This window comes from Phyllostomus discolor, chromosome 4 (assembly GCF_004126475.2).
Source record: "Phyllostomus discolor isolate MPI-MPIP mPhyDis1 chromosome 4, mPhyDis1.pri.v3, whole genome shotgun sequence".
In the NCBI taxonomy this organism is placed as follows: Eukaryota; Metazoa; Chordata; class Mammalia; order Chiroptera; family Phyllostomidae; genus Phyllostomus; species Phyllostomus discolor.
The window spans coordinates 185,741,971-185,863,866 of NC_040906.2; the positions used below are offsets into that span (position 1 = coordinate 185,741,971).

At 42.4% G+C, this 121,896-nt stretch overlaps 2 protein-coding genes across 2 annotated transcripts; one reads left to right on the forward strand and one right to left on the reverse strand.

Moving 5' to 3' along the window:
- The first annotated feature begins 12,630 nt into the window (after window positions 1–12,630).
- TBPL1 (TATA-box binding protein like 1) lies at window positions 12,631–43,372 on the forward strand. The gene is made up of 7 exons (XM_028509475.2): window positions 12,631–12,911; window positions 34,718–34,896; window positions 36,843–36,925; window positions 37,080–37,143; window positions 38,905–39,008; window positions 39,098–39,192; window positions 41,176–43,372. Exons 2-7 carry the CDS (start codon window positions 34,762–34,764, stop codon window positions 41,253–41,255), a joined length of 561 nt encoding a protein of 186 aa, XP_028365276.1. The 5' UTR covers window positions 12,631–12,911; window positions 34,718–34,761; the 3' UTR covers window positions 41,256–43,372.
- A 709-nt stretch (window positions 43,373–44,081) lies between these two features.
- Window positions 44,082–97,856, reverse strand: SLC2A12 (solute carrier family 2 member 12). The gene is given in 6 exon segments (XM_028509473.2): window positions 44,082–45,573; window positions 45,575–45,644; window positions 52,434–52,566; window positions 59,417–59,539; window positions 76,561–77,901; window positions 97,538–97,856. Coding segments are annotated over 6 exon segments (1,896 nt in total). The 5' UTR covers window positions 97,725–97,856; the 3' UTR covers window positions 44,082–45,531.
- Between the last annotated feature and the right edge of the window lie 24,040 nt (window positions 97,857–121,896).

A 121,896-nucleotide genomic window follows, 5' to 3' on the forward strand; every position in this document is an offset into this window, starting at 1 on the left:
ACTTAATTCTGTTTTATAAAATAAAATTGTGTGTACCTAGACCTATTTTTCAGAATATATATATTCCGAAGGGCCTTTGATAGATGGCTCAATCCTGGACGTCTGCCGATTTTATCTTCCTGGGAGGTGAGGCTGCCCCAGGGCTGGGTCTAAAGACTGTGCGGGGAGCTCCTGACGTCGTCTAAAGAGGACACCACATTACTGTAACTCTCACCAGGTGAGTCATATTGACAATGACACGGGTCGGTGAGCGCTGTTCTAATTCATGGAAATTCACCTTGAACGCTTTCTCCAATTCTCACACTCCCTTGTGTAATCCGCTCCTTCCCATTCTATTATCACGCCACAGGGTGGCAGCCTTGCTTCTCGTTTCCTCTTCTGTCTGTTCAAGGCAGAAAACCTCCTTACTGAGAGGTGTTGGGTTTCATAAGAAACCTAGGGAGGCAGAATCACTTCTGGAGAAAACTAGCAGGAAAAGTAGTGTGGGCCTTTGTTTCCTTATTTAGAAAACTGATTTGATCTCCAAAGTCCCTTCCAGCTCTAACTGATGATTCCAAAACTGACTTGACCCTGAACCTGAATGTACTACACTGTGGGAAGAGGGTGGTAGGACAAAGCCTGCAGGAGCGAGCTGAACAAGCCCATGCAGAGAAGAGAGAAGTGGTGAGGGAGGGCTGGAAGTCAGGGCTTCTCAGAATTTCCCAAGCGAAAGGCGGGACAGCAAGCCCGGCACCTCGGGAAGGGCCGAGAGTCTCCAGGACCGTTAATTAAGGAAGATTGTGACAGAAGTTATAAATGGGCAAGAAAAGACTTGTGATAAGTGTTTAATTTCCACAACCTAGAAAATATGCTAAAATCAACCCTTATACATATAAAATTACCATCTCAAAGGAAAACTAGAAAAAAGCAATTTGTAGCAAACGTAACTCTAACAGTTTCTTGGAGGAGAAATGCAAAACCACACAATCCAGTCAAGGCATGGTTTCAGCAAGGGGGAGATGCCAATGCCTGATCGATGGTATTGTAACTCCTCTGAAGAAAAAATAATTTAACACAGAGGCAGCAGCCTGCCTCCTGCTTTTATCTTCGGTGTCTGAAAAAGGAGACACAAAGAATCTGAAATGTCTTCTCCAGCACTGCTTAGGAGAGAGTCTTGATCCTATTGCATATATAGTTGGTCTATTTCAGGTGAATGCACTTTTAAGTAAGAAATCTTAGTTTGATAACACTTGTTACTTCAAGTATATAAGGATTTTTAAACAAATTTTCTGATCACCTGCTATCTCTGTTATAGAGGAAATATCTTATGTTTAATATTTATTTGGAAACCATGTAACAAAGGGCTTCAGAGTACAAGCTTTGAAATCAGACAAAGCAAACTCAAACCATCCCCCCATTGTAGCCAGCTACGCAGCCTGAGCATTTTTCTCATCATGGCAGACATATACCAGCACACCTCTGGGTTGCCTCTGAGGGCTGACTGAGGTAATGAATGTAACAAGTTGAGCAGTTTCTGACACATGCTGGATGCCCAACAAATGGCAAATAATTCTCAACCCTCTCCCTCATCACTAGGGATCCAGTGAGCTGGTTTCTATCCCTGTACATCGGTTGTATTGTCTGGAATTTCATACAAATAAAATCATACTCAGTTTTACTCAGTATGTACTCAGTTTTGCCTTTTTCCATTTAGGGTAACTATTCGATGACTCATCAGGGTTGTTATTGCCTGTGTCAATAGTCCGTTCCTTTTCATTTCTGAGTGCTCCACTTTATGGAGGTGCCACCATCTGCTTGCCCTTCCTCCTGTTGGTGGGTATGCACCTTGCTTCTTGTTTGGGGCTGTTAGAAGCAGAGCTGCCATGAACATATGTGTTCAAGTCTTTGTATAAACACACGCTTTCATGTCTAGCAGTAGAAGGGCTGAATCATATGGTAGACAGAGATTAAACTGTTAACATACTGCCAACCGTTTTTTTTAAGTGGGTTTACCGGTTTCATTCTGCCGCATTTTCTCTCTCCTGTACTTTCTGGACGCTGATTAAATATACATTCATCCTTTCTCCTCTGTCATTTATGTCTCTTACCCTTTCTTCTGTATTTTCTTTTTGTGTCTGTTTCATTTTTAAAATCATTTTCAGACTTATGGTTAACCGATTCTCTTTTCAGCTGTGTCTACTCGGCTGTTAAAGCCATCAATGAAAATAATTTATCATATTTTTCATTTCTAGACATTCCATCTTGTCCTTTTTAATATCTGCTATGTAGTTTTTTTTTCCTACAGACATTTCAAATGTATCTTTTATTTCATTAAATAGTAAGCATAATTGTTTTGTTACCTGTATGGTAACTTTCTGAATTCAAATATTAAGTATCTGTGGATCTGTTTCTGTTTTCTGTTGGTTCTTGCTCATGCTGTCATCTTCCCTTGTGGGCCTGTTTAAATCTCTACATGTGCTGGTAATAGTATTTGAAACTTATTTGTAGAAATAATTTGAAAACTTATACAAATCTATTTCTTTACTGACTTCTGTGTTTCTTCCAGGCAACCTAGAGACATTGTTATCGGAGATCATTTTGATATAAATTCAAAGCCTGAAGTTCCCTAGACTACTGAGGTGATGGAAACGACCACAGGAGAACTTGTGTAGTTCAGGTACATTCTCAGCCTCAGGAGAGAGTCCTCTGTGCACCCCCTTAGTGCCAGGAGAATCTTCTCTTCACCTTCCACTCTGTGCAGCCCCTGGGCTATTGCTGCACCTTTCACTTAGTGAGGACATTGAAATGCGAAGTTCCAGTTCTCAAGATTGGCCAGTGCCCCCAGAGCAAAAACACCTCCTAACACTCATTTACCTTTCTCCGTTCTTCTTTGTTCTTAAATTTGATCCCACCGTTTCTTATTCTCTGTTCAGTATTTGCTTTATAGAAAGGCTTCTAGTTTTTTTCTCCCAGCATTTTTAGTTTTCAGCAAGAGAACTGGTCAGTTACCAGATTCCAGTGTCTACTTCTTTCTTCCTGAGTCATTCTTCCTGTTATTTTTTAATAAGCTCTGCATTTGTTCAAAATGTTCAAACTCAGTGACATAAAGTTGTCCATAGTGTTCTCTTTTTATCTCTTTGGTCTTTGCCATATCTAAAATTAAGAGTCCCTTTTTAATTCCTGAGTATTTATATTGGGGCTTTATCTCTTGTTTTTCTGGTCAGCATCATGCGAGGGTTATCTACTCTTTTGAAAAATCGATAGAATCCTCTTATTTTCTCTGTGCTTTCCATTTCAGTAATTCTTGTCTTTATGTTCATCATCTATTTTTCTGCTTTCTTGGAATTTCTTCTGATATGCTTTCTCTAGCTTCACAAATTGGATGAGCTTATGGATTTTCAGGGTTTTTCCTTTAAAGTAAATAGAAAGCTTATTAATTGTGTTAGTTAAATCTTCTATATCTCCTCTAATTTTTATTTGCCTTATCTATCAATAATTCAGAAGATTTATTGGCATGTCTACTCTGATATAATATGGCCAATTTCTTGTATATTAATTTTTGCTTTTATTTTCCTGATGCCAATATAGCTACTAGTGTTTATGTTAACATTCTCTGGAAACTTTTGCACTTTCTTTACTTTCATGCTTTTTGCTTTTTAAATATAAAAAATCTTTTGAAGACAATTTATGTTCTGTTTGTTTGTTCTTCTAATGTACCAGAATAATCTTTTTTTTTTAAACTGGTGAACTCAATATATTTATACACAAAGTTAAACTATTTTTAATCCATTATTATAGGTCCTGGGGGATTTTTTGCACATGAACTTAATTTATTTACATGTATTATGTTTACTTGAAATTTAGAAGTTGTTTCCACTATCTTATGTTATGCTTTTTTGTTGTTGTTGTTGTTGTTCTACTTTTTCTGTTTATTTTCCCTTTCCTGGCTTTCTTTACATTTGTTCGTTTATTTGTTTTATTATGTAATTTATGCCTTCTGCCATTGGGGAATTTATATGCTCTTTATATTCTCTTTATAATAGTAGTAATCTTTTAGTAATCTTATTTAACAACTCAGCAAGATCTAAAATTAATCACCTTAACTCTTTCAAACAATGCAAGTCTAAGAACACTCTTCTTGCATCAACAGCCACCCCCTCCTGCAACTTAACTGAGTTGCTAGATATACATGATAAAATTGAAATAAAGCAAATAAGTTCCCTGCCTCTAAAGAATGAGATACACTTTCAAAATAATTTGTATTGCATAAATTCCCCCCAAATATTATAAATCTTAGCTGTGAATTGCATTATTTATCAAATGAGTGGTTAAACTTTTGTTTCAAGAAGGTAACCTAAAAAACACATATTTCTTTAACTTTTCAAAATTCAATTAACAGAAGACATGCAAACATAAAAATTAATTCACTGCAGCACTAAAGACAAATTAGGGTGCTACCAGAATGCCAGAACAGTGGAGAGTTTCTGAGTCACATAAACTAGATGTCCGACAGTGTTAATTCTGAGGAGGGGAGTGGGATGCACAAGCAGGAGGGTTAAAGGAAACTGCATTTTGTGCATAGTCATGTTGCCCGAGGCCCTACAGAAAAATGTGCTCCTGTATTATTTGCGTAGGAAAAACTTACACTGTCTGGATAGAGAGGATATAACCTAACAGATCCGAGGACCTTTGAAACCCATACATTTGACAAATCATGGGATCTCTTCCAAATGGAGCTGGAAGAAGGGACAGTAGAGACCTATAACCGTGTGGAATTTATTTTTGTTCTGAAATGAAGATCTGACTATGCATGCATATATGGCTATTTCTCAAGTGGATAGCAAACCATCTCAATACCATGTATTGATTGATTACCCTCTTCCAACAGAGTTGAAATGCCACCTTTATCATTTACTGGATTCCTTTAACTACAAGATCTATATTTTCTACTCTTTTCCACTCGTATTTTTGTCCATTTCTGCCTAATTCTATACTGTATTAATTATTACTGATTTTAATGTGTTTATATCTGGCAGTTTAATATTCTTCTTTTGCAAAATTGGCTCTGTTATTTGTGCTTGCATTTTCTTTTTCAAGTGAAATTTAGAATCTAATTAATTTCATTAAAATTTCCGTTAGCTACTGACTGGTTAACATTTTCTGAGGAGAACTGACTTACATATACACTGATCCTTTCGTCCAAGCAGTTCTACACTTGCTTCTCTTTCCTCTCCGTCTTCTGTTTCTGCGTCTGTCTCCAGGTCAGCACTGTTATCTCCTGGTGAGCATTGTCCTCTCCCTTACAGATGAGGATGTGTCAGTCTGTTGCCCTCAAGTCACACCTTCCCAACTTCACTAACAGAGAGGGAAATTGTTTTTTCCCAGATGCAATTCACTGAATCCTGGGGTGGGACACTCTTTGAGCTGGCTCGGTCATACCCACTCTTCCCAACCAACCTCAGGAGCCAAGAAAGTGGAGGCAGTGAGTCCAATCAGAAGAGATACACCACACAGTAATTTGAGCAGAGAGAGTACAACATAAATTTTTAAAACTATAACAGGGGATTGGAGTGTTGAGGGATTGGCTGGAAGGAAATAAAGAAAACTCTTAAAAATCTAGAAATAACACATATAAGGAGTGGCCAGGGAGACCCCACCCCTCTAACATGGCTGAGCTCCAGACCTTGTTGGAGAGGTCATGGCCTTGGTTCCGAGTTAACAAAGAATGTGCCGTGACACTTGACAGACAGAATTCACTGGAAACTTGTCCTCTGGGCGTGGGGAAAGCAGTTCAAAGGGTGGTGTCTCACTGGAGGCACACTCCTGCAAACTACATAATGGGTGGGTTTGGGGGATGGGCTGTGGGAGTGGGGCACTGGGCGCTGCACGTGTTGCCAGAGGCAGACATTTGAGTAGCTGCTCGCACTGCTCATTGCTCGCATGGTAGGAGCTCCATGTGTTACAGGAAGCTGCCTGACTACCGAGTCTCCCTGTGTCCCTTTCTGCAACAAAACAATGCTGTATTTTACCCTGTAAGATGCGTTTATCATCTTACAAGTGAAGCTCTCACCTTTTCCCCAAAACAAAGAGACGCAGAGTCTCAGGAGTCACTGTATCCATTGCTGGCTATATTAATTAATTCTTAAATTCAGTCACAGTTCTAAATATTCTGTTGCCTAAAGAGTAATTTTAAAGTTAACTTCTGTAGTGCATTGATTGCATTGTGACCTCAGAGTACATGTCTAAGTCCTAGCCCCCAGTACCTGTGAACGTGACCTCCTTGGGAAATAGGATCTTTGTAGATGTTATTAAATTAAGGATCTTGAGATAAGATGACCCTGAATTTAAAGTAAGCCCTTAATCGACATCTGGTGTCCTTATACGAGAAAGAAGATAGGAGCTTGCAACACAGGAACACACAGAGAAGACGACGTGAAGATGGAGGAAGAGATTGGAATGACGTGTTGTAAGCCAAGGTGTGCCAAGGATCACCAGGTAGCCACCAGAAACCACGTCAAAGACACGGAACACATTCTCCCCCAGAGATTCCCAAAGCAGCCAATGCTGGCAACACCTTGATTTCTGAGTGCTGGCCTCCAGAACTGTGAGAGAACACATTTCTGTTGTTTAATTTAAGCCACCCAGTTTGTGATACTTTGTTACAGCAGCTCTAACAAGCTATTTAATAGAGTTTTTCAAGAGCTTGAATATAAAATAAAAATGGGAGGAGAGAAAGGAAGAACATTATAGGAACCAAGAGAAAATATGCAAAGATGCTAAAGTTACCATTTCTGTGATTAATATTAATAATCAAAACTGTAATTAATATCTATGGATTTCCTGTTCCTTTACCCAATCTGCATTTCCCCCACCCTTAGCCAGAACCTCAGCTTGCTGCTTTCATTAGTGCAGTGACCCAAACCTTCATTTCCAAAGGTTCTGAGTCCTCAAGGCCCCTACATTTTATTTCTGGCTACTATAATTTTTCATCAACCTTACTACTAGACATGGAGGAAACAAGAGGATCCCCAGGGAATCTCCTGGGTGCCAGTCTGTTCTCCTCTCCTCTGTGTGTACAAGCAAGCCGATTTCCCTGTCAGTTATACCATCAAAGCCCATCAGTCCACTAAAAGTTTACACCTTTGGGTGGGGGTTTTACTTGTTGTTATTAATGCAATAAGCGTGAGAGAGTCCAGAATTACTATACTTTGCCTGTGTGTGACTTTTCTGTATATTTTCATATGGATAAATAAATATATCAATGGTTCCTTTATTAATTTGTATGAGTTATTTATGCAGTAAATACTTGTAGAAGAAAAAATGGCTCCAGCCAGTAGATTACCCCTGGTTTTTACTTTTTGTTTCATGGGTATAAGGAACCCAAAATGGCCAAGTGGTAGTCTCACCTTCCTATTTACCGAAACCATTGTTGTGTCTCCTGAGAAAGCAGCATTCTCTCCATGGGGACTACAGTTGCCGTGCCGGCAGCGGTCCAGGTTTCCAGGTAAGGAACTGGATTATTCTGAAAGTGGATTGTTAGATGAAATTGTGAGAAGGGCCGCTCCCACGGCCAGACCTTGATCCAAATGTATTCTGGCTATGGAAGGAGAGTCCCACGTAATAGTCTCTGATCAAAACATATCCTGTAAGAAAGAATCCTACTTTTCCAGGTCATGGCCTCCAAACTGGGCCACAGTTGAATCTTCAGTAAGTCATTTCACTGTTCGGTTAAGCCAGCTGCTTCCAAGTGATGGTGTATGTGGTAAGATCAGCTAATTCCATAGACAGGAATTCACCGCTGCTCTCCTGCTGCTGTGAAATGAGTTCCGTGATCAGGTGCAGTGTGTGTGGAATGCACCGGTGGTGGATAAACCCTTCTGTGAGTTCACAGATAGTGAGTGGGTGCTGGCAGAAACATGAGCAGTAAAGGCTGATCCATTTCCAGAATATGTGAACATTTTAATGAGGATGAATCACCCTTCAGTGATGAAAGAGGTGCATCACCTTGGGGAAAGGGCCATATCGGGGATTCAGTGTTGTTCTTTGCTCTAGACAAGTTAGGCCTTTGGAAGTAGTGTCAGCAAAGTGAGCCTTGGTAAGGAGAAATCCAGGTTGCTGTGTGAATTCCTAGTGGGCATCTCTACAACCATGGTCACTTTCTTCATGGGACCACTGAACAAGAACTGGGGTGGCTGGGGAAAGAGGCTGGCTGACATCCACAGAGTGTGCCATTTTGTCCACCTGAGTATTAACATCCTCCTCTGCACTGGATGCCTTTAGTGTGCATCCAAATAGGTCAGAATCACCTTCACAGCTGGTGCTCATTCAGAGAAATCCATCTGTCCATATATCTCTTCCTCACACTTACTTGTCACCAACCTTCCAATCCTATTCCTTCCAAGTCCCTGTCCATCTAGAAAAACCATTAGCAACTGTCCACTCTGGTCACCCCCCACTAGACATGGTAGGCAAAGAAATATACTGTTTGAATCACGCCCCCTTGGAAGATTTTTCTTCACCCTGAATGGGGCTGGGGAGGCCACCTGTGCTGCAGGCGATGGATTCTAAAAAAGTCTTCCATGCTTCAGGAGCCTGAAACCAAGAGGCAAAACCCTGTCCTGCATCACTGTCTCTCCAGTACTTTTAACTGATAAAGTTTAACATTGAGGGACTAGCAAAAGAGGCATATTTAAAGGATCAAGATTCATCTTCACAGAGCAGGCATAGAGAGAGAATTGGGGCCTCGCAGCAATAATTCAGTTCCGGTACAAGTGCTGTATCGTTGTCCCAGCTTAGCGCAGAAACACACCTCTCTATCCATCACTTCCCATTTGGACCCACGTGAGACGGGAGGTAGGCAACGAGTCCAAGTATTTCCCCTAAAAAAGAGGGAAGAATACTCTTCCCAAAAGAAAAGTTCTAGGGTAACAATACAATAAATGTTCCTTACACATCACTCTCCTGCTGTTCAGGGTATGCGTGTTCACCATTATCTACAGTTTCTCTTAACACAAAGCAACTCTCACGTATGTAATTGAAAATGTACTCAATTCGTACCCAGTAGGAGAAAAAACTCAATGTCACATCCAGCCCAAATTCAGAACTTTGAGCGCAGTCACTCTCGACCAGGTCCAGATATAGCTAAATGATGAGTAATGAGAATTTCCCCAATGTACAAATATGTAATGGGGGAGGGGGACAATAAAAACTAATGAGGAAGGGCAAAAAGGCGTTTCGGTGTGCAATGGTTGTGAGCATACACCATACCCTGTTGGACAAGAGTAATACAGTAAGGACATCACTTCTCCAGCAGAAAAATGAGGTCTCTGGTCAAAGTGCCAAGACTTCCTTTGTTTTTTACCCTCAAAGATGCTGCCATAGAGGAGTAGTGAGGACTCTCCTGAGACTGCCCTGACAACTGCATTCAATTTTCTACAGATACAGAGACTGGGACATCGTCTTTGAGACAGCAAATCAGCAGATTGCCTTTTGCCAGGCTGAGGACTTCTGGCAATGCCTTAAAACTTATACTTGGCTGCCAGTCAATGTCATTTGGGGAAAATCAATTAGCTTGTTATCAGAAATCTCACTGTGACATAAGCTTTGAATTTGGACTCTGCCCTTCTGATTCCTATCTCTTAAAACTGGCCCGGCAACTCTGTCGATCTCCCTAGATCTTAGTGCACTATCTTTGCCATAGACTTTATCTGAGAGCAAAGGGAGGGAACAGAATGGGGTCATTAGGCCGGTTATAGCATCAGACTCTGTGCCCTAAGCTGTACACCAATCAACTGGCATACTGGTAAGGGGCCCCATAGAAGCTATTTCAGGAATCCTGAGGAATGAGGCATTCCTTCCTGCCTCTGCTTTCTCTGCTGGATCTTCACATTCCTAGTGCATTAACTTTATGTGGGGTAGAAATTTTGGTTGTTTCAAATGACAGAGTAGATCGGATACCCATCTGATCCCTATCAGTATTGGATAACTGGCAGGAAAGACTCCTGGCAATGCTGTGTAAATATCACCACACCATTGCCTATCTCTCTGATAAAGGCCACGCTGAACAAGTGTGTCCTTCTCATGGCACTAAGAGAGGCAAACAATAGCTAACATATTCCAACAGACTGATTTTTTGAAAAACCAAGTTCATTAAAGCCAGAGCCTTAGTGGGCATAACTATCTGCGGTGAAGGATCAACTTTTTGTTTTTAGTTCCCAACCAAACACAGACATATGCTTTCATAAATATGAAACTTTCACGCTTAGTTGTCACAGTAATATCCAATTATTAAAAGCTTCAAAATGTTCTTCCCAACTTCTATACCTATTTTCTTGCTGATTGGTACACGTTGCAGACTGGCATTGGTCTCAACACATTTTTGTAGCACTGACCTAACTGATGACACTATTTGCCCAGACCATATGTCAATTTCTGCATTGAGAGTCTTGGTTTAAAACACCCACCGCTGTATAGTTTAACCTTACCTGGCACCTGAATAATGGGGCACATTATACCTGCAGTGGAGCCCATGGCCATTATCTGTCTTACTTCATTCATTGTGAATTCCTTGGTCAGAGGAAGGGTGTATGGGCTAATATGATAGTGTACAGGCATTCAATAAGTTTATGGAGAATGGTGCTTGCAGCAAAACCAAATCCAATGCTAAAACAGTTTCAGTGAAACAAACTGTTGACTGATCTATGAGTTTGAAGTAATTGACTTGCTTGACACCAGGTAACTTGCTGGTCCCCTGGAGGGAGAGTGCCTCATAAGGACCTTAAACTGGGTCACAGCTGCTGTAGAACTGATTTTTCAGCAGCAGCAGTAATCACCAGAACAGAGCCTTTACCCTGCCATTCCTCGGTAAATCAGACAATGTTACTGTACAGCGCACAGCCCTTCAGTCCTCTAGCACTTAGAAGAAAATCCCAACTCCCTGTTATGGTCTACAAAGCACTGAAGGTTCAAGACCATAGCTTCTCCCGGACTTCACCCCATGTTGTTCTCCTTGCTCTGATCACGATGTCCGGTCTACAATAATACTACAACACAGCAAATTCCTAGCGTACCCTGCTCCCTCTGGCTGGAATGCTGTGCACGGGACTCCCTCTCCCACCCCTTCCGGGAGAAATGTTGCCTCCTAAAAGGTGTCTCCCCACTACCACACAGACATTACTTTCTTACCCAGCCTCTTGTACATTTTCTTCACTCTACCTACTGTAATTATTTTATTTGAAAAATAATTTAGTACAGAAATGGAAACAAAATATAAGTTTCGTATAGAGCTCTAAGCAGTGTAAAACTCTATAGAGCTTTTCACTGCTCAGATATTTTTTCTGAACAGAGTGTAAAGCAAAACATCAAGAGGCATTCTCCGAGACTCCCCGAGTAATGAAACGTCCAAATAGTTTTTGTGCACCCAAGTGTCCCAGAATTCAGCCTCTGTCTTCTCTTTTTCAAAGGGAGAGTTGGCATTATCATTTTTCATTTATGATTCACATCAATCCCAGGCCAGGAACCCGTGAGACCGCCTTCTGGCCTTTTATTAAATCAGAGCTGCCCATTGACTTCATCCAGGGACAGAGGCTTTTGACCGCCAAGCTCCGCAGCAGAGGCCTGCGCCGGCTGCGGGGAAGCTCTGGGTTCCCGGTGCTCCTGGGCCGGTACTCGGGTCTCGCTCCTGCAAGCAGCTCTGAGGGGTCCCCGGGGCGCACTCGGACCGCTGTGCGGCCGTTCGAACTGGCTTGGGTGCGCTCCTCGGGTTCCCGGAGTCGTTTCTGGGCTCCTTGGGCGCAGAGCCGTGGGAGAGGTCTCAGCCCCCAGGCACCCAGCTTCCACGTGAGCGCCCTTCCGCCAGTAAGCCAAACCTGCCGCTTCTCCCGCTCAGCACCCCAGTCCCAGCCTGCGGCCGCCGCTCCCCACCGCCCTCCTTCCTGCATCTGGTCAGGCGGAGTAAACGCCTCTGGAAGTGCCTCCCGACTCCCAAGGCAGAGTCCTGACCGCAAAACCAAATTAAGTAAGGAAATCTCGAAGAGACAGGCTACAGAAGTGTGACCTAAGCTCCCTGCTTATCTATCTATCCATCCATCCATCCATCCCACGGATTTACCTAATCTATCCATCCATCCCTCATCCATCAACGCCTAGGCTCTAATTTAGGACTAGGATTACAATTCGTTACCGAGAGCTTTACCGCGACGTCGTAATTTAACGCGTTTAACTGAAAAAGCAAAGTAGGACAGAAAATGCCTTAGAAAATTAATTTAGTTGTTAAGGTCTAACTTTGCTAATTATGTTAAACGGTGGAGCGTCTCTATAAATTGAGGTAACAGTAAATTCCAAGGTTTCGAAAAAAATAAACTATGTCCATTTATATAATACTTTACGCTAAACATCACGTACTTATATTTAGGTATAGGCTAAAAACGTACACAGGATACAGAGGGTTTTTTTCAAAATCTTTTTAACCGGCTCAAGCAAAAGTCTATAGCCCCAGCACCGCTGTCGCCGCCCTGCCCCCCGTTACCCGTCCCGTCAGTCTCTAGGGCTCGAGGGGCCTTAATTCGTGACTAGGAAGGAGGAAGCGGAAGTAGGGAAAGTTACGGGACCAGTGAGAGCCGGAAGTGAGAGGCTAGCGAGGCACTCAGTGCACTGATGCTCTATCCTCTGCGCGCTGTCTCTATGCTCCCCCGCGTCTAGTCTATTTATTGTCGCGGGGAAGCAGCAGTTGCCTGTACCCGGAACAACAAAGCGCGAAAGACGGAGCCCGTGCCTCGGGGGCTCCTAGCAACGGGCCGGGGCGGGAGTTCCATGGAGACTGGGGAGCGCGCCCGCCTCATCATCATCCTTGTCCTCCAGCTTCTCTTTCGCGTCCGACACAACCGGCATCAACGCTACAGCCGTGTCCTCTGCCGCCGCCCCCTCTTCCCACGGTAACCCCTTAGGCGACCCTGGGCGGGGAGCGCGGGCGAGTAGGCGGCCTGAGTGCCGGGTGCGGGGCGTCTGGGCGCTGGGCGGGCGTGTGCAGAGCAGCGGCCGTGCTGGGGTGTGCGGGGCAGACGAGTGGAGGAGAGGCGCTCAGGTGGGGGAAACTGGTCCGCGAGCCTAGGGAGGGTCCAGTTCTTAGAATAGGGTGGCATTTGGGGATCTAGTTAGGGATAACGAGGTGGGGGTGGGGCGTCACTGCCTAAGAGCGTTATCCAACGGGGGTATAGGATAAAAAAAGAGGGGGTTGTTTTTCGTGTTAGCAGCTACTGGGAAAGACGAGAGAAGGGAGCTTCCTCTTCTGTCTCTGTGGAGCTCTTACCCAGGGGAAGAGGGATCGCGCAAAGATGCTAGGGGTCTGTTGTTTCCCCTAAAACTTGAGCAGCCTCTGCCGGAGCGGGAGGGCTTCCAAATATCACCTTCGCCGGGAGCCCCCGCCTTATTATTATTTTTATTAACCAAAAATATGAGGAAGGATCTAGAAACTAAGAAAGATAAAATGAATTGTGGGTAGGACTGAGCCATGGCAAGAGTCCGGAGAAAAGCTAAATGATATTAGCCAGTAAGCACCCTAAAAGTAAATTTAATTGGGAATGACGGTTTTTAAAACTCTCTTCTGCCAAGATGTGCATCTGCGAGCTGTGTCAGTGTGCTCTTTGCAGTAAGGCTCAGACTGCAGCCGCATCTGTGAGCTCTCTGGCTGCATCTGTCACCTGCAGTTCCAAAGCGACACTGGCAGTTAACCAGCATGGGCTTGTGTATTTAGGATTGAGAACAGTGCCTTAAAATCGGTTGAAGAAAAGGAAACGAGCTTGGTGTGATTTTTGTGTGGAGAAACAATGGCAGATTCCCTAGGGAAACTGAAAAAGAATGAAATGTAAGGAGAAGGTTCAGCTTTAACTGCAGTCTCTTTGAAAGTTTGAGAAGATGCCAGTTCATTCAAATGGAGAAGCTTTTATCACTATCTTGTTCAAAGAATTACTCAGTTTTATATGTCCAATTAAATACTTATGATATCTCTTTAAGCCTTACATCACTAACTGCTTAAAGCTTTTATACTTTTCAAAACTATTTTAGGTCAGTAAATGAGGTTTTCCTGTGGCACACATGATGAAAAGGCCACATACACATACTACAATAATGCCATTTTTGTGTTCAGTGGGGACAAAGCTTTTTATATAAACTTGATGATTGCAGATGAAAATAAGAATGGTAAATCAGAGAGGCAGTTATGTCAGGCGTGGCTTCTGTGTGTCCCCTACCTTTTCTGCTAAGCCTGGCTTCTCTTAAACAGAAAGGTGTCATCCTTATTCCCAGCCGTCTCCTTTTGTACTCTGTCCTCAAAAATCAGGCCGAGAAACTGGAAAGATCTACTGTGTGTTCTTGAATTTTACTGATGCTAGAGTACAGTTTTTAACTCAGGCTTTTTCATGGGAGATTCAGTGTCTCTTGTTAAAGGAATTTCATGTGCAAAGAGGTGGGTAGTTTGTTTTTAAAAAGACGGGAAGTATAAAACACTGGGAAACTTAAAATTGCATTTTAATTCTCTAAGAAGAAAAACCCAGTGTTGCTATCGTTAGGTTAATGAAGGAAGGATGTAGCTGTTCTGTGAAGGACATGCTAGCAGATGACCACACTTGAGGCTGCTGGATGTTGAACCCCAGGATTTTCATGGTGCATATGAGACACAATGAATGTAATCCTCAGTGTCAAGGCTGCCATCACGCCCAGTTCACCTAGACCTTATTTGCTGTTCCTCTATTCCTTCCATGTTTGCCGGGGGGTGGGGGGGTGAGGGGGGAGGTCAAGCCGTACCTTCCATCTTCATTAACAGTCCATCCAGTTTCTGCTTTCCCTGCTGTTCGCCACAACATTCCCAACATTTGGTGTTGTCTTATTTCCTCTCTTTACTTAATCGTGCCCTAATCCAAAATGACTTTTTATGCTATTTGTATTATTTCTGTTTCTTAGGGAGTTTTCATTATGTGTGCTGGGCCTGTATATCCCTTTCATTCATGTTACTTCGTCTGTTGAGTTTTCTCTCTGTACCCCCCCCCTTTATTTAGAGAAGTGGAGTGGTCATGTCAGGTGTTGTGTGTTTGTTCTGAGTGACTGTTGGGTGTGCATTACAACAGGTATGAGCCCTGTGCTGAGCATCGAAAGATTGGATTGAAATAAGGCATGGAACAATATTAGAACTTGTGGAATAAAAAGTATTTTAGAAATTCAAAAGTAACACTGCCATTGCAGACCCAGTCACTTTTTTCAAGATAAAAGACTTACAGAGCCTGCTGTGGGTTTTTAATGGAACCTTAGGCTTTCATAATTTTTAGTCTAAAAAACTTTTAACATTAGCCTTTTCTGATCATTTTGCCAGATTTAGGGGGACAAGTGAAGTGATTCTCACACATTTTTTTCATCTGGAAAATTTTTGTGGATGTATACAAATACAGAATTGGCTATAAAGTAGAATGAGTACATATGAAATACACAGCTGAGTATTTTTGTAGAGTGTCATTTCTTATGGGTCTGGCACATTATTTATAAATCAGCAAATATAGTATAATACAGTTGAGCGAGCATCAGTGCTGTTTTTAGGTGGAGACCTGTAATAACCTGGTGATTTCCTTCTGTTGCATCATAGACCATGTGATGAAATTATTATTGCTACGAAAAATAAAGTTTACATTGATTTTAAAAGAGTGTATAGTAGAATATTTCCACAATGTCTCTTAGTCAAAACCTGTAGTGTTTTGAAAATTTAACTGTATTGTGATATTTGAATTACAAATAAAGACTGCCTGCAATTGACGCCCATATTTGTTGTACCTTTTATATGCCTAATGCCACTTCAGGTGTGCAAAGCTGGATGAGCAATGTTTTCCTTCTGGTGCTTTTTGTGTACTTATAGATAGCAGTGAAACGGCATGCATGGATACCAAAATAATGACAGACACAAATTTGAATTGTAAGTCCTTTCTTACATATTGTTTGGTGCTGTGGTTCCTGTGTGTGGATTTCCTCGCGCCTGCTGAGCTAGAAGGTTCTTGAGGTTCCTGACAGGGCGTCACACCTGAGTTGTGTGTTCATGTCTGTGTGTGTCTGTGTGTACTTTGAAGATTAATGTTAATAGAAGGATAGGTATTTTATTTTACTTCAGGGAGTTAATCTGGTGGATGAGGGGAAACTTTAGGCATCTAATCTATTAGTAGTCTACTATTTTATCCCTACAATTTCAGCTTTTTATACTGGCTGCTAGTTATAAACAGCAAAGGTTTCCTAAACCTGGTTAGGGCATTTTTATTTTTATTTTTTTTAACCAATTCAAACAATAAAAATCATGGCTTACTGTGTAGATGCAGTGTTTGCTCTTGTCACATGACTCCCAGTTTGGGAAATTTCAGAAAGGCGAATGTGTGTACGTATCTGACATCTTTCAGGCTACACGGGTGCAACCAACCTTTAATGTAGAGGCGAGATGGTGTGTGTGTGCGTGATTGTGAAAAAGTGAGATTCCAGAAGGGTGTCATTAGTCGGAAGGAATCGGATCATGTCAGAAATTGTACAAACCTGGTTTTATCTTGTATCTAAAGGATGATAAAATACAAAATTTGCTTGAAATACCTACTTTTATACTGGAAGCACGCTCCTGGGGATCGTGTAAAATGTTTTAAAAAAACACACTAAGGTGAATTCTGGTACAGTCCAAATCAGCCTTCATGTGGGAGTTAACAATGAAACTTTAAAATTTCACCAAAAAAAAAAAAAGCACAAAGGTTTGCGTGGCCACTTGGGCCATACAATACTTGTCCATCAAGAACATGAAAATCACACTGTGTGTTAAAAGGACAGAGTTTTCTCAGGACATGCGTGGATGAAATTAGGACCTTGTGTTGAGCATCATTTACATCTGACTGTAGACACTGGTCCGTGACCTGCTTTTGTTTTTTAACTCACAACTTTAAAAGAAATAATCTTTTAAATAATTTTTTAAAGATTTTATTTATTTATTTTTAGAGAGGAAGGGAGGGAGAAAGAGAGAGAGACAGAAACATCAATGTGCGGTTGCTGGGGGCCGTGGCCTGCAACCCAGTCATATGCCCTGACTGGGAATCGAACCTGCAATAAATAATTTTTAAAATGCTGTTAAACTTCCTCCTCCTGATAAATTACAAGTATTTTCACTGAGAATGGTTTTGATCAAGATTAGTTACACCTTCTTAGGACTCAGGTGAGTATAGAGTTGAAGAGAATGGACTCTGAATGCAGCCTGCCCGTGCTCATTCAGCATGGTGGCCGTGCTGCGTACCTCGGCTGTGAGCCAGTCTCTGAGAGTGAAGCACTGAGGACAGAGCTCAGCATAGTTGGATGGAAACATAGTAGGTGGTGCTAGTGGCAGTGGTACTTGGTAGTGCAGTATAGGTGAACCATTAGACCACTTGAATGCTTTGTTTCTTTCATTTGGAGGCTTTCTATTAAAGCATTGAAATTCTTTGTCATCACTGACTGTTGGATTCCTCTCTCGCTGTTAGGTTTGGAAGGGGGAGAAGCACTTTTGTTTTAATTTTGAATTGTCACAAAGGCATCTGGTTATCACTTATGGCAGATGCACTAAGTAAAAAGAGACATCTCTGTTTCTTGGAAAAGGAAGGCCGACAAAGCCTTGTCTGGCACTGTGCTGAAGCCATTGAAATGCTATTTCCCTGTGGACTTGACTGCTTGTTTAGCTGTATGGTACTTCTGAATAAATGCAATAGACTCCAGTGGTTTCATTTAGCAGAATTAGTCTTTCTTTAGAAGACAGTACTTTTTTTTACTTGTATAACCTTAAATGATGGTGAACTTGAAACTTCTTGGTATCATTGTGAAGCCATTTAACTTGAGTTTTATGTCGCTGTAAATGTTCTAGATAGTAGCTACCTTGTAATTTTACCAGTAGCTGAAACTGCTGCTCTGCTCCAGCAATTCAAGTGGCTCTAGAATGACTGCATAAAATTGCAAAATTATTTGTTTGTGGGAAAGGGCTAACTAACACCAAATACTGAGGCTGCCTAGTCAGGGAGTAGCTTGCTGATTGTAGCTTTTTTAGGTGCTACTGAATTGGCTAACTTAAAATCAAGCCGAAATGTTATAGTTTAGTTTTAACATGTACATTTGAAACTACTGACTAGAAAATAAATATTTATGCCTAAATACAGTGAATTGCAAACTGTTTTTCCTATTTTGGCTCCTATCCAAGCCTTCGTTTTTTGTTGAAATATTACTTTTATCAAATATGTATTGGATTGTCCAAAAAAGTTTGGTTTTTTCCTTAAGATGGCTCTAGTAGCACTTAGTTGTCTTTAGCTTATTGAAACAGTTTTGTTATTTTGTATTGTGACAGTTGTCATCTCAGCTGCATTAAAAAAACTTACCAAAACTGGTGAATTTTTGTGTAGCCACTTTAATATTGAAGAAGGAAGAAAATAAGTGACATTTTCAGCATACTATACTTTATTATTTCAAGAAAGGTAAAAACGCAACTGAAACACACACAGAGAAAAGATTTGTGCAGCGTATGAGAAGGTGCTGTGACTGCTGAATCATGTCAGACATGGTTTGAGAAGTTCCGTGCTGGAGAGTTCTTGCTCCACAGTCGGGTAGGCCAGTTCAAGTTGATAGCGATCAAATTAAGACAATAACTGAGAACTGTCAACATTATACCATGTGGGAAATAGCCAACACATTCAAAATATCCAACTCAATAAAGTTATTGGTGAATATTAAAAAATGTGTCTTTTTATTTTATGAAAAAAACTTAAATGGACGTTTTGGCCAATCCAATAGAAGTTTATATAAAATATATTATTAAAACTATATTTTGCTTTACATGTACAGGGGTCAAGTTTTATAATCCCTCTTTTGTGTTAATGCTGTTTTTGTTTGTTTTAGTTGGTTTTTATGCCCCTTGCAAAAGATTGGCAAATATGCCTGTATTTAGAGGCGTGGGTTTTATTTTTCTGTTTAAAGAGAGTAAAGTCTAGTTGATACTGCTGACTTGAATGACTACGATGACCAGAATAGATTTAGTATTGATATAATATTGTTAATATTATCCTCATAGTTATCATGGATTCTGGATTTAAAAAATATTGAGATAAGCAAGGAAATGATTGTGGCTGTTTCTCTCTCCTGCTTGCTCTCTCACACACACAGAGTGTTAGGGGATTTTTAGGAAAACAGGCCTCCCAAGGTTTCAATAGGGTTGTTCATAATGAAGCCTGCTTGTTTTGAGATAGAGATCTAACACATTGTTAATGTTTCCCTTTGTTCTTTCCAACAAAGGGAACAGATGTTACTGTCCTTGAGATACGAAGCTAATAAAGCAAATGTGTAACCTAAAAGTGCAAATATGAATGAAGATGGATATTTGGTTTTTGAGTGTGGTCAACATTTATAGAACCTATTGTTTGCACCAACTCAGCTAAGATTTGTGGTGAGCCTGAAACTTTGTGAAACAAGAATTAACTTACTTTTTTTAGTTTACCAGAGACTTTTGTTGAGCCACAAAGCCTTTTTTTTTTTTTTTACCTGCTTACGGCCACAGCAACCTTCTTGGGTATTGTTATTCGTATGCATGTGCAACCTAGTGAGCATCCTGTGTTTTTGCTCATGGGTTGACCACACCTCCAGTGTCTCTGCTGGCAACAGGTTAGGTAGCTGTAGGAGGCACAGCCACCTTGAAGACACAGTCACCAACTCATTATCATTAGACTGTCCTCAACACAAACTTCGTGTGGGAACCTCAAGGACACATTAGATTTCTTAACTCAATTCTCTGTTCTTTTTTGGTGTTTGGGGAGGGGACCTGAGGGTAAGGGATGTGACATGTCTTAGTAGTTCACAGCTGATAAAAAGCTGTATTAGTAATACTTTTATTTTCTTAGCAGCCTATTGCTATTGTAAATTTTTAGCTCAGTATAGCAGAGAAGTCTCTTGGCTGGCCAGTAATCCTAAAATTTCTGCTTCAATGAATAGTGCAAATTTACTTGGATAATTGTTAATTTGTATGTACATTAAGAACATGTGCCTTTTAACTTACTCTTTCTAGGCTTTTTGTTTTGGGCCTGTTAAATTGGAAGATTTTTGGAGTCTTAAACTATATTCGTGACTTAATTTGTCTTGTGGTGTATCCTCACCCTCACTCTGTAAAGAGAGGAATAGTGGCTTTACCATCAAACCCTGTTTCGTTGAGTGTTTGCTGGGCCTAAAGCGACTGACAGGGTAGCTCGTCTGTAAGCAGCTGTCACGGAATGGACTTAGCAAGTGGATGAATTAGGGCCTTGGGGGGAAATGGAGATCATAACTCTTAGGGGAGGGGAAAGGAAGTATATTATGTCAGAAGTGCTGAGGGCCTGTAGATGTGTCTTAATTAAAGCAATTCTTTCCTTACATCAGAGATGTATTATATTTCCGTGTTTATAAAAGCTCCTGGAACACAGCTGCCCTTCGGGATCTGGGGGTCTGAACTAAACCAATAACGTGTTAGGCGCAGGAGCACTGAGTGCAACATAACAAAGTGAAATGAGGACGTATGCAGGTACCGCTGGAGAACGGGAGTGGTTCGGGCTCCCGAGATTCTTACTGTTGAAGGGAAAGACGTCTACTCTCCACACTTTTTCCACCTTCATAGTTCTTTCTTTGAATTGTCCTTAAAGTATTCATTTAATTCACAACTATTTTGAGTTGATGACCAAGTGCCAGTTACTAACCCAAATTTTAAAGACACACATTTACATGGAACAGTTCTCCTTGAGGACCGTGGCACCCTCAGTCTGATAGGCAGTCATGATACAACAGTGCCTTTGTATCTGCTCTGCCCTCTGCTCCGATCTTTCCTCCCAGTCTTGCATGTGGCTGGCTCCTTATCCTTCAAGATCTCCTGTTAAGAATTTCTCATGTTTGAGGAAATTAAGAGGCCTTCCTGGATCATTCCCCCTACAGTTTCTCTTGAGTCATCTTATTTCCTTTATAACATAGAGCATGTTCTCTGCTTAAATTTGTGTCTCCGTTTGTTGACTTTTCTTCCACTGGAATACTCCTGCCATGAGGGTTCCTCACCTTACTACTTTGTTCTGAGCTTGATTCCCGGTGTCTAGCCATAGTGCTGGCTTCACATTAGTTACATGCTGAATGAATTCAGTTATGAGTAATAATTAGTTAAAGGAATGGGGAAGGGCATCCTAGGCAGGGATAAAATCAGGAAAGGGTGTGCTGTTGAATACAAGAGGATTGGTAAAAAGTTAAGACTGCTAAAATGTATTGGAAGTAGAAAAGGTTACAAAAAGTAATGTATTTTCAGACTATAAAATGCACCCCACCCCCAGTTTGGGAGGAAATGGGGGGTGCGTCTTACAGTCGGAATGTAGCTTGCCTGGCTCAGTGTGGGGTGGGGGCGGTAGAGCAGGGTCTCAGGAGGCAGGAGCAGGGTCGCTGCTGCATTTTCCTCCCAAATCAGGGCGGGGGTGGGGGGGTGCATCTTATAGTCCGAAAAATACGGCACATTTGAAATGTGAAGCTTGCTGCATTCCAACCAAAACAAGTTAGATTCTATTTTGTCCATATAAGAAAGCCAAGACATGTTTCTCTTAAGTGGTGTATGGCACTGTTAGGAAGATAATTCTGGTTGCCTATTTGGTAGATGGACCAGATTGTGGAGATTGCAGGGAGAGTCTTCCATTAGAAGGCTGTAGCCGTAGTGACATGTAAAAGCCTAAAATAAAACATTGGTGCTTTGGATGCAGAAAAGAAGTTAGATCGGAAGTTAAGCGGGTGTAGGAGAGAAGAGAGGAAGGGTGACTCTGAAATTTCTGATTTGTGTGTGTGAGTGTTGGATGGGGGCTGCACTAAGTCAGATTAAGACAGCAAGTATTTCTGAGGGGATTAATTAGTTTTGGATGTGTTGGTTTAATTTAATGAATATGCCAAACAGGGGATATGGTTTCAGATCTCTGGTAGGTCAGGATTGATGGTAGGGGCCGCACACTCATGTATAGCAGTTGAAGCCTGAAAGGTTAACGAAGAAAGGGATTTAAGGCTGTGATCTTCAAGTTCAGGGGTCTTAAACTCATTTGAGAATATGAAGAAAACAATGGCCTCCTCAGGTATACACCCAGATTTGTGTGTACATATGTAATTGCAGGGGGTTCCTTAGCTGTGGAACCTGCTGTTGAGCTGAAACCGGCCTGTGGTGGAATTCAGTTAAGAACTTCTGGCTTAAGGAGCAGATGGAAAAGTATTTGAGATGGGAGGAGAACTGAGAAAAGGTGCCTCAGAAGCCAGAGGGAGGGTTTTGAGAATTAGGTTCCCAGTGCTGTGTGCCCTAGAGAGGCCCAGATGAGGGAGTTTCACCTGCGACGTTGGATTCAGCAAGGAGCCATTCATTCACAACATTGCACACCATGCGGAGGCAGAAGGCAGATTGTGATGATTTGGCGCCTGAATGTGAGTTACGGAAACAATGTGTGGTAAACAGGACAAAAATCTTGACGTACTCTGTGATACACAGTCCTGATATGAGAATATAGCCCTTTTAAAGGACCTACTTACTGAAAGGAAGATTCCATTGTTTGGATGACCTATTGTGGCATGGTGTTGCAGCCCAGTGGTTCTTAACCAGGTGCACATTGGAAACAACTTGGAAATTTTTAAAAATCAGGACCCTACAACAGCTAGTTAAACAATGTCTTTGGGGGCTGAGCCTCATAGGTTTCTGTCCGTTCTGTCGTCACCTAGTTAAGAACCAATGTTCCAGTCATAACACTTCCTGATCACTCTTGTTGTGTGTTCTATGTCCTTCCTTTTGCTTGTGCGTTGTTTAGTTACTCAGTTTACTGTTGCGCTACTTTTAAATCATTGCCCTTTAATTTTTCTCATAGACCTTAGTTTCTGGTTTTAAAAAATGTATAGCTTTTCTCTGATCTTCAGTCAAGTTGTCCATATCATTTATCACTTTTTGAGTGACATGGCCCTCAATCAATTAAAATCTGACCAGTTCTGAGTAGAACCAGAAATTCCTAATTGTACTTATATGTGGAAAGGTATTTATTGAGTAATCCTGTTTGCTTTTATTTATGTTAACATTTTTTACTAAATAGTAAAAACCTTTTAACTAGAACAGTGTGAACTCTGTACACTATTATTCTAAGACACTATTTTCATAATCTTGCCTCCCCTTTCTTCCCATGGCAGTCATGCATGACACAGACCTGTACCAGGTTTCTGCGTTAGCAGGCACTTTCTGTGAAGGGTCATCCTATGAAAGCAGTGGAAAGGAGACTATCAAAATAGGAAATTTTGCCTGTTGTGTTTTTACCCTGCAGTGCTTTCTTTTGATTAAATTCTTGATGAGCCGTCAGCAGTTCAAGTTTTTGAACCCTGCATTCACACTCGTGAAATAAGTCAGAATAAAAGGAAGTTTGAACTTTGTACATACCAGCCGTGACACCAAACAGAAGCTCAGAGAGGGTTTATTTGGTTTGCTAGCTACCTGCCGAATTAACATTTATACCTGCAAAGAAAATAATAACCTTTACAAAATTAGTGCTGTTTTGTTAGCATCAGCATAATGGCTAAGTTAGTTTCATGGATTGTAGTTACATGTGGATACCTTGGGGCAGATGTCAAGATTCTCTAGAAGAAGAGAACTCCCTCGTTATTTAAAGGATCACCCATAGTATGAGGAAATAGGGACACATGTAAGACCTGCAGAGAAAACGGATGCCTTATATTTGAAATTAAATGAACATGATAAGTTTATATTTAAAATTAAAAGAACATGATAAACAGGTTTGTTACATTTTAAAATACAGACCAACAACTATTTGTTTTTGTTTGAAATGATTTTGTTGTTACTGGGCACTGTTTAAAATTCACTGTTAAATTTAGTTTTTTTAAAAAATACTAATTTTATTTACTAGGTACATTGAAATTGTATTCTTTACTTTTATCCCTTGCTTTTAGACTTGAAGGAGTATGATCTGTTTTTAAGTTTCAAAGCTTGAAGACCTCAATGAATAACTGGAAATCCTTTTTATTTTTGAACAGTTCTCTAACTAAATGATGAAGGAAGAAAGGAGAATAATAATAGTAACAATAGGTATGGTTAAATCTGAATGCTTTGTACCATGTGCAAGTACTGTGCTATGTGCTTTGCACAAAATTTTGGTTTTCACAACACTCTATGATAGGTAGTGTTACTTGCCTTATTTTACAGGTGAGGACATTGAGGCACAGAGGTGTTAAGTAACTTGCCCAAGGTCACATGACTGATAAATGGTGGAGTTTAGATTTAACCCAAGTAAGCTGTCCCAGAGTCTGAGTTCTTAAATGTGTGCGTGTGTTCATGTGTATGTGGACATTGCTTTTTCAGCTCCAGCTAACAGTTAAGCTTTTACAGCCACTGTATTGAATGTGTTTAGTACTTTGGGAACTATGCCAAGACTGGGGCACAGAAATCAGTACTTTTTAAAAAGATTTTATTTATTTATTTTTAGAGAGAGGGGGTAAGGGAAGGAGAAAGAGAGGGAGAGAAACGGCAACGTGCAGTTGCCTCTCACATGCCCCCTACCGGAAACCAGGCCTGTAGCCCAGGCACATGCCCTAGACTGGGAATCAAACCAGCGACCCTTTGGTTCACAGGCCTGCATTTGGTCCACTGAGCTATGCCAGCCAGGGCAGAAATCAGTAATTTTTGGTCATGCATCTGAGAAGGTTATTGTCTCCCAAGAAAGCATATATAAATAAGAAATTTCACTAGGTTGCAGGAAGAATGCAGTGATAGTGGTATATGCATAGCAATGTGGTAATAGGACTCAGCGTAGGGATGCTCTCTCAGTCTTGGGGATTAGATGTCTTAGTCCCTTTGATTTCTTATTTTACCCACCGTGGTTTTAGTTACCTTCTGTACTGGGTTTTCCAAATGTTCACCTCCAGTCTAGACCTCGACCTGTCCTGAGCAGAGGACTCTTATCTGGTTTTTATGTGTCTCCCTCTTGGATGCCTCACAAGTTTCCTCAAGCCAGCCTGTCTGAAACAGACCCCTAACCCCTCTCTTTTTACTGGCTCCCCTGCAAACCTGCTCTCCCCTCCCCCTGTGTTTCTGTTTTGGTAAATAGTATCTTAGGCCACAAACCTGGATCCCCCTCTCCTTCCTTGCCTATCAGTCACAAAGCTCCGTTCACTCCGTCTCCTGAAAATGTCTCTCTCATCTCTACTTCTTCCCACCGTCCTTCGCCCTGTCATCGCCCCACCGCTGCCATCTCCCCCAGCACGGCTGCACTGAGGACCCTGACTGCGTTTTCTGCCCATTCCTGCCTTCCGGCCCATTCTCCTGTTCCAGAAGTGATCGGTTTTTGTTTTGTTTTGTTTAATTTTAATTGTTCAAGTAGTTTTCTGCCTTTTACCCCCATCCCAGCCCACCCCCCAGTGTCCTCACCTCCCTCCTGTTTCCATTCCCCCCGTTGTTATTGTCCATGTGTCCATTCAGAAGTGATAGGTTTTTAAAAAACAAATACATCATGTCATCTTTTGCGTCTGTTTTAGCTCACTGTGCTCTCAGGATAAATATGGAAAGTTTTAGCATGGCCTGTGAGGTATGATTCGATCCTTGCCCGCATCTCCAGCCTGGTGTTGTGCCCACTTCCCGCTCACCCTTCCCACTCCAGCCGTGCTGGCCCTCCTGCAGGCCTGAGCAGCTATGCTTCTCACTCACCTCCAAGCTGAGAACACTTGCTGTTCCTTCTACCAGGTTTTGTTCACTGCTGAATCCCCATGCCCTCTCAGGAGACTGAATGATTAGATTTCCAGTCCATCATTAGAGAATTGATTGGGTGAAGGTGGTGCTGAACTATAGAACGAATAGGAGCCAGGTATGCAGTGGGGATAGATCATTTTTAGTGGAAGGAATAGCGTAAGCAGGCAAAACATTAATATCCTTTACATTAAGAGCCTCTATAAATTAGTAAAAAATCTCAGAAGGAAAATGAACAAAGGACATGATACAGTTAACACAATAAATACTAGTTAGTAATACTTGAAAAGTTCACCCTCTTTAGCATGCAAGAAAAATCAATTTGGCATTGCTGCTTTTCATTTATATCAGGTTGTCAAAGATTTGCACAAAATTCTTCGTTGACCAGATGTGACAGTATATTCACATGACCGCAGGCTTGTTTAATGTGCACAGATAAATATGGATTCAGCAGCCTCAAAACATGTGTCTGTATAAGCATAGAAAAAAATTTAGTAGTTGTCACTGTGGCAGGGTTATGGGCAACTTTTTCCTTTGAATCTCTCTCTTTTTTTTAATATATTTTATTGATTATACTATTACAGTTGTCCCATTTTTCCCCCTTCACTCCCCTCCACCCTGTACACCCTCTCCCACCCATATCCCCCCCTTTAGTCATGTCCATGTGTCATACTTATGAGTTCTTTAGCTTCTACATTTCCCATACTATTCTTACCCTCCCCCTATCCATTTTCAACCTACATTCTATGCTACTTATTCTCTGTACCTTTTCCCCCTCTCTCCTCCCCCCACTCCCCTGTTGCTAACCCTCCATGTGATCTCCATTTCTGTGGTTCTGTTCCTGTTCTAGTTTTGTGCTCAGTTTCTTTTGGTTTTGCTTTAGGTGTGGTTGTTCATAATTGTGAGTTTGCTGTCCTTTTACTATACATGTGTTCTTTATCTTCTTTTCTTAGATAAGTTCCTTTACCATTTCATAAAATAAGGGCTTGGTGGTGATGAATTCCTTTAGCTTGACCTTATCTGAGAAGCACTTTATCTGCCCTTCCATTCCAAATGAGAGCTTTGCTGGATAGAGCAATCTGGGATGTAGGTCCTTGTCTTTCATGACTTGGAATATTTCTTTCCAGCCCCTTCTTGCCTGTAAGGTCTCTTTGGAGAAATCAGCTGACAGTCTGATGGGAACTCCTTTGTAGGTGACTGTCCCCTTACCTCTTGCTGCTTCTAGGATTCTCTCCTTCGTTTTTACCTTGGCTAATGTAATTATGATGTGCCTTGGTGTGTTTCTTCTTGGGTCCAACTTCTTTGGGACTCTCTGTGCTTCCTCGATTTCTTTGAAGTCTATTCCCTTTGCAAGATTGGGAAGTTCTCCTTTATTATTTGTTCAAATAACTGTTCCACTTGTTGCTCTTCCTCTTCTCCTTCTGGTACCCCTATAATTCAGATTTTGGAATGTTTAAAGATGTCCTGGAGGCTCCTAAGCTTCTCCTCGTTTTTTTGAATTCTTATTTCTTCATGTTTTCCTGCTTGGTTGTTTTTTGCTTCCTTCTGGTCCACTCTATTGGTCACTATTGGCTCTGCGTGCATCTTCCTTCATCTCTTTTATGGTAACCTGCATTTTTTTCATCTAATTTGCACCCAAAATCAACCAATTCTGTGAGCTTCCTGATAACCAGTGTTTTGAACTGTGCATCTGATAGATTGGCTATTTCTTGGTTGCTCAAAAGGATGAGTCCTGGGGGACTGATCTATTCTTCTGTTGAAGACATGTCTCTCTCTGTCTCTCCTTCCCCTCCCCCCCGGGTCTGGTCGCTCCTGTTACGGTGAGGGGTGGAGCCTTAGGTGTTTACCTGGGCTGGGCACTGCAGTCGCTAGATTGTGACGTTATATGTGGGGACGGGGCGGGAGGGAGCAATGGCGGTAGTTCCGTTCTCCTGGGATCACAGTCCCTCTGGGATCCTGGGTTGCGCGCTCTGCCCTGGTCCACAATCGCTGCTTCACTGGGTCCGCCAGCCACTGCTCGCGTACTCAGGGTCCACCGCTGCGATCTTGCACGCCCCGGATGGCTTACGCATCGAGTTCGCGCCAAGTTCTTGCTGAGTTCTCCCCGATCACCGCTCTCTGCTACCCACCCGCGCCCGCCTGGTTCCGTTCCTCCTGCCGCTCCTCCTGCCGGTCTGGATGAACGGGTCTACTTCAACTTCTTGGCTGTCCGACTTCCATTCAGATAAATTCTCTGTCAGTTCTGGGTGTTATTCTGCCTCTAAATTGTTGTTGTTCTAATGTTGGTTGTGCGTGGAGGTACGGTGCGTACACCTATGCCTCCATCTTGCCGGAAGTCTGAATATTTCTTATGCACTCACAAAATGACATGTTATCTTTTTTTAAAGCCATACAGTAAGACATCAATTTGAGATACTAAATCTATCCAAAATTTTGCTTTCGCATAAGGAATTGACATGCTAAAATTCATGTCTTTGAGTTTGAGTCCCCAAATTTGAGGCTGTATTCAGTAAGGTGTACTCGTCTTGTTATCTGTAATTAGATGTTAATTTAAATTAATACTGTGTTAGCACTAATATTTTAGTAGAGCATATTTAATTTGTGAGGTGCTTCATTAATCCCTCCAAACAGTCGTGTGGTGTGTGAATAAACGGTGGTGTTTGCACTGGACAAGTAAGGGTGTGAGTGGTTCGGAGCTATCACATGTCTTCATGAGATTCCACATCTTAGGCACCCAAATTTTCTTCCCTTACAGATCCATTGTAGTACATTCTGAAATAGATTCTCTTTTTTATTGATTGATTTTTAGAGAATGAGAAACATCAATTTGCTGTTCCACTTATTTATGTGTTCATTGGTTGATTCTTGTATGTGTCCTGACCCTGGATTAAACTTGCAACCTTGGCCTGTTAGGGTGACACTCTAACCAACTGAGCTACCTGGCCAGGGCCATAAAATTTTTAAGTAGGCTACTGCTTGAACATTTTTAATATGGGATGAGTATTAGATTATATATTCTTAAATTGCCAAATATTTTTTATTTTGTAGCTGAAACTTCTTCATGTGAGTCTAAACCACTGACTTATTTTTTCTTAAACAATCGTTCAGAAACTCTGCATCATTTAAATTTTTCTTCACTACCTTTTAGGTGCCATTATAAATATTTTTGTAGACTGAAACATAAAATGCACTCCTCTTTACTATTTTTTTGAAGTGACAGTTGCTGGCAACCCTCAGTTACTGTTTTTAATCAATTTCCAATAAAACTTTTTATAGTTTTCTTAATACAGATTTTTTTTAAATTACAACAGTTTATTTTGATGCAAGTTGTTCACATGAATGCTATCTACTTACCAGTCTTCAGAATTGGTATTTAGCTTGAGTCAGAGACATGGTAGTTGGAGACATGTGGTAAACATAATTTAACTTTCTGTTTAACATAATATAATGATGATTTTTTTTGTACATCAAAAACTTTTGCTTTTATTTAAGCATTTGTTAAATCTTTATATGTTGGTATGATATATGATCCTTTCCTTGGGAAATACAAGGATTTTTGTGACCAAGCATATTAACAACATTTTTTTTTCATGTGGTTAGAATACAAAAATGCCAGCCTGGACAAATGGTTCCTAAAGTATAAGCCCGCGGGCCATGCCCAAGAATAGGTCCCAGGACCAAATTCCACCCTGCCGGACCAGACGGACCAGAGACGGTGCAGTTCTGCTCACTCACTGTCTGTGCCCTTGCCCCTCAGTGCATCCTCCTCCGCTGTCCCTGGAGCACTGAGAAGTGGGATGTTCAGAATGGGGATGTTAATTTAAGTAAACTAGCATGCTAGCTCTAGAATTGAAATAGAAATTTAGTATATAATCCCTAAATTTGTCTGTGGTTTGTCTTCATCTAAGAGTTAGAATCGGGAATTTGGGAATTAGGTGGGATCTTAGAAACCATCTGGTCTCATCTTCTACCCAACAGAAGACTTGTTCTGTAACTTTCTTAGCTGTTGATTAATTATCTAGCCTTCCCTGTCCCTTTATTTTTCTTTCTTTCTTCTTCTTCTTTTTTTTTTTATGCTTCTGGGGAGCCCACTACTTTGCAAGTATTTGTTTTTTGATGTGACTTCATGAAATCTACTTTTGTGTCATCTCTTAAACACATTTCCCTTTTTTTTCCAGATATTCGAGAACAACTGCTATTTTTTCCATTCTTGTGCTAAGTGTCCTGAGACTTTTCTCAAACAACTGTTTTTATCCCATGTCATCCTACTTTCCTGTAAACATTGGTACCCTCTTTAAAAAATACGGGCAGGATATTCTAGGTGTTTCAAGAAACTATTTCTTCCTTTTGCCTGGACACTCCTGTCTAACCTTGGGTTTGTTTTTTGTTTGTTTGTTCGTTTTGTTTTCTTTAAAGTAATATAATTAAAACTCCATGTTTTGGTGTGACCTACTGTAAAGAAAAATCTTTGCTTAAACAGCTCTTCATTCAATAAAATTGTGGAAATTTTCAGACAGATACATAGGGAGAGTAGTGTAACGAACTCGTGTTATCTGTCTCCTCGATTTAACAATTGTTAAGCATTGAAGCAGTAACATGGCATTTTTTTGTCTTAAAATACAATTACACCTTCCTAGTCAAATCTATTCTGAATAGGTTATCTCAATTTGTCTGTTTGCTGTGGTAAGATTCTGGATTCCAAGAAACTATATCCAAATCTATTTGTTACTAAGGTCAGATAGTGAAAAATAACTATATTTTAAAGTAAATTACAGACATGACATTTCCCTTTGAATGATCTCTGAAAAAATAAGCATATTTGTCTACATAACCACTCTTTCACTAACATAATTAATAGTAATTCCCTAATATCTTTTATCATTCAGGATCTGTGTCTCTTAGAGCCACTTCAAACTGGGGTTCTGATTGAAGGACCATGATATACAGAAGTTTTGGTCATTTTAATAAAAATGTGAACTTCACATTAATCAGTGTTAAATTTTATTTTATTGATACTGACTTATTGGGCCCAGGAAACAGCAAACTTTTTCTTAAAAGTCCAGGTAGTAACTAATTTAAGCTGTGGGTCATTTGGTCTCTGTCAGGATGCTCAGCTGTGCTGTCGTTCTTACATAGACACATAAGCGTGGTGGTTTCAGTAAAACTGTTTTTACAGAACAGGCGTTAGCCCTTTGGCCATAGTTTGCTGACTCTTGCTTGACCTATTGAGGTCTTGGTTTTCTCTATCTGTTAGCATGACTTTTCTGAAGCTTTGTATCAATTCGTTGAAGACTGTTCAATTACAATATTCAATTACGTCAATCTACCAAATAGTAATGGCTGCCTTTTAACAAACATATTGTGTGCTATGTACTTGATGTTGATGATTAAATTGAATCCTTAGAAGCACCCTGGTAGGGACAGTGATACTATTACCAATTTCCAAAAAGAAAAGTAAGGTATACTCTATACCATTAAATGGATGTAGAAGAACACCCTCTCTCCAAAGGCAAATGTTTGATTGTCTCCGTCTTGGCCACAGGCATGTACTGAGAGACTGTCAAGTACAGCAGTGGGTCGGAATCACTGTCCAAGTGTCTGTTTCCTAGTCTGCTATTTCGGGAGCTTCGTAGAGAAGAGTTGGTTTAAATGGCATGTCTTACTTTTAGAAAAGAATGATCCCTGGGATGCCATGTGGGTTCATGTTGTGTTTGCAAATTAGTCTATTCCCAGCCTGTCCCTTCTGCCATTTCTTAAATCAGGGATGGTAATTTTGTTAAGCTTTTAGGCCCCTCCCTCAGTATCTTCTTATGCAACTTGAATACACTTTAGCTGGAGTCATCTTTTCTGTATTCTAAAGTTTATTTTGGTATTTTTTGGCTTTTTGTTAGACTTTAAAGTAATTTTTGCTTTGTTTTTATGACACTGTTTATTATGGCCTTTCAATTTAATATCCCTGGTGTGGAAATTTTAAAATGTAGTAGCCTTGGGTGTAATTTGTCTTAAAAGCCAGGAGGTGGCAGTGTTTTCCAGGTGATGCTTTAAGGTTGCAGGTTGCTGAAGTAATGTTTTTAAATATCACTAAAGAACACAATATGTTCTTGTCTGTAAAATCATGGATCGAGGAAGAAGTTGCTTCAACTTCTACAATGTATTTTAACAGGAATTAGAAATGTGACATTTCCTGAATTTAGGAAGGTGCAATTTTAAACTTTGCTTTTTATTATCAGAAGGATATATTTAAACTCATACTAGGTCTTTACTTCAGAAACAGGAAAAAACACCTGATTAAACCATGTCTTAATATTAGGCCTTGGGCACTGGGAAAATAACTGATGATTTAAATTTAAATCAAAACAGAACTAACTTGATTTTTTTTTCAGTAAACCTAAAATTTGTTGGGCTTTTTTTTTTTTTAAGAGAAAAATCTAGACTACAAAATAAGAGAAGAAAAAAATTTTTTTAGTCACTGAGATGCCAACTTTGAATAGAATAATTGTTAACATCTTGGCTGTATAAAGTATGTAAGTACATACTTACAAAATCATCAATTTTGAATTAATTTCAAGACTTCTTTGCATTCACAAAGATTTGCTTTACCCCTTTTTTGACATACTTTTACCCTACATATTGCCCTTGAATCCTCCCCTCAGTTCTCACTAATTTAATAATACTCAGAGAGGTAGATCTGAGTCTGTTTGTTTTAGTTTGTTTGATGTAAAAAATCTTTGTGAAGCAGTAGATTTGACGTAGTTTTTTTTTTAATGTAATTTCTCTCTAAGGAGTGTTTTTTGTAGTTTATTCTCATGGGATGTGTGTCAGTTAGGATTAGGTGTAGCTGCACACAGCAGAAATTCAACCTGAGGGCCTTAATGTGGAAACTGGTTTTCATCTCACACTCCTGAAACCTGGAATTAGGAAGTACAGGGGACAGTATGGAGTGTCATGGTATCAGGAACTCAAGCTGCTTCTCCTGAACGGTTTTTCTTCTGCCGCCCTTTCCTCATAGTCTCCCGATTCCAGATGGCTCCTTGGGCTCCAGCTCTCGCATCCTGGCCCTAGGCAGCAAGAAGGAAGAGGGGCAGAAAGGCAAAAGGGGGTTTTGCTGGCTTAGTTCAGCCCCTTTGAACCTACTTTCCAAAAGACAGAAAACCATTTCATTTTACATTTCATTGACCAGACAGAGTCATGTGGCTTTTTGGCTGTACCTGTTGCCCAAGAACTGAAAAGTAGAGCACTTTATTTCTGCCGCGGTGTACACAGGTAGGCGTCAGGGTTCTGTTGCTTGTGAAGGAAGGGCAGAACGGATATTGGGGTGAGCAGCCAGGAGCCTCTACTTTGCAGTAACAATAGCATCGTGGGAAGTGATGCTCAGGGGTCTCTGTTCTGCCTGTTGATTTGAACCTATTGTATCCATAATTGCTGTCATGTTTGTGTTACTATTTCCCGGATATATGTGCTAAGTACTTTTCACACAATTCATATAATCCCCACAACACCATCTCGTAAGGCACCATCTCTTATTACATATCGCAAATGAGAAAACCAAGGCACAGACAGGTTACACAACTTGCCCAAATTCTCCTAACTAGTAAGTGGTTAGTCAGCCATTGATCCTGCTGCATAAGATCAGTGCTGATAATTGCCTCTGTCCTCTGCTTATTAATCTACCTATATATCTATTAATCAGGGCCACTGCCACCCCTGCCTCACACCTTATAGATAAAAATTATTTGAGGTTGCTAAACACACAGAGAACAGAAACACAAGAAAATAAGCAGGTTGAAAGGAGCATTAAAGTGAGAAAATACAATGAACTTGAGGTATAGTTGATACACAGAAGTAGTTACAGTGTAATCCTGTGTGGGTTCTAGAAGTCTGGGGTCTGGCTTGTCATTGTGTTCGAGGACACCGAAAGGCAGAAAAGCAAAATTGAATTTTCTGTACTTGGACTCTTGGCATCTTCATTGTTTTAGTCACATAAATAATTTGAATCCTTACAAAAGACACCAGTTCTTTAATTTGTGGCTGCAAGGAATCTTAAAGATCATTATAATAATATTGTATTTTCTGATTTTCTCTTTGTGGGTTAGGGAAGCTAAATTATCATTATTTCTTTTAAGATGTGGAAACCCAGTCAAAGAGATTTTTTTTTTTTTGGCTGGAATATGGATCTTATGCTTAGTACAGACTAGGGCTCATTGTGTGTGTTTATGGAAATTCTTCTGTATCAGTATTTTTGAAGAGAAAGATATTTTGGAAGATTGTGATCTTAATGAAAATGGTGTTGTGCTGTTTGTTAGAGCTGCCCCCCCCCCCCCATCCTCCCACACACACAGATCTGTGAGCTCCTTGGGGACAAAAGTCTGGGCCTTACTTATTTTTTTCTCCAGTTTCCTTACTGTATGGTAGGTGTTCAGTAAGTAAATAATGAATGAATGACTAGTAAATGAGAAAAGTTTGTTTATAAATGTTATAAATAATATTCCTGCTTCCTTTAAACTTAAGTCAGTTACTCTACTTGAAATAGAGGAAAAATAGGTCATCCTTTTCATAGCTCTAGCAAGTGTGAGATAGGTTGTAGTACCATTAATGATTAGACACTTGGAACCACAAAGGTCACCCCTTGAACTTGGTGTGTTTGGAGAATTACCTGTGATCCACCTAAAACATAGTGGTTGTAAAGGCAAGTAGCAAGAGAAAAACTGGCAGCCTCCTGGCACATAAAAAGTTAATTATTAAATTTAAGGAATGGAAGTTGGATGTTATATGACATCCAACTTATATATAGTTGGGTGTTATCCTTTTTAAAACGGCATTTTTAGTGGGGAAAGGAAGGGACATGATTTGATTTAACATTGAAAAATAATACAGATTAATTTTTTCAGTTTAGTGTTCAAGACTATTTGTAAAAATTTCAGAAAACATTTACATTTCATTACTTTATTTTGTTTTATTTCTCAGGATGTGATCTTCGTGGTGGGAAGCTAAGTTTTTAAACTACCCCAATGGATGCAGACAGTGATGTTGCATTGGACATTCTAATTACAAATGTAGTCTGTGTTTTTAGAACAAGATGCCATTTGAACTTAAGGAAGATTGCTTTGGAGGGAGCAAATGTAATTTATAAGCGTGATGTTGGAGTAAGTATCTGAATTTTGGTATGTATTTAGTATGTACAGAGCCTAATTGTATGGTGCTATGAATGATGTATTACAGTGTACTCATTCTCCAGATAGTTTATGAGCATCTTACCATGTTCTAGTTGCACTGGCTGCAACAGGGAGCCCTGAAGAAGTGGCCCCTGCTCTGATGAAAGAGCAGGTTTTCGAGATGCTTATCTCCAAGTCTTTCCAAAGAATCTTATACTGTTCTCTCAGTTTCTTTTGACTGAAGAGGACTTTACTTATGTGTATGCTTACTTACTTACTCAAATATAATTACATTTGAATGGTGCCTATAGATAGATAGATGGATGGATGGATGGTAGTAAATTTTATGTTGTCATAGCCCTCCTTAATTTACCAAGATAGTTGGTATTCTTTAGTAACAAGTTGCTAAAAGTACGGCTTATATCCTAATCTGTGCATTCTAAATGTTAAACCTATAATATTTGAAATGAAAGCTGATAACTTGCTTTCAACCTTAGTGTTTTGAGATTAACATTACAAATGACAGTGGGGGTTCATTTGGCTTTTATAAACCAAAGAATGATGAGATACATATCTCATATTTTTATGAAAATTAAGAATACATATGAAGGCTTTATTTAAGTTCTAAAAATTAGATGCCAGTATACCTAGGTAAATTATTGTTAGTTCTCAGTACTAGAAACTAAGTAAAGATTAATTAAATTCGATTAAAACTTTCAGTGACACACAAAGGTTTTCAAGTTTATTAACAATTCCATCTTCATTTTAAAAGGAATAAATGTACCTGCTAAAAAGTTTAGAGATGAAACTGCCTAACGCTACTTAGGAACTTTTAACATACCATCTGGCAGAGAAGTCATCTGTCCTAGGAAGGTTAACTGAACGGCTGAGCTGATGGGCAAGTTGGTGGTGAAAGACAAATAAGTGTAGAATAAATGCAGTGTAGTGTTTTGCAGTTGCTTGTGTTTGGAGTTTTATCATTTATTTTAGCTCAAATTTTATTTTGGGTCTTTGTTAAATTTTGTAGCTTTCTAGTTGGATGATGTGGCACCTGGCAGAGAAAGAGAAGACCTCAGAATGTAACAAGTGTTTTAAGGAGACTGTCTCCTTCATTTATGTGTTACATTACTCAGTAAATATTTCTTACACATAATGGACGTATGATAAATATTTCCATAAATGAAAAGTCGCAATGAAAATTTAAATTCACATATTATCTTGGACCTTAGTTCTTGACCTACTTGTACTCACTCTGTAGGTAATTTTATTTAAACCCATTGCTTTAAGTGCCTGTCAAATCTAAGAAATCTAACATTACATCTAGCTCCAGCTTTTCTCCTGCATTCAAAATGTACATGTAGAACTCGAACATGCAATAGGCAGTGCAACTGGGAGATGCTATAAAGTGGTGATGGGTACCATGAAGCAGAGGAATCAGGTCAGAACTTACAGAGGGATGAGCGGATGGGAGTCTGGTGGCACAGTGCGCGGAGGCGCCTCTGCCCAAGTGACATCCGGTGAGAGACTTGAGTGAAATGGAAATAAGAAGGAACAACATTTCAGATGCTGCAGAGCTCCTGAGGTGTGAACAGATTTGCCGTGTTTGAGGATCTGTGCAAACTTATAAATTCCAGCTATGGGACTGGAGTGGAGTGAGAGATGGAATGTGTACATACTTTGTAGTCCATCGCTTTCAGGTATTAGCGAGAGATTTATACAAACCATGTATTTCTAACTAATTAAATGTCTTTTTGGATTAATGCATTCTTATGTTCAATATTGTATTTGATTTCAGAATGGGTGGGTGATTTAGAGAATAGTTATTTTGCTCTTGGGTAAGATTCGAGTAGTATTTAAACATTAAAATAGCCACATAGAGCAGAACCATATATAAAAATTAATCCTGTGTTTTGTTTTGTTTTGTTTTGTTTCTTCAGAAAGTATTAATGAAACTTAGAAAACCTAGAATAACAGCTACAATTTGGTCCTCAGGAAAAATTATTTGCACTGGAGCAACAAGGTAAATTTTACTTGGGTTTTTCATTTTAATTTTCCCTCCATGGAAGGGACATTTATAGACATAGAAACAAAATTACCTGTATAGTTTGTCATGTTCCTCAGTATAAATTGACTTCCTGTATAATAGTGTGTTTTTTTTTTCCTTAAAACCATAGTGAAGAAGAAGCTAAATTTGGTGCCAGACGTTTAGCCCGCTGTCTGCAGAAACTAGGTTTTCAGGTAACATTTTCAAAAAATATCCAAACTGCAGATATTCAAGAATTTATTTTTGTAAAGTTAAAATTTTGAGTTTAGTAGACTATAGAAATCTGTACAGAAACTACTCTCATGATTGACCATTTTTCTAGGGTTTTTTTTTATACTGTTCTTCAGTGTAAAAATTTAGCAGCAAAACTTGTCCATATGGGTATTGTTAATGGACCCTGGCTTTTTTCAGATTGTTTCTTACAGAGAGACACAGACTTGTTTCCTTATGACTTAACTACCTTTTCAACTCGTTCTCACTTTTAAACAACCGTGACCCCACCCCCCCTTTCAAAAAAGTGTGTTTTTTTTTAAATATGTTTATGTAGGTTTATCTTTTTTTAGATTTTTATTAATTTTTAGAGGGGAAAGAAAGAGAGAGAAAGGGAGAGAAACATCAGTGTGTGGCTTTCCCCTCACTGGGGACCTGGCCAACCAAGGCACATGCCCTGAGTGGGAATCGAACCACCGACCCTTTGGTTTGCAGGGCCCGTGTTCAATCCACTGTGCTATACCAGCCAGGGCGGGGGGGTGGGGGGGACAAAAAAACATGTTTCTAATCATGTCTAGAGTGGTATAAGTATGAGAATGAGCAGGACCTGTTGGTATGTACACACTAGTTAGCTGGCTCTCCCACTTGTACAGTGACCATTGCTGGCAGGTTAACCTCATCAGATACATTTTGAAGAGGCATAAGTTTGAGTAAAATTAGTACATATTACGGACCTGCTAGGTCACTTGCAGGTAATGAGTAAATGAAAGAAAGGTGAAGATGAGCCATATAAAGATGAGCCATAGCCCCTAAAGAGGTGAGCCTGGGTTGTTTGCAGTTTGGGTGGGAAGGTGAGATTCCCTGCGATGACCTCAGTCTCCTGAGGCGGGAGGCGAGAGGACCCACTGAAGGGTGAGCGGCGGGGTCTGGGTGCCCCGGGACAGCAGGGTAGAGGCCTGATTAACGGTGGGGCCGTTTTGCCACCATTGTATTGCTTTCTGCAACTATCTTGTGCAGGTGCTGAGTTGGAGAATGGTTAGTTTATCCAGAACTGTGGTTTTACTAGGAGTGTTTGAAAAGGTGATAAAATAATCCATTCAAGATACAGTTAGGAGTTACTGAAGTTATTACCTTGGGAGGACATGATTTTTAGCCTCGGAGCCTCTTGTCTTAGCATAAAATTAGAAATGTTGAGAGAAATTGCAATGAATTAAAAGCACAATTTTATCACTTTATCTTTCATTCTGTTCCCTTAAAGAAAATAAACCTCTAACTAAACTCGCAGAAAGGCCGTTTTACCGTACTGCATGTAAGATGCAGTCTGATCTTCGAAGTTCAGTGTGCACTCAACTATTTATTTATTGACTTTTAAAGTGACAGCTTTTTTCATTCTGACTCTTGAGAGGACTGTGCTTTGATTCTTTTTTTCTGTTTGCTCTCCTATCTCAGTAGACTAAATATCCCATTTAAAGTATCAAAAAATTAAACTAAACGGAAGACTCAGAAGATGGCAGATGAGCTGCTGTAGTCGGGCTTCGTCTGTCCTCCTGGTGACACTTTTGCGTCTCGTAATTACAGCATTTCACGCGTTACTGATGGAATCCTGGGGCCAAGCTTAAGATATTTGTTTTATCTAATTTGCTTATATTTTTAAGGATTGAAACTTAATCATTAAGAATTTCTCTAATGAGCAGATTTTTTGTTTGTTTCAAAGTAATTTATTGAGCTTTACTTCTCTCCTAAAGGTAATATTTACAGATTTTAAGGTTGTTAACGTTTTAGCAGTATGTAATATGCCATTTGAAATCCGTTTGCCAGAATTCACAAAGAACAACAGACCTCATGCCAGGTAGGCCTTCAAAAAATCAAGGTGACTTGGCCAAATTTGAAATTACTTGTCACGCTATGAACATTTATATTGTGGCTTTTTTTGTATAGTTATGAACCTGAACTTCATCCTGCTGTGTGCTACCGGATAAAATCTCTACGAGCTACATTACAGATTTTTTCAACAGGAAGTATTACAGTAACAGGTATTTAATGATATTGGAACTACGTGTGTCATTTATATATTGAATAACAGGGACCCAGGCCAAAGTAGCGATGATGTCTGATTCATCCCCTTCAGTACCGTGTGCCCTTCGAGGGGAACCAGTCCTCTGAGTTCTAGCACTGTAGATTAGCTTCACTGGAATTTACATACTATTTTAAAATCTAATAACATGCTATTTTATGTCTGCCGTCTTCCCCTCGTCACAGTCCCAGGCAGGGCCACCCTCCTTGTTCAGAGTATCTGCAGGTCGTCCCTTCGCGGGGCTGTCCCGTGTCCAGTGTGTGGGTGCGCCGTGCACAGGCTCTCCGATACTGGCCAGCTGGCAGCTGTTAAGAATATTCTAGTACATACTTTCATAATATTATCTTTTTAATTTACGATATTTTTATTTTATACTCAGGAGAAACCCATTTTTTATGAACTTGATAAAGGTTTTAGATAAGCAAAATATTTAAATACAATTGTTACCTATCTGTACACATTAATGTGTACTTTGTTATATCTTTGAAGTCGAGTATTTGATGTCAAAGGGTAGCATTAGCCATGGGGGATGATTTTGAAAGCTGCTGTGGTTATAAGTTGTACAGAGACATCAGTTGGGAATCAGGCCCAACTCTTGGCACAGTTAAGGGACATTTCTTTTGTGTCCTGGAGTTTTTCTTTTTATTCCCTCAGCCCTTAAAGAAGAATAAAAATTATTCACACTATTAAATGCTCAACAAGTACGTTTTAGTTTTGACTCATCCCATGGGTTTTCACAATTACCTCAAAGGCTTGAAGCCAGGGCTGTGCCTGAACCTTAAAGACGGAGTGGTGAGGAACAGGTCTGTCTGTTCCCTCTTTCACCTCTTTCTGCGCTTGGGAGGGAACCCAGACTGTGAGGGGCTCCGAGGTACACCGATAAGTCTCTCTGCTAAGGGTGGAATAAAATGATGCATATGTCAGATCTATCTTTACTGAGTTAATAGATAACTAAACAACACAATAATGAACTAAAGACAATTGACCTGGTTATTAATTAGAGTGCATTATATATTTACATCTGGAATATTTTATGAAATGTTATAACAATTCAGCCATACTCAGTGGTTCCCATGGGCAAAGCACTATACTATTTGGAGAGGGTAAACTGAGTCAGGAAGGAGTGGACCAGCCTAAGACATGGCCAGTACAGTCAGATTACACAGTGGGTGTGTGTATATATGTTTTTAGGATCCTTCTAGTAAGGAGGTATGTGTAGTTAATGAAAGCATTTTTATTCAAAATAAATTCTATGAAAATACTTTTTATTGTCTACTTTTATGTTTCTTTTAAGCTATTTAAGTGAAAGATTACGTTTTTGAAAAGTTATTCCTAGCATTATATAGATTGATGAACATGCAGCATCACCTCATCTCCTTGAGCTTGTTTTGTTTTCCGTTGATTGAGTGAGCTGTGCGGCTGAGGGCCAGGTTAGCAGTGACTCTGGGCGTTTTCAGATCGTGTAGTTTACGGCAGCCTCGGTGCCTTTGGAAGCAGCTTTGCTGTACTCTGTGGAGTTTCCCAGTACCCCTGAGAGCTTCAGTCGTAGCCTAACCATAAACCACACGACAGTGACCAAAAGGATACTAGTTTTCTCAAGCCCCGTTTGGCATTGCTTCCTTTAATAATCGCTTTAATAGTGCTTTTTATTCTCCTTCAGGTGCCCACTCCTTGTCTGCAGTTTTTTATGTACACACTTTCCACACTGGTGCCCTAAAACAAGATGAATAACGTTTTTATTTCAGATTCCCTTTAATTGTCTGAGAAAAAATTATTCTCTTGATTTTTATTACAACTCTGTGTATAATTATGTGTACAGATTTTTTTTTAAAACAATAGCCCCAAAACTGCTTGGATACTTTCAGTTCTGAGAAGTGAACTTTTTCCTAGTGCTCTCCTTGCCTCCTCTCACCCACCGCCTCTTCCTCTGTGTTTGCTACAGGGCCCAACGTCAAGGCTGTTGCTACTGCTGTGGAACAGATTTACCCGTTTGTGTTTGAAAGCAGGAAAGAAATTTTATAATTCTTCACTTAACTGGTTAGAATCCCTAACTGAGCACCTTTTAAAACCTGCTGCACATTGGACTCAAAAGGAAAACTGGACCAACAGCAACTGAGGAAATAGACTCTTTTATTCCTTCACGGCTACAGTGTAAGCTCCAGTCCCTTTGGATTTTATTTCAAACTTTGCTGTAATAGGAAAAGGAAGTTTACAAGACATGACATTGCTGCTTTTACAGAAGGACATTCTATTTATTTTCGCAGTAATTCTCATGTCCCCACAGGCAGAGCTGTCACGGTGCGCACTGCCTTGAATTGTTTTGTTGTTATTTTTTTCCAGTTTGAGCTAATGTGTTTTATTTGTGACTAGTCTTTTACATTTTTGTATGCTGAATATGGGCACCAAAGAACCTGTAAAAGTTATCTTTTTCAATTGAATGTGCACAAATAAAAGTTTGGAAAAGGTCTCTCTTCATATCCATTCTATAACTTTTATTCCCCATTTTCTATTTTAATAAAAATTGTATTCCTAATTCTTTTTTTTATCTATGCAAGCTCAGACTTTTGCTAAAGTGTATTCGCTTCTTTTTGAAGTGTATTTTGCAAATATATATGCCACGTGTACATAGGACCTTTTAATGCTCTGTTACCAAATATCAAATAGGGTTTTTTTCTTGCAGGTTAGAAATAAAAACATGTATATAAATTTTAGGGAACCAGAGTAGAACTTTACAGATTAAGCATAGCATTTTATGTTGCTAATTTAATATGATAGAAAATGTTAAATATCTTTTAAAAGTTACAAAACTCTAGTTTTAAAAAAAGAAACCTCTTACCTACAAGGTAAATATGAGAAAGAATCTGTGATGGGGTGGACCTCATATGTACCTTGGCATTCTGGGAAGACTCAGCCCTAGTTGTAGGAAATAATCTTAGGTTGGTACTTAAGGCTCTACGAAGTCTTGTCAAAAGTTGATATGTTGTGCTATTGCAACAAGGAATGTTCACAAGACCCCTCTGTGCCACAGTGTCATTATAATCTAGTTCGACTTGACCTTGAAAGCCATTTTGCAAGATATCTTTCCCCTTGCTGTGTTTTATTTAATGGATCTAAAGAATGACTGTGCATGATACAGGTTCTCTTAAAGTTACAGTGAACAGCGTTTGTGAAACAGTGGCTGCCAGCCTCACCCAGGAGCCCCGGAGCAGCGATTCGGAATTGAGCTGCTGGTGTGCTCTGCTGTGTGTGTTTATGCGTCTATACTAAACATACAACCAGCAGCGATTTCACCTGGGAACTGAAACTGAGTCCAGAATTAACTGAGCTTCTTAGTAGAGACAATATTCCAACACAGTCTTCCACTAAAACCCGAATTTCCAAAATGTTTGAAACCTTTGTGACAAATTGCTGTATCTTAACCTCCATAGTCTAGTACATTTCCCTTACCAGTTGTAAAATCTTGAAAACTTGGCTTAAGCACTGTACTGAACAACACATACCGTTTTAGCTTTATCTTCTCCACGCCTTCCCCTGCCCTGCTTCTCACTCTCATAAGCTTGGTTGGGGTGGGGTGGGGCAGGGAGGCAGGGCAAAGGCTAATTTTTATATTTCTTGTGAACAACTTAATTGTGATTTTCAGACTTCTGTTATGTTTTTTTACATTTGTGTTTATTTGCTTCATTTAAAGTTCCAGTAGGATGATGGGTAACCTCATAAGAGAGAGAATAAAATTCAGTGAAAAAGTTACAAGTTCTGGAAAGACTTTTAAAAATTTGAGATTTTCCACTTAGTTTTAATTAACAGTAATTCATAAGGGACCTCCTCTTTTTGTGTGTTCCCAAACAAGAAATATGAACAAGGGGGAAAACATGATTATATGGCCCAGCGACACAACCAGAGGTCATAACATTTTCAGTATTCGAGTGACTTGAAAAGTAGGTAGATAAGTGAGCAGCTCATCGGAACGCTGTCTTGGGAAAGACAATGGCATTCTTCTGACGGGGTCTGGTTTCAGGGCTGCTGTCGGGGCGTCACTGGGCGGGGGGACATCCTGCAGAACCCACAAAGCCTTGCAACGCTGGTGAGAAATGAGCATGACCGATGTCTTCCGCTGGCTTTTCACAAGTGCTGTAAATTCTTTTATAAATAAAAACCACATAGACCTACAAATTGTAAGTACTTCCCCTTTTTATTTTTGAAAACCGAAAAGCTCTGATTGGGAGTGTATTGGGTAAACATTAGTTTGAAGGTAGAATCATACAGACTCAGAATACTGAAAGAAAAGTCTTTTAAGATTCCAAAGTGAAAATCACTAGTAATAAACCTAATAGGTTTGAAACACTTCCCTGTCCATTAACAGTGAATGGCTAAGAAATACCCAAAGTATATATAGCATTTGAACTTAAAAGAAAACGGTAATTTTGTTCAATATCTTAACATTCTGTGATGGTTGGCACAGAAGAAGAAATTACCGTATTTTTCGGACTATAAGATGCACTTTCCCCCCTGAATTTGGGAGGGAAATGGGGGTGTGTCTTATAGTCTGAATGTAGCTTACCTGGCTAGTAAATGTATGTTACTAAGTATTTTACCACATTTTTGCTTCAAAAATTTTTTCTAATTTTTCTCTAAAACCTAGGTGCATCTTATGGTCCTAAAAATACGGTACATTGATTACCTATCTTGATTTTTTTAAATCTCAGTATAATTTCACTGAAGATTCATAGTGAATTTCCACAGAATACACTTTCCCTTCCACCAAAACGAACAAAAGGGGGGAAATGCAGGCTCTGACTCACATGTGAAGTGCACCATCACAGAACTGAGATCTCAAATCTCCTTTTCTCGTAACTCCCTCCACCAGTTTTAATCAGCATAATACATTTCAGAACCAGGACTTTAAGTCATTCTGAATCTCTGAGAACACAATTTTACTACTTCTTATATCAGTCTTTCTCTTTGTTACAAGGAAATACAGTAGATCACATACCCGAACATCCAACTCGGGACAATTTGTTACATGCCAGTAGGAAGATTCCAAGCTAAATAGAAAGGGTTTTTGTTTTTGACTTAGGATTCTCTTCACATTAATCATATTTGTGTATTCATTTTCAAGTTAGGTTCATCCTTTTAAGTTTTTTGAGTGTCTTCCATAGTTTATAATATATATTAGTAATTGAATTGCTACTTAAGTGGTTTGAGATTATTGTAGATTTTCTATATCTAAATTCAGTTAGTAAAATGCCTCACCAGCTTCTGAAATTGAACCACAGTGATGCACAAGAGAGCCGCAATGGTTGTGCGGGTAAAACCGAAGTTTCTGGTGTCACTGGTGATCTCGGCTTCAGCAGAGAGAAGGACGTAGTGAGGGGATTGTCCTGCTGTCTGAATGTCGTTTGTAGTGTCTGCAGTCACCTGCAAGCCTGCATCGGTCACAGGCTGCCTGTGTGCCGAGGTAGCGATACTCCTGAGGAGTGCGAAGGGTTGCAGGAAACTGTGGATCACTGTAAGCTATGAATGCCTTATGAAGAGAACTGTATAAGCTTGGCTGAAAAGTCAAATCTAATTGCTTAGAGATTTGCATAAATAACCTGATGGCCTGACTCCTAGTGTTGTACAAACAGCTGCTTCTAAATAAATATGGTCCCAAGAATTTCAAGTTGTCCTCTCTATTCATGTTTTTAAATGTATGGGAAGATGCTTATTTTTCTCAGCTATTGCAGAATTGCTTCTCACATGATTTTATAGTGCTAATGATATAAAAGATCTTGTATTACGTGATAGTTCATAATTCATAAAAAATACATAATCCTTGTACCTGTTAATTAGGAATTATCACTAAAATCTGAGCCAAGAACCTATCTGAATCTAGAATATATATGCAATTGTCCACATATGTCCTGGTTCTTTTTTACACAACACCCGGTGCAAGTAGTGTCTTGGGAATGGGGGTGCGGGTGGGGAACCAAACTGTAAGCTTGTGTTTAGACTACTTAGCATCTGAATGATAAAGCTGCCACCAGCCTGTATGCACACTGGTGCAGTCTTTCAAAGTTGCTCTGTGTAAAGGTGAAAGTGCTGAAACAGTGTTTTGTTTTGTTTAGCCTCCTATCCTGTCCAAAGTAATAGATGCTTGGGACCTTACCCCTCATTTACCTATTGTGGGTGAAGGTTAAAGGTTGTCTTCATAATTTCAGAGTGTCCCTTTAAAACTAGCTCCATGACACTAAAGGCAAAACCTGGGAGTGGCCAGTGTGTATTGGTATGAAGACATCATACTGAAAGTTCTTACACTGCATCAGCATTTATATGGTTCTGGTTGCTCTTGAGGTTTTTCCTTTTTGGAGTCGCTCCGATGCTAGGTCCTCTTGGTGATGACTCATAAAGCAAATGTTGTTTTTCACATAGTTCCTGAAAGAGAAAGAGGCACTAATGGAAATGTCATTCCTGGTTTACAGTACTTTAAAAAAATGTGCAGGCTATTATCTTTTTAAAATCCCACTGGGCTTTAATGTTTTAGCTATGCAAAAAAAAGACATTTTTTTTTAAATTGCAGCATCTTGATGTGTCATAAAATTCAGTATACCACAGAACACTGGTCAGGATTCCAGGCATAGTGTTGCCTAGCACTTCCGGAAGCAGCATCCTGGGTCCTGTCCTTTTCTTCCAATTCTCAAACTTGACCAGTATGCCTCTAAACTTTCTATCTACATAACCTGCTTTTTGTGTTGTTCCGTCACTCCTGCATCAACAAACTCTCGTCTATAGGATTATTCCCCTCAGCAGGAAAATCGGCTCTAGTAGTTTACATTTATTAAAAAAGAGAAGTTCACCTTTGAACCTTGCTCCCCTTTCATTCAAATATCTTTGTCAAGAATTTAACCAGCTAATGGACTGCAGCGTGCCTGGTGCTAGGGTAGGTGCTTTGGGTAGAGAAGAAAAAGACTCCTGCTTTAGAATTTCAAGGAACGTACATTTTAATAGAGGGGGTAGTGTTACAGAACAGCGGGGGTGGGGGGTGCCAAGGGCAATATACTATTACTGAAAGGACCTTCCAGGTTGTTATGTCTGCTGCCTTATAGGAAAGACATCTCTCAATGCCAGAGATTCATGAAAAGGAAAGGAAATGTTTATTTAATGCTGTACAGACTTAAAGTAGTGACCTAATGTTTTCATCACAATCCCAAAGTCCCTTAAAACACCCACAAACACACACAGTTTTTCCTTCCCCCTTTGCCCAGTCTGGGGTACCGTATCTCAGGAAAAGAAATAGAAGTCCGTGGCTCAGGCAGCCCCCAGTTCTTCCCAGTAATCCATCTCAGCTGGTAGGCCTCCCTCAGTTCCCAGCACCATCAGCTGCTGGGATCTCGGCTAAAGCCGGGTGGTGGTTCCCCCCTTCTAAAGCTGTGGGGGTTCCCACTCTGGCAAAGCCGCATGGTTCTCCTTCCCAAGGCTATGGGAGTCCTTATTCTGCCAAAACCATGTGGTTCTCCTCCCCAAAGGCTGCGGCTCAGTTTAAATCCCTGCGCCAATCTTCCCCTGGAGCCCCATTTCTGACTCCGCCCACAATTGGCTGCACTTGCCCCCACTCTCATATCCTTCCAGCTTTACTGGGCTGCCATTGTGAGTCTGGGCAGGCATGGCCCCATGGTGTGGAGCCAATCATCTCCAAGCTCTCACGCAGGCTCTGTAACTCAGGGGACCTGCTCCCTCCCAACCCCAGTTACATCTTGGTGGGGAAGTTACTTCCATTCCCCTGGTTCAGAGCAGGGCCACAGCTATTTAACATACCTATGTAACCAGTTAAAGGTTATGGATATGTTAAATGACCACACCAGAGTTTAGCTGCAAAGCTGTTGCTATGTAAAACAGCTCTCATTGGCCCTGCTCCCTGTGTCCCTTCCCCCAACCACACCTGTGCGGGGGAGGGATGAAGACATCCTAATATTTTCTGGATACCCTGAGTTCTGGACCCCATTCCAAATCCCTATTTGGGGTCCCCCCTCTTGGCTGCACCCTGTTACAGTTGCACATAAGCATAGGATTTCAAGAGGTGTAAATGCTAATGAGAAAGGTAAGGGGAGAAGGGGGAAAGAAGGACACTTGGGGGGTGTCTATCATTCTGCTGGCATCTCTAAAGTGGTAACATTTGATCTGAAATTGGAATGAAGTTGGGGAGGGAACCAAGTCAAGAACTGCCAGGAAATTATTGTACTTCCAGAAAGACCAATATAGCTGGAGCATGGCAAGTACATGAAAATGGGATCAGAAGACTTTTTTTTTTTCAGATGGGACAAAAACCATGCCAGCTTTCTATGCTAATGAGAAGTAGAAATCTAGTGGAGAGGTAAACTAGGGATGATGCGGGGATAAGCAAGGAGAATGGTGGGAGAATGTCCTCGAGAAGAGAAAGGGCGTGAAGTGTTTGACTTCACGGAGAAATGATGATGTATTTGGATACAGATACCAATGTGGGATGTGGGGGTTGATGTCTAAGGTTATGGGAGTCCCCTTGTCACTGTCTATTGCCCGGAGCAAGGCTCAGAGGGGGTGAGGCGGGCTGTGGAGGTGGGGAGGTTTCCAGAGAGCGGTGCTATTGAGCAATAGAAAGGCAGAAGAGTGGACTAGGACCTGTGATGATGGCCAGGCAGCACTGAGGGCCACTTGAAGTCAGTGTTCTTAATGTGAAGTGAGACTCAGCCCTATCCTTGTGTGCTTTCGCAGCCAGGTTCCTCTGCGTGACTGGAGAGGCGCATATGGTAATCCTTAAAATGTAAATTGGATCACGTCATTCCTATGCTTAAAATATTTTAGTAGCTTCCCATTACATTTAGAATGAATCCAAACTCACTCAGCTTATAAACCCCTACACAGCAGTCTACTGACTTTCTAACTGAATCTCAAAGGTGGCAGCCTCTGGATTTCTTTCGGCTCCTAGAACAGGTCAAGTGTTTACGGTTCATCCTTTGCACTAACTGTCTTCTCTCCCTGAATTCTCCTTTCCCCCATCTTTGCAGAGTTGGCTCTTGATAATCAACCAGATTTTACCTTAAATATCACCTCCCAGAGCAATTTCTCAGTTCACTCAGTCAAAAGTAGCCCCCAATTACTATTTTTACCTGTGCATTTTTGCCTGTTAATTGTAGCATGTAGAAGATGCCTAGCACATAATCGATACTCAGTAAATATTTACTGAAAAAATGAATTTGGATGGAGGAAGGGAGGAATGGCCACATAAAATGAACTATTAAAAGTGAGAAATAGGCCTTAGAACTAAAATATTTACAAAACAAGAACTCGTTGGTTTCTCTCTGTTTCCACCTAAATTGGAGAAAAACAGCACACGGCCAACATCCCGTTTTGCACGGCAGAAGTTAAAATAAAACCCTTTCAAACTACATTATTGCTGAAATCCTTCCTAACCTCTCAGCTGAATCACTGTTTATTTTATAGGAAACTTAACAATCTTGGAAGAATATTTATTTTCTCAGGCTGGTAGGAATAGCAGGGAAAGGACCCAACTCCAATGCCAGAAAGGAAAATGTTAAGCAATGGGTAGTGTCAAATTTGAAGTCAAGTTGATATAATTTCCTTTCTCCTTAGCAACTCATTGGGATATACACATCACGATTATCCCTTTCCCTGGGGAGGAAAATTGATTCATTGTTTCCTTAACTCCTACATTCACAGACTCCCTTAACTCAGCGGTGTCCGTCCCCACGCAGTCTTCAAGTTCACTTCTGCTTCCGTGTCCTGGCAAGTTCCCTGGGCTCTCTGCCACCCACATGTACTCCCGCAGTTCAGTAGCTTCAGTGCCATTATGCATTTTATTTTTATTTTTGTCTCTGACATTTCCCTCCAGGGAAGCTTGTTTAACATGCATATTTCATACATACTTTGACCAATCTATACAATTCAGCCTGCTTACATTTTCATTTTTAAAGCCATTGCCAACTGGCTGCTTCAAGCCAAGACAAGCCCCAGCCTCTCTAGTTCGTGTTGCATAAATATAGTTCACCGAGATTTTTTTTGAAAGCAACTTTGTTTCCGGCCTGCCATCAGGCCTGGGCTTCGCCACATGGATACACCCAGCAGATACTGCTCCTCCTGCTATGAGCAAGTTTCAAGGGAGCCACCTCATCTTTTATAGTTCTCTTCACCAATGCCCTTATCTGGTTTTGTTCTTCAATACCGACCTCCGGGGACTTGTGTAGTCTGTCCAGGGGTCGACAGCACCTTGGTGTTTAGATCTCTCCTACTTTGCAATTTATAACTTTCTTGGAGAGGGTCTGGATTTGAGATTGAGTGGTTGCGTGACTCAAAAATAACAGGCATATGATGCTGTCAAAAGCATTTCCTATTTCAGGGTCTTACTCATGCAGACAGATTCCTTCCCGCCCCATATTCTGACGGAACAGTTCTGTTCCATTTTAGGTCACATGTTCTTAGGGAATGTCTTATTCTGCAGATCCACTGGATGGAAAGATGGGCCTTCCTTAATTAAGATTCGCCTTTCAAATTTTCGCTTGGTTTGCCATTTGATATATTCTGACAGCCCTCCTGTGAAAAATTGATCTAGAGGTTTCTTAATTCATGCAGGACATTCTGCTTTCAAGTTACACCTCATAAGAAAGAGTGCAATGGGGAGTGATATCAGGGTTGCTTCCTTCAATTAACTCATTGCTACTTTCTCCCTGCCTCGGCGTTTTAGCTAGCATTGCCCACAAGGGTTTTAACAAATCTTTATTTTTAAAGGACTTTTGCTCCCCCAGCAAGTTAATGGGTAGCTCAGAAGTGCGTGTGCACAAGGCGGGGGACCCATAAAACCAATGAAAAAAGTCCAGGACCCCTCGCCTGCACAGCCCCTTCCAAGCCCCATGGAGTCGTGTGATTGTGCATTCAAAATTTGTAATATTCTGCTTCACTTGGACCCGCAAAAGCTTAGACTCCACGAAACGCAGATCTAATCCTGCCTGTGTGCCGGTGTGTTGAGGACCAAATCGATTTCTCCACCGTAGGCGTTTGCCAATTCCTATTCCCAGAGAATAGGAATTGCCTCCCCCTCTCCCCAACCTGTGTGTTCTGTAGACGCCTCACAGACGGTCGTACAAACTGAACTCAGTGCCGTCCCCAAGCAGCCACAGACTCTTGCCTCCCAAACCTGCTCTTTCTCCCGCGCCGGGTCTCATTTCAGTGAATGTCGCGTTGAATACTGGCCTAGTTCGCTAAGCTCGAGTCCCCAGTTCTCCGGCTCCCTCAACCTCCTTCCCCAGTTCAGCTCGGAGCTGTGCGGGTTCTGCCCCTGCGCCCAGGCAGCCCCATAGCCTCCTGCCTGACTCCTCCAAACCCTCTTAGTCTTCCTGCTTCGGCATCTCCCCTTTCCACTTGCCAGACTTTGCCCAAGTGCTTCTTCAGAAATCCGCTTCCTTTTCTCCCCTGCCCAGCTGCTTTAATCCTGTCGCTCTACTTTCCCAATAAAATCCGAATTCTTTACCAAGACCATCGAGGGGCTCCTCTCTGCCCTGCGCTCTGGGCCCGAGTCTCCGCCCCCAGCTCAGCACCGCCCTCTCCCTCGCACACCAGGGAGTGCGGGGGCCTCTCCGTGGGGCCCCCCTTCAGCCTCCCACACCTCCCTCTTCGCCCAGATGACGCTCTCAAGACCAGACTGCGCTGGCATTGTCTTTTTCAGGAGGCTTTTACCGGTGAAATCCTCCAACATACTTCTCTTTGTGCCTTCCACCCCAGCGTATTACAGTGGTCTGTGTGCTCGTCTGCCTCTTAAATAAAGTGAAGAAACAACGGATTCTTTCTCTCCTGTATCTTCCGTGCTTTCCTAGGATCCTAGGACCGCGTCTGGCCCCCAGGAGATGGTGCACAAAGGGCTGAATCAGCAACAGCTGGCGCGGTGGAGAAGGGAGTGCCGAGGCGCAGCCGGTGGGGCTCACTCCCTGGAACACAGGCCTCTTCCTCCTCCCACGGCGCAGACTGGAGACCGAGTCTCACCCTGTGACCCACCCGCACAGCCGCCGCCTTCCTGGCCATTGTACTTCTCTTCGTACGTGAATGTTTCATTTTACTTTTTGAAAACGGGGCCTTTTCTTCATCAAAAATTAACCCTGCAACTTGACATTTAACTTACGGCTTGAATGAAGAGAGAAGGTTTTCTGCTCACTAAAATGACGTGTTTCTAAACTGTGAACCATTTAAAAGTAAAAAAAAGAAAAATTCCACAATCTTGCTTACTGTGCACCCTAATAAGCCAGGATTAACAGTCTGGCGTACATAAATACACATGCCTAGCACCATTCCAGGGTTATTCTTCCTTTAGATAGAAGCTGAAGAACCACTGTGCCCACAATTTCTGGGGCAATCATGCCTTTCCCTCTAGTGCATTGAGAGTATCTTCAGAAGACGCACACTAGATACGTACTTTCCCCCATTGTATTAAAACCCAAGAACAAGTATGCCCGCACTTGCAAGAATGAGGACTGAGTCCCAGGAAGAGTGACAGGCCCCCTTCCCTCCCCTGCCCCCAGGCAACCCCCACTTTCGGGCCTGTCTCAGCGCTTAGAGCTGGGAGTTCTGCCGCCAGAAGAACAGGAGTTTTTTACAGCCTACTTCTAGGTTAAAATGTTAAAGCAACGTTTCCATGTGAAATTTATTTAACCGGCTTTCTAAATGCCTATTCGCCTAAGAAACTCTTAATCTTTCTTAAGCTTACTTTGTGCCGTATTTGGAATTATCATAGACGTGTAAGCCCGAGTTGTCCTGGTAACCCTAGCACTAACAGGTGTTGAGGCCGTAAAGAGACCGGCAAGTGTGATAGAGGTGAAGGACTGAAGCCGCAGTTGTAGAACAAGGTGAGCCTAACTCTCCAGGACCTACACCGAACCCTATACAAAAATCCCCTGGTGTCGGGGTTGGGGGGTGGGGGAAGTAAGTCAAATGGGAGGGGTTCTTTGATCATTGCTGAAAAGAGCGTTGAAAGGTTCACTCGTGAAAAGCACCGATCATTCTAATTCCTTGGCTGTGTCACCCAAACTGAATACATGACAGAGAAACTGGAATTATTGTTGGTTCCACACCAAAGGGAATATCCAGAAATAAGCTCAAGTATCCTTAGGATCTAGCTGTATATAAAAGCTGCACCTCTGACCACAGAGTGCCATTTGTTCGGAGAGCAATGCGCATCGTACTTACGCTTTTGCCAGCTGCGTTGATATTTGTTCCAAAGAACACCCCTTTGTCTCGGGTATGAACATGATGATGAACACCAGGGCCGCCACACTCATGATCGCGTAGGTAAAGCACAGCCACGACAGTCCAATGAGATCTACAAAGGACGAGAGAAACTGGTTAGAAGTGTGTTTTGTATTGCTTCCCTCTCACTGTGGACGCCCGCTTCTTAGAGCAGGTACAAACACATGAACGTTCAAACACTCAGTATCCTGGGAAACAGTGGTACAAATTAAACTATAGCCGGCCTCTGAAAGTTTCATGTTTTCAAACTACCCCAGCTTTCACTGGTAGAATAAGTAGCAGTCTTGTAACTGTTGCAGTTTAAATCCAGTATTATCTTTTTGGTGAGCATGCTTTTCTTTTTGCTCCTTGCAAAAAGAGAACCTGAAACAACACAGGAACATAAAGCAGAAGGTAAATGGCTCCTCTTTCTCCTTGTGCTACATGATTCCTCTCTGGGAATCACTGCTGTAGCAGTTTGGTTTCTATTAGTGGACATTTTAAAGACATATTGATACAGACAGACTCTCTTGGAACAAATTCACCCTTCTTTACTCTGATTTTTAATTGATTTTTTAAAGTAACCAAGCTCTGTTTTATTATTTATATATTTATTTTTAAATATGTTTATTGATTTTTGAAATAGAGGAAGGGAGTGAGGGAACAGGGGAGAAAGAGAGAGACAATCGATGCGCCCCAACTGGGGATCGAACCTGCAACCTGGGTATGTGTCCTGAGCAGGAATCAAACCCCCAAACTTTTGGTGTGCGGCACAACACTCCAACCAACTGAGCCACACCAGCCAGAGCCTTCTTTATTTTTAACTGAATAAATTATTTCATGTTGGCAATATTTTATCATTTAGTACCTAGTGTATTTGCAATTCTTCTTCCTAGATTCAAAGAAAAAAAATGTGATAATGGTTCTAAGAAAAAGCATTCACTCGCTCAGCTGCAGCAGCAAGAAGCCTGATGGATCTCGCTTGCCAGCCTAGTTTTCCCTCTGTCCACCTCTAGCCAAAGGCACAGTCCCTTTGTAGTTACTGACCAAGGTCAAGGTATGTTAACTGGTGAGAGATGCCCGCTGTGCACTGGAGCCTACATTTGCATTGGGCCAGACCTGGCTCAGCAGCAGAAGGTCCAGTGTGGCAGGGTGTATGTAGTGAGCAGGAAGCTGGCTCTTTTTTAACACAGGCTCAGACCAGTCACACACAGGCTGGAGCCCTTAACAGCTGCAGCCACAAATCACGATCGCTCAGTCAGAGAAGCTTGACCAAATAGTCATATACGAGGCAGTTGTGTAAACGCAGTGTGGAGGGAGCTGAGCACATTAACCACTCACTGGTCAGCCAGCTGTGCCGAGGAGTGGAGAAGCAGGAAGGGAGGAATAGCACTGCCATTCTCCTGCATTTTTATTTAAACGGATTCCTCTGTGTGTTTCCTGCTGCTTTGCCCAAGTGGATGCTTAGTAAAGTGCTTGTAGACTTTGCCCTTCTTTCCCTCTGGGGCATAAAACCAGAATATAGAAAGTAAAAAAAAAAAAACCAAAAAACCAAAAAGTGGTCTCATCAAACTTGTCCCCTGATCTGTTTGAGCACTTTCAGTAACAGGGGGTTCACCACTTGACAAAGATTCTCTCTGAGTGGTGAGCCAGCCCTGCCTGTTAAAAAGGTATTCCTTAGCAACACCTACGTGCAAGTCCACCTTTCAGGAACTCGGGTTCAGGGTTCTGCTCTGTCTTCTGGACTAGCACTCCCCATCCCTTCTGCAAGACAGCGCTCCAATATTTCTGTGCGCTTCCACCCCTTCCTCGGACATCCTCTGTCCGAGTCACACATCCTGGTCTTGCCACTGTTCTTCACCAGCCGTAATGTTAGGACGAGTGTCTCATTCTTGTTTGTCCTAACATCAAGCTCATTCAAGGTGTGGGTCATTGTTACTAAGTGCTATCCTTGCTAAGTGTTATCCTTAGCTAAAAATTATCCTTGCTAATTTTGCAGACTAGCTGTGAGGAGGATAAGCTTGACAGGAACCCAACCTAGTGAGCGTAGCAACATGTAACTGACTGTTGGGAACCACCCTGCCTGGTTTCAGGAGCTGTAACCACCCCCCCCATGGCTAAGGCTGGGTGAGCGACCTTAGGACCATAAACCACTAAGGAGACAAAGCTTATCTCCCTGGCAGGAGCATCACTTCTGCTCCTCTTACTTCATCCATAACTAGTCCCCAATGCTTGATCAGTTAGCCAATGATGGGTAAGATTCACCAAGGGGGGAACAACCTAAGACAGGCATGATCATGTGGAGGCCCCAGGGAAGGAATTGCGGGGCTACAGCAAAAGGGGTGATCGACCCTTGCCCCTCGGCTTTGACAAAGCCTGAGTCCTCATTCTGCCTAAGAGAAGTCTCCTAATCTCTCAGCTGCCTTGCATCCTCTGTCTGACTTAAGCCTGAAACAATGACAAAGGGCGGTGCAGCCCTGACCTAGAAACGGTGGGGGGGCCCCTCTGGGTGATCAGGCCTGAGAAAGGATATGTAGCCTTTCATTTAGAATGGAAGGGCAGATGAAGCGCTTCCCAGATAAGGACAAGTTAAAGGAGTTCATCATCACCAAGCCCTTATTATATGAAATGTTAAAGGGACTTATCTAAGAAAAAGAAGATAAAAAATACGAACAGTAAAAAAACAGCAAACTCACACTTATTAACAACCACATCTAAAACAAAAGCAAACTAAGCAAACAACTAGAACAGGAACAGAACCACAGAAATGGAGATCACATGGAGGGTTAGCAACAGGGGAGTGGGAGGAGGAGAGAGCGGGAAAGGTACAGAGAATAAGTAGCATAGATGGTAGGTAGAAAATAGACAGGGGGAGGGCAAGAATAATATGGGAAATGTAGAAGCTAAGGAACTTATGACACATGGACATGAACTAAAGAGGGGAATGTGGGTGGGAGGGGATGGGCAGGGTGGAGGGGAGTGAAGGGGGAAAATGGGACAACTGTAATAGCATAATCAATAAAATATATTTTTTTAAAAAAGGAAGGATATGTAAAATCCTGTGAAACCTGCTCTGCTGAGAATGCTCTTAAAAGGTCTGAGCAGGAAATGAGTTTAGTCTCTTAAGTTTTGTAGCCTTTTAGGTGATTGACCCTTACTCAGAATGAGCCCTAATAGTTCTTTGTATGCTATCTATCATTTGATCCTTACTGCCTGACAATGATTTATGAGCTTTACCTGTATTCCTGTGCAAATTGATCCCAATAAAAACCTGTCAGGGGAAGGATCGGGGTGCTCTCCTCTTGAGAGAGTGGCCAGGCCGCTCCAAGGCACCCTCCCCTTGAGAGGGTAGCCGGGGCGTCCCTTTTCCTCCACAGGACTCGATCGTCCGTGTGAATGTACCTCATGTTTCATCCATAACGCCATGGATAATGCAGGCCGGTGTCTGCGTCAACTGACCAAACAGTGTCTACAAGCAAGGGCTAAGCCTCCCTTACGGGAGGCAGGGGCTTTGGGTATCTATTCCCAGTCTCCTTTACTTGCTGCGAGTAAATAAAACTATCTTGCAACATACAAGTCTCACGGGCCTCATCCTTGAATAGAACACCCAAGAAGTGAACCCTCCCTGTGAGCTCGGTAGCAATAGGTCACACGCCCATGTCATCCAGTTTGTACTTGGCTGATGGACATACTGCAACCCTCTGAAAATATTTAAACAGTCTTCAAACACTTTGCTCAGAGCCGAGCACAATACTGCAGCTGTGTCATGAGCACTGCAGAGTAAGTGTGTCTCTCTGGAACACTCTGCATTCACTGATAGAGCCGAGCTCGCACTAAAAATGTTGGCGTCCAAAGGCTGGCTGCCTTCTATCTTTTACTTGGGAAACTAATTTTTATTTATCTACTTATTTACTTTATTTTATTTTATTGACTATGCTAGTACAGTTGTCCTGATTTTTCCCCCTTTGCTCCCCTCCATCCAGCACCGCCTACTCCCTCAGGCAATCCCTCCACCCTTGTCTGTGTCCACAGTCCTTCGTAGAAGTTCTTTGGCTATGTCATTCCCTGTACTGTACTGTACATCCCCAAGGCTATTGTGTAACTGCCTGTTTGTATTTCTTAATCCTCTCACCTCTCACCCATTCTCCCACACACCCCATCTCCCATCTCTTTAATCTTTGGCATTTTAATTATGATGTGTCTTGGATTGGGCCTCTTTGCATCCATCTTGTTTGGGACTCTCTGTGCTTCCTGGACTTGCATGTCTATTTCCTTCACCAAATTAGGGAAGGTTTTTTTTCATTATTTTTGAAAATAGATTTCCAGTGTCTTATTCTCTCTCTTCTCCTTCTAGCAGCCATGGGAAGCAAATATTGGCTTGCTTAAAGTTGTCCCAGAGGCTGCTTACAACTATCCTTATTTTTCTGGATTCTCTTCTCTTTATTCTGAGTGGCTGTTTTTTGCTTCCTTATATTCCAAATCATTTATTTGATTCTTGGCTTCATCTACTCTATTGTTGTTTCCCTGTAAATTGTTCTTTATTTCAATTAGTGTATCCTTTGTTCCTTACTGGATCTTTTTTATGCTGTTAAGGTCCTCACTAAGTTCCTTGAGCATCCTTATAATCAGTATTTTGAACTCTGCATCTGATAGATTGCTTATCTCCATTTTGATTAACTCTTTTTTCTGGAGTTTTGATCTGTCCTTTCATTTGGACCATGTTTCTTTGTCTCCTTATGTTGGCAGCCTCCTTGTGTTTGTTTCTATATATATTAGGTGGAGCAGCTATGACTCCCTGTCTTGGTAGCATGGTCTAATGTAGTAGGTGTCCTGTAGGGTCCAGTGACACAGCCTCCTCTATCACACAAGATGGGTACTCAAGGTGCACCCTTCATCTAGGCTGAGTACACCCTCCTCTTGAAGTTGAAGTTTGGTTGCTATTGGCAGAGAATGGGAGGGGTTTACCCAGGCCAGTCAGGGGTAAGGATTAGCTGTGACCACTGACCACCAACCTCCGCCCCCCATGGAGGACATGCTGTGCAGGGCATGGTGGTGCTGCAACGTGGTCTTTAGCTGTCCATTGGATGTACTGGCTCTGGGGTTCCCCAGGTAGTGCAGACCAAGGTCAGCCCCCACCTGTGTTCAGCCTGCGGCCACCTACATGAGCTACAAAGCAATCTGAGGTAGCTGCTCCTTGTGCTGGGCTTGGAGGTTCCCAGGCAAAGCCAAACTGTGAATCTAGGCTGGCTGCTGCTAGTGCCGGGCCTGGGGCCCACTGAGGCCAGCTGTTGCTTGTTTGAGAGAATTTAAGAAATTGTGCAGTATGACACATGACCAGCCATTCCTTTGGAAAAACAGTTTGGGTGGGAATCTTGGACTATTTCTAAAAAAGTATGAAGTGCACAAACATTTTAAAGTTTTATATAAAAAAACTCAAACCATGCTTATTTAACAACTCCAAAAGTTCCAAAGTAGATGTACTTAAAAAAGTGGTTGATGAGACTCAGAAATAGTAAATATAGATATATAGATACCTACATTTTAGTACTCATCCGCTTTTGAAAATGTATACATGATGTATGCCTATTATTCACATTTTCCAATGGCATGATAATTATTTTTTCAGACTTTGAATCATGACCCAAATACAAAACTTACAATTGGTTCATATGTGTCTTACAATGTGAAGGTTTTATCTCCAAGTCTCCTCCCCGCTCCCCCCGACGCTTCGTCGTTTTAGTGAAGAAACTGGGTCAGTCGTGGGGAAGCCGTCCCCAGGTGGCACTTTGCTGACTGTCGTCGTCTCACTTGACTTTCTGTCCTTCGTGTTTCCTGTCAACTGCCATCTAGATCTAGAGGCCTGAGGAGACTGAGATTTCTGTTTCTTTGTTTGCAACCTTTATATATGTGGATATCTGTGTATAAAGGAAAAAAAGGAAAGAGGCCTCAACTCCTTGGTCAAGTTTGGCGGATGCTGGGGAGCCACCCGATTATTTCAAAAACTGAAAAATGAAGAGAAAGCTTTCCTTTCTCCTATGACCCCATATGTCAGCGTAGGCAAAAAAATTATCAGTTATCAGAGACTCCTCATAACAGCTATAGAAGAAATGTCTCCTTCGAGAAGCAGGTCAGATAGGAATTCGGGAGGAAGGACGGGATGTAAACAACGGAGCTGGGCAGCGATCCTCCTCGAAGGAGGCCACAGGGCAAAGCAGGAGGCGCGCAAACGCGATGAGCCTCTGGTGGCAGGACGCCAGCCACTGCCCCTGAAGGTTGTTTGCGAACGAACAACCGAGAAAGTCTAAATCTGAAAACTCTTGATCTAGACAGCAGTTTACAGGGAACACCAAGGACAGAGGTCGTGCTATATGACGACAGTTGGCAAAACCCCACCTGGGGAAACCACAAAACAAATGACCCAGTTTCTTCATTAAAGATATAAAGTAGGGAGGAAGGATGAGAAATGAAGGTGAAACCCACAAATTCTATGAGACATATCCATCAATTGTAAGTTATATATTTGGATTGTGATTCAAACAAACAAAATACAAAAAATAATTTTTTAAGACTCTGAAGAATGTAAGCATAGACTGTATATTGATCCCAAGGGATTTTTATGAATATTTTTAAGTTGATAGTCATATTGTGGTCATCGTTTTCGAAGGTCTTATCTTTTAGAGATTCATGATGAAATTGTAGGACAAATGGCATTCTGTCTGAGATGTGTTTTAAAATAATGTGGGAGGAAGAGCAGGTGAGGTTATAAATGAATTAAGGTTGACAGCTCTTTAAGTTGGGCAGAGGTTCATCAGGTTCCTTGCCACTCCCTCTACTTCAGAACGTGCTTGAAAATGTCCACAGTGAAATGTCTTCCAGGGGAGTGTGCTTTACATCAGTCCTAACTAAGAACACAAAGACATTCAGGGAGAAGGATACATCCTTACCAGTCACCGTCAAAAACGTCAGAGAGATGAGGAGGTTGATGCCCCAGTTCATACTCGAAGTTAAAGACATGGCTTGTCCCCTGATTCCAACGGGAAAAATCTCGCTGAGCACCAGCCAGGGTACTGGAGGAAAAGGCAGAGGGGGTGGGGAACAGCAGAATGATCAAAAAGCCATCAAAACTGAGAGGCAGTCCAGGGCTCACCAGCTGAGTCCTGCGTGATTTGTGGTTGGAGAACAGGGCCGTGTGCTTTCTGCTTACCTCCAGCGAAGTGAGAAACTTTGAGGGAGGCTGACTGTGGCCCCAGAGCAGGGGCAGGGATTTAAAGTGCTGTAGGTGTCACGGGTCTGACAAATGCAAATGAGAGGGGAAGTGGGTGGGGCCACCTGCCTAGCACAGAACCTCAGTGTCAGCCCTCAGTTCTACCTGCTATGCCTCTGGGGCCTTTTCTTGAATCTCCTTTGCCCCGACCTTGGAGAAATCCAGCATCACAGCTACTGAGTGGGTAGGAAATAAAACTAGGAGAGTGTGAGGAAGGACCTGGCTAGTCTCACTTCTACTTGCTCTTCCTGGCCTGGGCAAGCTAGTTAGAGCCGAGTTCTAACTTAAACAGTACTCCAAGGTTTGATTAGTGTACCAGTTTCTGAAAGGAAACACTTCTGGGCTTGAAAACTGATCAGAGAACTTTTTATTGTCTGAATGTGACAGGGAACCTTATAGGACCTGGCCGATGGAATTAGAAAGTAGAGAAAAAAATTAACTCCTGCTCACAGCCAATCAAACCAAGTTTGTCTTATAAATTGGCTGCCAGTTCCCACAATGGGCTGAGCACCTTACAAACCTCATTTGATCCTCAGAAAATCCAAGGCAAGAATATTACTATCCTTCTTTTATGGAAGAGGAAACTGAGGTGTGAAGGCATTCATAGTCAGCCAAGGTCACGGGGCTCCTAGGTGGCAGAGGTGGCATTAAGCCCTGGCAGTCAGTCTCTGGAACTCATGCTTTTTAATCACGATGGCAGCTCAGTGAAGATTCGTTAATGAATAATTAAATGTGGAGTACAGACATGTTTAATTCTGAGGAAAGGAGGTTTCAGGAGCTGCCCCAACCCTGGCTCACAGCTAAGTCACCTTGTGTGGCAATGCCAGCATGTATATATATACCAACCAGCTGCTTCATCCCAGCCCAGAGGAGGCGATGGGGGGAAGAAGCTAGAGCCCAGGAGAGACCCCACGGGCCAGCAACTGCGTGGCCACCCATGCCAGCATCGAGCAGTCAGCTGTGCCCTGATTTAACAACGTCTCCCATCACACTATCACTCTCTGCAGAGAAAACATCTGCTCAGAGTAAGTTTGCTACCTTAAAGTAAGAAACATCAATTAAGTGTTAGAGAAGGGCAGGAAAAAACATGTTTTTCTTGATTAGCTTCTCCAAGTAAATCTACGTAGGGTTACTTTTAGGGCCTGGACGAAAAGGAACACCGTTATCATTGTTCTAATCAATAGGGAGTTCAGAAACAAAATTGCACACCCCTCCCCTCCACTTCCTGCCCCAAAGTCCCTCGTTAGGTTCTTTCAGACTCTGTCCTTAGAGATAACCTTGCTTGGGGGTTTGCAAGCCTGGGGCTCTGCCTCTGAGTAGAACAATAGCTGCAAAGCTTTGGTAAAGCCCTTGTAATGACCCGTCCTTGGGTGAATACAAGATAAAATTATGTGAATCCAACTTTTTGAAGTTAAACAACCTCTACCATAGAGCAATCCCCCGCCCCCGTCCCCTTGTCTCTCCTAGCCATGGGCAGTTCCCATGGCTCAGCGTGGAGCAGGGGTCCCTGTCGCCTTTTGCTCTGGCAGCTGGAAGAAGGAGGTGAAGGAAGGGACACTCATTTTTTTTGTTTTTGTTTTTGTTTTTGTTTTAGTGGAGGAATTAGCACAGATTTGTGTGACCTACTTCCATCTCTGCCTCATCGCCTCTGAAACCCTTCTTCCCCTCCCCACCTTTCACCAGGATTGCCTCTCGGACTTATGTGGTGGGTTTGGGGAAAGTCATGGTTGTGGCAGTCACCGCCATGCTGGCCGCGGATGAAAACGCGCTGGCCCTACTGTCATGGAAAGCGGTGGGTCTCACCAACAGGAAGATGGGACGGACGCACAAAGTACTAGTAATGAGTGCTCACTCTGAACGGCCACGGGCTTGCCCGAGGTCCATCCACACTGACGGCCTCTCTCAGGCCCGTATTCAGTGCAGCGCGGAGCCGGGTCTTTGGGCGCTCAGACCAGGCGGTGAGCACTAACCGACGATTCAGCAAGAGGCTTCCCTCGGTCTCTCGTGGAAACTTGTCGAGCTAACCTGCACCTGACCATTCAAAAGATAATGTATCGTTGCCGAAAGCTTCTATTTGTTTTTAGAGGGAATCCTAAATTCTTTCTACATTCTACTTCTAGGAGAAAGAATTCGAGAATTGATGCCTTGGTTTGCATGCTGCAGCCACTGACAAGCGTGTTCCGACAAGGATGGCTCACCTCCTGGTAGGGGCCTGCCAAGTCAGAAATACGGAGGATGTTATTTTAACCACGATTTCAGAGCCATAAAAGTCACGGGTTTTCAGATCCAGAGAGAATGAAGTAAAAGTCAAAGTGCTGCCTGAAGCGAGAGAGAGCTTACTGAAAGGGTGAGAGCTTTTCCAAGGCAGACTGAGGAGTGAGACTGGGCCAGAATCTCACGGCCCCCCTGCTCCCTGGGCTGCGCTGCGAATGCCCGAAACAGAAGAAACATGGAAGCTTTGTTTTCGTTGGTAACACAGAGCATGCAGCACAAAGGGATAAACTGTCACCTGAGGACTGTGTGGCTCTCTATCACGACAAGTGTAAAGGTCTTCAAAAACCACTGATGTTTTTCTCTGATGAAATGGCCTCATTTCTTCCCGAAGGAAAATCAAGTTATTGCCACATGCCATAGTAAAGACAGGGTGGCTGTCTCTGGCTGTTCTGTTCATCCTCCACCCCGCCACCCCCATGATGGCCTCACAGGAGATGCTGCGTGCTGTTTGCTCGTGAGGAATCCAGAGTGCTCGAGATGCAGTGAAGACCGACAGCAAGCGAAGCCCCTGCAGTTCAGCAGGTCCTGAAACAGTTCCCCCTGACCCCTAGTATTCCACCTTCAACCCTGTCGTCCCAGGACTGCCTACCTCAGAAACATATGTCTCTATAAATGTCAGTGTCTGCACATGCCTTGAAGGCCTTCTCTATGCTGCAAAGATTGAGGATGTTTTAGATCTGTGGGGAGATAATGGCACACAGATCCTGGAACCCACATTTCACTTGGTATTAAATCAGGCTGCCTGCCCGCACTTGCCTGGCCCTGATGCAATCTGCAGGCGGTGTTTATGGCTGCACAGAGTGTCATAAAAAGCCGATAAGGACAAATATGTCGCTGGTCTCTGTGTGCGGGGAAGGACATGGGCATGGGTTTGCAGGAGCAGTCCGTGGAGAAGACTGAGCCCTACTACCTGTGCATTGCCATGCTCGTCTGCCCACCCCCCCCACCCAGGCCCCTGCCGCAGTGTTCCCACTGAGGCTTTCAGATTTAAACCTGTGGCTCTCCAGGCACAACTTTCCCTTTGGCTTCAGCTCTTCCTGCTGCACCTGGCCTGGTGGCCCCAGGTGGTTTGAAAGTGTCATGGAGGTCTTGAAACTCTTACCAGGAAATTCCTGCCAGCTTTGGAGGAAGTTCTATGCTTAGGCTGCAGAATTTGCATTCAACAACTTGATTTGCAAGGGGCCTACACTTGGTCTGAGTGAGGCCAACTCTCAGGCTTCTGTCGCCTGGGCAAGTAGCACACAGCATACCCCTCTTTCTCTCATTGCTAGGGGCCACTTGCCTGCACACTTGCAAGGGCATATGTCCACTCCCTTCCAACCAGGTGTCTAGATTCTGGCCTCATGAGTTCCCTAAGTGGGAACATTACGTTCTTTGAAAGGTGTGCTCCACCATAGGCCACCACCTTCAACAACAGTGAGGTGGGAGCTTTAATTTATTAATTAATTTTTTAGCATTCTCTCTTGGCCCAGTCTCTTTGAGTTTTATTCTCTCCTGGCCTTGTAAAGGAAATATTTCACTCACGAATATAATATTGCACTTCTTAAATAACAAACCAAGACATTCCAAGGTGAATGTTGCTTACTTCTAGAATAGCATGATACATTTCTACTCTAAATAGTAGAAGTTTATTGTTCTGATGAATAATGAAAATAGATGGAGAGTTGAAGAAATTTTATAATAACAGATTCATCAGTTTTTCAATTAACAACAAAAGTTATTTGTAATGTCAGCTGATAACTTGAATAAGTCATCCTTCAGTTTTACTGAAAGCAAACTATTGAGAATATCTAGGCTTATGAAAGGAGTATTATCTAGTTATTAGGGACATTTTCCCATCCCACACTTACACCGATTTTCCAACTGTCTTTTTAATTAGTTTTCTGAGGTTCTGATACTGTGTGACGTGTATCATAAGGCTTCTGATGGGCAATAGGTGTGCTTTCTGTTAAGAGGGAGCACACATAACTGGGGAGAGGAGAAGGAGAAATGTTAGAGAGCAGATTTTTTGAAATTGAAGTTGATTTTCTTTGAAGCATGGTTAAAGGAGTATGTTGTACAGTGAACCCCCAGGGGTATGCATATCCTAATTTGCAGACCACTGAACTAGAGTTCAAAATGAAAAACAGAAAAAGAAAAGCAAGCACTACAGGTAATTAGGCTTTTCTGGTCTAAAATATAACATTAAGTGTCATGCTTTAGATGTAAAATTTTATTTTCTGCTTTTTTCATAACTGATGCTTTGGACTTCATTCAGGAAAGTATTGTAGTTTTTAACATTCCTTGGAAAAATTCTTAACCTTGTGTTCTGGAAAATAGTAAAGGAAAAAAATGAATGCTTGTGTTTATGTATTTATTTTTAAATGATTGTATTATGCTTTCTGGGTTTTTTTTTTCAGTTTATTTTTTTATTTTTAGACAGAGGGGAAGGGAGAGAAAGAAAAGAAGAGAAATATCAATGTGGGGTTGCCTCTCATGCACCCCCTACTGGGAATCAAACCAGCAACCTTTTGGTTCACAGACTAGTACTCAATCCACTTAGCCACACCAGCCAGGGCAAGTGCCTGTGCTTATTAAGGTAGTGTTGAAACCTAGTCTGTTTCTTTAATATCCTTAGTGTCCAGCATTCTTAACTTTCAAGAGCATAGGACTAGGGTTGTGCTGGGCTGAAGCAAAAGTTCAACACTGATGTGTGATGTGAGCAGATGGTGCCAGAACTGATGGTGTCATTCCACTGTGTGTGTAGCTCACGCTGCAAAACGCAGTGTTGGACTCTGGTTCTGTTGGGTGCCACTGCCTCGTCATCTGACTCCAAAGAGGAAAACAGGGGTCATTTGCTGCAGGCACGTGATGCCTTTCAGTTTTTCCTCTTTTGTTTGGGTGTATATTGAGTATAATAGTATCTATCCAGATACTATTTTTTTAAATTTTGTATTATTTTAATGAGTAACACCAGAGGACCAAATAATTCACCACTTTAATCAAAACGATCTTTAACTTAATTAACTAAAAAAAGGAAGAGCAGCAGTGTGAATATTGGTAATAATTGAAACCTAAGCTTTAAATGAAAAAAAAAAAAAAACTAAATTAAAAGATTGGCAAGATCTTAAAGGTAAACATGTACACTTAACGCAAACCCAGTGTGTGAACATGATTGTGTAATGGCTACATTTGATAACAAAACTCTCCTGTTTAAGGAATAGTTTGTGCAATACAGCTTTTCACTAAAGATATGCAATTGTCACAAGAATAGTGGGAAAGGACGGTGAACACTAACAAAGCCTTTCACTGTGGCGGTTCCAACATCAGGGGCCTGGGGTCTGGAGAGAAACATGAAGGATATTAAAATCTCCTGTGAAACATTTGATGTCTTTCTGATCTGTAAGCTTCTTTCTCTTAAACCCAATATGCAGCTAAATAAACTTATAAATTATAACCTACAGTTCCACATCCCTGCAATTGTCATCATCATTATATGCAAACATCATGTGAAAGATTTCTTTTTGAAGAGCCAGAGTTATTTAGGTATGCACTCGAAATTTAAGTGTTATGGCAAATGAGCCTTTTTCTTCCTATGGGTGCCCATCTTCCAAAAGGCTGATTCAACTCCATAAAACCAAACCAAATAAAGCTAAGCTCTATAATCTTTGAACCTTAAAAAAATTCTAGTTTCTTGTTTAAAACAGAAAAGCAGCCTTTTCAGGATACTTGATGTGAGAGACAAGTCTCCATGGGTCTCTTGCATCTCTGTATGTCTGACCATCTTTGTCCAGACTACCATTCCAAGGATGTTCGTTATACAAACAGCCTTTGAAGAGAGATGTAGTGTCTCATCTGGAGCAAAGGTGTGTTTAGTATCCAGTCAGTTAAAGATAAAGTCTCCCTGCAGAAAATAAATCAAGCTAGTTTACTGTCTATTATAAAATATTAGGAATAGTTTGTGCAATACAGTTTGGGTACCCTAAGCTTAGGGCCCCTCTCCTCTGAAATAACCCATCATGGGTGTAGGTGTAATCGGACCCTCTTCATGTGGCCTTGTGGATATTGGGGCAGAGACTGGTGCAAATCTGATATCCTGGCTATTGTTACTGCAAGGAGTAGTAAATGGTTCTTTGTCTCTGATCAAGCAGTCTGTTGCTAATATCCATAAACCTGTGACAGGCCAGCTTGCTCGCTTGCAAGTGGGCTACCATATCATCCAATTTGCAGTTCTTGAGAGTTTGATTACTTATGGCTATGGTGTAATTTTTCTGCAAAGATCTTTTATTCCTATTATGAACTTTGGACTGCCCACTCATATCTGAGGAATTTAATGTGACTCTTAAGCCTGAAATAATCCACTGAAATATTTCTATAAGCTGTAATGCCAAGTAAGTAAGCAAAAACAACCCCCAAATTTCAGGTTCATATTTTCACATATTTTTCTTAGTAAAACCATGAAAGAATTACCTTAAATTATTTTTGGCAAAAAGTCAACATTAAAAACATTTGATTATTAAAGCAAGGTAGTAATAACCACCCCATGATAGAGCCACTCTCAATTTCTCTCCCCAGGGGAAGGGTTGAGTCTCCTATTTGGAGAAAGCAAATAGATGTTTGGAAATGAATATGTTCCCTAACATTGTTAACTTTGTAAATGACCTTAATTCTAGTACACTTAAAATGTGAACTTTCTTTGGTCATCAGTTGAATTAGAGATGGCCCTGAGTTCTGAACTGAGTAACTTTACTCAGATGTAAGCTTTGGCCAAATGTCCGTAGGGCTGCACAAATCACATGTAACCCACGTTCCCTAGACTCACGCCAGAGGAGATCAGGATGTCCCAACCCCAGACAAGAGAGAGAAAAAGCTTTAATCACAGAAGCTGAGAGAGTTCCAGAAACATCTCTCTCTTTTTTTTTTGAGATGTTTTTGGCTCATCAGCAAAGAGTTAGTGAGCCCCTCTTGTGGGGCAGGCCCTGGGAAACAACAGTGAACGAGACAGTTTTTGTGCAGAATGGGACATAGAGTCTAAATTAGTCATACCAACTTAGAAGAGGGGACCTTTGGTGTTCCTCAGCCAACATCGCATCTTTCACCTGTCACCAGAGACTTGGGATTTTCTGTACAACCTGGCTGATTTTCTAGGAAGCTCTCTGGACTATAGGTCATCCAGAACTGTACCACACTTCAACCCCCAAATGTATTTTTTAGTCTCCACCCAACTAGAATGGAAGGTGAGGAGGGCCATGGCATTGTAATTCAGCATGAGGCTAATGAAGCAGTCCTGCATGTCCCGGCATGACTTAAGCAAAACGCCTGCTGAGGTCAGTGCTGGCATTATCAGACCTATCCATCTCAGTTTGACTGTAGCCAGGTACTTGGCAGTACTCAGAGCTAAATATATTGAGTCCATGCCTAAAACCAAACACTAAACTAGGTACACTTTGTGCAGATTGCTTCATCAACCCCACAATTACAGTGAGACCGGCAGTGTTGTTCCGTTTCCTAGACAGGAAAACCGATGCCTATAGAGATGAAGTGACTTGCCCAAAGCCCTACCTTGTGGAGCTGGGACCCAAAATGATGCCAAAGCCTCGTCCAAATACAAGCGCCAAATACGTTACGCTGTGCCGATAGGCTTTCTGGCTCCTCTCCTAAACCTTCAATTCACATCTTCCTCAAGGCCATTTGACCTGCTGCTCTCCCTGCTTAAGACTCCTTCCTCCCAGGGTTTCACATCAAGCTGTGACCCAAATGTCACCATCCCAGGAAGGCCTCTGTGGCCACCCTATCTGAGATACCCCTCCTCCAAACAAGCTCTCTCATTTATCCTTCTTCATTTCTCTTTATCACTTTTACCTCCCCCTACATGTTAACGCTTCTCTCTCCTGAAGTGTATCATGCATGTCTTCATGTTCTTGCTTATCGCCTGTCCACACACTAGCTCCATGAGGGCCGGGTGTGGACCTCGCTCGCCATCCCTGACTCTCCAGCCCGTGGCATCACACCCACCACCTCATGGGTGAGCAACCAGACACACGTGCGGGTTGAGTGACTGAATCATTGAGTCCCCAAGGCTCTCTCTCTCTCTCTTCCCGTGGTTGTTCCTCCAAGATGAGTTCTTGCTGGAACTCCTGCTTCTTCGGTAGAAAAGATTGGAAGAGGTGATTGGGTGTCACCTGTCTTTCGGTTTCCAGTGTAAGGTTCCATCTGAATGTGTGAATACGAAGGTAGTTAAAGGGTGGCAGCCACAGAATCATAACTGAACTTAATATGTGACCTTGGACAAGTTCCTTTTGTTTGCTCATAATGAAAATACTTTAATCATGACACGGAAGAGGAGGTTAATTAATTTACAGACATAGGAATTTGTGAATTTTTAAAAAGTCCTGGTAATTATTGTGAACCGAACAGGCAGACACATTTTTCTAAGTTACAGTGACTATTTTAAGGAAGGCTGGGTTTGCACATGAGTCTCACCTCAAATGAACTCATGAGATAATAACTCTATGGCTTGTGTTCGGGCCCTTCTCTGCTCCACCTTTAAAGTGTGGCTAGAAGAGAAATCTGTGTGTGGCCTAAAACCCTCACAATGTCAGGACTCTTCGGCTCTGCTCAGAAGCTTGAAGCACCACAGAAAAAGATTTTTTGAAAGAAGCTAAAGTGGTCATCAAGACCACCCCCAAAACACAGCAAAGACTAAGGTTAATACTCTGAACATATTTTGAAGTGAAAGATCAGATGTGGAAAACAAACTGTTTAATAATAGTCTCCAATAAAAGCAATGGAGTGTATGTCCTGATTTGATCTGATGGAAGAATGTTAGTATTAGTCACAGAAAAACGCAGGGCAGAAGCTTTTCCCCTCTTTGGGCCATGACCCCTTCAGCAGGCTGGGGAAGCGTATGGATCCCTTCTTAGAATAACATTATAAATGCACAGAATACAATGCATGAGATTGCTTGGTATGCAATTTATTTCTCCTCCTGAGTTCCAGATTCTGGGCAACCCTATTCTTTCACGGTTAGGGAAACAGGGCACCACAAAGTAAAATGATGCAGGACATAGACTTTAACCTAAAAATACAAACACTTCTTTGGCAGAAGGAATTATGGTATGACTAAATACAAGTAAGGAATGTTGTTCTAAGCCAACCCATATTTAAGAAGGTTTAATAAAAATGGTGTGATCTTGCTTTCAGTTTTACTTTAGAACAGCAAGTACTTTTTCTTTTGTACCTCTATTTACAGAAAGGATTTGCTTTATTATAAACAATCAACTCTCTAAATAAAATACCTGAGCAATAATCACATTAGGTTAATAAGCTTTAGAATGCATTCAGGATCTGGTATGAAAATCTTGCTCCTAATAAAAATCTTCTTTAAACTCAACTGGTTTTTGTAGTTTGTACCCATGCTCTAGAATATAATTTTGGTGATTGAATTGGAATTCCTGTGATATGCTTTCTTTAGAAAAGAAAAATAAACTACAACATGAAAATGGACAAAAATGACTGACTCTTAGCAATAAAAAAAAAGGACAGTTATTCAGATCCCTTCTAAAAGCTTGAGGAGGATCAATAATCCCAGGCTATAGATGGGAAATAACCGCTTGTTCTGCTTGGAGTGCGGCATGCTTCCCAGCCTCCAGCATGAACACTCACCCAGCTTGGTCCTGGGAAATGGCAATTACAAACTGGAGAAACCACAAGATGGAGGGTTATTCCCCTTTCCCATTTCCACACTTCCTTCACCTCTGAGAATCTTTATCTCACTAGTATTGGTGTTGGTCTAAGAAATATTCAAAGGGGATCTCTTCATCATGTTGTTGCAAAAAAACCCAGAGGTGTACCAAAAAAAAAATCTGGGACTGCTTTTAGGTTCCCTGTGTATGAAATTCCCAAGTGATTGTGACTTAACAAGGAAAAGCTCTAAATGCCTCTCACTACTTGTCTCCAAGCACTACTGATTGCCCTGCATCTTTTCTTATGAGCAAAAGCACAAAGATTTTTAGAATCATGCCCATGTGACAAATTATTCTGCAGAAAAACTCGTGATGGTGTTTGGCAGAAACATGAGTTTCCTTGGCAGCCTAGCATTTCTATCTTATGCACTACTTAGTTTGCCCCATGGAGAGCTTGACACATGTGAAGAAGCGCACTTCAGATTTTTCCTTTATCTGCCTCTTATTTTTAAAGTCCTTCCTCCCCCTCCTTAGAAACACAAATGTGTTCCTGTGAGGTTTTCAATCAGGTTTATGCAGTGCTAACTTAGAGGGAGAGAAGAAAAAAAATATGTCTTTTCTTTCTTCAACGAGTTTACAATCTAATGACCATATTCTGGCTAGTAAACCAAAACAAACACACAGAAGCAACACACTGTATCAGTAAGGACTACATTATGTTACACTGCATTGTTTCATGTATGTATTACACTGTAACTTCCATTTATATTGTACTCTATAGCATCCAGAACACACATGTATTAGTTCACGTAATGCTCTCTCTGTGAGATAAGACAGGTATTACTATGTCCGATTCATGGATCAGAAAGACCTTCATGAAGATAAATGACTTAAAGATCACACAATCAGTAGATAGAAGACCTGGGATTAGAACCCAAGTTTTCTGATTTAAAATTCAGGCTTCTTATAGCCAGGACTGACCTATACATAACTAATAGTTCATACAAATACAGATTTCTAAGAAATAAATTCCTAGAGGAAATAAGAATTTCACTGAGCTCTAAAGATAGGAGGGATTTGGGTAGAGGAGAGGAAGCCTGAAGTAGTGGGCAATGAAGAAGCCCAGGGCGGTAAAGTGTTGGCTCATTGCATGACTCCAGGGAGCATCATTCTTTTTTCAGTCTATGTGGGACCCGTATGTACGTCTGTAGGAATGGCGGCCCTGGAGCACAACTCCAGAACTGCAGTGTAAACGGTGCCCCCTGGAGTTGTGCAAATGCCCTGATATAGTTGAGTAAGATAATGAAGGATCTTGAAAACCATGAAATTTTCCCCTCACAGATGGATGACATAGTAGCAGAGAGAGCATGGAAATAGGCTTCCAATGCCTGGGGTTTTAAATCTGTGTGATCTCAATGTCCTGGTGTTTCTTGTCTCTTTTTGATAAAAAGGAAATGTTGGAGTAGATAACTCCTAATCTCCTTTTCATTTCGCAAAGCATTTGACTTCTCTGCTGTAGTAAAAAGTAGGACACCGTGGAAGGCGTGTGAACACTGGTGACAGAAGGAACATGGTATTTAAGGGACACTGGTATGGAGGGTGAATGGGCATGAGAAGGGCCCAGAATGGCAGAGAACTACAGGGACAATCTCCTAGCAATCTAACAGTGGCCATAAGGGGTAAGTGATGGTGGCAGAAATGGGAAGAAAAAGATAAACAGCAGCCATTTGTGAGGGAAAATCCAAGAGCATTTGGTCATTGACTAGATTGGGAAAAGGTCCTCGGGCATCAAACCCGAGTGGCTGGCCACAAGGAAAAGAAAGGAAAGTTCCCTTGGTTGGGGAAGATAAGAATTCAGGATCCGGCTTCTTGTGTTTGGCTGAGAATGAGGCATCAAAGTGGAAAAGTCCAGTACTCGTTGGAAAAAAGGAACTAGAAGTCATGTGAGTTGATAGAACTGGAGATAAGTGAGTCATCAGCCCAAGGGAGATAATTAACATTCCTGAGAAAATAAATATGAGCCCTGGCTGGTGTGGCTCATTGGACTGGTTGCCAGCCTGTGAACCAAAATGCTGCCGTTTAGATACCTGGACAGGCACTTGCCTGGGTTATGGATGGGGGATCCTCGGTTGGGGGAGTGCAAGAGGCAGCTAATCAATGTTTCTCTCCATTTCTTTCTTCCTCCCTTCCCCTCTCTTTAAAAATAAATTAAAATTTAAAAAAATTAAAAAAGAAAACAAATATGAATTCTTCTATGATGCATTGGCAGAAGAGCGATTTTGGTTTTATAGCTAAAGAAACAAAAGCCAAGAGACATTAATTGAATGACGTCTCTTTTGAGAAATAGATGGAATGTAATCTAGCAATGTATTTTAATAAATAATGTTTTCATGAAAAGAAATAAATGTCTCCCACAGCAATCGAAGAGAGAATGCAGGGCCCTTGACCTCTGAGATATGCCCTTCCTTGTTTACTCTGGCAGTTTTATATTCTGTCCATTTAGTGAAGCTGGAACTCCATTTCCCAGAATTCTCTTCTCTGTACAGTCCTGGGTTAGGGTTGGCAAGAAGAGAAATTTGCGTGAGACTTTGAAGGCCCAAGTGACACCTCGGCCTTCTGCTCGGTGGGACTGGTACAGGGTCCTAGATTGCACTGCAGCTGGTGCACACGGTGGTGATCTGCTGGTTCTCCATGCTGATGTGGGGCAACAGCCAGTGCAGCCTGGTCTCCTCCAGCTTCTCCACCTACTATGCCAGCCACACTGTCAGGGCTGTGTTGCAAATGGACACCAGTTTTTCTACAGGAGGCTTGCGTCATTGAACTTGATGTGCCGAGAGACAGACGTGGGCTCCACTTTCTTCTTACGGATCCAATTTATCCTAGCAAGGTCTGCGGTCTCTGCTTCCCTGCTGGGAGTCGAGCTTTTTCTCCTGCGCGCCCTGCTGACCTGCAGAGGCTTCGGGCTGCAGCCGGGTGCGGAGGCTGCTGCTGCGGGCTTCCACCCAGGTCTTCACCAGCTTCCTTTCGTGGCCCTGACTGGTGTAGCTCTCCTCTCCTTCTAACCTTCCCTTCTAAACCTTTGCCTTCTCAGCATCTCCCACAATTGCCTTAGGTGTAATTCCTGTAAGAAATTCCTTACCCTGTGTCACTCACAGAGCTTCTGCTTTCCTGACAGAATCGCTCACAATGTCTTATTATCCAGGCCTTTCTATGGCCAGCCTCGCTTTAACTGACTGCACTTCGTGCGTTTCACTTATTCTCAAGGTACCATTAGCTATCAGAAGAGGGTGATGAAGTTTTAAAACACATATTCATATTTTTAAGTAGCCATCACAGCAGACTGAGAACCAATATTAAAATATAGCTACAATGAGATCCGGGGACATTATCTGCAGAATTTAGGTTCCCGACCCTGGGGGCTTCCAAAGCACCCAGAACTACCCAGTGCTAGTTGTTAAAGTGAGAGACAGAAAGAAACTCTTATTTTGCTTAAGCCACTGTGTTTTGGGCTTTGTTATAGCTGAGTTTGAATTCTAACCAATATACACATTTGAACATTATCCTAACCAAGTTTGCTTATTCAAGTAAATGCACATCAAATACTTCTGTAGTCTTATCATTATCCTTTTCTTTTATCTTGTAGCTTAGCCTTATAAAAAGTACATGCTAACTTACCTAGCAGAGCTTCAAAAAGAGAGATGGTCTCTATCTTGAGTAAAATGCAAAGTGGGCCATTTGCCCACAGACTCATGTGATGGACAACGATACACTATTTTCATTCATTCTTACATCTAATGCATCCTCGAGAAGAAGGCCGAACTAAAAATAATGAACTTTTACTAGCAAGACCAACACAAGACTGCCCAATCTTCTCTTAGTCTGCTGATTAACACTGAGTATCAGATGACAAGAGATGTCATTCTTTTGAGCAAGTCACTCACTTAACCTCTCTGAGAGTTCCATCGTTTGTAAATCGTGGTGAATACCTCTCCCTCCCAGGCTTGTTGTGAGTGCAAAATGAAGTCCTCCCAAGTGTGGAAAAACTTTCTAACTCAGTATTGGACATAATAGGTATCCATACATTTTAACTGAGTCTAAAGCTTACATTTTATTTTCAACATTCGCACAGAATATTATTCAAGTAATTCTAAAGGGTAAATAAACAGCCTTCAATAATTTCTTCTTCAAAATCAGATTGCATTTTCTGAAAAAGGGAACTCTTTCTCTAATACAATAATGTATCCAATGACTTCAGTGACTTTGTCATTAGTGGTTTGCTATGTTTTTCAAAGTTACCCCAAAACTAATGAGAGAAACGTAGCATGAGCTTAGGAAAACTCCTGCCATGAATAAGGTGGTTCTGGAAGTTACAGATCAATGTTTCTCATATTGCAATATGTGCTATGCCACACTCTCTGCCAACCTGGGAGTTTCTCTGCATTCAGACAAACAGGAAATTTTTTTTCTTTTTGTTAAGCTTTTCTTAGATTCTTAGTTGATGCTTGATATGTCAAATGATTAGATCAAGAAAATGGATATGAGAAGGAAATATGTTTCATTTTATAATGAATATGTAAGAAAAAAGATGCTGAAATTGAAAATCAATGAAACAATAACCACGACCTGAATTTTATCAAACGAGTAACATTTCTTGTACTTATTAATATAGCAAAATTCACAAACAAGGTCAGGTTATTCCTGGGTACAAGGTAGCACCCTTATCTTGCCCTTTTCATAGAGTTTAAACAGTCTCTGAAAATAAAAACGTAACTCCCTTGCTCAGATTTCATTAGTTTTATATATCAGAGTAACCATGCGAGTATAGTGTGGACTTCATGTTTGCACCCCCTGGATGTTGAAACCTCAGTCCCCAAGGTGATGGCATTTGGAGATGGGGATTTGAGGAGGTAATCGGTGCATCACTAGAGAGAAACCCTCATGACGGGGTTAGTGTCCTCACAGCTCTTTCCTCCCCTCCCCTTCTCTCTCTCTCTGTTTCTTTACCATGTGAGGACACAGCAAGTAGGTGGCATCTCCAAACCAGGAAGCAGAATCTGTCAGCCCTGGGTCTTGCACTTCCCAGCTTCCAGACTGAAAGAAGTGTTTATTGTCTAAACCACATCGTATTTGGAGATTTGTTATAGCCAGTAATAACTTAAGACAAATGTCTCACTGGTACAAAACCAAGATCATTAAATCCTGAAATAACAGTAGAAACCTATTTCCGGGAAACTGTTCATTAATGGCATTTATCACCGTTAAGTCTTTAAACAGCAGGGCCAGGGATCAGGAACAAATCAGAGATCTGAGGCATTTCCTCTATCTGCCCCTGCACGGTCCCTTATGGGGAAATCATTCTACTTCAAGTGCCAGAGGAAGGACAAGCTTCTGATCACTGATGTTCTGGACCACATGGCCCAGTCTTGCCATTGCTGACCATACCTACAACTTGGCACAGCAAGTGGCAAAGTTGCTCAGGTTCCCTCCCCCCGCTCTGGCATTTGAATGAATCAGTATCTAGAGACTGATGTCACAAGTGGGAGTAGACTGAAGATGAAGAATTAGAGGTGGAAGAGAGGCCATATCAGCCTTGTGCAAGTCCCGTTATTGACTGACTGAGATGAAGCCAGCCAGATGCGCTTGTTGCTGGCCAGAAAGAGGCAGGCATAGGAGTGTATAATCTCCTTCAAGACAAGGATGTTATCTATCTTGTTTATTATTGTTTCTCCAGCATTTAGCATAGTCCTTGGTTATTACTTGAATAAATAGCTAATGAGTTAACAGCGGATAACTAACACAGCCCTAAAATGACTTTCTTCCCAGGAACACCACCCGGTTCCTGGCACCAGAAACCCACATTTGTCCACGTGATTCCTTTTCCTTCAACACAGCCCATGTCTTGCTATTATTCCTAACTTCTAACCTGTCCCTGTATTTGAGCAAGTTTGCTTGGTCATTGATCTTTGTTAACAAAGGTTTTAATACCAACTCTGTGTGTGTGAGTCGGTGGGGGAGAGAGAGAGAGAGAAAGAAAGAAGGGAGTTGAGGATGATACAGATTAAGCACTTCATTTTCTAGTGATATGTACAAAAGACCTTTTACAACTTCTCTACAAAGAGGTTTAGACTTTCAGGCTGAGGCAAAAACATCAGGGAACTTCAACAAACAAGCTATTCTAGCAAACCCCAGAGAGTTTGCTTCAGAGAAGGGTTTAAACATTGTCATTGGAGTAGACTGGCCACGTAAAATAAAACACCCTTGTGGCTATCTCTCTGTAAATTGTTCGGGCTCCGTTTAATAGGAGTAACATGACTCCCATTCTCCTGCTTAATAGAAGGAAGTGCCCTGGGTGGTTGCCGTAGTGATAAAATACACCTAAAGAAATAATGGATCCTCCTTTCCTCCTTCCCAATTCACAATTCCCTTCTTCGTCATTATTACTAGAATGTATCCACTATTGTGTCTTTGAGAAAATCTTGATTTTGTTTTCCTTTCACCTATGGAGAAACTCAGGAATGATATGTAAAAATAATGTTATCCCAGTAAGCTTGCTTTCATAAAACAATATATCCTCTTGGGCAATAAATATCTTTCAAGGTCTGCTTCACCTCTCATCATTCAGTGTTAAAGTATCCTCATGTGATAGATACCAGCCAACCTACTCTTTGGGCAAATGCTGGCCCTGCATGCTTCATAAAGCGGCGTGAGCCAAGCATGCTTTCTGCATTAGTAGAGACATCCGGTGGCCAATATTATCCCTGTCCTGCCTCTAGTAGTTCTGCATATAAAATACTAGAGCAGTGGGATGCTCTCACTGGTCAGAAGCAATTCACTAACATTTATAAGGGGTGAGAGGGAAGGACTAAAAAAAAAATAAAATACTTACTTGTTCCTAGGCCAATTGAAAAAGCAGCAATATAAACAAGCAAGCTGGCTAAGAATAGCCATTTCAGAAACGGTGGGACTTCTGCAGGGTCTGTGATGATCTGGTATTCGGTCTGGCTTAGTCCAGCATCTAGTAAGAATGGTGAGGTCATCTCCCCTCTCTTACCCATGTCATTTCTTGTGGGCGTTACTGAGCTTCTGCTGTGGGAAGTGATCTTCTTAAAGGGCTCTCTAAGAGTTTCATTGCTGGCTGACAAATTGCTTGGGCCGTAAAGCACAGACTCATCCAAAGACTGGTTGATAAGACTATGGCTTCTGCAGATATTGGTGAAGTTCATGTGGGTGTTGAGATTCACGATGCCCATGGTCACCAATGAGGCTGTCATCACGGAAGTGCCAGCACAGAGAAGGGTTTTACCGCCGATGTGGTCTACCAGCAGTGTGGCCGGGATGGTGCCGATGACCTTGACAACCCCAATGCCCGTGGAGGCGAGGCTAGCTGCCTCATCGCTTTGGAAGCCAACAGACTTCAAGACAGTTGATGCGTAGAATAATATGTTTGGCTGGCCAGTGATTTGTATAAAAAATGACAGGGTTAGGCCTATCATTATTCGGGTCCTCATATTGTCCTTCGCACGAAACAGATCCCAAAAGCTATACTGATATTCATCTTTCAGGGAAGATTTTATCAGAGTGAGTTCCTCTGTGGTATCTGAGATGGCTCTCAACCTCCTCAGGACCTTGCCAGCAGCTTCCTCTTGTCCTTTCATCACCAGAAACCGGGGACTCGGAGGAAGAAAGTACATTCCAATTGTTTGCAAAACCCCCAAGGGAATGACGAGTCCAAACATGTACTTCCAGCCATGGGAAACACTGGCAAATGCATAATTTGAAATGTAGGCTAAAAGAAAGCCAGTGACAACCATCAACTCATTCAGTGACACCAGAAGACCCCTTCTGTCTTTTGGGGCAATCTCGGCGAGGTAAACACAAGTGGCAATTGACGAGAGTGAAATGGAAAGCCCTATAGTGATGCGTCCCACTATAAGAACCGTGTAAGATGAACTGAGTATCAAGACTAGGCTTCCAAGTCCAAGCAGACAGGTCGACAAGATGATGGCAGCCCTTCTTCCATACCTGTCAATCAAACCCCCTCCCAGCAGAGAGGCAAGTAAGGACCCGATGAGGATGGAGCTCACCACCATTTCCTGCTGGTGGCAGGTCAGGGCTAATAAGGTTCTTATCTGAAGAAGAGCCCCGGAGATGATGCCAAGTTCATAGCCCATCAGGAGGCCACTGGCAGCAGCCGTGACAGATGACAGGAGAGTAAACATGCCACAACCTGCAAGCAAAGAGGAGAAACAGAGTGGTCAGCTCTGAATTGTTACTTTAAACATTTTACGTGTGAATGGAGACTTCCCCTTGTGCACGTTTTTCATGGCACTGAGTATAAACACACACATAAGTACAGTAAAATAACATGCTAACAAAAATAATGGTTACCTATAAGAGAAAAATGCCCTTTTTCTTTCATTCTTGGGAGCAGGGTGGAGACAGTAGGAAGTCGTTTCCTTCTGTTTGTGGTGTTGGTGTTGTTTCATGTTTGCAGCCAGCAGTTATGTAAGATAAGCAGATGAAAGATGATGAAGACTGAACAAACAAGAATACTGTTTAGCTCCAGCCTTGGCGTCGGATCAGAAATTCAGATGGCCTGGCTTCTCTGGTCCCAACTGGCTTTCTAAAGGCAAATAGGGCAGGACTGGGAGGGTAGGAGCTTCAAGAAGTCCTACGAGCTTCCCACTGTGTACCTCCAGGGAAAAGGAAGCACAGCTCCCAGGAAACCTTCCTTCTTGTCTCCTTGGCCATAATTGGGCCACTGTTGGCTTTGGCTGAAGCACATGAGAACGTGGGGTGGGGAGGAGGGTAGAGGAGGTGCCTTAACAAAGTCAAGGCTGCATCAGAAAGGAAGAAGGGAGAAATGGATGCAGGGGGGGGAACCAACAATATCCGTTACTGGCTTTGAGTAAGGAGGGGGGGATGGAACATGGGGAAAGAAGCTCAAAAGAGACTTCTGTTTTAATAGTATGCTGTTAAAACCTGAAGAATATGGCAAAATGTTAACAGTTACTAATTTCTGATATTAGGTACACAGGCATTTATTATGTCTGAAACTTGTCAAAACAGAAGGAAAACAAAACAAAAGGTGGCTGAGGGAAGAACACTGCAGGTCCAGGAAACAGCAGGTTCCAAAGGTGCCTGAGGCCATGTTTCCAACCTGTCAGGCAGCCAGCACCTCATGTGTGGGGCATAGCACGAGCTGAGAGAGGTGGGTGGGGGGGCATCAGTGAAGGTGCATAAGTGCAGAGGTGCCCCTCATGCAGGCCTGGCAGGTCAGAGTGACAACTTTTTATTTTATTCCAAGCATAATAGGGTCGATGCCCACCAACTGGTAACAGAGCAGGCCACTCTGAGTGTCTTGCTGCTGTGTGCAGGAGAGTTCTTCAAGGGCAAAGATGGGTAGCAGGGAGTAACATGTTGCCTTAGTCTTGACAAGCGATGATGCTAGCTTAGACTTGGGTGTGGAGTGGAACGGAAGGCGTGTAGATTCAAGAGTTGATTTGGAGTGAAAAAGAATGACCACACTTGTTCCTGAACTGAAGCTGGAGGATAAGCAAGTGGTCAGAACCCAAGATTTCTCCACAGTGTGAGTAGTTGGTTGGGTGATATACAGGGAGATTGGGAAGAGGACCGGCTATGAATGGGGGTGAAAGGAGCAGTGGAAATCAGAAGTCCCATTTTAGACTTACAGAAATGTTTTGCTTGTTTTACCCAAGTAGGGCATTGAGCATACAGCTTTAAAGCGTGGGTCAAAGCTGGGTTTGTGTAGCTGGGGTTCAGGAGCATGTATTTGGTATTCAAAGCCCTGGGAATGCATGAGATCACTTAGAGAGACAGAACAGCGGAAAAGGAGAAGCAGGACTAGAACTTCGACCTAGGGTACACCAACATTTAGAAGAGAAGGTAACTGTAAAGGAGATGGAGAAGCAGAAGTGAGATGCATGTGAAAGCAGTAGAAATATGTGCTTGGACATAATGATCACGGACTGAGCTAGGCCCACCTAACCCTGCTGAAGTGGGGGGTAGAGGGTGCCATTAAAAATGCTGTTCAGCTCTAGTGAAAGAAGCAGGTCAGATAAAGGTGATCTGAATCTCTTCCCACCTCAAATATCCAAGGTACTTTGTATCTCCGGGATCCCAGTGGGGTATAGGAAAGTGGTAGACTCCAAAAAGTAAATTAAAAAGAATTAAATATTTAGATGGAAGGACAAATAAGAATGCACTAATCCATGATTCAAGCAATTTGTGAGCACTTTAAACACAAACCACTGAATTGAGATTAAATCAGCAATTTGTCCGTGAAAACAAATAAACACTTGCAACATTACATGGCAGGCATGTTCTTCGGTACTTGGGGGTACATGTAGCAAAGCAGATGTGACCCTCGCCCCCTGAGAAGCTTAACATTCTAGTGCGTCTCTATGATCTATTATGTACTGTTTTAATTTTTACACAAAACGTGACTTTAGAGTTCTCTCCTATAAATTCACTCATGTCCTTGGTTTCCACATATTCTTTTTTCTATGTGATCTTAAAATCCTCAACAAATCCCTTAAGCTCAAGGAGAATTGGGTCAAGTTCTTACATTTGGATGAGAATATTATTTTATTGTTTTATATCTTTATTTGTCATTCTTCATTTTATTGATGTGCAATGTGTCGATTAGCATGTGTAGTTTAGTTATTGCTCTTTGACATTCAGATTGGAGAAATAAGTGACTTGGAGAATGAACCACTCTGTAGACAGATGGAACCCACAGGAGGGGATTTAGAGTGACAGAGGGCAGCATGGACATACTGAGTCAAGGACGCGGGGCAACAGGTGCCAGAACAGCTTGAGTAGCAGGAGACTGTCCTTGCCACTTTGACTGTCCCCTTCCCTTCCTAGTTTTCCCCTTTTGTTAGAAGGGAATGAATGTTTCCTTGCAAGACGAAAAACTCGTAAAATACCAGTGTCCCTCCCTTTGATGCTGTATTCACCCACTTTAGAGAGCATCCAATGTGGCCGGTTAGGAAGAGTTGGGGTCAGGGGTGGGGAGAGGCAGCTTCCTATAGGATAGAAGAAACACCTCCCAAGAGAAGAAGGATCCAGCTCTTGCTCCTGCTTTCTGGACTTACTCCATATGCCCAGTTCTTTCAGGCAGGCCTCACAAGACGCTGACACACTGCGACGTGTGCAAAGGGCCTGGGCACCGTCCCCGTGTGGCAGTGTCCCTCCTGCGACCCAGCAGCTAGTGCTGAGTATAATTCTTCCGAAATATAATAAGTAATTTCTATAAGAATTGGTTAACAGATCTTTTTTACAAAATTAAAATTTTAAAAATTATACATCACATTACCTGTCTGTCTAATCTATCTAGGGAATTTATCTTCAAGGGCTTAAAAAGTTATCCTAGGACCTTCTATGACCCTATTGTCCCATGACGGGGAGGCATAGCAACATGAGTTTTATGCTTCAGAATTAAGCGAAGGCCATCGTTGTCTGAATTTTATTTGAGGAGTTTTATGTTTTTTTAATTTTTTTTTAAAGATTTTATTTATTTATTTTTAGAGAGGGAAGGGAGGGAGAAAGAGAGAGAGAGAGAGAGAGAGAGAGAAACATCAATGTGCAGTTGCTGGGGGCTGTGGCCTGCAACCCAGGAATGTGCCCTGGCTGGGAATCGAACCTGCGACACTTTGGTTCACAGCCTGCGCTCAATCCACTGAGCTACACCAGCCAGGGCGAGGAGTTGTATGTTTTAAGGACTGCTGCCCCCAACTAGCTGCCCCACTCACCTCATGACTGACTGCTCCTTGTTCCTGCTGAATTTCTATGCCAGCCCCTAAGCTGCCCACCTGCGATGCTGAACTCTGACTCAGTGTGGAAACCCAGTGCCTACCGTTCCCCAGACGGCAGTCTGACTCAGTGTGGAAACCCAGTGCCTACCGTTCCCCAGACGGCAGCCCCGCGACACCACCCTAGGACCGGGCAGTGATCCCGCATGAGCCGCCCCGAGGTGTGTCCCACTCAGGTGTACTTTGAGCCAAAGGGAACCAAGATCCCGCAGGCTCAAGAGAAGCTGCGCCTCCCCTTAACTACCCCGGAGAATTTAAACTAGGAGTTTGGCCCAGGATAAGAGGTATCGACAGGGATAACTTTTCATCCACCTGTATGGTAGGGCAAACTGTTAATTACTGAACATGACTTCTCCCTGCAGTTGCCTTCCGATGCCCCAGAGTGGTCCCCTCATCCCTATTTCAGAATGTCACGTGTGCCACGGTTTCCCTCTCCGGCTCTGAATCTTTCATGCCTGTGGGATCTCTGACTCTCCTGGCTGCCGAGGTTCCCATACACGCGGATCTAATTAAATTTGGTTATTTTCTCTGTCTCGTGTCTGTTTGATTATTAGACCAGCCAAATCAACCTTGAGAGTAGAGGGAAGTTTTTTCCTCTGCTCTCGACTTCTGTCACAGGTAATTTTCCTGGTGCTGTTTTACCACATAAAAACAACAGAGAGAGACATAAAGAATGGGCTTCTTCCTGTGCCTACTTTTTGGTTGACGATGCTAGAAGTGAGATGTTACCCTATGGATGCCAGAAGTAAAGAGAACTTGTCCAAGAAATCTGTCAGGGAACAGGAGGAAAGACGAGTGTGGCAGGAGAGTGGGGATTATATTGGCCTAAATAGTTTGGGGCGGCTGGGTGGACTGAGGAAAAGTAGCCAGTGCTAAAGGAGAGAACAGGGTGAGGAATCATAATTAGTGCCTTTTCAGAAAAAAACAAAACACCCAGCCGTGAAGTCAACCAGTCCGCACTTAATGTTCCTGATGAAGTTCAGCTTTTTCAGTCATTTTTCTCATGGTCTTGCTTTACAGAGGTCTTTCCTAGACATCCCGCATTCTCCAAATGTGCCACGAGAAATGCTCAGCCTTTAGTGGACATGGTAGGAGTGGCAGATGTCTGCAGGCCATCAACGGGTCCCCACAGGCTGTTGTTGGGTCGTGCCTACTGCCTGTGCTGTTGCTTTGCTGGAAGACCCCCAGTCTGATGATGCAATGAGGATTCTTCATAAGGTAATAAAGTAAAACTGTTCCTAGCAAAGATGGGATCACAGCCAGCAGGCTTTATGCAAACCCTGAGAGCCCTGAGACCCTCAGTGAGGGCACAGAGGATAGGCAGCCCCCACAGGCCAGGAGCCGGCAGCCCCTGCTGCAACAATAGCAGCATTGTCTGCCTGCTCACGGCGCTCGGAGTGAAACCACGACTAACTGGCAGGCACTGAAACACTCAGTTTTTCCACAGTATTTGCGTTTCTGCCTGCTTTCTTTTCTTTCCTTTCTGCCATCTGCCTATGATAGCATGTGTACATAATGCACACACAATAAATACTTGCCCTCTGACTAAATCCTACAACAGAATGAAAAGCATGCACACCAGGTTTGGTTTTTTGTTTTCTTTTTCTGGCAGGCAGCCAGGTAATTTACACAGCTTGACCAACTGTGAATGCTTCACAAATTCTAAACCGCGCCCCCCCCCCCCACATTGCTTGTTTTGCTTGAGAAACACTTGCAGATGTCCCCAAATGTCCTTGCAGCTGTGGTCTCCCCTTTCTCAGCTCCTTCTCCCTACATAGTGACCCACCTTTCAGGAGTCATCTCAAGCGTCACCTCCTCTGTGACAATCACTTTGCTCTGCCTTACTCTGCTGCTCCATCCCCAGCCTTGCTGTGTTTCCACTGGGCATGAACTGTGTGTTTTTAGGGCATCTGTCACTGTTTAAGACATCCCTTCATTTACCTGCTTGTCCTCCCACCAGACCAAAAGTTTTCCAAAGGCAAGAACTCTGCCTTACTTACACCTTATTCTCACCTCTAGTTTTTGACACAAGGTAAATACTCCATAACTTTGTTGAGTGAATGAATAAAGAAATGAATGATGATGGTGCTCCAGAATACTAACCCTTGGTCTCCTTCTACAGTTTTGCCAGCAGACAAAGGTTGATCCCTAGTATTGCGTAATGGTTAGCATATAGAACTTTATGTTTACACAAATGCTTAGCATTTAAAAAGCATACTGTTAGCATTTCTATAAAGCTTTCAGCACTATTATTATTAAGCTGTTAACAGGAAAAGCATTGCATATGCCATAAAACATTTCATTGTCACTCATATATTTATATTTTATTAAATGTCAGCCCAGGGCCTCAGCCCAGACTCAGTGCTTAGCAGACCCCTTTCAGTAGGCCAGGATTCAGCCCCCCTGCAGTGTCCAGGCCCCCTTTCTCTAGCCCACCCAGACCACATGCTCTTTCTGGGAAATGCTGTGCACTTTTCCAGACTTGTGCTTCTCTTCCTACTGTTGCCCCTCACGGCATGCCCTTCCCCTTACTTCAGAGTCTAAGGAAACCCGATTTATCTTTGAAGACCCAGACAAAATATCCCTTCCTCTGCAAAACAGTCTCAGACTCCCTCTTCTTGGTTAGCATTAATCTCTCTTCTCTCTCTTACCTTTGCACGCACGACCTTATCACACCTCGGATCATACTTAGTTATATCTGTTTCCTGCCTTAAGTTGGGAGTTCCTGGACAGCAGAAGTGTCTGTGTGGGGCGGGGTGGGAGCCCAGGGGCAGAAGTGAGGCAGCTACACTGTACTTGACACCCGAGCTCAGCAGCAGCTGTTGAATGTTGCAGGAAGGAGGAGCATACTGGCTCAACCCGAAAGCCCCCTCACACCACCTCCCAGAGGGCACTGACTCAGGGAGAGGTGAGGAGTGGTGTTTCCCACAGCTGGCGGAGGTCCCAGATGCTGCCTCTGGTCCCTGGACCGCGTGTGGTGTCCTGTGTGGCAGTAAATACTGGGCACGAGCCTTTACTCAACCACCCTCCGCCCTCCCCTGCAAGCCAGTTCTTCCTGGAACAGACAATGAAACTCAGACCAACAGCAAGTTTGACCTCTCTCTGTACCTTTCTCCGACCTGAAAAAAAAAAAGAAAGAAACTTTGTTTTCTTTCTTTTTTATTTTTCCAGTCCTAGCTTTAATTTAGTATTACTTTCACAGACACACTTTCCTGGAACTAATTTTTCCATTTTATTGGCTAGCGAGGCTTAAACTGAGGATGTTGTTTGAATTTGCATATTAGCACTTCCCTGCATCCTGCTTTGTTTTTAGCTATCCTTCTCTGCCTGATTATAACTTTTATTCTTTTGTTTCCTTCCACTCTTTCTTCTTTCCTTCCCTCAATGTGAAACTCCAACAAGGGTAAAAGTGCTTGCTTCTTCTACGTTTTTCTCCAGTTAATTAAGTTCTACTCTAAAAAGATTTTTTTTTCTAGTATTTTGGGGTATTTTTTTCTCTCAATTTATTTAAGAAAAATTATTTATGTGTTAGTTGCATATATTCACTTCTTCTCTTATCTCTAGTTCCTTGTCATTTTAATATGCATCTAGAATATTTCCCATATTTAGCTTCCACATCACCGATTTCAGGTAATAATTCTTCTCTTGCGTTTTTGGCTTCCTCACATTCTTTACCGTCTTATATGGGTCTCTCCGCACCTTTGTTCTCAGCTAGCTCCAGCTTCATCTCACTTTACTCTTATTACTTGATATTGTCCTACATCTCTTTTTTCAAAGTCAATTTAACAAAATTATAGAAAACAGAAATCAGTTGTTTTACAAAACTTATGTTTCCTGTAAAAAGCAATCTTAAACTGCACGCATTGCCTTTGTATTTAAAACATGCCTCCCAAGGACCAGATATGCTGCGTTCCCTTTACCCAGTCCCCACAAATCCAGGATGATATTTGACTGCAAGCAACCCCAGCTTGACAAATGAGGGTTTAAAACATTGTGGCTCTTACTGATTAATTAGTAAGAAGACCAAGTTGAGTTTGGTGTCTCCAGCAATGTTACCCATTCTCCTGCATCCCCAGAAGGTGGGCTTTTGTCCAGACGTGCCCTGTGTGCAAGGTGGCTGCCATAGCATCCAGCATAAGATGCACTCACAACCCCATTCAAAGAGGCAATGGAAGAAAGCTTAGGGCAAGACCTCTTTGCCTTTATCAGGAAAGAAAATTTCCAGAAGCCCCTTGGAAGACGATGAGGTTCAGGACACGTTGCTCCAAAATAGGACACCAATACTTGGCCTACCAAGTATTTTAAGGCGGAGCAGTTTAAGAAAATGGCAGAAGCAGGAGGGTCCCCCAGGCCTTCTCTTCACTCTTCCCCTTAAGGCAGGTCATAACACCCTGTGACAAGTGCCCTGACTACACTAGGAGAAAAGGAACTTTCTGATCTTCAGAAAGATAACAAGAGGAATCCAAGCAAACAAGCTTTGCTAAGTTTCCCCTAGCTTACTGTACTTATGTCATACTCCCTCACCTCCCGTGTTTCTGCATCAAATCTGGCATACAGGTACTCAGGTTTAACGATTGTTTTGCGTCTTCATTTCCTTATGAAGATTCCCATATCTCATAAAACTTGCATTAAATCAACTTGGAGGCTTTTCCACCTGTTCATCTGTCTTCATCAGTTTCATTTTCAGATCCAGCATGGGACCCTAAGACCATCGAGGAAAACTTTTTTCTTCCACTACCAAGTTACCCTAATGTCTCATGGACCAGAATCTGTGAGATCTGTGGTCACACCTGGCTGCAAGAGACTGAGAAATGATTACCTGAATCTTTTAGCTCCCCAGGTAGGAAAGGCAGAAAATCAGAAGGGGGTTCCCACAGCTATTAGGTTGGCAGTGTCGGACCTCATCTGAGTCACCCAGCTGCGGTGGCAAGCGCCTCTGAGTGAGACCCAGAGGAGCAATCGATGTGCATAGTTGCTAGCCAGAGTTTTGACGGCTAGAACTTATTTTTCTAGTGTGGCTCCATTGGACCAAGAAAAGAATTTTTTTGGTCCCCTGACTATGAATAAGGAATATTATTTCTGCATTATTTAAAACAGCGTGTGAGTCTTTGCTCGTCAAAATCAGTATATGCAAAACTACAACTTCTAGAATGTACCACTTGAGTGGCTCCTCCAGTCTCTGTCCCTTCGTACACTGACTTCATGTCCCCAAATGCAATGAGCGTTGTTTTTCCTATTTAGCCCAAAGTTGCCGAAATCTTAGAAATCATGGCCACTAAAGAGATAAAGAAAGAGAAGCAATAATGAAAAGATAGGATGGAAAGAATTGCATCATGGAGCAAAAAATTCTGACACTCTTAAAAGATTCTAGGGCAGTGGAAGCATCTTCTCTTTTTCTGGTTGGTGAAAATACTTTTTCTTTTTTTTAAAGATTTTATTATTTATTTTTTTAGAGAGAAGAAGGGAGGGAGAAAGAGAGGGAGATAAACATCAGTGTGTGGTTGCTTCTCACATGCCCCCTACTGGGGACCTGGCCCGCAACCCAAGCATGTGCCCTGACTGAGAATCAAACTGTCAATCCTTTGGTTCGCAGGCCAGCACTCAGTCCACTGAGCCACACCAGCCAGGGCTGTTTGGTGAAAATTCTTTCAATGAGGGATACACAGAGAGAGTTTGTAGAAACCTAACATTTCACTGCCCTCTTTCATATACTACTGCCATGCTTGCATTTTATTTAGGGGTAAGTCCAAACTCAGCAAATATGTCTGACTTAAATGCTGTGGTAATTTTTTTTTCATTTCTTTCCATGTTTTTTTTTTTTTTTGTGGGGAGTTTCAATGGACAATTGAAAATGGTGAATCTGGAGAGCAAACTGGCAGCTGTCTTATGTGGAGACATAACCTCTAGGACGAAGGTTCTGAATGTGAGCGAGATGTGGTAAGCTATGGACACTGTGAAATCAACAAGGTTTTTAAAAGGATCTTCATCCCATCAATAATTACTGATTGACGGAAAAGTTGCAAGTAACATACATATCTGTACTTCAAGATTCTAAACATGTAAATTTGATAGTTTTTAAAAACTCGAAGGGCTAGTGAATGCACAGTAGCTTTCTGTCGTTTTATATTTTCTAATCCATAAATATAGAACTATGAAGACTATTATGTGAGAATTTGAATTTGTTTTTGTATTTTAAAAGGGAGACTGTGTACTCAAAAAATGGTTAAGAGTTGCCCCTAGTCCTTTTTAAAATATTTCATGTAGGGAAATAAAATGGGAAGAAAATAATTTTGTAAAGCTTGTCTCCAAAACTCTTAGGAAGAGCACTTTTTTTACTAAAAATAAATGCTTGGATGGCCACTGGGGTGTTAGGGGAGAAGCCCATGGGTCATGTTGTTAATATACAGGCAGACTATGGGAAGAGGGAGAGAGAAAGAGCCAAGATGTGTCATACAATATAAAGGCAGAATTTTGACAAATGTGTGCATATGGGGTGGAGGAGAGAGAGGGTGCGGGGGGGGGGGGGGAGAGACAGAAAGAGAGAGAGACAGAGAGAATCTCAAAAGGCCCAGAAATAAGAGAAAAAAGGTCAGAACAGGTTGTCAAGTTAAGGTGACAGGGAGTGGGTTGGGGAGAGAACCCCAAGGAAAAATTGGGCAAGAGGTCTGTGGATATTTTAAAGTTGGTTTACAAGGAATTCCCTATGGTGGATTTGACAAGAGGATTTTAGGAATGGGCCCAGCTGATATTTAATTGCACTGAGCTCTCTTGAGATCATCAGGAAAAATCTACAAAGAGCGTGTAAGAATGGGATTTGAGTACGTGAGGGAAAAGGGGCCGTAATCCACGTATGGACTAGAACAGAGTGAAGACTAGTCATAGGAACAGCAGGAATCCAGTGGGAACAGGAAGTTGGTGCAAGAAGCCGTCAGAAGAACCACAAGTCTCCTGAGGTACGCTGAGTGTGTCTGAGGATAGGAGGACGAGTGGGGAGCAAGGAGGCATGTGCGTCTAACCTTCCGGGGGACTGGAGCTATTTTTATTTAAACAGTGAAAGAATGATGAGCCCGTATAGCTGGAAGATTTGGAGACATACATGCACGTGAGATTTTCCAAGACTCCCTAATTCTGTCAACACTACCATCACTTTCAGAAACTTTCTTGATTTTCTTAAACTGATATGGTCTCTTTCTAAGAATTCCTCCTCTCATGGCACTTGGCACACAAAGGTCCATGCGATTGTCCCTGCTTATATCTTCAGATCCTGCTGTCCTCTTCTTTCCCTCCTTTGAACTCCGTGTTTTCATCATACAAAAAATATTTGCAGCTCCATAAACGTGCCATTCTCTCTTCCCCAAACTTGTATACAAGCTGATTTCCCTGCTTAGAATGCTCTCTGTAAACCTATGGGTCTCGGTTACACCTTCCTGACTTGGCTTAGCAACACTGTCTTGCAGGGCCCTTTGAAACCGGCTGAGCCGCCCCCTGGGAGCCACTATAGTAGTACGTGTGTGGCTGCCTCCTCTGTTGCAGGTGTCCTGATCTCTCACTTCTCTCCACCAGTCGCTAACATGCATCTGCACCACATGGAAGTCTCTTGCTCATCATTAGACCCAGAGTCTACAGGCATGTTTGAATCCAAGTAGACACTCAAAATTTGTTAAATAATTGTCTGGTAATTATTTAGATTCTTACCTTTCTGATCAGTTGGCAAAATCTATAGACATGAATAACACCTTATGCTGTTTATTTACTCTGAAATATCCAGCACCGCACCTCTCAGTAAGTATTACTGAATTACAATGCTCCTTAGTTCAGCTCAACCAACACTTCTTCACTCATTTACTCATTTAACAATTCAGCATGTATGATGTGCCAGCACTGTGTTGGGCACAGATGGCAGACAGGTTCTTCTGGGCGGGCAGCGCAATCAGTGGGGTGGTTATTGTGAGCAGTGTATTGAGGCATTTTCTAGGTGATGTCTGGATTTGGTGGCACGAGATGGTGGCACTTGCGCCACATGCGTAAGATCCCACATGGGGATGCAGAGAAAAGGCATAAAGCTCCCTCTTATCAATTGCACAGGACTTCCCAAACATTTGCAGTTGGCTCACAGCTTTGATAGATCCAAGAATATAGATTATACCTGAGAACTTACAATCTTATAGAAAAAGACATGTTACATTTAAATTAGGAAGCCAGCTAAAACACAATGCAATACATTTCTGAAAGGAGTGTGACTGGGGACCCAGATTCACAGATCAGATTACAGAACAGAGCAGGAAGTAGACATCGGTGCTGCACACCTGGTTAGGTGGGCAAAACCCTAGTTGGATGCATGATACTGAGGTTTGGATTTCTGTGCTGCTACTTAACACCTGTGCTACCTGGAGGAAGTCACTTCGTTCCTCTCTGGGAAGCACCTGGGCTTACCGGTGAAGGTACAGTCTGGAAGCAGGGTGCCTGATTAGCTTCCAGCAAGACTTTGATGTGTCTGTTAACCTTTCTGTACCTCTGTGTCCTCATTCCTAAACTAAAGGTAATAATATTAACTACTTTATAAAGTTGTTACAAGAATAAATGAGATAGAGGAGTAACCTGGTGCGTAGTAGGGAATGCTTAATGAACATTAGCTGTTGCTCTCTCTGCCTCAGTCTCATCTGTGAACTGGGGGTAATATGACTTCATTGGAGTGTTGTAAAGATAAGAAGTGAAAGTAGTAATAGAAGTTATTGGCCCACAATGATTCAACAAAAGTCTGTTTACTCTGAATGATGGGTAAAATCTCTGTAACACGGAATTAAAACTTTGAAACAGTGTCTCTTACTGATAGCAAAGAAAGTAAAATGTACCTTGTTTCCACCATTAAAATAATATATTTTTATAAATTCTTGAATTCCTTTGTTTTTGGTAGTACCTATGTAATTGGGCGCATGGCATGAACCATTTTCCCTATAATTTTGTCCTGGGGTTTCTACAGTTTGTTTCCAGTGGAAATGAATCATACAAAAAATGAGGTTTCATCAGTTTGGGAATGCTCTCTCACTGTACGAATTAAATTGACTTTCATGGCAACTTTCCCCCCCATTCTTAAAAAGCCATGCACATCATTGGGGGCTGAGATACCAAGAGCCTTGCACATCCGAGATGCCGTTTCAGGCAGGCTACAAAATCCACGTGCACGTAGTTCCTGACTCCAGCTCCCCTAAGTGTGGCAGCAGGTGCGTGCAGGAGCAAAACACTTCGGATAAAATAATGCATAGTCAGTAGTCCCAGAGCCTAACAATGACAGGCAGACCCGAGTCACAAGTGTTTCTGAGAAATAATTACTTCCAAGGGAAACACAATTCAACAGCTTAAAGGCAAGTTATGCTTAATTTACTTAAGGAAAAAACACTCCTATAAGTTAAATGAAAGACAGCATTTTTCTCCCTGGTATTTTGGCAAAACAGTATAAAGTGAGTCATTGTTCGAGAAGAATGAAACCTTCTAAAATTAGAATAATGTAATAAATTGTTCTAGTCTTATTATTACTTCTACTAAAATTGTGTAGGAAAAATTGTCTACCACTGAGGCATAGCCAGTTAGCAAATGCATAAATGAGTGTGCTGTGACACAGGAAAGAAAATGATACCATTTAGCCACAATAAAATAGAAAAAAATCCATATTAATTTATGATTTACTATAAAGGTCACCTTTATAGTAAAGGTGACCTTTACTATATGACTCAAAGTTTCATATTTGACTCAAAGTTTCAGCTGGGAAGTATTTGGGGGGAAATTCAGGTTTTATGCCTTTAACTGAGACTGGGTACTTTTTGAGGGAAGATAGGATGGAAAATCATTGTTAGCTGGTCTTTGGTCTGAGGGGAAGAAGGGCTTGATACCCCAAACTATGCCTTTTGGAATAGTGATTATTTTCAGCTGGTTAGTTTTAACAAAATAAAGATCCAGGAGAAAGATCTTTGACCTTCCTCCTAACTACCCAAAGGAGTGTAGAGAAAGGACCTGATCCAGGAAGTGAGCTACCATTGTAAACAACTACAGTGTCATAGGAGCTAGTGCGAGACAGACAGAGAGGAGCCTGGCAAGGCCCCTCTGATCAAAGTCTCCTCTGTGTCCCATTGTTAAAGGTGGCCTCGAGCAAACAGGTATCTACCAAACATTTGCCTTCATTTCCATGTGAATTGCCTTCCTGCCCTACCACATCCCAAACCACAACATCCCTGTCCCCCTCAGCCAAAGATGGCACTAAGCTTCAACTGCCTCTTCTGTCCTCCAGGCTCATATTCTTACGGGGCCCCTGTGTGTCCGTATGTAATACATTTGGTCATTTTCTCCTGCTAATCTTTTCATGTTCATTTGATTTTCGGTCCGGCCAGAACTTGGAAAGGTAAGAGGGAGTAACTCCTTAGAAATAAGCCCATTCCCACTTTTCTCTTTCTCACCACTGGAACTCGGTGTCCTTTTACAAGGTGTTCATTTCTTTATTTTAAATATTTTATTTTTATGTTTATTTTTAGAGAGAGGGGAAGGGAGGGAGAATGAGAGGGAGAGAAACATCAACATGTGGTTGCCTCTCACACACCCCACTCCAGGGCCTGGTCATTTCCTTATTTTAATCAATAACTCATCCTCTTGGAGAAACACAACTGAACTAGGAGCCTGAACTCCACCATTCAACTTAGGAATCTTATAGAACCAGTTTGTGCTCATAAAATCTGAGTAAACAACCACTTTAGCTCTTAGAAGCCCAAGTCACTCGCACGCCAATGGAGGGAGGTTTGGAACTCTCAAAACTTTTTAAACCCAGAGGCTAAATAGTACTTGGATTCTCCCTATTGAGAAAAAGCTACCTACAAAACCAGATTAAAGTGCTAACTATTCTGGAGTACAAAATATTATGCCACACATCTACAGCAATTAAAAAATGCACTTTTAATTGGCTGATTTACTTCTGATACGTACCTGTAAATTCAAATTTCTTCAGGCAACTCCAGGGTGAATTCATTGCATTTTTAATTCTACTTTTACCAGCTACGTTAAGGTCTGGAGCACTAGAAAGTTAACCCTTGAGAATTCGCAAAGAGTTTGTCTCAAGAGCTCACAGTAGACTCTTATCAGCTACCATAAGGGATGTTCTTGGAATCTCCAGGCCTCAGCTACTGCTGACAAGCTTACTGAGAGAAGAGTAATGTTTAAAATAATTAACAGCTGGAACAGGGGCACTGATCTGTCAGAATAGACAGTGACTTAGTGCAGTCCACATGCACTAAGTCTGCTAGCTGATTCAGTCAATCTAGGTCAGCAGCACTTCTTGCGGCTCCTTGGCCTGCCTCCATCCATGGTTTTCGTTGTTGTTGTTTGTTTGTTTTTGTTTTTAATTCAAATACAGTCATACCTCGATACTCAGCTTTAGAACTCATCAAACCCTGTATTTGTCGAATTTGGGTGAGGAAAATATGTTTCAGTACTTGGCGCTTGCTCAGGACTCATCGCACTTGCTAGAACTTATACGAGTCACAGTGCCACCCCGCAAGAGAAAATGCTTCATCGTTTGGTACACATTGGTGTCGACATTCATCATGAGTTCCAGAATGAATTAATAATGAGTACTGAGGTACCACGGTATTTTTAAGTAATTTTTAAAATTTTATTTATTGATTCGAGAGAGAAAGAGAAAGGAAGGGGGGAGGGAAAGAGAAAGAGAGAGAGAGAGAGAAGCGTCACTTTGTTGTTCTACCTATTTATGCATTCATTGGTTGTTTCTTATGTGTGCCCTGACCAGGGATTGAACCTGCAACCTTGGCATAACCAGAGGATGCTCTAACCAACGGAGCTAGCCAGCCAAGCCTGCCTTTGTCTATGTGTGTCAGGATCTGCCACCACAGGTTCCCACCAACATGTGTCTGCTGCTGCTGTGGCAGCCAAGAGGTGGTCAGTGGCAAGTAGCAACCTCTCTGTCCTTCTTGGTGACATGATCTTAAAGGAGAACAAGAGCTCTTAAAGATCTGAGTGAGCCCAACACCACCTGGAGATTTCCTGAAACAGCTCCCGCCATGTTTGCTTAGAGCCTTCTCCCTTCCTAGATCTTGCAGAAGCCATTTCCCCAGGCTTTAGTCATGAAACGCCTCAAGTTTAGACTTTTGAGGTGATTTCCAAGTGAGGTTAAATGTTCCATCAACAAGAGATAAGTGACTGAAGTAAAAGGGGGAGATGGTTCACTTTAAATCTGGCCTTATTTCCACACAGAAGACCCTCATAACTTCACATGTCTGTAAATCTGGTCACATCCTTGGGAATGTCCAGCTACACACAATTTGTTTCTGTTGTGATCAGACATTGATGTGTTCAATAGGTGTCTTTAAAACACAGGAATTTTTGTCATGGATTTTGTCACTTCACTTTTAACATATGGAGAGGCTGCAGAATTGGGAATGGCCAAGAGTCATTCCTCTTCGTGCTTCCAAAGTGACGGGTCTGCTGTTGGAATTGCTCCTCTCACAGCTAATGCTCTGCTGTTAGGTCAAGCTGGTTGGGCTGGCTTTCTCTTCCCTGGGGAAAAGTTTGTACCTTGACTTCTCCTCCAACTCTCTTACAAGTAGACTTTCCCTCGGGCTGCCCAAGGAAGCCAAAGAAAGGAGGCCAGGTTAGGCTAAATCTGAGAGCCCAGCAGGGACAAAGCAAATATGCCCCAACCAAAAAAAGCCCTGCCTGCTGAACCAGAGTACTGGTGGGCCTGTGGTTTGCTCAGTGGGATCCCCAACCGGAAGCCTGCCTGCTCGGGGCTACAAGGACTGGCAGAGCAGCCAGGACACAGGGCCTTCCTTTCTCCACCTCCCCTCTTCCCAGTAGAGCGGGCCATGGCCACCTGGCTTGTGTACTGACCACCTACCTACTCTGCTCCCACTTGTGAAAAGATCACAGCTTTAAACATATTTGAGAATGCCTCAGAGTATTTATGTGACTAGCAGAGGTGTGCATTTACTAAATCTCAGACTGTGGCATCTACGATTTAGAAGGGTGTTAGAGAGCATGCAGCGCAGCTCTTTCTGCTGGGTCAGCAAGCCTGGGCCTGGTGATTGGGTCCCAGTGTGCCCGGCAGCTGGACCTGCAGTGCTGAGAACCTGTGCTCAGGCAATGAATACTGTTTTTGGTGTCTGACCTTTAGGGCAGATCCAAGAGGGAAAAGCAGTGCTCATGGGGTATACAGGGGCTTAAGGAACTACTCCCCCAGCCAGTTGTTTGAATCATGAAATTTGAAGAGCCTGGGAGACCCAGCATCTGACTAGAGGAACAGGCATTAGGCCTAGGCCAGAGGTGGCTAGGGTCAGCTTTGCTCCAGCCACTGCATGAACTTGGGCCAATCACACATTTTCTGGCCGCCTGTCATTTTTGGGTAAGATGTCCCAGGACACCACATTTCTCACTTCACCTATACCTGTTGTTGGCTCTAGGCACCAGGATTTCAATTGAGCTCAACACTGCCCTTTCGAGTCAATTATAACATGTCTGTAGCCCTGGCTGGTGTGGCTCAGTGGATTGAGTGAATCAAAGTGTTGCCAGTTCAATTTCCGGTCAGGGCACATGCCTGGGTTGTGGGCCAGGTAGGTCCCCAGTAGGGGGTGTGTACGAGAGGCAACCACACATTGATGTTTCTTGCCCTCTCTTTCTCTCTCCTTTCCCCTCTCTCTAAAAATAAATAAATAAAATATTTTAAAAATGTCTATGAATACTGAAAAATAAACTAAAAATGTACCCACTTGGAGTCATTGATTTTTGAAAGTGAATTTTAGTTCATTAGCGTCTAGTCACTGTAACAAAGCATTCCTTCTAGGTTCCGAGGTGTTGGTGGAGGAGGAACTGCTAACCCTTTCACTGCATGTGACAGCATCCAGGATGCAGTCATAGAGCTTAGAACTTTTGTTTCCTTTTCCCGTATCGCAGATGATTTAATTACTTTGTCTTGGACTGTAACACTCATTCCTCTTTGTGCTTTAATTGTTTCATCTGGGATTAGAGAAAGACTTGCTACCTTCAAATGCAGGAATAGTATGATAATTATTAAGCATATTTTCAATACTCTGAACGAAACTGTGGGAATTTTACAATACAAAGAAGTCAAAAGGAGTAGTTGTCAATATTATTTCATTAAGTTTCAACATCTTCATAAAACAGATTAAAATATAATTCCCATAGCTGAAGGTAAGTAAATTGCGAAAACCATAGAGTGAGTCTGTGTTATGCATTCATTATATACATATGTATTTATAAATTGCCTTTGGGTACCAAGAGATGTTTACAACTTAGAAGAATTACAAAAGTAGTAATAATAAAAGGTTTATATTCATTTAAATGTAAACTATACTTAGTGCAAATCAAAGCCGTATTCACTTAAACTTTTAGGGAAACATTAGGCTTCCTCTTCTACATAATAAAGTTTCATTTAAAAGATAACTTAAAGTATTTATTCATTTATAATTTCTTTCCCACACAAACAGTTGCACTTTAAATTCTGTGCATGTATTCAACTTTTGCAAGTATACACACATCTTACCTTCCCTCGGGATAACTGTGAACTTGGGTGGTTTAACCTACTCAGAGTCCACTGTGCTTTCAAAGCCGTATCACAATTAAATAGTCAATATTTAGCTGTTACAGTGGAGCTCCCTCCAGGAAAAAGTTTCTCTTCATCTTCTTTGTGCCATGATCACTGACACTATTTTAGCTCACCCTTTCTCGTTGATGCTGCTGCCTCAGCTTGTCCTTCAGCTCAACCCTGAGGAGTTTCACGCAAACCTCATGACTCTTTCCCTTTACCCCCAAGTACAAGCTTCCCTTGCCTGCTCTCAGACTCAGGAGCCACAGAACATGCTTAAAAGAAGGTCTGCTTAAGACAGGCCCAGGCTGTATTGAAAGATGACCCCAGGTATTACTCATTCTTGAGTGGAAGTGGGAAGTCAAGAGAAGGCTGAGCACAGAGCAGGGCAGGGAAGAATGACACGTCTCAGTTCCCCAGGACGTGCCACTCAGTGCCTCCATCAGAGAGGTCACCGGCTGAATTCCGAGATCAGACAAACCCCCAGTGCAAAAGCAGATACATCCATTCCAAGGTGAATGCCTTTTGTATCATTTGGTGTTTGGGATTTTTCATGAAATTCCAATATATGGCCTGGGAATGCATTGCATAGCTGCGAGGAGCAGAGTTGAGAAAAGCCATAGGAAGGAGAGAATTATTTGTGTTTGACTTCATTTCTGTCATCAGTCATCTGTATTCTTTTGAGAACGAACTGAATGAATAGGAAGAAGCGACTAAAACCATGCAATGCGTTTGTGGGAACTGTAAAGGTGGAAGTGAAGGAAAGTGTTTGGTGTAGCAACGTAACTGAAATGAATTAAAAACTTCCGCATTTCACCTCTCCAAGAAAAAGTATTAAACCTCAGTTCAAAAGGCTGGTTTTAAAGAAGTAGGAGCAAGGAAGTCACGGTGTTAGCCTCCAAACAGAATAAAGCTCCAATTCATTACAAACAGACGCTGGGAACTTACAAACAAAGTTATGTTCATTGATTATGTAACTAATCATTTTATGAAGCCTCCTTCACCTGATTTTAAAAGTGGCTGTTACAATGTCCAGCTGTTACAGGTTGCCTATGTGTGACAACAAGTGAAAACGTGTGTGGGTGCATCTGCGGGCACGTGTCTGTTCACACTTGTGACTATCTTACCGGTTAATCATGCCAAAGTGAAAAAAGGATTTACTCATCACATTGTCAGCACCACGGATGGGACTCGCTTAGCAACTGCGGGACTTCGGTCTTCGCAGTACAGCTTCTTACCACTCCTCCCACCAGATCCTGTCTCCTTCTCCCCGTGCACCTAGCACCTAGCACGCTCACGTGTGCACTCTCTCTCTCTTTCACACACACACACACACACACACACACACACACACACACACACACAGTGAGACGCGAGTTCCTCTTGTTTCTCTAGCCCGTTGCCGGAGCCCATCTGCCTCACTTTACCTCTGGCCCAGGGAGGATGCTGGCCGCCGCTGGCTCTGCCGCTGCCATCAGTCTCGGCTGGTCTCCCCTGCGGATTCTGGCAACCGCGGCCCTCTGTGTTTTCAACAGGTACCATGGTAGAAGTTAAAGCCTTTGCCTCGGCACCAAACCACTCCCCGCCCGTGGCAACAGTGGTCACTTTCCCCATGGTCGCATGCTTAAGAAGGTGGAAAAAAAAAAAAAACTTCAGGCAAAGCCAATGTGGTTTGTGACCAACTTTGTTTCTATTTCCGAAGGCTTTGCCCTTTTCGGTGACACAGGCTGTTGCTATTCCAAGCAGCCTATCACAGGCAGTGGGAGGGCCATGTCTCCGAGGACTGTTTGTGCCTTCAGACGCGGGGCTGGGTGCCGGGGGTTAAAAGGCTTGGGAAGAAACGGAGCTCCGCCACGCCACTCACTCCGCCTTTGGCCGTTAACGCTTGAGTCCTGCACCTTTGAAAAGCGGCACGGAAAAGAAACAGGCAGATTCAAACGTAGGCTGAGAGTGAGGGCCCAGAACGCTCACAGATGGTATCAGTTAATCTTCCAGAGGGAGGAACAATTTATGCCAACACATACCAGAAGGGAAAGTGTGTCAAATTTTCAGCAAGACTGTTATGCCAAGACTCGTGACACCTACCAGTTTACACAAAGCATAAAACATCTTGATTGTTTCAACCTGATTTTACTCCAGGTGGATGCTGCATGTGCTCACTCCCTCTTCAAGGCCTGCCAGACAAACCGAGGCCTGAGAGCAAGCACACACACACTCAGAACGGGTACATTGTGTGGACTTCTACTCTGGGATTACAGCAAAGGAATCCAGTTTCTTGATGCTCAGTTGTCTTTAAGGGAGGAGCCCACCCCAAGTCTTCCTTCCAGGTCGTGTGATGGCCTGGTTCTAGGAAGCGGGATTTCCAGTTCCGGGAGGCTAGACTGTGTGCCCCTTGGTGTGGGTGTGAGGGTCCCATTACCCGAAACAAAATCAGGCCATGAGAAAGGATTTTGTTTTCTGATATTTGAGTATATTTATACAAACAGCCGTACAGAGTTCTGAAAGTTGCCTTCAGCTATGTAGTCAGCAAATGGTATTTATTGAAAAATCTTGAGCAGAAATTAGAAGTATTTTAGAAAACCATTAGGAGTGAAAACTAAAATTTATGGAGCACCAATTATGTGCCAGAAATAGTGATAAGGGCATGAACTCAGTTGATTCTTTTGAGGAAAGCCTGGGAGGCAGAAATCCTTCCTACAGAAGAGGAAGTGGAGGCTGAGGATGCTGCCCAGAGTCTCACAGTGACTCGGTGGTGGTGCCCAGACTGTGAAGGGGGTGTCCGATGCCGTAGCTCTCTTAGATCCTACACTCCCAACCTTAACCTCCTCTGATTTTCTTGGCTTCCTTCACTTTCAGCCAATCTTGACCTTAAGAAGTTGCCATGCATTATGGCTTTTAGACTAGTCATTCCTGTGGACAAGTCTGTGCTTATAGAGGCTGAAGCTAACCCACATGGGACTCGCCTTCAGTATTTTGGCTGGATCATGACACAGCTTTAAATTAATTTATCATTTGCACATTGTTTGGTGATCACCAGATATTTCTCTATGTTTCTCATCCTTCAGGGAATCGGGTAGCAAATGAAAACAAACCTGTAATAATTCAACTAGCATGTATTACGTGCCTATTGTGCGTCTGCTGATAGCGTGGAAAAAATGGAAGTCCCCAAACACAGCCCAGCCCCCTCCTGACGAAGAGGTGAGTGGTTCAGAACTGCACAGATCAGCTTGTCTGCACTCAGGAATGTGCAGTGCGGTGATGCTTTAGTTTTTATTTACGCCCAGGATGTGCTACGGTTGTAGGAGCAGCAGTTTTTATTTGTCAGACACATATTTCTCATCAGGTCTCCATATTTTCTTGACTCCTATCTTCTTTCTGTTCCGAGCCAATGACCCCAGCTGGGGGGCATGTTCTTGCAATGAATCACTTGTATCACTGCTTTGTTTTTAATCCCAGGCTCTGTTTCTACAGCAGCTTTTTGGCACCCTGGAAGTGTTGGGGTGTTTTGTGTAGTCTTTGACCGTAGGCAAAAGATAAACCTGATTCCAGAATTCCTTACAATGGCTAGAAGCAATTCAACGATTCTCACTTGGCTGCCTCTAGCCCAGCCATATTGGGACTCCTACGGCATAAACCCACAAGAAATCAAAAGGGTTAAGCAAACAATGTGACTGGCCACAGTGCTCCTCCCTGCTGCATCAAATTCTGCTGACATTCCATCGTTGGCCCACAGAGATCCCGATCTCTGGTCTGTGCTGACTTTCTTAACTCAGAAAAAAAGTTGAGGAAGAAAATTACTTTTACCCAGCCTAGAAGGGACTATTCTCCTGCCTAAATTTGCTTAAGAACCCCGTCGTTCCCCTTTGCAGTATTTTGCATGCTTATAATTTACTTATTATAGTTACACCAGTGACTTTATTACATCTTCCTATTCTTCTAGATAGTAAGATTCATGAGCATGTGCACTCTCTGTGTTTGGTTTATTATGATATTCCAAGTGCCTGGCACAGAGTAAATACAAAGTGAATATTTATTTGCTAAAAAGCTGATCCTGAGGCAGGTTAGTAAGAAGCTAGGAAAATTTCTTGGCAAGTGGAATGGGGAAACTGAGACACAGAGCTGAACAAACTGGCTGAGGAGTTCACAGCCAGATACAGAAGGTCACCTAGGCCTTACCCACCCCCCTGTGGCTTTTCTTCCCCTGGTATATCACTTGTCATAAGGATAAGACCCCCCTACCCTGGTGCTGACCAATCAGTACACACCATGACCCTGGAAAAGCTGATGAATATTCTATTGAGATCTCCCCAGACCTCCCCTAAAATCCCTACCTTTGGAAAAAAAGATAAAACCTCTAGGGACAAGGAAGCTGACACACCTTCCAAGGGGGCACACTCACCTGAATCTTCCTTTTGAGTGAATTCTCCCTTAAACTCTTGGGGTCCCCTTGAGACTTGCAACCAGAGGAGCAATGGGTAGCAGCAGCTTGTCCCAGCCTAACCTCCTGAGCCTGTCTCCAAGACCCCCTTTTCTCTGACTTCCCAGTTGGCTAAAGCAGCCCTGCCTAGGCTCATGTCTGTTCAGTAGGGTTTCTAGAGTGCTAAAGCAGCCCCACCAAGGGAGCCCCACCTAGGCTCTCTTGTTGCTTCTTCTACTTTCTTTGTTTCGCTGTTCCCAGCTTCAATAAACATACTCTCAAAATCACCTGAACTCATGTTGTGAAATTTTCCCTGCACAAAGTCCAGAACCCACACGCTACAGGCCGACCCTATGTAGACCCTCTTAGGGCCAGGTTCCCTGTCAGGTAACAATCCCCGTAAATCCAGCTAACGTTAGCATTATCAGGATGTAGGCTCCAAGAAAACAGGCACATGCTGGTCTCGTGCACTAGTCCATCTCTGTGTTGCCATCTCCGAGCGCAATACCAGGCATGTAGTAGTAGACCCTCAATAAATATTTAAGTAAATGAACACTCACAATGGAGCTTTTAATGAGCTGAATAACTCTTCAGTTTTTTAATAGCAAAACCCACATGCAGATTGCATGTAATGCTTTGTCCTTTCTCCCTCTTTTCTGTCAATCTCTTTAAAATAATTGTCACCACAGGCTGTCCCTCCTCCATGGAGTTTGAGTCACTACCATTATTAAAAACTATTGTTCCATCCAAGCAATGTATAATCAGCAGACAGACAGTGCACTCCAGGTAGCTCCCCTAATTTTGCTACATACCATTTTAGACCACTTGTTCATAGGCAATGCTATCCAATCCAAAAATACATATCATAGGAAGGAACAAGCCTCCCTGAGCGCCTGTGGGGAGGTCTTCTTAGGATTGAGGCCAAACCTTACCAAGTTAGTCTTTGAGCTTTCCATTCCTGATGGTGAATCCTGGTGGTGACTTTCCCTTCTTGGTGGCAATAGAAGCGTGCACATCAGTAAGTGGATGGCATAACTAGCATTTGCTCTGAGAAGATTTTGCCTGGCAACATGGCTTGTACCACAGAAGGCACAACCATTGTTTTCTTATGCATTCAACAAACACTGATGTGCAGGGATGTGATGGCTTCATGAGAAGAGAGTGAGAGCAATCTCTTTGACTCTGTGTACACACACCCAGGAAGGGCCACGCAAGGACAGAGAAAGCAAGTGACCATCTGTAAGCCAGAAAGAAAGGTCTCGCCAGGACCTAACTGCCCTGAGACCCTGATCTTGGACTTCCAGTTTCTAGAACGCCAACCCAGCTGAGGCCCCAGACACACGGGGGAAGCTGTCTTGGAAACTGCAGTCCCAGGTGAGCTCCCCCCTGAATGTAGCAGCATGATGTCCCAGCGGTCACCACCACGGGGTGGAGGGACCACCCAACCACCCCACGGGATCAGAAACATAGTAAACTTCTGTTTTAAACTAAAAAAATGACATATTGGCACTTACAAATTGACCAGACAGGTAAGAGGGCATGCAAGAGCAGGCAAGCAACAGTGCACAGCATGTGGACATTTATATACCAGGCCTATCTTGGTGGCATTTTTTTTCTTCCCAAGGTTTTCAACCTGGGAAGTAAACGCTACGACCTCCATTTTGTAGAAACTGAGATGTAGACATTCATAGCAGGGTTCTCAGATCAAAAACTGCTTTCTGATGCTTCAGCATGAAAATTTCAATCATAAAGAACACCTAAATTCTATAATCAACATTTTACTATGTGTGCTCTTTACCCAGCTCTCTGTGTACCAACCCTACTAGCCGTCCACCGATCCGTTGTACTGTCTGCGCATGGCAAAGCAAGCTGAAATGCTTTGGGATGTGTGTCATCAATGGGGGCTCTATATCTGTTTAGGTTCTTTTTTATCTTTCGAGACATGTTCCGTACAATGAAGTGCGCAGATCCAAAGGGTACCGTTATACGAGTTCAGAAAAGTGCATGCGTGTGTATAATCCAAGTCCCTATTGAGTTACAGAACACGACCATCATTTCAGAAAGTTCCTGTATGTCTCTTCTGAGTAAATTTCCACCTCAGCCCCTGGAAACACTGGTGGTCTGATGTATTTCCACATGGGTCACCTCTGCCTGTTCTAGCTCTTCGTATGTGGGAATCAGAGTTTGTACTCTTGTATAAGGCTTCTGAGCATAATTTTACTCATCCATGGTTTTGTCTGTATTAGTAATTCATTCTGCTTATATCTAAATGGTATTCCATGGGTGACTATACCATAGTTATTTATCCATTTTCCTACTGATGGACACCTGGGCTGTTTTGGGGGGGCTATTAGAAATAGAGCCATTATAAGCATTCTTGTACAAGTCTTTTTGCAGAACACAACATTTCAAAGCACAGCGGTGTAAGTCCCTTTGATTCCAAACTCCACATGTTTTCCAGCACTCCCTGTTGCTTCTCTGCGGTGCATCCCATTGCACAGTGTTACATAAAATCTACCTCGGGAGCGTTTTCCCAAAATGGTTCATTACAATGTAAACACAGATGGGGAACTATGATCTTTAGGCCAGAAAATATCCAGATATAAATTCAGCTACTTATTGACTATAGTCCAATAAAATACTCATCATTTGATGATTTTTGGAATTATTTTACCTGATTATACTATCCATGTTACTCCTTTTTCTAAAAGTTTTCTTTTTCTCTAAAAATAACTTTATTTCTCATGTGTAGAATAATACGAATCATAAGATTGATTAAAGCTCCTCAGATTGCAGAAGTATTCTTACATTCATTGACATGACCACTTGATGTAAAATTATATGCTAAATCATTAAAAGATAGCAATATAAAAACATGTCATTTCTATTATTTTAAATGGGTAAATCAGAGTGGAAAATTGCATGCTGACTACCATTAAAATACATTTTTAAAATCTATGTGCAGCCCTGGCTAGTGTGGCTCAGTGGATTGGGCACCGGCCTGCAAACTGAGGGGTCACTAGTTCGATTCCCAGTCAGGGCACATGCCTGGGTTGTGGGCCAGCTCCCCATTCAGGGCCTTGCAAGAAGCAGCTGATCAATGTATCTCTCGTACATTGATGTTTCTTTCCCTCTCTTTCTCTTTCCCTTCTCCTCTCTCTAAAAGTAAATAAATAAAATCTTTTAAAATTCTACGTGCATATTTGTAAGACTTAAAAGGGAGCTTGGAAAATCTGAAAATAGCTAATATGTTAGAATAGTAATCTTAGGTTACATTAAGGAATTTAGGTCAGTCCTAATTATGTGTGAAAAGCATTTTCTTAAAAAACTGTTTTTTAATGTTGTTGCAATATTGTATATCTAAATACAATTGGGAAAAAAAGTCCTTCAAATTTAGGGCTGCCATATATGTCTAGTTATACACTGCACAACTATAGGTGGGCCATCCCCAGTTCACAGACAGCAGAAGTTTGTTTGTTTATAAAAAAATTTTTCCAGGAAATAATGGTAAAAAATCATGAAGAAGGAGCAGGTTTTTCTAATTTGCACAGAGATGCATTTGATCAACTCATAGGGCTGTTCACATTATAATCATCCCTTAAGCCATGCTGTCTAATCTATTGGTTAGTCTAAGCCTGCCTTTGCATTGCTTAACCACATCATGTGAGCACTGTTCCCCGTTCGATTGGCTATTTTTTCCAAATGAATTATGTCTAATTTTTAAATCTTTAGTACTATTACCATGCTCTTTGAAGGGAGGCAATCAGGGAAAAAAAGCTATTCAATGACTAAACCTATCTTTCCTTTTATGCCACAATGTCAAAAAAAAGTTGCTCAGCACTGTGTGAGCACAGCAGCCTCTATTGGCTTGGGAGCTCTGGTCGACCTTCATTACATGTCTCCTTATTTGCTGATCAGTGATGAGGGCACTGCTAGGAGACTATCTCCACATGGAAGCTGGAAAGGTCTCTTTTCTGGCTTCCTTTACACCTAGGACCAAGCTCTGCCAAGCAGATCACACTCCCTGGAGTTTGCACCCGAAGTTGGCTGCACAAACTGACAGGACTGGCAAGCCTCATTCCAGCAACAATGGTGGCAGTGGTTCCGGCTGTCTTGTCATGCCCAGCGTTCAAGGTTGTGCCTAGTAGTGACTGGGCCAGCTCAGGGCAGGACTTTGGATATTATTTTTGACTGCCAAGTCTCCCAAGTTGGACCTGGCTTCTGAATATATCTAGCTGAGTCCTGTTTCATGTACGCAGAGGCAGATGAATCACAAAGCTAACAAGTTTTCAGCTCCAGGACCCCACACTCATACTGGCCCTTTCCAGGTCCTGGGAGGGGCCTGGCAATGCAGTCATATGGTCATGCACTTTGGTAGAGTTTGCAAAAGTAAATAGTGAACTGCACTCAGTTAAGAAGACGAACTCTTTGCATCCTGACACTGACATCTTCGTTGTCACACTTTCCTTGCATCGGGTGACATGGGAGTAGCCATGGAATATTTGGGATCCAGTTTAGCAGCAGTTAAGTTGGAAAAATATTTTGTTTGGGTTTCATTTAGATGGCTCATAGGGCCTTCAGTGCGTCATTAACTGTTGCTAATTCACCTGGTAAAGGAAAGTCTTCAAGGAATTCCCTGCTATCCATGTGCCAACATGTGATGCACGTATTCCACATTGTCACTCATGAGGATAAAGAGACACAGGTCTAGAGGTTGTCTCTCAATGTGAATCTCTCCCAAGGCTGCCAGAGCCCAGAGTATGTGGGCCATGGAGATGGGCCATGCTAGAAGACAGACTGGGTTCTTTCTAGTCTCTCTATAGAAAATAATGTCACACACACACACACACACACACAGAAAACAACATTGCCTATGAAGAGGAGAGGGGGGAAATATTACAGAGATGTATCAGGCCATCTTGGATTGTGCGATGTTTATAATAATACTTGGCAGCTTTTAACATTTGTGGTTTATCTAAGTAAATACTTTCATTCTTAATTTTGTGTTCTTCTTTGTTAAAATAGGACACAGTCCCCCTAATTTCTATAAATTCAGGCCCTGTAGAACTTGGATCTGGCTCTGAATATGTTAAGGAAATGAAGTTCTTTCCAGATGGCTGTGCTCACTAAAAATCTCCCTGCTCTACTATCCCTACTGCCACGTGCTGACTTCAGGCCACGCCCCTTCTCCCATGTGGACACACACGAAAGCCTCTGACAGGTCTCCTTGCCTGCATTCTGACTCCCTGAAGCCCCTTTTCCATATTGCAGCCAAGAAGATTTTTTTAAAAACTCTAGTCCTTTAAATGGTTTCCAGCTGTTTTAAACCTTTCACCAGCTTCTAATTATTCTTAAACTTGGTCTAAATTCCTTAGCGTGGCCTATGGTTCCCTCTACAATCTGGGTCAAGCTGCCCTCTTCCAGACCCACCTCCTGCTGCTTCCTGGCTTGAACAACCCCATCGCCTGTTACCCCGATGTCACCCCCAGCATAACTAACCAACTACACCAGACCCCTCGTGGTCAGGGAGCCACCGGGACAGGCCAGCATCCTCTCCTTTGGATCTTTTTTCTGAGTTCAGTTAGGGACTGGTTCTTTCAGAGTTCAGTGCCTGACCCCATAGGCTAGCAGAAACCCTCCAAAGAGGCCTGGGAAATAGCTTCTCTATCACATGTACCTTCATGCAGATGCATCGAACTGAGGTTTAGCGCCCAACTGCAAGGAAGTCTGGGAAATGTAGCCCTCTTCTCCCTTCTGAGAAGGAGGGTGGAATGGAGGTAGAGAGGGCCACTCCTCTGTATCCATCGTAATGGTGAATGGCTGGGTCAACAGAACATATGGGCTGAGGCCTGCAGTCAGGGCCGGAGTTATGGTAGAAGGGGCAAAGGAAATGTGCAAAATAAGAAAACCGGGCATAAAGAGGGCAGGAGAATAGAAAATCACAGTGAGGCAGAGAGATGGAATTCTATGGCCCCTCGAGAATGGTCTTTGTTTGTTTGTTTATGAGGCCTGACTGTGTTTTACACTTACCCTGAGGGACTGGGTGGTAGGATCTTTTCCACCCCTTTGCCCTCCCTACCCATCCCCCTTTGCCTGGTGCTTCAGGCTTCTCTGACCTCTGTTTCCCCAGTTTGGGCCAAGTGCCCATGGCCCAGAGTGCAGCACTGACGTGTGGTTAGTGCAGAGCACTGTAATGATTCACTGACCTGCTCTCCCCACGACACTGTAAGGCCAGCGAGGGCACGTTGTGACCCCCGTGTTCACGTCACCTCCTCTAGAGTCCAGGATGGGGTCTGAAAGCCTGAGGTACACACAAAATATTTGCTGAAATGAAAAGTGGAGAAAAGCATAGAGGAGAGGGTGTAAGCAATAAACTTTTAATTTGAACTTGTGTCATTTACAGCATGATTTTGAAAACAGATTCTAGGACTAGATTTGGTTTTAATTCTGAGTGTACCACTTACTAGCTCTAGAAACTCTTTATGCCTCCTCTTCCTCATTGCTAAAATGGGATCATAATTGCACCTATTTCAGAGGGTTCTTATGAGCAGTAAGTGAGGTAACACAGTAAGTACTTAGAATAGTACCTGACCACAGCGATCCTCAATAAATGATAGCTTTTGTTGCTGCTGCGTCCAAGGGACTCTATAGAATATAAGGTAATAATAGAAAAAAAATACTGATTCAAGAGTAAGACAATATACATTCTAATATTGGACTTCCTGTTTATTGTCCACATGGCTTTGGACAATTCAAATCATCCCTCCATTTCCTCAACTCTAAGGTAGGGAGACAGACACTTGTTTTGCCTAAAGCTACTATTTTTTTTTTTTTGCCAAGCAGCCAAGCTCCCTTCATTTGGCAATGTTCTGATAATCTCCTTTCAGGAAATTACATGCTGTTTTACGGTGGACCATCCCTTACTCAAGGGGTGGGCTCGTAACTGCCTGCCGTGACATGCAGGTGTTCTGTCTCTGGAACGTGAGTCTTGCTTGAGGGGCAACAGAAGGCTGAGCCTGGCCGGCAAAGTCAGTCCTTGTCCATGGCAAAACCAGAAAAGACTGCCCACTAGTTCCTATTACTCATTTATCCAGAACTTCCCTGGTTCTTCCCAAGAATTTGTTCTTATTTTTTCCTTCAGTTCTGCAAAACACTTCAAAGGCGTGCAACAAGTTCATTTTTGGCTAGTGTTGGCAAGAGTCCAAACATTCCCTAACATAAACTCTCTCTAAGGATTTTAGTTAAGAAAAAAAATCAGAAAAGTATTTGAAAGCACTAACAAAATTTAAGGTGCTGTGAAAATATAATTTATTTATCAATGGGACACCAAGAGTAACCCTAGAAGAGAATCACATTAACAATCAGTCTATTTGTTTATCCAGTCAATCACGCTTTCTCTTTCTAAAAGAGAACGGAAGCAGTGTATACCGGTAGACTGGCAACTGATACAGTGGTGATAAACCAGAAAGGTCCATGAATCTGCAGCCTTCACAAAAGCATGACCTGACTCAACATTTCACAGACCGCATACCAGACTGGAGGCCTCTGGGCAGATCTTTAAATGTCAGGAGGCTGGCCTTCCCTACCAGGAGAGCAGGTGAGAAGAGACAGTGCCACGTATAAAGGATGGGGGTTACATATCTATTTTTCAGCCTCCATCTTTAGACAAGTGTCGTGAGCAAGGGAGCATCCCTGAAAGGGGTCATTCACACACATTTGTGTCTTTCCACAATGCCAGGTTCATTAGGGGACACCTCCCCAATGAAGTCCCACACAGGTCACACACAGAGAGGGGGAGCTTACCTGATAGAAGCAAGCCTAGTAAGGGTCGGGCACAAAATCCTGGTCATGGGCTGCATCCACAGGTAGAGAGGTGGGCCTTGGGCTCCAGCCAAGGGTCTATAGTGGTGGCATGTGTCTGCGGGAGTGACAATCTGGCAGTGCTCCAAGCAAGACCCATGGTACAGCCAAGCTCAAGGGTTGGGTGAGCAGACCTCCGAGTTCTTAGAGCCCCCAAGGTGTCCCACTCACATTAGTGTACAGACAGAGTCTTTGTTCCAGTGTTCAGACTTGTGGATTTGGCTGTTCCCGTGCCCTTCCTAAAGGCAATCCCACTGTATCCCATTACCTCAGTCTTGACGTAGCATTTGACATAACTGTCATGGCTAACAATGACTCCATATTGGCTCATCGAGTTAGCCAAAGAGTTCTCTCTGCTCTTGCTCATCACAAGAGATTACTCATGGAGTGGTAAGGGTCAGTGTTGCAGTCTTTTCCTTCTCATTGACAAATAGAGCTGATACCTTAAGGTATTAAGAAAGGAAAGAATTTGCTAGAACTCTACTTCTTACTTCATCTTCTACAGAACTTTGATTTCCCTTGAAATGTTAGCAGGCATTCTGAGAAATGAAAACATTTGAGGGCTTCTTCGTTATTTAAAAAGTTTGAGATATTCTCCGTATCATGTGCTGTTCTTGAGTCACCCAAAACATTTCAGTTTCTAAGAAAATTTTCAGTATAGACACTAAATAACTTTAATGTAGGTTTCTTGTAACTGCATTAATTTTAGATCCTTAATTTCTCCACCAAAAAAATTATTTTCATTCAACTTTAGGAAAGCACAGTTTAGAAAATCTGCCTTAAGGTGTTGGTGGAATGTGGGGTGGTTTTGCTCATAGCAGGCCTCAAACCTGAATTTGCTCTTCTCTGCTGCCCCCTTTTGATCGATGGAAGGAAGAGCAAGTTTCCAGCTGAAAGGGGCTGAGAGGGCAGTTAGGCAGCTGCCAGTGTCTACAGGGAAAAGAGAGAGCAAAGTGCCACATCAGTCCTGGGCATTGCGTTGGTCAACTGTTCTGTTCAGTTTTTGTTTGTACTGCATCTATACCTGACCAGGTATCCTTGGGCCTTGGAGTAAAGAGAATATGGACGTTGATTCAAAAACTCATTCATCCATCCATACAAATATTTGTGGCATGTTTACTGTGTGCAAAGTGACAGGGATAGAACAGTGAACAAGGCATCCCGTGGAAGAACCAGAGACTCTTTCCAGACTGTCTACATGCATTGCACCTGTGCCTGACCTCCCTCTGACTTTCATATCCTTCCTTTCTAAACACGGATCTCAAAGACTGAAGCCTTCGGTGGAAACTTCTTTCTTCTGTTGCATCCGATGACCATCTTTTCACAGTTTTCTGGGTCCCAAATGCTATTTAGTGAGGACATTTGCTTTTCAGTCATAAATACCCTTCTTCGGTTAGTATAATTTTCACTGTCTCCAAAATTCTTATTTCATTGTCTTAGACTGCGATTTGAGGCAGAATTTGCCACTTGAAGCTACTCTGGGCATGGAAGGCTATTTGCTCTGGGAAAAAATTTAATGGAATTCTCCAGGTGAGAAAGTGTTGTCATCCTGAACATGAACCTTTCTGGGACTCAGGATGAGTTTTCTTTCTTTCTTTCTTTCTTTCTTTCTTTCTTTCTTCTTTCTTCTTTCTTTCTTTCTTTCTTCTTTCTTTCTTATCTTTCTTCTTCTTTCTTTCTTCCTTCCTTCCTTCTTCCTTCCTTCCTTCCTTCCTTCCTCTCTCTCTCTTTCTCTCTTTCTCTTTCTTTCTTTCTTTCTTTCTTTCTTTCTTTCTTTCTTTCTTTCTTTCTTTCTTTCTTTCTTTCTCTCTCTCTCTCTCTCTTTGAATTACTTCATTGTTATTCAATTACAGTTGTCTGCATTTTCTCCCCACCACTCCCCCCAACCCCAGCCAAACCCACCTCCCTCCCTTGCTTCCACCCTCCCCCTTGGTTTTGCACATGTGTCCTTTATAGTAGTTCCTGAAAACCCTTCTCCATATTGTCCCCCCCCTTCCCCTCTATTGGGGGCTATTGTTAGATTGTTCTTAATTTCAGTGTCTCTGCTTATATTGTTTGCATTTTTCTTTTGTTGATTATGTTCCAGTTAAAGGTGAGATCATATGGTACTTGTCCCTCACCGCCTGGCTTATTTCACTTAGCATGGGTAGGATAGAAGCTCCTTTTTTCTCTCTACCACTTAGAATTCCATTGTGTAAATGTACCATAGTTTTTTGGTCCATTCATTTGCTGATGGGCATCTAGTTGCTTCCAGCACTTGGCTATTGTAAATTGTGCTGCTATGAACATTGGGGTGCATAGGTTCTTTTGGTTCTTTTTCTAAAAATAATTTTATTTATTTATTTAATTTTTCAATTACAGTTGACATTCAATATGATTTTATATTAGTTTCAGGCATACAAAAAGTGTTTTTTTCCTGATGCACAATCACTATTGAGTAAGAAAACTGATCTACAAAGGAAACCATTAATTATTATATAGTAGAATTATTCACTTCATAATATCCTTTATTATTAAAATCATTTTTAAAAACATTTGTTAACTCCAAATTCCTTGCCCTACTGAGTCTGATGTGGGGCTGCTATGCCTCGCTGCAGAGGCAGCTTTTACTCTGCCTTGTCCCTGACGAAGGACAAGCCCAGGGTCAAAGGGCAGGTAAGGAAAAAGGCAAAGATTAATGACATGCCCTGGTAAATATAATTTTCTTTTGTCTTATTTTCTCAGGTATTTTCTATTTCCTCTTCTACATACTCAAATATTTAAACACAATTGCAAACAATTAAAAATGTGTAGAATGGCCAAATTTGCTATGGTCAAGAAATCAAATGATGAGTAAATTTTTTGATGAACATTCTAAAAGAAATTTTCTTTTAATCCTTATTCTAGTATGTATTGCATACTTCCCTGCCTTCATTAACACACTGTAGGAATAAATGAAATGTTTTCTGCATTACTGTGGGGAATGAGTGTATTGAGTTGCTGCACAGTGAGGTCCTGAAGGGTAACTGTTGTGTGAAATACGAAACTGACTTTGCTCCTTCATTCCACTGCTTCTAGCTGGTGGTGCTCAGACATTTTTGCTCAAGCAAAACCCCTTAACATTTTTGAAAAACTCTTGAAAACTTCTGTACATCTCCACATATTTTAAAGCTGACATCTAAATGTTTTGCCATAAATTTCAATCATTACAAAGTCAGTATTTTCCAGAGTACTCAACAATGTCTATATTCTTTAAATATATTCATTAAAAATAAGGAACTATAGATTCAGCCTGTGGGTAATACCTGTCACATATCGTGATAGGCTTCAGTGTCGCACCAAACAGTTGAATATTTTCCACCAGGAAATATTTAAGCTCATTAATGTGCATCTCCTGCAACATTCTTCTCATTGCTGAAAATAGATGGCTGGTAGATAGAAAGAAGGATGGGGATTGGTGTGAGCTGGAACTTAAGACTTGAAGTTTGCATGAGGAGCAGGCAGGCCCAACACCTATCTCACACCAAAAGAACTGATACAAAAGCACCTGGAGCTATCAAGTCCTGAAAAGACTCAGAGGAATCCTAAATGCATATATTCAGCAAAATAATCCAGTATAACACAGGCTGTCTGTGTTCTGGATGACTCCAACTTTAATGGCATTTTGGAAAAGGCAAAACCATGGAGACAATACAAAGATCAGTTGTTGTCAAGGGTTGAGGGAAGGGAGGAATGAACGTGTAGAGCATAGAGGAATTTTAGGACAGTGAAACTGCTCTGTGTGATACTGTAATGGTGGCTCCCTGTCTTTAGACATTTATCAAAGACTACAGAATGTACAACACCAGGAGCGATCCTTAATGTGAACTATGAACTCTGGTTATGATGAACCAGTGTGGTTTCATCCATTGTAATAAGTGTGCTGCTTTGGTGGGGGATGTGACAGTGAAGGCAGGGAGAACGTAGAAAGTCTCTGCACTTTCTGCTCCATTTCACTGTGAATGTAAACTTAATATTTTAAAAAGGGTCTAAAAAAATAAAAGCAACCGGACTACAGTTGACCAAGTTCAGTTTGAACTGGTCTCTGAACGTCTTGCGGGTGCTGTAGTGCCAGACTAAATCCTTCTGGCCTGGGGAGCCACGTCCATGCTTGTCTGCTGTGTAGGTGCCATTGTCTTTCTGGGGCCAAAAAAGAAGGTTGACCCCTTTCAAATGGGGATATAACTCCAGGAAGCAAGTGGAAATTTCTACAACCATCCTGAGAAAGAACAGACCTAGAAACCAAAACCAAAAACTGTGAGGTCAGGGATGAGGTTGTGTGAAGAGGGAAGGGAGTGCTCTTTCTCTTGGATTTTGGGGGAGAAAGGTTCAGGGAAGAGAGGTGTTACTAAACTAAAGGGCGTTCGTCTGCCCATGTGCATCAAAGCCTGAGAAAACATGAAAGGAGTTTGCAGCATAACAAGTAAAGGTTTATTTAAGGAAATGGTGCCAAGCCCAGAGACACAGGTGAGCTGGTGCACTACAATCTGGCGCACGGTAACTAAGGGACTTGGTGGATAGACTGTACTGACTTGCTTCGGTCAGGGTAGCAAGTATTTAGTTGACCATGGTATCAGGTCCTGATATCAGCCATGGAGTCATTCTGTCCAGTTTCATGAGGTTGTCGTGGGTAGGGTCTCCCCACTTCCATGAGCCCAGGGCTAAAACACCACTGAAGTCAAGATGTTATCTTTAGTTTTACCAAAATTCTATTTCTGTCATTAACAGACTGTAGGCTTTGATCCTAAGACTGTCCTATTTGATGCTGACCAGAGTCTGTCCTAAGGACCTAATGATCAAGGAAGGGAGTGGGCCTGCAGTGTGTGCAAAGGGAGAAGGGTCTGGCTGAAAGGAGCCAAGTGGGTCAGGGGACTACGAGACTGGCCAAGGCTGGCTTTAATTCAGGACAAAGTCATAGTAGAGACACGAAGTTCCTGTGTGGTTACAGAGGCAAGGCAGCGCTCCGAGAACTACTGCTGGAGGCCCAGGGATGGAGAGGAGTTGGCTTTCCAACCCAGAGGCAGGCAGGTGGATGGCAGTGAATTTAAGGCCAGTCCTGTGTCTGAGCTGTTATCGGTGTCATCTGCATTGTCTCCATATTGGGCAAAAGGTTGCATCTGGTCACAGCTACATCCTGAGGCAGTGGTCTGTGCTGCAGTTCAGGACGGAGGCCGAGAGGGAAGCAGCAGCTCTCTGAGGGCCTCAAGGCTGTCTTTCTTCTCCTCTATAAACTCTGATGGCTGAGCAGCCCGCTGAGGGCCAGGGAAGACTGACAGGCTGTAGCTCAGCACCCCTCTCTTTTCCTGCAGCTCACGTCCTCTGCATCTCCACTTCTGACTGGAACCTGAGAAGGAAGTTCAGACTGAAGGAAAACAGACTCCCCCGAAAAGCATCTGTAATGCAACAGGCCCTGAGCCTGAGGAAAGAAGCAACTCTGTCTTTCTCCTGTGAACGACACGCACAGACCTGTGGCAGCTCTTTTGAGTGGCTGAAGTCATATTTTGTGCTTATTTTTGAGTCCGAGTCCTTCATTGAAAGATGTTTGATGACAAGATGTGTGGGGTCCAAGTAGACCTGGTGATGAAAAAATTCAAATCTAAAGACTCACCCAAGAATATTTTCCCCCATCGGCTTCACAAATATTGTATGAATTTTACATAACGGATGCATGGAGCTATTGAGTGTGTCCCTCACCCCTGGCCCATCCCCACCTGGCCTCCCTTGGGGAAGCAGGGCTTGCAGTGGCCCTGCCCCGGGTCTGCTGAGCAACGGACTGAAGGCAGCAGTGTCCTGACCCCGAGAAAACGGACTGCCTCCTGCCTTTGGTTTTGCCAAAGTCCAGGCTGATGGAGGGGGTTGTGCTGGATTATTCAACAGCCAGTGGGAAGTTGGGACAGTGCTTAGAGCTTACATTAGTTTCTGAAAGCTGCTGCTAATAAAATACCACAAACTGGGTGTCTTTAAACTATAGAAATTATTCTCTCATTGTTCTGGAGGGTAAAAATCTGAGACCATGTTGGCATGCCGTCTCTAAAGACTCCAGGGAAGAACTCTTCCTTGCCTTTTCTAGTGTCTGGTGGTTCCTGACCAATCTTGGCATCCTCGACTTGTACACACATCACGTCGACCTTTTCCTTCATTGTCACTTGGTTTTCTCCTTTTATGCCTGTATCCTTTCTACTCCTCTTATAAGGATGCCAGTAATATAGAATTAGGACCCACCCAGTTCCAACATGGCGTCGTCTTTACTAATTACATCTGCAGAAAACCCATTTCCAAGTAAGATCACATCCTGAGGGCAGAGGAAAGGCATACATTTTGAGGAGGATGGGACAATATTCAACCCAGTACGGGGCTGGATAGTCAAAAGCAACCCTCCTCAAGTGGGGCTTTGAGAACTCAGGGAGGAAGCAGAGGGTTTGTGATGCCCAATTGGAGAGGATCCCAAACTCCCCGCCCCCAGAGGACCCCAGACAGGTTCCAGGGCCTTGGTCACAATGGCTGTATGGTACACTTACAGGGCCTTGAGTACAAAGCTGTTGCGTGGGTCACCGGCCAGCAGCATTCCTGCCAGGGAGATAAGCTTTTGTCTCCTTGCTGGCTTACGGTTCCAAGGGTGTTCCCTTAGCCTTAGCCTAGGTGGGGGTTTCAGCTTCTGATACCAGTCAGGGCCGTTCCCAACACAAAGCCCTGTGCCTACCATCTCAGCAAAGATCCCTGGGTCCAACTGTGACCACAAAACAGCAAAATCACCCCAATCAAGAGCCACGGGGATCATAAAGCAGGGCCCCACAGTACCCATGGTAGAACAGAGACGGGGGTCCTTTTCAACATTGTGATCTCCACACCATTTACCCACTCTGGGAAAGAAAGAGCCTCCAAATGACAGGGAATAATTTTTTTGCCAACTGGTGCTTACATAATAGATTTATAGAAATTCAAGAAATGTGGCCTTTCCTATACACCATGATGTAGAATGAAATTCATAACAACTACGTGGGAGAAATAGTTCCAGAATTTATTTGAAGTCTTATAAAATCTGTGGCTGATTACAATTTATACAATTGGACACCACTGATTTTTTTGACCAGGCTTTGACCCTTTTGAAGAATTGATCAACAGGGCTACATGAGGACTTTCGTAAGTCACTGTTTATTTGGGGAAAACCAGTGAATTTTGAAATAATCTGGTTAAAAAATAAAACACAAACTATAAAATGCATCAAAACTCCTGAGCAGACACTAAGCTAGATGTTCCACAAAAGTATCACAAACAGAACACCAAGAGAGCCTTGTCTGAGTTTGCTGAAGGGAGTTTTTGCCACATACTCCAGGAGAGCATCATGAAAAGGAAGGACACAGATAGAGTTCTTTAAGGCCAATATCTCAGATTCTAGATTTCTTCCAAAAATTAGGCTTTTCCAAGAACACAAGAGCAGCCCCAGTGTCCCCCAACCTGGCCACGCTGCCTGAGCCTCAGGCCACGCCTTTGGAAGTGGTGGCGGAAGAAGCCTGTGGTAGAAACCAATCAGAGAAGAAGCGGCTGTAGGTATCGGCTGAGCAGAGTGGGAATATGCAGTAGATGGTGCCCCAGTCACAGATAGCAGAAATAATGTCAGAAATAATGTGAACTATTGACAGTAAGGCCAGGAATAATTTCAACTGATGACATATCCCAAGTGTGTTAGTTTTTAGGGCTGCTGTAACAAGGTACCAGAACCGAGTGGCTTACACAACACAATTTATTGTGTCAGTTCTGGATGCTGGAAGTCCGACATGACCCCGCTTCCTTTGTTCGGGCCTCTCTCCCAGCTTCTCGTTGTCCTTGGCTGCATAATTCCAATCTTCACGTGATGTTTTCCCAGTGTGGGTCTGTGTCCAAATGTCCTCTTTTTATAAAGACACGAGTTTTACTGTATTAGGGGTCCACCCTCCTGCGGTATGACCTCTTCTTAACAAATTACACCTGTGAAGATTCTATTTCCAATAAGGTCACATTCTCAGGTCCTGGGGGTTGGGACTTTAATATATTGATTTGGGGGAGGGGGCACAAGAGGGACTTTGCTCAGAATCTTCAGACATTGAGCCAGAATGTCTAAGAACTTTGGGGGAGGATTTGGTATCCACTGACAACCAGAGGACACTGTAGGCCTGTCTGTTCTCTGAACACGCATGTGAAGGATGTCAGAAAGGCTGGGTCTGCATTTATATTCAGATTAGGGTCTTTGGTACAGAAGAGCTGGCCCAGGAGATTTAGACTCTTGTAGCACAGAACTTGCTTATTTAAAACAGGTGAGAGCACAAATAAAACTGTGTGTGCCTCACCCTGCTGCATACTCACCTTCACTGGACTCCGTGTGTCCCCTCCCCCATCCCAATTGCTCTCTTATCCATTGAAGCAAATGGAGAAAATGGAGAGGGGTGGGGTCTGGGAGCTATTGCTTACTTCAATGAGCATAGGAGCAAGGCAAGGGTGGGTTGACTTCAGTGGCCCATATCCTGCCTGCTGTGATAAATGGGAATTTACTGCCACAGCCAAAAGCCTTGATGACCCCTTGCAGGCTTTGGGGAGTTTGGTGTGAGCACCCTTCCCCAGGCCTCCTGGGAGCTGGATACTGAGGCGCAGAGAGTACCCTCCGGTCTGGTACCCCATCAGAGAGACATAGTTCTTACTTGGTCCTCTAAAGGGTATCCTGGAACACAAGAGAAGCTATTGCAAGGTGGAGGAGGCTCTTAGTGGCTCCAGTGAAGACAGAGAGCCCTGCTTAACCTGATGGTGGGAAGATTCAGAAGAGCAAGTCACTGAGGATTTAGGGAAGCCAGAGGCCTTATATTTGTTTTCCTTATGGTGCAGAGAAAACTCATGTTGGTCACAGGGTAGGTGACTATGGTGAACCAGGGAGGGTTCAGGGAGTGGAAACACTCCGAAAAATAAGAAATTAGGCTGAGTGGCCTCCTTTAGTTTTCTCTTTTACTCTATATTGTCACTGTAGGTAGTTAACTAGTTATTAATAAGAAAGAGAGCAGAGAATTAGACATTGACCTTAACAGACTGGGGAATAGTGAAGAAGGTGAGGGCACCATCCCCTAACTCAAAATCAGATCTATTTTTGTCAAAATTGACTCTTTTCCTCCCCAGCCTCCTTTAAGCCAAACACTGATTTCCCCAGACTTGAGGGCAATGATTCAAGCTTCAGCAGACTAAGGAAATTCTAAGCCTGGATACATGTGAGTTAGGGAGGCTGCCCTGCCCGTACCACTGGGGACAGCGGGGAAGGTCCTTCTCTAACTGGTAAGCTGCTTCGGTGGGGGAACTGACATCCTGGGAAGCTTAGACCTGGCTCTCTTGGAGCAGCCACAGGGTAGGAAATAGGGTTCAGAGACTTCAGCATCGTGTGGGGTGGCAGGAGGGAGAGTAGAATGATGTAAGATTATTCTTTGAAAATATCTGTTTGTGTTTCAATCTTGCTGCTAGGGTGTGTTTACCTCCCCTATCCCAGCAGATAGCCAAGCCTTTGTATTTCCAGCAGCCGGTGGGCTTTTGTGTGGCACTGCAGGAAGGGGCGGTTGCCAGGCACCGGGAGACACCCCTCCTCCTGGCTTTTGTCTTGCCTGTGCTGGGGCTGATTGAGCGGAATTAAGCTGCCTGAGAGGAAGAACAAGTGGAGTGAGTTGAAACAATCTCAGCAACTGCAATGGAGGAAGGTTTTCCGGAGGCTCCCCTCCAGAGCTGGGAAGGGAATGGGGGCTTTTGTGATTTCCAGATCTGGAGGAGCAACACCTGTGTGTAGGGTGCTCCTCACCCTACACACACACACACACACACACACACACACACACACACACACACTATCTGAACACTTCAGGGCAAGGCTGGCAGAATCTCAGAGGAATAGATTGATTCTAGGTTAACCCAGAGAGGCCACTCCTCTCCCCGATCCAGTCCTTGTGGAAATTAGGAAGAGATGCCCCAAGCTGTCCCTCTCACACAAAGAGGTAATGAGCAAAGAGCAGATGGATTTCACTTCTACTGGCTCCTTCACTTACACAAACCTGCCAGTCCTCTTTTCTCTTCCCAATTCATTCTAGTTATTTCTAAGTCTTCTATTGGATTTTTCCACGTGCCTCCAATTCTCACTATACCACCTTCCAACTTTTAAAACTAAATTAATTTTAATTCTCAATATTTATAGCATTTATGTTTTTAGTGTCTCTATCTCTATTAACTTATTCATTCTTTGTCTACAGATTGTTTTTAACAACCAGTACTTACTATACCTCATTTCCAACAAGATGATTATGAATATAATTGTTCACCAAAGAATTAAATGAAGTAATGTGATGAGATGCATAAAGAAAGAAATGTACTCATGTGTCGCTAAGAGCTGTAACACTAGAAGAAAAAATATGTCCAAATGTTAAAATCAAATAATTTATTGTTTTATACTCTATCAATTGCTCAAAATTATGCCACATTTTAGATTGTTTGACACTTGAACTTGACTTCCTCATAGATGTGTTTTTTCTTTTAGTTTCTAATTGCCTTTGTATTTTCATAAAAGAAGCGTATATCTTTACCTTCTCACTAAGATCCTCTAGCTTCTTGATGATATTTGTGAAGGCAAATCCACTGACCTTCTTTGACTTCCTGTTTTAATCTGAACAAGTTGCTTTCTAGGTTCACTGCATAATCTTGACCATGGGTTAATTTCCTCTCTCTTGACCTCATACTTTCTTCTTCCTTGAATTCATTTTTTAAGTTTTCCTAAAATGCACTCTCGATATTTTTTCCAGAAGTATAAATAGTAAAAAACCTTCTGAATCATGCATATCTGAGAACACCTTTATTTTTCCTTCATGTTGGAGTAGTGGTGTGGGTTGGTATATAACTCTAGGTTAAAACAACCTTTTCTTAGAACTTTGAAGCTATCCAGCAATAGGATGGCCACCAATTTTTCATTCCTTTTAAAGAAATTGTGGTATTCTTTCCCCTCTCTCAAAATCTGGTATTCTAAAATTTTTATCTTTGTATGAGTATTTTTTCTCCCCATCTATTAATCACTCTCAGCAGTTTTCAGTTTTTGTTAAATTTTTGATATTTTAGAGATATTCTTATATTAGTTTACTTATCATTTCCTCCTCTTTATTTTCTCTAGTTTCTATTTCTGGAACTCCCATCAAGCAGGTTTGAGGTTGACCTTTCATGTATCAGTTATCTATTGCTGATAACAAATTATCACAAAAAGTAGTTTACAGCCAAAACACATTTTCTATCTTATGGTTTCCGTGGGTCGTGCATCTGGGCACAGTTTAGTTGAGCCTTCTGCTCAGGGTCTCAAAGGGCTGCAGTTGAGGTATCAGTGGGTCTGCACTCTCATCTGGGGATTGCCTGGGGAAGAATATGTTTTCAATATATCCAATATATTCAATTCTGGGGCAGAATTTGTTTCCTTTCAACTATAGGACTGAGACCTCTGGTTTATTGGTAGTTGGCTAGAAGCCACCCTCAGCTGCTTGCCACATGGACTTCCTAACATGGCTGTTCTCTTTATCTAAGCCAGCTGGGGGAAAGAGAATCCCTAGCACTTGTTTTGAGCAAGATAGGATTTTGTATAATGTAACATAATCACAAAAGTGACATCTCATCACCTTTGCCACTGTCAGTTCACTAGAAGAATCCCAAGTTCAGCCCACCCTAAAGGGGTAGAGGTTATACCAGAGAATAAACCTCAGGAGGTGGGGAACCCCCCTTAGGAGGTGGGGATCATGGAGTGGCCACCCTAGCATCTGTCTGCTGCACCCCAATTCTCTTAATCACCCCCCACTCTTTATACACATTTTCATTTTTTAATATTTTTTCTTTAATCTATGCTCTGGAAGCATAGATTTCTTCTTCTTTATTTACCTGTTCTTCCTGAGAATAAGAGGCCAATGAAGGAAGAACAAAATCACAATATTGTGATGTCCTGAACGTTTAATGAAGGATGTGTTTCAAGGAAGAGGGAATGGTCAACAATGTTAAAACTGTATTTTATTTGTTAATGAGTCAAGAAAGATGAGAACTGATAGTCTTCCCTCCTGCCCCCTGCATTTAACAACATGGGAACGTTGTGACCTCGGCAAGAACAATTTCAGTGGAATTGTCCTTGTAGGTAGTTGGCTAGTTATTAATAAAGAGAGCAAAAATTAGACATTGAATTCAATAAACTGGGGAGCAGAAGCCTGTTTGCTTCACCAGGAAGCTATAGCGTATCACAGGGGATCCAGGGGATCACAGCATTGTTCCACCAAGGGAACACTTTATCTTTTAACTCATCTTTTCCTCCCTCCAGTACTGGAGTGCTATGGGGGGATTCAGGGGGCAGTGCTTGGCTGTAGAGGCCTGTCTGTTTTACTAGGGGGTAGACCCATCAAAAATCTGCAAAAGCTTGGGAAGTCAATTGATCATTTTGAAAAATCACCTGGTCCATCTCAAACCCAAGCTAATATAATCCCAGAGGGAAAAGAAGCTCTCTCTCTCTCTCTCTCTCTCTTCATCTCTTTCTTGTGACCCCTACTTACCCCATTTTTTAATTCATTTTCTCTCACCCAGGAGGGTCTATCAGATACTGGGGCCTGCAGATGGCAGATGGCCTGGGGGCTCCAAAAGCACTAAGCTTTAATATGAAGCAGAAACTCTGTACACCGGGTCTTGCTGAAGGCACAGTTGAACTTTTTCCATAGCAGGAGGAGGGAGATGGGACCCTGGAAACCCCGAGGCCGCCTTCCACAAGAATAAACCATCTCGCCACACCAGTCTTCCTTGCACAGGTCCTTGAAATGCTTTCCTCATGATCTCAGAAAGAGCCTGATTCCCACGGACAACAGGAGGATGGGGGCAGGAGGCTTTTGGAGCGGGCTGAAAAGAGAATGCGAAGAGACAAACCAGAGTCAGAAACTATAGACAATGCTCTGGAGGCGTGGGGTTTTTTTTTTGAATTAATTAATTTTTCCAGTTTTATTGAAAAATAGTTGACATACTGTAGGAATTTTTTAATTAGGAGAAACAGAGTGGATGGGATAGGCTTTGGGCAAGGAAGGATGCAGGATCAGGAGAGAGATTATCGAACGTGTGAAAAGTTACTACATGTGTGGGGGCTAAAAAATATTAATGCTTTTCCTCCCACCTTCTAAGTTTTTCTGGCTGGGCTAATAACCAAATTAACAGGAGAAAATAAAAGTTTAATGGATGCACATGGGAAATAAACATAGGAGTGATAATTCCATAAAAAATCCAGACAGTGAGGCAACATTTTGGGCAAGGAAGAAAAGGGGGATGGGGTATTGGGTTTCAGAAGTGAGAATGGATGATTTACAGATAGTTGAGACCGAGCAGAACACATAAGGCAAGAAAATCCGTGCTAAGCAAGTTACAAGCAGTGGGACACAGGGAGTATCTAGCTGGGGGAGGCCTGCCTGAAGCTGCCTTATTTACTCTATTTCGCTCAATTAG

Coding starts and splice junctions, on each gene's coding strand:
- TBPL1 (XM_028509475.2), top strand. CDS start 34,762: ATGGATGCAGACAGTGATGTTGCATTGGACATTCTAATTACAAATGTA. Junction 34,897..36,842: donor TTTATAAGCGTGATGTTGGA/GTAAGTATCTGA, acceptor TTGTTTCTTCAG/AAAGTATTAATGAAACTTAG. Junction 36,926..37,079: donor ATTTGCACTGGAGCAACAAG/GTAAATTTTACT, acceptor TTAAAACCATAG/TGAAGAAGAAGCTAAATTTG.